The sequence below is a fragment of the Anser anser genome (assembly GCF_964211835.1).
Source record: "Anser anser genome assembly, contig: SUPER_W_unloc_1, whole genome shotgun sequence".
Lineage (NCBI taxonomy): Eukaryota > Metazoa > Chordata > Aves > Anseriformes > Anatidae > Anser > Anser anser.
Window position 1 is genome coordinate 287,514 of NW_028154231.1, and position 118,101 is coordinate 405,614.

At 44.4% G+C, this 118,101-nt stretch overlaps 1 protein-coding gene and 1 long non-coding RNA gene across 11 annotated transcripts; both read right to left on the bottom strand.

Annotated features, from left to right (window-relative positions):
• Nucleotides 1–1,275: 1,275 nt before the first annotated feature.
• LOC310888815 (protein ARK2N-like) lies at nucleotides 1,276–66,292 on the bottom strand. Of its 10 annotated transcripts, none has more exons than XM_083852414.1 (6): nucleotides 65,672–65,993; nucleotides 29,895–30,665; nucleotides 12,643–12,825; nucleotides 9,193–9,319; nucleotides 6,921–6,980; nucleotides 1,276–4,322 (listed from the first exon to the last, which is right to left on the bottom strand). In XM_083852414.1, the coding sequence occupies exons 1-5, from the start codon at nucleotides 65,724–65,726 to the stop codon at nucleotides 6,953–6,955; spliced, it is 1,164 nt and encodes a 387-aa protein (XP_083708540.1). In that variant the 5' UTR covers nucleotides 65,727–65,993; the 3' UTR covers nucleotides 1,276–4,322; nucleotides 6,921–6,952. The 10 variants fall into 10 exon arrangements, with proteins under 10 accessions (XP_083708540.1, XP_083708547.1, XP_083708543.1 ...); XM_083852421.1 differs by lacking the exon at nucleotides 6,921–6,980 and adding an exon at nucleotides 39,583–39,712 and having other exon boundaries at nucleotides 65,672–65,826; XM_083852417.1 differs by lacking the exon at nucleotides 6,921–6,980 and adding an exon at nucleotides 39,583–39,712 and having other exon boundaries at nucleotides 29,895–30,716; nucleotides 65,672–65,826.
• Nucleotides 66,293–101,308: 35,016 nt separating this feature from the next.
• Nucleotides 101,309–111,670, bottom strand: LOC310888824. The gene is made up of 2 exons (XR_014576193.1): nucleotides 110,984–111,670; nucleotides 101,309–103,278 (listed from the first exon to the last, which is right to left on the bottom strand). It is a non-coding gene; the product is annotated as an uncharacterized lncRNA (long non-coding RNA).
• Nucleotides 111,671–118,101: the final 6,431 nt, after the last annotated feature.

A 118,101-nucleotide genomic window follows, 5' to 3' on the forward strand; every position in this document is an offset into this window, starting at 1 on the left:
GGCCTGGTGTAAACACTGCTCTGCAACAATTAAAACATCAGCATGTTATCAGCGCTCTTCTCATCCTAATCCAAAACATAGCACCCTACCAGCTACTAGGAGGAAAATTAACTCTATCCTAACTGAAACCAGGACAAAACCTAAAAAGGAGAGGAAAAAAAACAAATAGTACTTCAGCAAATGGTGGTGATGCACTCAGCAAAGGACACACTTTGAGGATCCTCCAGGGAAGGCGACAACTAATTTGTTTGGTAAAACCCTTTCACTTCCCATTTTAAGGCAGACAAACAAAACACAGCCAAAAAATTAATCTGCACTGCAATGACTTCACTGTGGAAAACAATATAGAATGTGAGCTGTTTGGGCAGCTTTTGTCAATTCTCATACAGCCCCAGAAACGACAATTCCCACAAAGCAAACTGGTCTGAGCCACGAGGGAAGCACCGAGTGGCCAAAGAGAAATGTTAAACTTTACATACTGCACGTGTTGAAGTTGAAAGACTCTGGGTTTCTCTTGGTGATGGAGAAAAAGGGTTCAGGGAGGAGGTTGCCTCTCATCTTTCCATATCCGCACCAGACTCTATGATGCTCTTCTCTTGCTGATGTGCATGAAATGAAATCTCAGTCTGGCATCCACGTTTATGGCAACAACCTGGCCCCCAAATTTCTGTTTTCAAGCTTTGCAGAAGCCAAGAACTCAATGGGGCTGAAAAGCCAACTGACTTCTATTATCTGTCTTGCTATTTAAAATACATGGATAAATGGCTCTCCCCACTTGCACCACTGAGAGCCTTCCCATGTGACAAAACCCATCAGAAATAAACTACCCTATCTGGCTGGAAATATAATGGATTTTATTATTGTTATTCCTACTTCCATGGGGGCTGTGGGAGGACTGGCAGGCGATGAGGCCCCCAGTTTAACACGGTGCAATTATACCTACCATCCTTGTTGTTAGTGGAGGCAGTAGATAGTTTAGGGTTTCCCAAATGCAGCTCACCATGGCACCACCTCTTGTGGTCTGCAGGACCTGGGCACAGCTCCACTGCTTGTCTACAAGTCCATTTAAAATGGCAGATCTCAGCTTGCCAGCACCATCTGCCCACTGTGATGCTTCGTGGGGAAAACCCGAGTGCAGCAGGGGCCTGGTAGCCAAGTGCTCTGCTCAACCTGCAGGGACCAGCAGGGAGGATGGGACAAGGGGACGCCCTCGGAGAAAATACCACGAGGAGGCTGCTTGGGCAAACAAACAAAAAAAAATCCCAAACAAGATGATATTGTTTAAATAATACACTCTATTTTATTTTGTCTTAAAATAGTTTAACCTTTATGCTACAGACTTGTTTCAAAAAACAGGTTTCATCTTGCTCCAAAAAATATATATTTATATATATATAACACTCTGTTTTATTATTATTTTTTTCTCCAAAGACCATTAAATACTAAATGGAAAATGAGAACTAAATAATGAGTGTCAAGAAGAATCAAAAAATTTTAACTAGAGTCGCACATTTTAAACATTTAAATTCTAAGCAATGATTTGTCTTCACTACAGAAGATTCCAAGTTCACACTCCAGCAATTCAGGAACTGCTAAACCATGAAGGGCTTGAGCCAATGCACACTGAAGCTGACGGAAAGCCTGGCATCAGCTCCAGTGGGTTCTGGATCAGGCCCTAAGTGCACTGGTTCTTAGCCATACAATGGCTAACATTTCACTTTCCTGCGGAGAAGAGCAAAACCATCCAGGCACCTTTTGCTCTCTTGTAAAAAAACAAAAAACAAAAAACAAACAAAAATAAAAAAACGAAAACACTTCCTAGCTATCCAGTGATTGTGGTTTTTGGATCACTACCCTTTCAAATATGTTACGAATAAAAGAAAATAATGTAGTGTTTTAAATAAAATAAAAAGAAAACCTGCATCAGACTATGATACATGAGTTGTTTAAACAAACAGTGCACAATTGGAGGAAGCTTGGTTAGGACACAGTTGCTTTTATATATACATGGAAGTCACATCATATACAAACTGAAAAACAGATAGATAGTTTGCATTTTTAATGGAAGTACTACAAACGGGTCCCTACAGCTTTCTTCAAAACTGATCTTTAAAAGACTCGATGAAACAGCAAAAAACAGCCACACTAAATCACTGCTCCAAAGTTACCTTACAAGCATGTGTGCTAGCCCACCAAAATGACGGCCGAGTTACGTGATGAAAACATGAGGAGAAAAAGATCAACAGCCACCGCTGTTAGAGTGTCCTGACGGTGCAGGCTTTTTTTTCCCTACTGCAAGGACCGTGGGCTCCGCTTCTCCCTCCTGCCCCTGAGAAAGAAACCCGTCACTAGAAGCACCACATACATTGTCTGGTCATGCAATACACTTATCACAGCTCAATGTTTTAGAAAGCTTTAAACTGGAATAGCAATCCCTTACCTAATTGTTCTCTAAAGTGCAGTCATAACCCTTCTGCTTATTAAAGAAAAAAAGTGTTTGTTATTGACTGTACCACCACTGCTGTTTTTTTTTGTCTTTTCTTTTTCTTTTTACATCATTACGTGACAACACAGGTAATGGACTTTTGGTGCTGTTTTTTTGTTGTTGTTGTTTTCTGCTCACAGAAAAAAAAATATTGGAAGCCAAATAAATTTAAAAACGAGCCAACACAAAAACGAAACAGAACTTCCCGTGTCCTGACTACCCCTTGTTCAGCATCAAATGGCAAAAGTCTGCTGAGAGAGCTGTAGAAAATTTCCATTTGAAACATTTGAATACAAAGGAATATTTTAATTGCACAACAGACATTTAAAGTGAATATCATCTTGTTTAAGTCTAATCTTTGGCTTTTGCCTTGCAAAAGGCTCAATATGACAGATTAGGGCCAGGAACTTCCATATACGCTACAGAAACTAGAGCCCACTGAAGCAAGCGGTTCCACTGATTTCAGTCGAGCAAATATTCCGGTAGAAAGTGTTTCCTGGATCATACCCTAAAAGCAATTCCAAAACTAGGGTAAGAGACATGACCTAAAGCCAGGAAAATGGTGCAGATCTAGTTAAAGAAAAGATCACAACCTCAGGCCCTGATCCTGCAACAACCTTTAGGACAGAGTTTGAAGCACTTGAATGGCCCCGTGAGTTTCAGCGAACTGTCAGAGCTTAACAATACACACCTGCTGAAGTGCTTTGCTAGTCTGGGGCTTTACACGTTTGTCTTTTTTTTTAATTTATTTTTTGAGATGGTCAACGAAGCAGATAATCAATAGAAGAAATGAGGACTAGGAGCAAATACATTTCGTTTTTCTTCTTCCCCTACTCCAGGCAAGATTCAGAAATAGGTAAAAAGCTCAGATACATTTAAAAAGGAGAGGGATGTTGGGCCTTTTTATTACTTTTCATTTTCTTGTGCTTTTGTAATAATTAGCTGCTAGAAAGTTTCTACTATGACTATTTTAAACTGTGATAAGCTGTGGGAAATGATCAGTGAAACACAGTAGTCAAGTAGACAGAAGACTCAGCACTGAAAAGAGTGTAAACTATAAATTATATTGAAAATAAAAGTCCTTTAATTAAAAGCTGTTCAGTGCATATGCTACGGGCCTTTTGTATTACAGACAGTTCCTCCTGCTGGTAATGTAACCACATCAGCTTGGGTATAAATACTCTCGGCCCAGTTTTTGGAAGTGTTGAATACCCCCCAGTTCCACTGAAATCAGTGAGGACACAGCATTTCTCAAAATCACTGATGCTCACACAGCAAAACACTAACTTCTACTAACAAACCCGATATACTGATAAATTAAAAATGTTCTGAAGTTGGAGGCAGGAAAGAGTGGGAGGACAACTTTGTACACATTTCCTCAAATTAACACACACAAGTTAGCAACTATAGACGTGTTTTAAATTTGGAGCTATTGGGTCTTTATTCTGGGAAGAATCCTCCTTTGAGAAGGCAAAGAAACCATTTTAAATGATCTTAAAATTATACTACGTTCTTATGGAAATGAAAAACTTCATGAGTTTGAATTTCATAATGCCAGGAATAGGGCTTCTGAAGCTGAAGCTATAACAATGAACTTCTGTGCCACAAAGGGAGGAGGGATGGGGACAGAAACACAGTGACACTGCATTACAGTAGATATTTGCGTCTGGTATCCTCATCCAACGTGAGGTCTACTACTTCTGGGGGCGAAGACCAATTCTGCTGGGGAGTCACAGCTGTCCATGATTGCGTTTGCTGAGTGTTAATGTACTGAGAGCCTGCGCCGTGCTTCCAGGAAGACACACTCTGGATCACGCCTCCCCTAGGATGCACACACCTGTAGCAAGGCAAAAAGCAGAAAGCATTAAAGCTGCTATTGAATTCAGGCATGAGATTCTTAGCTTCAGTGTTTTACCGCTTAGGCATTTAATTAACACGTCCCTCCCCAAAATTTCCTTGGGGCTTTTCCATTTGTAGATCCACGACATCTTAAATACCCACTGATCTGCAACTTCACCATGCTGAGACTAGACTTAAATTCATACTCAGGGGCAGAGCTGGGGAAGGGGCTGTTGGGGTTTAAATTCTTTTTAAGAACTCAATTCTACCAGTGGGTGTAAAGTGATGTTCCCCACTAAATATGTGCATGGATCCCCAGGATCTTGAAGAGTTTTCTGCCCCATCACGTGTACTATACCATGCATTATTCAGAAGCATTCCGTTTCCTGCTAGCAATTTTACCCACTGGAATTTTAAAAAGAGAAAAATTGAAAGCAAGGCTTGATGAGACAAAGAGAAAAGATAACTTTCTATATGAAATCAAAACTGTGTTACCATAAGGACATAATGATACCTTCATTACAATAATAAAGCCATTACACTTGATTTTTCTTCGGTCATCTTAACTAAAAATTACAAACATGCTGGGAAATGCTCCCTGCTAACAGTACAGCCCCACTTCAGCAAAACATTTAGGCTTTCAGTGATTGCAGTCAATAAAACTAAATCATGTATTTAAAGATAAGCACACACTCAAGTGCCTTGCTGAAGTGAGGTACATGTCTATTTATTTGCACGGTATTTTTATCTATTATATTGATAACAGATAAGTGACAAATTAAGTACAAGCTAGGAACAACTAGAAAGAAAAAACATAACAGAAGACTCGGCTTGCTCTATGAAGTGATGACAAGAATTACTGGAGTCTTTAAGATGGTCACTCCATTCATAGCTGGAAATCTTAAATGAGCACTAGTAAAACTTTATACCTTGTGCTCCAAGAATTGTTTTGCTCTTGTAAGCACTGGTGGCAGCTGCAGCTGCTCCTGACTGCATACATAAGCAGGAGATTTGGGGCTGCTAGGGTAACCTTTTCCCTTCTCTTTTTGAAGGCACGTGAACTGTATTTCAGGCACCCACGTTTCCTGCACTGGTCAAATATTCCTGACATTTACATTTTATTGGCTTTAATTCAAGGTAGCACAATTTAGTTTCTCCAGAACGCCTTAGATTATGCTCATCTTTTTTGTCTCTGGTTAGAGAAAGAGTTTCATGAAATAGGATGAAAAATCTCATTCTCTGAGCTCTAACTTGTCAGAATACAAATGTCAGATATGCTATCACTAGTTGGTCGAGGGAAGTGATTGTCCCGCTCTACTCTGCACTGGTGCGGCCTCACCTTGAGTACTGTGTGCAGTTCTGGGCACCACAGTACAAAAAGGATGTAAAACTGTTGGAGAGCCTCCGGAGGAGGGCGACCAAGATGGTGAAGGGTCTAGAAGGGAAGACATATGAGGAGCGGCTGAGGTCACTTGGCCTGTTCAGCCTGGAAAAGAGGAGGCTGAGGGGAGACCTCATCGCAGTCTACAGCTTTCTTGCGAGGTGGAGTGGAGGGGCAGGTGCTGATCTATTCTCCTTAATCACCAGTGATAGGACCCGCAGGAACGGTGTCAAGCTGAGGCAGGAGAGGTTTAGGCTAGACATCAGGAAGAGGTTCTTCACTGAGAGGGTGGTCGCACACTGGAACAGGCTCCCCAGGAAAGTAGTCACTGCACCAAGTCTGTCGGAATTTAAGAAGCATTTGGACTGTGCACTTAGTTACATGGTCTAAAATTTTGGGTAGACCTGTGCGGTGCCAGGAGTTGGACTCGATGATCCTTATGGGTCCCTTCCAACTCAGGATATTCTATTCTATTCTATTCTATTCTATTCTATTCTATTCTATTCTATTCTATTCTATTCTATTCTATTCTATTCTATTCTATTCTATTCTATTCTACTCTAATTTTGAATACAATGTTCAGAATTACTTTTTTATTACATCTTTGAGCTTAAAAATACATACTTAAACTAGGTATCTACAAAGAATTAGTAATAAGGGATTGGAAGTCTAACAAATGGAGGGGATTTGTTTAAGCTTTCTTTTAAGAAGAAATATTTTAAAGTTTAAGTGACAAGAAAAGTTTGTAGCCAAAGCAAACTAAATACAGTGCTCAGTCTCAGGGACAATGGTTCGTCATTCCAATACAGAGCAAAGTTAATACTAACTTTTCTCCCTGAAGATGACAAAAAGCAATCTATGACTTATCTCATGGAAATGATACCTTGCAAAAAATGTGTTTATCCTCAAACAAGTCACACAAGCAGTCAATAACAGAATGTTCGATCAAATATTAACTTAGGGAACATGCTTTCCAACCTATAGCTAAGGGGATAATATCAAGTAAAGTGACAAAACAAAACAAAAAGAAAACCTAGGAAAAAATGGAGGAAGACTTTTATGCACATGCATAATTTAAAAAATTCCATTGGACAAAAAATAAACAAACTGAGAAACATGGAGCACGGAGCACAATAAAAACAGTGTGAGCAAAAGGACTGAGTCCAAACACCATACTAACTAAGCATGCAAAAAATACTGATCAAAATCCTAAACCTTTTCCAAACGACAACCCCGTCAGAAGCCCATCAATACTTCGTAACTGCAAGCCTAGACCTGCAAGAGAAATAAAACTCTAAACAGGATTCAAACAACCAAAATGTGCACGTATTTTACAGAACCAGTAAGACCTACTCTTTGAGAGATGACAGAGTGGTTACATGAACAAGGGAAAGCACAAGAAGAGCGTGCTATTCAACTGTCTTTGTTGAAATTATTTTGGTCCATATCTACTAAAACTAATTTTAAACAGCAACTCTGCATTTACTTAACATTCCCATTCTCATACATGGTAAACATTACTGAGGCAAGCAGCGTGGAAAGTGTTTGACTCGGGGACCTCAAGCAGAAGGGTTGTGTGTATATAGCGCTAGACAGATTTACACAAAATAGTAGTGGAGAACAAGTCCACGTCACTTGGCATCAGGACAAAGATTCTCTAAGCCCTGGGTCTGATGGATAAATAGGCAGGCTAGCCATGAGAAGTTCTAGAAGCTAAGACTAAATTTCTCTTCCTTCAGCACCTTAAAATTTCCTTTTTTTTCCCCACATCCAACAGCAATGGACTGCATCCAAACTACCTGTAGTTTCATACCCAGGAAACTGGGTCCTACACACCTTCCTTCTTCCTTTCCTCAAGAAAGATGTGGTGAAGGAATGACAGAGAAAAGCTCTGTTCCTTCTGCACGCCCCTTTTCCTCCTCCTAGCATTCACCAGGCAGCATACTAGTTTTAAACAGAGCTTGTGTGTACACTGTAATAACTTTCTTTTATTTCACCAAACTGAGTCTCCTCACTGTATGAAAATGCTGGTCTTGTTCAACTGCTTCGTAATACCTCAAACCAAGGAAAGACCATATTCTAAAGATTACGAGAGACATCAAAATATACTTAACAAGAATAACAGCCAAAGCACAACTCAACTGCTATCTATCCGAACTTGATAGAAACCTCTGGCTTTCCTGCCCTGATCTAGTTTGGGGGTTTGAACTATCTTATATATTCAAATAAAACTAAGATTAATAAGGATCTGTTTTTTAGGCTAAAAGGGCTATCTTATCACATTGGCCATTGAAAAGATTCCAGTAATTTCACTTTTACAACAACTGATTAATTAAATAAATCGAAAATTATTTAAATGTCCAAAATATTTTTGGACTTCAGCAAAGCTTTTGACACAGTTTTCCATAGGATCCTACTGGACAAAATGTCCAGCATACAGCTAAACAAAACCATCATATGATGGGTGAGCAATTGGCTGATGGGCAGGGCTCAAAGGGTTGTGGTAAATGGGGCCACATCTGGCTGGCGGATGGTCACTAGTGGGGTCCCTCAAGGCTCCATTTTAGGGCCAGTCCTCTTCAATGTTTTTATAAATGATTTGGATGTAGGACTAGAAGGTGTTTTGAGCAAATTTGCCGATGACACCAAACTTGGAGGAGTTGTGGACTCGGATGAGGGTGGAAAGGCCTTGCAGAGAGATCTGGACAGATTGGAGAGCTGGGCGATCACCAACCGCATGAAGTTTAACAAGAGCAAGTGCCAGGTCCTGCACCTGGGACGGGGCAACCCTGGTTACACGTACAGACTGGGCGACGAGACGTTGGAGAGCAGCCCCGCAGAGAGGGATCTGGGAGTTGTGGTTGACAGCAAGTTGAATATGAGCCAGCAGTGTGCCCTGGCAGCCAGGAGGGCCAACCGTATCCTGGGATGTCTAAAATTTTGGGTAGACCTGTGCGGTGCCAGGAGTTGGACCTGATGATCCTTATGGGTCCCTTCCAACTTGGGATATTCTATGAGTCTATGATTCTAAATGTTTAAAGTGAATTATTCTGAAAAGAAACAAGAACCCAAATAATTATTTTGGTTTATGTATTTGCATATTCATACTATGCACTTAAAAACTGAATTCCTAACAATGTTTCCCGACGTGGGAAACACTGAGAAACACTGAGAAACTTGGTATCTCAACATTTAGTATTTTAATATATCATATGTTTAGCCTGCTGATGTTTGATAGGAAATCACAAGCTTAATCTAAATACATATGACATTGATAACCATTCTCTAGAAAACCATTCTGATAACACCATAACAAGCAGAATAGAAAAAACAAGTGCAACGTTTGCTACCTTTTGGGCATCATTCATGGATGATAACCAGTGAAGTGGAAGTTACCATTTTTTAAATTAATTTTTGCAGCATAGATATTCTGATAAAATTAAAAGAAATATTAAAACTGAAAAAAGTAAGAAAAAGGAATTCATACCTGGCATGTTCCTGAACTCCAACAATCTCTACTTCACTATCAAGAGAGGCAATATTAATTTCTTCATTGATCTGGGCGTTACCAGAAGAGGTTTTGTCACTTGCAAGGAAGCCTGGATCCAAATGACCTATGGGAGGGAAAAATGCAAACACAATGTTTAACAGCTTACATGACTCAGAAATCAGCTGGAAAAGGAATTTCTAGATCTAACCCCCCCAAAAAATGAAATACCAAGATCGGGAAAGGTTATTAGATCAACTTAGCTAACTTTCAGTTCTTTATCAGATACAGGATGATCACTGGATTTATCCTATCTCAGTAGCTCTAGTGATGGTGTTATCACACAAATGTGAGAAAAGACATACCATTGTGTCAGGAACACTTCTCTGATTTAGGGGTAATTAGACTTTCCAACTGTTATTTTACAATAATTCTGAATTAGCCTGCACCTAAACCTCTTCAAAATAAAGCAAGATGACAATCTATTGTCAATAAATCAAACCCAGTGACACTATGGGAAACAAAGCCTACAGGATGGATGGAAACACCACACACCCTGAGGAAACAGAAATGTTGGTGTCAACATTTTGTTCTAAACTAGGAGAAGACAGAAGAAAACAAAACTATCATTTTCTGGTCATACTGCTTCACATCTGCTCTAATATTATTACAAATACTTGAGAAAAAAAATCTTTTCTTTGTAGCCTCTATATAAAGCACTGTTTTATTTTATTTTAGTTTTTATTACAGCTCCTCAATAGCTATCCAGTTCATCAGTTTGTCAAACAACAAGTCCTTTCTAAACATAAGAAGTGTGGCAGGTTTTTGGTTTTCTGCCAAGTACTGCTGAGTACTTCACCACAATTAGTGAAATTGCATTGTGAAACATTATACTTGCACAGAAAACACAAAATAGACAAAACATTTTTTGTTTTATAGAAAATAAACTAATTCAACACTTAAAAGTATAAAAATATATACTTTTATTGTCTCTCTTTAGCAGCAACCTGGGAGAAACAGGGCAGCCTTGAAGACGAGACTACCTACTTCTTGGAAACAATTCCCGCAACTGCATTACACATGGGAAGAATCATTTGTAGAGCAGGAAAATTTGAGATTATCTGAATATATTATCTATATCTAGTTTGACTGGACACTTCCTCAAAGATAGGAGGAGGAGGTTGCAATAATCATCTACAGAACTCTAAAATTTAGTGTGCAAACTACAGAACTGATTAAACCCCAAGGTGGACCAAGAGGACACAAAAAGAAGAAATTAATCTTAGAACATGTGCCGGGAAGACTTTCTAATTGAAAATACTCAGAAACACTTGAAATACTTGGAAAAGATGGAAGCAAAATAGAAGGACAGAGTATGTTCACTGCTTCTGGAAAGCAAAGGCCCTTGGTGCAGCATCGGAGCAGGGCTGGAAAGGGAAGGAAATCCATGTGCTGCAATGGGCCTGAAGGAGGAGTTTCCACCTCACAACACAAAAAAGATTTTAAGCTGAACTTAAAATAATAGCCCAGGCAGACTTTTCCTAACATTACAGTTCAGCTGAACATTTCTTGGCAAACATCACTGACCGCCATAAAGTCCCAACTCCAAATATTTGCCTATACACAAAGATGTGATAGTGTGTCCCAGTAAGATTTTTCACTTAGATAAACTTTATGGTGTTATTTTCTCACGGGAACACATATTTTAATGCATGCTAAACTAGATACTGGCTTGAGATTAATTTGGAAAACAGAATTTTCAAATCTTACATCTGCTTTCCAAATGTGCAGTCTTAGGCATGGTAAGAAAAGGCCAGCACTGACAAATGTAGAGCCAGAAATGTACTAGAGGTACAAGGCTCTGAGGCAAAGTATACGCAGCGAAAAAAAAAAAAAAGAAAAAAAAAAGATTCATCCTTTCAGATGCTTTCCCAGCATGAGGAATAAATTAGTCTGGACATGTTCCCATTGGTTCAAGGATAAAGAAGTTTTTTGAAATTATCTAGGTACCTTGCAACCTCATCCTTGCAAAAGCAAGTGTCCTTGGATATAGGTAGAAGGAGGGATGACAAATTTCTACCTGCATCGCTCAACTGTACTCATAAGAGGCAAGCAGAAGGAAGCTTGGTAAGAAACGTTCACTTTTTATTTCTTTACATTCCTTTCTTTCTACTAAAGTACCAAATCATTAGTGCTATGTAATAAAGTTAATTTCAGGTGTTCTACTTTTTTTTTTTAATCACTTAATAAAGGAGTAGGCTTGTGAGCCTACTATCCTGCAAACAACAGCAGTGAGCTTGGAAAACACAGGCTAGCTTCAAAAAGGCTGGAACATCATCCGGCCACAGAGCATAACGAAGATAACATAACAGAGATTCTCACATTCACGTAACGGAAACGTCTGCTATATAGTAATGGAACAGCTCTTTCAAAATCTGCTACGTACTTGTATTTCTTTAAGCCTGATAGACACAGAAAAGTAGCTCTGAGCTACCAGGAGACTTCCAGTATAGGTGCCTTTTGGCAGGCTTACATTTAAAAAACAGAGTAAAACAAAAAACTTCTCTGCTCCACCACCACAGGCAAGACTCCATGTCTTATGCAGTTAAAATCGTAACCATATATCAAAAATGAGTGGCAAGGATGCTAATATATTGGCACTTGAGGATACAGGGTGAAGTCGATAGGAAATATTCCCCATTAGCTCCCTGCTTATATAGCTCTCCCCCAAGATACAGGAACATCTCGTGTTAATGCTCAACTCTTTTGCTAGTGAAGTGTTGCAAGAAACAAGTGAAGCTGAGCAGTTTTTATGAAGCCTCCCACAGTATTCCTGCTCTTGCTTTCTTGTAGGAAATTTCTTTTTAGTCTCTTGATGTGAAGCCCACTTACCAGCACTTTTTCACCCTTCATCTTTATTTGATGTTGGTATGTCCAGTTTTCTAGGGTATGTTAAAAAATACAGGTGGCATATGGAAATAATTAATGCTTGTATTTTAAGGAAATAAAAAGAGAGAAAAAAAAGACATACAGAGACATAGACAATTACAATAATTAAAATAAGATTATGATTGGTTTACTAGCTAGTGGCATGGGTCATCAGAATCAACCATTCAGTAATAAGTTTAGCTCACTCTCATTAGAGAGGAGGAAAAAAGAAAAGAAAAAAAATACCTATTTTCCAAGAAGTAATTAGAGGGAAAGGAGGAAAAATAATTAAGAAAATTAGTTTCCAAAAAAATACATTGCAGGAATCTTTGCCAATTTTTACCAGTTGTATGTTGGAATAAATGTCAGACATTTTCAATTAGCTCCTATACTGCTTTATTGCATAGTCCATACAAGGTGCTTTTAAAGCCATATAAATTACAAAGATATTGAAAGGACGGAAGGCAGAGACAGTGGCCAAGATGATGGAATGAACATCAGAGGAAGGGAACTTCAACAGACCTGTATCAGCACTCAGCTCATCTAGCAGCCCTCTGGTTCTCCAGGTAGATCCCGAGTCTTGATTTCCTAAAGAATTATTGTGTTCTTGAACTACTGCAGCCGCCAACAGATTGTCCACATTTACCACTTCTGGGTCCGAATTTGTGTCTGATATATCATAATGAGCTACAACTGGAGGTCTATCTGCAGAAGGAGAGAAAGGCAGCAGTTGTCAGAAATCAGCAAAAGACACCTTAAAAAGTATAAATAAGTTGTTTAAGGATTAAGCTCCTAGCGAAGCTCTTAAAAAAACTATAAATTGTATCAATTATTGCACTTCAGTTAATTAACATAGTCTGAGATTACAGAGACATTTTAAACTTGCATACACAGAAAACACAAATGTGAGAAAAACACAGTTATGAATGTATCCGTTATTTGTGCATTATCTTTCACATTAACACATAACAGCTCCATATCTGACAATGTTACATTTACAGTCCTAAAAGGATAAAACCTTCAGTTTAAAAGAAGAAATAATATGTTACAGGACATTAAGTTTTGGCAAGACATTTAACTAGAGAATTTTACAAAACTCAAGTGACAGCTTACATTACTTTAGGGTTGATTGAATAAAGCTAACTTTCTGATATATCTGAATCATTAAACTGTAACTGTTACAACAATTTAACATTAGGCAAGCTTCCTTATGTAATAGTTATCTGTCAGGGATGGAGGGATTTTTCAGAAGTGCATTTTTTTTGTTTGTTTTTTGTTTTTTTTTTTAAGATCAAGAACAAGGAAGGAAACTATAGTGTGCAGTGATAAATATGCTTCTTTTTGGTTTTTATGATTACCATATGCACCTTTTGCCACCAAAGTGAAGGGGGAAATAAGCAGAGAGAATTGCTTACATGATTCTGAAATCTCTACTGAGGAAAAACAAAATGATATTTTTGGTCCATTTTATTAGGATAGAATATTTCCTTTTTGAAAAACCCCTATAATTTGGAAGCATACTAGAAACAGAAGAGGCTCACAGAGACCTCAAATTCAAGACAAGGATTAATTTGGAAGCAAAGAGAGAATAGCTAAATATCGTTACACTGAAAGGATGCACATTTTAATTCAAATACCTTGTCTCAGCTAGCAACTACAGCTTATCGATTCAGAGTGGGTGAAAGTGCTTAGAGTTCTCATTCCTCAAGTGCTAGAATGAAAACTTGGTTTGGGCTAAGACTTTAGCCACAGAAAACAGTACAAAATGGAAAAATGGCCAAAGCTCAGCTGCTTTCCTCATGCAACTGCACAGCTCCAAAGGAATGCTGGCAGCTGAATGTCTGAGGGACTTTTTCATGACATGATGTATCAGTCATATGGGACACTAATAACGTGTTCAGAAAGACAGGACCTTCAGAGTTACTGAATGACTGAAGAAATTTTTAAAATTCACAAAGAATAAAAAGAAAAAAGTTTCAGGAAAGATTGGTCTCATTGAGAAGTAACTGATGTCTGTTGTTGAAGACAAAGAATGCAATGAACTAAAAGTTTCTAGGTCTCTGAAAAGCTGTTTCTACTCAGGTTTGCTTGTGTGACTCGGTCCCTGAAACATAATTCAACACAATATCCTAAGAAATGCCTGTTCTGGGATTAGCAACACACTTCATTAAAGAGTGACCATATTGCTTAAGTTGTACTAAAGATCAGTTTTGCAACAAGGTATGAAAAAATTCACAAAATATTTGAGATCAGACCTGCCTCCAAAACAACAATTTCATAAAACAACGTTATATTACAAACTTAAAACAGACCCAACAAAAATAAATGAGTAGTTAAATGCTAATGTATTAAAGACCAAACTGTTCACAACATGAAACACTGATGATTATGACTAGAAAAGAAATCCTGATAATTAACTGAAAGGCAATCTTTTGCTTTTGAAAAGGCAATTGCAAAATAATGGCACTCCAAGTTCAAAATTAAGCTGGCTGATGTTCGGTTAATTATTTGTGCAAGCTGATGATTTATTTACATGCAGAAGTTACAAGTGGACTGAATCACGAGAGGAACGTTTTCTTTCAGTCTTATCATCAGAGTTCAGCATGAACATATATAATGTGATCTATAAAAATAAACAGTTGAGTGCAGAAGATACGAGGGTCAAGTACAATATTGACTATTTGACCATTTTTACAATAGGTTATCTAAAATTTCAGGAGCTGTGTACTATTCCTTCAGGTCTTTGTTTCTTTAGCTTCTTGCTAAGGTCTCCAAAAGAAGCAGCGATATTTGATTTAGATAGACGTGTTTACACAAGTAAAATTGTATTTGGACAGAAGGCACCAATAGTCTCAAGTCAAAATTGTACCACTCCTACATGTATAATCATGCAAAAATGTATAATAAATGTATATACATGCAGAGTGATTCTCATCACCTACCCATAGAAATAACTTGTGTGAAAGTCTTCATCAGTAGGAAATACAAGCATAAACTTGTTATCTGTAGCTCCACTCTTGTATCTTCCACACTTCCAAACAGCACACCTTATAACTTAGCTTAAATTTAGTATACATCAGACAAAAATATTTTCAATATAATTTACATACTGTAATTATATTTGTCAGCGTAACAGCCACCAATTTAAAGATCTGGAAAAACAAAGCTGACTGTTTATAAAGCAAGCACAGCAGAGGTCTCTGTGCTTTTCTCAGCCTTGCCTTTCAAAACCAGATTTGGAAAGGAAATCCAAATGCACCTATCACCAGCAAGCGGCCAACACGGCCAAGGTAACAAGCCCTAGGATTCTCAGCATGAATAAAAGAAGAAACAAGCAAGAAATGCTCACATGTGTTTAAAAAAAAAACAACAACAAAAAAAAACCAAACATAGATGACAACTAGATGAAAGTTGCAGTAGATGTATATCAAAAAATCCTCTAAAATAGCTCCAGCCCCCAAAACCCGTTTCCCGTTCAATAGCAGGCGAATGGGGCAGGAGGGATTAAGCTTGGGCACAGTGCGATGTGACCAACTGAGGGCGTGATGCAAAGTGACTGCGGGGTACCGAGAAATAAAGACAACTGGCTTCAGCTAGGAAATAAGGAGTTAAAAAGACTTTCACGATGAAAAGGATCAACTAAAACCACAGTCACAACTCTTATCGGCTTGTCTTTGTGATAGAGCTGCTCCTTGCAGTAACTGACTGTAAAAGGATTTCGAAGGAGAAAAAGAGACCAAAACAAAACCATGGCAGGATCACAATTTAACGTAGCACAATTAGGAGGTTCCCTACTCAGTAATTTAAACAATGTCTTTAGGAAAAATCACATCTTCTGAGAACCCAAGGTAGCTGGAAGTCTTACATTTCACTGGTGATAATTTATTTACTGGCTTTAATTTATTACTAAAGCACTAAATGCTTCAAAAAGACAAGGCTGAAAGTTAATAAGTACCAGCAGCAAAATACAGCTGTTGACACTTAATGTTAACAGGGGGAGGGAAAGACTGCAAGGATTTTTTTATTATTTTTTTAAAGAATCTGGAGGCAGAGGTCATCACAGGGACAACGCTTCCAAGCATCCAATTTCCCCTCGATTTACAGAGCCCATCAAAGCTAACTCCACTCAGGACAACCAAATTAAAAGCCACATGCACAAAAATCCAGGTCCACACAAAACAAGCTTAATTTGCAATGCAGCAAATTCAGTCGTTTCCTATTTGCTAGCCACTGCCATGCTTTTCACAGAGCCACATCTCCTTTTATCCCCCAACTCATGATAACAGCAGCACAAGCAAAAAGGGGGAACCAAGTGTAAAAATCCAGCTGTGCGTTAAAAGCAGCAACCCTAGGAGAAGCACCATTCCTTACCTTTGTGCTGAAGCAGCTGCTTAGCAATGCACAATGTACCCGGTAGTCACTTTGGTTGTGAAACAAAGGGAAAGCTAGCACAACCTGAATGGGGAATTTACTCCTTCAAGTCATTCTCCCTCTTCAGCTTTCATAAATTTAGGCACGGAGACCCAGCTCGCTGCCCAAATGTCCTCCCTCTGCAGCCAGAGAGGGGGACTTTGGGGGACGGGCAGGCTGAGAAGGCTAGGGGCTCACATCGCAGCCCCTGGCATCGCCTCCCTCCCTCCTGGCCTCCCCAGCACGCGGGATTCAGTCCGGCACCGGCAGGGCACCCATCTCCGGCACCAAAACTGCACGGAAAGATCAGCTCCAGCCCTAGGGACGGGACTTACACCGAGTACTTTATGCGCTTAAATTCCCTCCAAGTAAAGGAAAAAGACTGAAGGCTCCAGAGGACTGCCCTGGCTGAAGTCAGTCCAAAATTCAAAGCCTAATTCTGGTGGTTAGAGTTGCCCTCTGGAGCTAGCAGTGTCTTTCCAACGAGGAGACGAGGAGCCTCATTTAGGTGTGAACAGCACCGCAAGCTCTCAAATGCACAGAAGTGTACAATAACAACAGCAATTGTAATTGCAGCGCTTTATTCTTAACAAAGCTTTCCATTAGTGATCTCAGCCAGGTGGTTATTAACCTCCTTTTGTCTGTGGGGGAAACTGAGGCATGCAGAGATTTGCAGCTTGCTCAAGGCTAACAAGCAGGGGAGCTGAGCTGAAATGAAAACAACACTCTCCTCAAATTACCGAGCTATTTTTAACTGGGAAATTATGGAGGAGTTTAAAAATAGCATTTGGGAATGTTTTCTTGAAACGTGCAAAAGCTGAAAAGGCAACACACTGAGGTACCCAGGTACTCGTGAGCCTAAAGAGCCATGGACTCAGCTCTTGGTCTTCTTTAGGAATAAAGGCATTGCTCTGTTTTATGCCCATCCCAGTACTCTGAATTAAATTATTGTTTTGATATAGTAAAAACGACTACTGAGATATTTTAAAAGAATAAAAAGACCCAAGAACACCCTTCATTTATACCTCGCACAAATTTAAGAGATAACTGACTTCAAGATTAAGCAAAACATAGCATGGACTTTAATAACCACATAAATAATCGCTCAGATAATCACTACGCTAATCAACGCAAACAAATTTTGGGTGCCAAAAACTAAGATCTAGAGGATTGCATCCTAAGTGACTTGCTGAAATAGTTTTACAGTAGATAAATCAGTAACTTCCACCTAAACAGGATGGCTTCATGTATGACTACAGGCTGAAGCAACCACTTTTTTTTGTTGTAGATAAACAATACAAACCTGCTATTATTTAAGACATGATCCAGAGCTACAGCTAAAGCAGGCTCGGTTCAGATGGCATAAATGATCTGAACTCTAAAACATTCCCAAAGGAGGGTGGGGGGCAGGAGACCTTTGCTTTTTTATGTTGTTTAGCAACGTGAAACACTTCATTACTATTTATGTTTATTTATTTATTCCAGGTTACAGTAGTTACATTTCAAAATTTACAGGGTTAGGCAAAGAATACATGGTAAATACAATAAAAAACAATAGTAGTGTAACAACATTCTGCCTAAAATCATAAAGTGAACAAAAAAAAATTGATGAATCCATTTTCCTCACAGTTTCATTCATTTCACACAGTACAGCTTTTTTTTAAAATATATATATAATAATAATAATAAAATAATAGAAACCAACATAATCAAATGAGCATCTGTTCTCAGACTGGATCATTTATAATATATCACACCAGAAGAGATCTCAAAAATTCAAGTCTTGCTGATCATCATTCATTCTTTCAGGCTTTTTGATGGTCTGATGGAAAATATCTTGGATTTGTTTTACCAAATTATACAGAGAGACACAATAGTTATTTTCAATGTGCGTTAAGCAAAGGCACATGAAGCATGGTTGTGCACTGAGAACAGGAGGAAATGCACGATGTCTGTTGCACAACAGGACTCACTGTCGCTGGTGCTACTTAATGACTGCTTAATTGTGGAAGCAGACATATTAGCCAGATCTCTTCCCCAGTTTTACTTGGGAAAGGTGTATCAGGAGGGAATTGAAAGCATCACACAGAGCTATGACCACAAAGTCTCCTGTGGAGGCACAACTTACATTAGCGAAAGGCAGGCAAACAAGGGCAGGCTCACCCCACCAGAAGCATCACGTTTTTGGGAGCACGAGCTGCATCCTCCCACGGTGAGCTGCTACAGGCTTGATGAGACGATGCGAAACTCCTGATGGTCCGGACTAACCCCTGCTCCATTGGTCTGAGATTTAACAGAGTGCTCAAAATCGGGTTTAATTTGATCTTGTTCTCCATGTGCCTTCGCTTTGCTGATCCAGCACCATGAGATTAATAAAATTTGTGAGAAAAAACGGTTTCTAGCAGCATGTTTTGCAAAGTACTGTCCATCTTCATTAATCAGCCTGAATATTTAGCTTCTACAGTACTAATTGCACAGCGCGTTTGTTCGAATGCTTCCAAACACAGCTGCAGTGGTCACAGTGCAGACCTCGATCGTTTTAAAAAACAAACATCAACTCAGGGAGCCCCATTTACACACCTTTATCAGGCAAAGAGTCCCCTTAATGTAGTCTCTGACCAAAACCTGCAGAAAGTTCATTTTAATGAAGTGAAATGCCAGCTCCACTGAAATTAGTAGAGGTTTTCTACTGGTTTTAATAGGGCTAGGATTTAATTTCTAATGCCCTTGAGATAGCACTTAAAGACATTTACAGTATGTGATACAGAAATAAAAAATATATATTAACAAGAAAATGCAGTGATAATATAAATATGTTTCGATTGGCAAAATAACTGCCCAACCTAATCCCAGCCCATTTAAGTTAAGATTGGTCCTCCAGTCTTAACTTTAGCAGCTCTGACAAAATAACCAAACAATCCTGCACAAACACTAAAAGACACCGTGAACTTAAAAATAAATAAATAATAATAATAAACAGATGCATATTTCTACCTGAATTATTTTGTCCTAATGCTGTTAGAAATAACGAAAATCAGTATACCTGAAAGGTCTAGGATTTTATTTTTATTTTTTGCCTTTTTTTCCCATTTAGTTACTTTTCCAATAGACTGTTTTAAGGCTCACTGCCTTGACTTGAATTTGTTTTATGCTGTGTGCTACTTGATTTTTTTTCCCTAAATAAGCCCTGAAAATTCATTTACTTTGTTAGAAGCATGTGAAGTAAAGCCCCTGACTCAGCTAAAATGATATGTGCCAAACTTGGGGATTGCCTGTAGCTCTCAAAGCCCTCTCAAGGGCAGAAGGGGCACGAGTGCTCGGCCCCCCAGACCTCCAGGGGCTTCTGCGTTGGGTCCCACCCTAGGAGCAGATCCTGTAATGTTTCATTCATCGAATCGACAGTTTGACATTTCGTGACATTTCAGTTAAGCCTTTCTATAAAGACTCATTTGCACCTTTATAAAAACATTAATGAAGTAGCTGTGTTTCGCCTCCTACTAAATCCTGACTCTGTGGTCAATTGAATGGGTGTTCAATTACTCCCATGCAGAAAGTTTTGCCACATTGAAAACATAATTCAATATTAAAAATGGCAATGTAGAAACCTGAATAGGCCAGTTGGGTTTACATTGGCACCATTTACACTGGAGTTATCCCAGTCTACGCCAGCTGATCTGACCTGACACATCTACTCTTTCAAAAACATAAGACCACAAGTAATTATTTACTTAAGAAATCAGAACGTGTCTTTAATCCTTTCTGAAGTATAAATCTTAGGAAAATTATACAAACTCCAAATCATCATCTGTGATTCTCCATACCTGTGCAAAAAGTCCTACTGATTTCTCCTCTACGTGTTAAAATCAATTATTTTGAAGCAATTTTTTGAGATGTGAGCAAAAACATACATTCAAAAATCTATCTCCAGGTTCAAAAGCAAGAGTTTCCTCTTGATACAGTTAAATAAGGCTGGACTACTTTAATGCAGTACTAAATGGATGAGATTAAAATTTATGTTAAAATTTCAGCTGAAGAAATTCTAACTCCCTGAAAGTTTCTAGTCAAAGCCCTTTGAAAATGAACTTATAATGGAAACCAGGGTAAACTCAACTGTAGTCAGACACTACAGCAAAAATACTTCCATTTTTCCAGGAAATAAAAATCTCTGAAGTTACCTATCAGGAGTCCAGAAGTCTGTCTGCTCAAGGAGACACCTGTGAAGTCCAGACTCCTTGCAGCACGGTGCCAGGAGGCTGCCTGCCTGCAGCACGCTGCATCCCTCAAACCCACGCTACAAAGCACTCAGATGCTCCTGCTGAACCTGCAACTGCCATCCTCAGGGGGGTCACAGCACCCTGAACAGAAAATGTGGGGGTCCCCTGTCATCTGGAAGGAGATGCATACTCCCACACGGGGGACACGCTGAGGGAGCAGATATTCACCTGTGTCTGCCGACACATACTTCCACCTCACAGGAGCAGAGTTACAACAGCTGAAGCTCTGGCTCCAGCTTTGGGGCGAGTGAAAGGAGCGAGCGAACAAAATATTTACCATTTCCAAAATCATTTTCCTGTGCGAGAGCAATGGCTGTATTCTTAATACTAGGCAGCTTTCATGGAGAAAATGAGTTCAAATTACATCTCAGATAAACTATCCCCTCAGCCTTCTGGATGCCTTTCAATAAATTGACCCTAATATTATTACAACTTTAATTGTCTGCTTGTTCTTTCACATTTATAGTTGTTTGCATTAAAAAAATAAAATAATAATGGATAAAAGTGTTGGAGAGTTTTTATTTTTACCTACAGTAACCAAATGCAAATTATCTATTAATTCACTAAATTATTTCAATTCTGCTTTGTTATTGTTTTGTTTTTAAAGAAAAAAAAGATTACCTAACCAAAGCATTGAAGGTTGGCAGAAATTTCACTGGCTAGATCCCCAAAGTTATTATCCATTTATGAGATCAGTACATAAAAGTCAGTTTAAGTCTGAGAGAAAAATAAGCTCAACTGATCCCCTTACACAATTTGTTTTGAAATACCTAATTGCTCCATATAAACTGTTTTATAAAAAAAGGCTAAGAGCATGCTTACAGACATACTGAGTTAAGTGATGCCTACACATTAAAAGAAACCAGTCACTGCAAAAAGCTGCTTCTGCATGCATGGGAATGCTTTGTAAAGTTGTCATGCTTTAAAATATGCTGCTCTTATCATCAAGGTATATAATATCAAATCTATGAACAACAGAAGGATTTTTTTTCATATCAGCAAATTATCTTCCCTGAATGACCTTACATTTTAAGCAGATAAGTTTATTAAATTGTAATTAAACATAACTCATTTAAAGTTTACCTACAGTTAAGTTAAAAATACAGACAAATTCAGATGAGGGAGTCATCTTGTAACTTCATATCAAAATCTTTGCATCAAAATTAAGCATGAAGGTGATATGATCTGTATAGATTTTATTCCAGTTCTTAAAAATTTTCTCCTGCATAGTCTTTCAAACCATTACTCTGAAAATAACACAGCTCTCTAACCTCTTTTTCTTTAATGAAGGCATCACAAATTTAAAAAAAAAAAAAAGTCTGGGCCAAGAATAATGTTAAAACACCAGTGATAGTATTATACCGAGAATAAAAACATTTCTTGAATTCCTGTTACAGGTTTGATCTAAAAGCCACAAATTGATGGAAAATCTCCCACTGACTTCAGGAAGGAAGAAGTTAGACCTACAGAAGATACAGTGGTTACTTCCAAAAGAAAGAGAATGAATTTGACTAAAATAATTAGAAAAAAACAGAAGTGACTGATGTTTAAAAGACAAAATAGCAGAGCCAAAAGATACCTATAGTGTTCTCTTTACTTAAACTATGCTTATGCAAAGAATTTCAATTTCCATTATTAAAATTTTGATTTTATTTGCATTAGAAACTTTTAACAAGTTCTAGCTGATGAGAAGTATACATTTTTGGTAGCTATGGAGAAGTTACTTCACACGAAGAAAGGCCTTACTGGAGAGGTGAACAAAAATCCCTGTGCGTAGTAGCAATAGTAAGAATTAAATAGAGGTTTCTAATATACATTTTAAATTAATTCTACTTCAAACATCACAGTTTCAAGCCTGCCTATTCAGGATAACTATCAGTATAAAAAAATCCACACAATAGCAAGTTCTTGCATTATTTAAATGAAACTAATGCTCTGGCATTCCCAGTCACGAGTAAATAATGATTTCAGCGGCATTCCAATGTGGTTCAGAAGAAGCTCTCGCTGTCTGACCAAGAGCAGCAAACCATACCTCCTGACCACCACAGTGCTTGCTAATCTGCCTGTCAAACCTTTGTTTGAATGAATTCCTGTGCGAAGAATCAATCCATCCAGCGACGGCTACTTATCTTAGGACTGACACCACTATTTTTATCCCAGCACGAAGGATTCAGTTTGATCATATATATATAAGGAAGCAGCAGTGCTCTGTATGCACAGGTCATGCATGCGCACACATGTCCTCTGGATGTGATTCATCTCGCCTAACTTTAGCTAAAGTTATCTCACCTAAACTATTTAGAAGGGGAGTTTGGACAACTGATGGAAGAGAAAGACGCCACCAGGAGATATCCTCTATAGGTTCTTCTCTTTCCAGAGATCTGCAGAACAGCAAACTAGACACCTAAAATTAGAGGAGATGATTTCCACCCAAACTGAACACATATATATGTATACATGTGCTTATTTGTGCACACAGTGTAAGACAGCTGCTTCCATAAATATGCCATATGCAAGACAGCAGTGACATTAATAAGAACTCTGGACAGAAAATGAACTACTAAATGGGAGACAAAAAAAATCAGTTGTGCACATTGGTTATATATAGCTAAATCTTTAGGACAAGCTCATTTATTACTTCTACCTAAAAAGGAAGAAGAAAAACTAATGTGTGCCATGTTCAAGCTGCAGAACTTGGGAATGAACAGAGTTAAGGAAAAGTTATGGGTCTGTATCTTGTCTGGATCTCTAGGGTACATCTTTAAATATAAAACTTATTTCCTTATATAAATGTTTTAACATGCAAAAAGAGCATTTGGATGAGTAGTCTAAATGCTCCTGTTGTAGCAAACATAGCTCTTAAATACCTTTTGGGGTATTTAAACAAGGATTCTAAGTTATATTTTCCCAAGTCAGGTGATGAAAGCCTACAGTGTTTCCCACTCCCCCCTCCCTTTAAAGGTGTTTTATGTGTGCACATGCACATGGGTATATATATATTTTTTTAACTACATATATATTCTCTATAAATTAAAAAAGATACCATGGTAATCAAACCCAGAAGAGAAAAACAAAACAAATATATATGAAGAGAAAAGCAAACCTTGTTTTTAGCATAATCCAAAGTAACATCAAAATTGCAAAGATAGGAAATATATATATATTTAAGTTTACGATTGATTCAGATCAGGCTCTGCAATATTCCCATTCTCTGGAAAGATAGCTGGAAAATTGTTATTAAAAGTCGCTGGAAACTCTAACATAGCATCAACATTTTGATAGCCCATGTAAGAATTAAACGACTGCTGTGGAAGTACTTGGCTATCAGGCATCTGTATGAATGCCCCTGACTGTGTGGTAGGGGGGACTCTTTGGCCAATTAGTTGCATTTTAGGTTCCCTGGGCTCCAGTTGTTGCTTGCTTTCTTCATCTGTGTCAAGACGGGTTAGCTTTTCTATCCACATGCGAAATTTCTCCTCTGTCTGCCTCTGCATCTCGGCAAAGCAGTTCATGGCCTCTTCCAGGACATTGCCTATGCAGTTCCTATCCCATACGGTGCCCCTGTCAAGCAATCCTGGAATTTCCCTGGTCGCTCCTCCAGATCCCCCAGCACGACTGAAGCCAGCTTTAAAGACATTGAGGCCATTTGATAAGACATCATTAAGTAAGAACATAATATTGTTTATTAAGGCACGTTAACTCAGGAAAATAAAAATTTTCTAATTGTGTCCCTTGGATATGACATTGGGGAGGAATTAGCAAATATTGAATCAACCAACTGTATTAATGTTAAAATAAACAATATTTTACACTCACTGAAGTTATCATAAATTTTGGCTTCAAAATTATTTTTATTCTAGAATTCTCAGACAGTCACAAAGTCTGTCACAAAGGTCTCATTTGTTTTATAAATCAAATTAGCCCAATTCCCTTGCAATTTCAGTTTTGAATTCAACTGAAGGAATCTGAAACATCATGCAACAAGCGGCTTACTTCTGTTAAGCTGTGGTCCAAGATGCCACTGTTTAAATGATAAAACTGAATAATTATATGCATTTTACTTAGCTACTCGAACCCTTTTATAATGGACATACACAAAATCGTACACAAATTACAGAGAAAACGGCTGAAGCAGTGACTACAGCCTCTAAAGCAGCCAAGCCCAGATCTTACCACTCTTGGTTTAACTTTGGAAAAAACACTGCACACCAACGAAGAGAATACACGACACAAACACATAGACACGAGCACAAAAAGATACACGGACACTGTGCTAATACATGGGGTGAAAGAAGCTTTTGTTAGGTCTGATAGCAAAACCCAGCTCCATCAGAGGAATAACCCACAGATCAGGTCAGCGTGACAATGCTTATGCCAGCAGCACACCTCGCAGACTGCAAGCATGCCCTTAACCTCCAGAGCCAGCGGCTGGCCATGTGGCATTTCTCATGTTACTCCTTCTAGCCAGTGCTAAAAACAGGCTGGGCATAGCTGGAAGGAGATTTTTCTCCGTCCATCCATCAAAATGATGATTAACGTGACTTTGGGATTTTCAGGAAGAACTTCAGCAGCAAGAAGATAAGGCCATGTATCTTACTCTGCTTGTTAACAAGAGAAGGCAGTGCTATCTGTATTTTTAAGTTTAAAGTTCGCTTGGGAATCCTCTAGGAAGCATCAAAACCCCAAGAAGGTCAGGCTTTGCACCTATTTGAGAAGTAATAACCAACGTGTGCATGCTGTCCTAACACAGGAACGTCACCTAAGGTAACTCCACGAGACAAGCATCACAAACTACACAAAGCAGCTATATAAACTGACAATTTAGTATGTAAACACGAAACTTGTGGGATTCTAGCTTAAGAACAACAGAAAATATCTTAAGAATGAGAGAAATCATTGCACAACCTAAGCATAATTACTAATAAAAGCGTAAGGCACTAACTCTTTAATTGGATTCCACTGAGCACACAAAATTACAGTATCAATTAAACAATACATTCTTTTTAGGAGCTATTTAAATGAGGTATACATAAGACCTTCAGTAACAGCTAAACAAAGCCTGGGATTACTCTCTTACTTTCAAGCAGTAGCAATGCTACCAGTTGAGGGACAAAGACTTTCTATTAAAAACCCTACTTTTGAAGTCTCTCTCAGACAGTCTGGAAATTCATCATTCAGGTCCACTGCCCAAAAATAAATCACTTTATAGTAACTACCTTCCGTCTCTTTGATGGTATTTAACTAAAAATAATTAAGTAAAATGGTACCTTTTTCCTAAAAAGTGGTTCCTTTTGAACATTCAATGTCTTTTTCCCCCTGAAAAAAGTATTACTTCTGTTCACATACTCCTAGTGTTGAACACCCAACATGGTTCTATTTACTCTTCTTTAGTCAGGGATCTTATCCCAAGACAAAAGGACTAAACAGCAGTGTGACTTCCACAAATTTAAGAGTTTTAAAGTTTTAACTGCAATTTAAATAAAAACCACTACTGACAGTGATATGTGAGATACAATATAGCCAGGCTTTTAAAGTTAAGAAGGAATTAGCACAGTCAAAGCTGACAAAACTGTTTTGTAAACTAAAGAGACTATATACTGAAATATACATTACCCTGCAATGTCATTTTAAAAAAGGCATCATTCATAGTATATCTACAATTTACAGTAGCAGCAAATCAATCTGCTTCAAAGGCTTCCCTTGCAGTTCTACTACTTATAACGTCTTACTCAATTGTCATTTACTGGTGGCATTTGGTGTTTAAAAAAATAAGTCTAAAAATGCATTTCTATTATATTAAAAAGCTAGCATTTATCAAATTGGTCCCCTTGCTAACTGCAAGCTTGCAGCTCTACAGTTTTAGAAGTTACACCAAGACAGTATCACCTGCAGAACAGCACCTATGAAATCCCCGTTGTCTCCTTATGGTATCTGTTAAGTACTACCCAAATAATGACCACATCCAAAGTCATTTAATTTAGGAAACCAGACACCATAACAGTTAAGAAGGCATGCTGCATCTTCACTGCAATCAGCATTGGTGGATGACACCTAAGCATTATGCTACCCTGCCCTTCCAAAGGGGGAGCTGACTGCAAATCACTCTGATTTTTCCCTACTCTAAAATTTGTCATTCTGTGTTCCTCCAACAAAATTCACCCCTTGCAAGATGCTTCAGCCAAGGTCTGTGCAATATCCTCAGGAGGAAATAAACTGGCTCAGAGTCCCTCACACGCATTGTGCTCCTCTCTTCAGATTTCTGTGTATTAAAAATCCTTTTTTTCTTTTTTAAACAAATGAGCTGCAACATCTTTTTCAAGATCAGTACTTCAAACTTAACAGACTTTTGAAAGCCTAAAACATGAGTCATCCCTATTTTCAATTCAGACCTCTTCTTGAGTTGTAGAAAGCACAATGGCAGTGAAAGGACTTTTTTATATTATATTTGTATTTTTAAAAACCCTTTCCTTCTTCCAAAGAAAAGTGTTTACAAAGAAATAAATATTGATTTCCAGACTTGCTCTCATGCCAATATCATTTAGAGTTAACTTGCATGATCAAATCTGAAAGCATTTAAAGGGAAATCTTTCAATAGCAGCAAGTCTAGCAGAACCTATTTCAGGACTCAAAGATCATCCTCTTATGCCCAAAGTGAATGCTATCTATTATTTGTTACAGCATGGTAAAACCCTACTGCCAACAGAGAGGCTCAATCATTAAGATATAAGAAATTATTCCTCACCTGCAGTAACCTGCAAAAATCATGGCATTAAATGAAATAAAGAGCCCCAACTGCTTGAGTCAGTGAGAAAATTCTCAGTAGCATCCACGAGGTTTAGGCTGACCCTGTATTTTCATGTTTCCAGCAATGCTTCGCTACCCTGTATTATCTTCTATTTGTTCCTTCACTAAATTTTGAGGATGCTTAGAGCATATCGCTAAGCACACAAAAAACAGCTTTCTGTTCAGGAAAACAACCTAAGCTAAGCACTTTGCCCGTCCCAACAAGAGGGCCCACGAACCTGTCACTGCAGGGGAGCGCTGGGAGCCCCCGGACCCGCAGCTCCCCAGTGCCTGTGAAGCCCGCAACAAGCACAGGGAGCGTTTTTGGCCGCCCTTGTCCCATCTCTGCAGGGGATGGCTTTCCCTTGGACTAGCAGACTGTTTCCCACAAACCAACATTGTTTCTGTTTAAAGGAAAACCGCAATCTGGCAGGTACATGTTGTGCCTAATTCCAGAAGGACTGCTCAAATGTTTTGATGCCTTAAATGTAATTCAGTGCCAGGTGGGTGATAGGAGCTACCAAATAAAAAATAAAGGTCACTGTTCTCCAGGATGGGTTTTGCACTCCCACATCTTGCAACCCAGGTAAAATCAGGCATTGGTTTAATAATCCTTAAATCTACAGGTTCTTCCATCCACTACAATGGGACCTTTTCAATGCATACCTCTCATGGCGAGACCTGGAGCTCAAATACTGAGGAGCCAATTGACACAGAAAAGTACCCTGAAGTGCCTCCAGATCTCAGCACTGCAAGTCAGAAATCTAGGCAGATCTGAAAATACCAGGTGGTACCTTTCTGGGTCACAAGGTACTTTATAACTTCATTAAAAAATGAAAACAATATACCCTGGGGGATTTTGTACTGGGGGTGAGTGGGTTGTTTTGGGAGTAGAGGGGCTGAGCTGTCCAAAACTCAATGAAAGAAAGTTTTCTTCCACAGGCTTTATATTAGGTCTTAATTGCCCAGCAAAGTGTAAATATAGTAAATAAAAATGCACAGAACTATGAAAGCTAGAGGTCTGGTAAAAATAATTTTAGAGTCTCTATTAAAATTTTACTGCACAATAATTATAGGAGGATTATGCCTTTCCCAGACTTTCCAATAAACATTAACTTCCTTTGTGCAACCTGCTTCCTAGCAATATGTGGGAAAAGTGCCAGTTCTCCTGGTGGCAGAACTGCTCACCATAATCAAGCCAGTTAGAACAGTGATCGTTATTTGTAAAATCTGATGCAAATATTTTAAATAACTCTATTCTAGCAAACATTAAATCAGAAACTTAAGATTAATTATTGCAGTTTTCCTTTCAATCTTCTTGCCTTACATAAGCTTATCTCCAAAAAACTTCTAGCACAGAAGGCAAAAAGACATGTAACCCAGTAAAAATTGGCAGGCCAAAAAGTTTATTTTTATGTGATTTTATTTTTGATTGCCATATGATGGTGGTTCTATGGTATAATATTCTGCAAGAGTAGTTCACACAAAATCCTGTCCATGGCACTTGGGCTAATAAAACAACAAAGACTCAGCAGACAAGAAACTTGAAGAATTCATCTTTCTTTCTCTAATAAAATCATAAGGAAGCCCCTATAATTTGCTGCCTTCCATCTTTTAACATGGATGTGTGAGAAAATTAAAAATATAGAAATTATAGATCCTTATGACATAGGAAAACAGTAACAGCTCTGTCTAAAACGCTGAAAATTTAGATTTGGAAACAGCTTGGGCACCTGTGTAAACAAATTCGTAATTCTGTCCCAAAATAGGTGACCAGCAGCAATCTGCAAGAATTTACAATAAGGCTAAGTAGGTTTGCATGCACTGAAACGGAGAGCTGAAAGCACAGTGTAAGTGCAATAGTGAACAGGGCCTTACTATAACACAGGCAAGAGGTATGCCGTGTTACTTCAAACACAGCTGCAGAGCTGTGGTCTTAATATATTAAAGCAAAGCTGGCCACTTATCTTAAGAATGTATTTATTAGATTATCACAATCTAATGGGATTTAACAGCACTGACAGGAATTCATATAGGCTTACAAAGGAAGAGATCTGAAAATTCCAGAATTCAAAAATAGTCTTTCCTCCGATTTACCATTTCTACGCTTTGTTGGCGTGCAAAAGTGCACTGAAACCTCAGAACAGATTTTACAATTTGCCCATATCTTGTTAATATACTGCAGTCTTCAAATTTACAGAGCTGCAGTTCTCCTGGTTTTTCTCAAGTGTCACTCATCTAATTTAGCATGACAGCTGAGAAACGATGTCAGATGTGTTACAGTTCAGTTTAAAAAACATCCTCTACCTGGTATCTCTGCAGTGATTGTCTTGCTGCTCCCTGAAACCTCTTCATCTTCATCTGATGAACTCGTGCTCGAGTCACACGTCAGGTCACTATCACTGGTACTGCTGTCCTGTAGCAGGTTGTACTTCTTGCGAGCAGCTGCCTCCCGCTTCTGTCTTAACAGCCGGATTCTTTCTTTGTGCTTTTGGCTTCGATGACCTTTTACCTTGGTAACTCGACCATTCTGCTTATCGCTAGACTGTCGGTTTTTCTTGGCAGCCATTGTTGAAGTTTCACTTTCGGACCTGGATCGCCTGGATTTCCTCCCAACTGCAGCCCCAGACACCCCCGAAGGGTCTCCCTCAACAGCAGCTTCAGCTTGACAGGGCTCATTCTCTTCTGTGGAAGACAATGTGTCTGAGTCAGCCAAATGCCCACTGGAAGAAGGGGAAAGCATGCAGTGGTTAGAAGAGTCACTCTCATAAACTCGACCATCCGTTGGCTTATCACTCTCCATGGATGCCAGCTGAGACTCCAAGGAGTCTCGCCTCAGTTCCATCAGTAAGCAAGGCATTGAAGAGAGCACTGCAGAGTCTGACGCAGCAGGCACACTGTCCTTCTGAGGATGTGGCTCCAGTTCTATAGGTCCGTCTTCATCAGGAGTGGTCTCCTGCTTCTCAGAAGCCTTTAGAGGAACTTCCAAATTGAGAAGTTCTTCTGCTTTTCCCACTGCCTCCATCTTCATTTCAGAACACCAAGGTTCTCCTGGTCTCAAAGCATGGAGCACGCGGTCTGGAAGATCAGATATGGTCAACTAGATATGGTTTTCAGCAACACAGCAGCCTGCACAAGAACAGAACAGTAAGAATCATTTACCCAAATAACTCAATCAATTTGTTGCTTTCAATCACAGAGAGCATTGCTCAGTACCATATTGTTTTTTTTATTTACTTTTTCCACGTGAACTCATCCTGTTACACCAATCTACTCTTCCTTTTACATGCTTATGAAAAACAGCACTGGAATCACAGGAAACATTTCTCATCTCACTAGATCAAAACAAATCAGAAAACAAAAAATATTTATGAACTTTTCCTTTATAAAGATTTAAACTAGTGCATTATAAGCGACATATGCTAAACTTCTTTACCTAGACCTTTAAACATTTTAATGAAGAACTTTAGCACTTATAAACAAAGCCAGAGTGAAAACTCCCAGACTTGTAGCCATCTGCCTGGACAGCCCAGAACATCGTTCAGTTTCCATATTTATGAGAAATCTCTTTGCAGTTGATCAGGACTCCAAACTTTATAATCTAATGTTTTTATGATAATTTACAAACTTACAGTACCAACATGAGCCATGCGTAAAGACGTATCAGGAGCATCTAAAACACCATTCAGTGCTCCTTGAAAGGCTCCCGTACAAGTCCTGGTTGTATGAGAACCTACAGGCTGACGTAGTTTCTCTTAAATCTGCCAGGAAAACAGCATCAAATAGTATGGGCTGCAAGCAACAAACAGCATCCACCCACACCGCTATTTTACTTCAAATTATAATTTAATAAATTGCATTGCTTCAGCACAAGTACAAAAAAAAAAAAAAAACAAGCTATTTTTCTGATTAATAACTTGTACATTATCAACTAAGCAGCACTTAGAGCACCTTCAGGGATTTTATAAAAAAATTTTAGCAGTACAACATTTATCATTTTATCTTAATTTTTCACACTGCCTTCAACCCAAGTTTTCATTTGGAACTCAATGCAAGAAAAAAGTGAAGGAAGTTCTTAGTCACCACATTCACTCATAGATTAATTGTGTGGAACAAATGGTTCATGGGTTTAGAAGTACAGAAAACAACAAATTTATGGCAGTTCAAAAAAAAGCATAGACACGTAAGGAAAAGCAATATTAAGCTTTACTATTTTAAAACAGCACTTTTGCAGACAAGGGCAAATAGGACTTGAGCAGCCTAAGAGAGCATGGGTGGTACAGAGAGATTTTTCTATGCCCTGACAATCCTTCGTGTTTCCCCATCTTGCCCAAGCTGCCTGTAAGTGAATGCTGCTACCTGTAGTACAGAGTAAGGCTTCCCTGGTTCAGGAAGATGCTGTGAGAAGCTCAGGGTTGTGCTGTCTGCCCTAACCCACTTTGAAACTTCACTTTCAAAAGAATATTAAAATAGAGGTCGTGTCTCCTTCAGGCAAATGAATGAAATGCTGGATGATGCAAGGGATTTATGAAAATAAATATGGGAAACACCAGTTAAGGAAAGAAAACTTAGTTAAGACAACACAAGAAAGGCATGGGTGACATTTCTAGGTATAAATACGAAATAATAAATACTAAATACGAAAAAGGAAACAAAAAACAAGTAGAAACACCGTTTCACATAAAAAAAAAGAATAGAATAAGTTTAAAATAAAGGAAAAAATCTATATATAGAAAAATGTTTCCAATATTTGCACTGAGAAAAATTCTCTTGAAATCAGCTTAAAAGAAGAACTTCTGGAGATGGTAATTTAATGTATGTAATAAATATCACATAAGAGACCATTTATTTACCAGGCCACAGCGCAGTATCAACAAACCCACATGATGAATACACCTTTGAGATAACCGCATCCCAATGCTGTAATAAAATCATTATTTCTACATATTTCATCTGCAAATCTACATTACCAAATAATTTTCCTAGGAGACATGAAAGTGAAGCAGAGATTTGATGAATATATAACTCTTGGCAAGCCATTCACAGTGGGCTTTGCACTGTATCTGCTAGTGCAACTCCCAGCTTTTGCTGTGGTAATACACTTTGAACAGAAAAATACCCTTCCAAGGAACTCTGAAATGTGATTTCTGCTCATGCAAGAACAAACTTGGTTGCTCAAATACATACAGAAAGAATACTAACCTGGCCAAAAGAACTGCATTTTAAAATTCAAGCTAGTAACTACAGAACAGCTTCTGCACCCTTCACCCTTTTAGTTAGGGGAGCCCAACGCAGAGCTAAAGGGTGGCCCAAATGAACTAGGGATTTTTTTCTTGCAAGTGTCCTACCCAGGAACATCATCTACTCACAGCCCCCAAAGGGAATATAAGGACATCAGTACTTGACGTCCCATTTCGCTGGTCTATCAGACAAAAAAAATTATGTTTCATCTACATGCTGTGACCTTGCTGAGAGTCTAAATCCAAAAGGAAGCCTTTTATTATTATGCACGATCTTGCTTTGACTACTCAAACCATGCCGGACCTCTCTTCAATCAGGCTGCAGTAACTTTATAAAAATACCAAACTATAGCAACCCAAATTCTGATAGTCACAGAACCACGGACAGTTTCTGTACAAAGGGTCTGGTCCGATGGTCTCTGCTCCCAGCTCCTGCCCACTCAGACCAGGAACCATAAGATCGGGCTGGCCACAGCCTGGTCCTGTCAGACTTCTGGCATGTCTGCAGACAGATCCCACAACCCCTCGGCACCCCCATTCCTGTGTTTGCGACCAGGTGCCAGTTGGACTCCACACTACGAGCATAACCTGAAGCAGCTGAGCAGACTGCCACCACCCACCTCACCACCTGCCTACCCAGTCCATCTCCCACCAAGCTGACTACCAGAAGGGTACACATGCCTTTTTCAGAGGTGCCAATGGTCCAGGGATACCATACCTGCTGCTCAGATGTGATTACCCTTCATAAATGCACGACGGCTGTTTCCAACCACATCTGCACCCCTCACGTGCCTGCGAATGGCCTCCAGGAGGATTGCACCGTAATGCTGCTGGGCAGCAGGGTGAGGCCAACCAGCCCGGAGCTCCCCGGATCTTCCTCCTTGCCCTTCCTGACCAAGGGAGTAGCATTTGCCTTGCTCTGGTCCTCGGCAACCTCCCCCAAAAACCATGAGTTTTCACAGATTTCACAGCAGCCTCCTCAGCACCTCCAGATGCCACGGACTCAAGTCTGCCCTACTGGCTTATGTGACATTCCTAGCTTCATCTGCAATAACTCTAATGTTACTATATGTATAAAAAACTGCACATTTATCTCGGGGGAAGAAGGTTTGTCGTGATTCAAACAGACTTCACTGTAGGGAAGAATGCAGACTTGGGGGGTAAAATATCTATGCCAAGGAAGGTCACATCTCAAAGAAGAAAAAAAATGATTTAGCTTTATTCAAGAGATGTATAGGTCATAAAGAGAAACAGACTGTACTGAAAAACTCCCGTCCTTTCTTGTCACTCTATTTTCTTGCAATGCTATTAGAAAAGGTGATCTCAAGGTAACATAAGAGAAAGAACAGTTTCCTTCTTAAATGAGAACAACATAGCACTGAAAAATAAGCTGTGGTGCTTACAGACACAGATGGATACTTAATTAGACATTGCTCAGAAATGTCATTCTCCTTTTCAGATGCACAGATATTGATTCAAAAAAGCAATCCTATAAAAACTTCTAGGCTAGCTTTTTTCAACAAATTATTTTATTTTTTCAACCACACATAGAAAGTACCAGTATGTGGAAACTTTTCAATATCTACCTGTACATGAGAAATACTTTCAAGTCACAGACTCATTTGTAAAGGCACAGAATTTGCTCTCTTTGAAAACTGCACTTTTGTGAAGAAGGCCAGGAGGATTCCAAAGGTCAGATCAGCAGAGACAGCCCAGCCAGTCTAACAACCCACTGCCGCTAATTGAGATGGTTTTTACCCCCTGCTCATGAGTGGGCAGTCCTCCTCCCTCCTTTGCACCAAAGCTGGCTCAGCCTTTCTTGGGTAGATTCACTTCAGCAGGAAAAACAAACAAACAAACACAAAAATATAAGAAATTATCTGCCAGAGCTGGCAGTAAGACTAGGTAGAGAGGGCATGGAACAAAGCATCCCTTCAGATAAAAACAAATCTGACAAAAAACTACCTGCTGTTTGGTCTCGAGTACTGAACACAGTACACCTCGAGTACTGTGTTCAGTTTTGGGCCCCTCACTACAGGAAGGACATGGAGGTGCTCGAGAGAGTCCAGAGAAGGGCAACGAAGCTGGTGAGGGGTCTGGAGAACAAGTCTTACGAGGAGCGGCTGAGGGAGCTGGGCTTGTTCAGCCTGGAGAAGAGGAGGCTCAGGGGAGACCTCATCGCTCTCTATAGGTACCTTAAAGGAGGCTGTAGCGAGGTGGGGGTTGGTCTATTCTCCCATGTGCCTGGTGACAGGACGAGGGGGAATGGGCTAAAGTTGTGCCAGGGGAGGTTTAGGTTGGATGTTAGGAAGAACTTCTTTACCGAAAGGGTTGTTAGGCATTGGAATGGGCTGCCCAGGGAAGTGGTTGAGTCACCATCCCTGGAGGTCTTTAAGAGACGTTTAGATGTAGAGCTTAGTGATATGGTTTAGTGGAGTACTTGTTAGTGTATGTCAGTATGTCAGAGGTTGGACTAGGTGATCTTGGAGGTCTCTTCCAACCTAGATGATTCTGTGATTCTGTCTCATCACACCTTGAACTCACAGGTTCCAAATACCCACTGGAGGGACTACTGAGTGTTTCCTTCACAGCACGGTTTGCTCTGAGATTTCTGAAGATAAAAAATGATTAAAAAGCAAAAAATGAGATTTAAACAGAGGTATTAGTAGTTCCTGAAGAACAACTATCGTGGAATTTATACTATTAATATATTCTACTGCACAAATAATTGTATCAAAGACAGTGTGCATGCTCCTTATCAATCAATACCTGGCCACATATACATCCTTCATAACATTTTTGTTTTGCTTTTAGCAAAGCAAATGTCCTTTAGAATTGTAAATACTGCCAAGTCAGTAGGAAATGAGTTTCACCCAAACAAATAAGGCCTGACCTACTTAATAAACATCATGATAGCCTCATCTTCATTGTACATGATCTTTTTAGGTGTTACTGAACTGATTCATGATGAGACAGGGAACAAGATAAAGGATGTTGATTCCTGTAGGTCTTAGCTAGCACAATTGTATGTTAACAACCCAAAGATAAGGGAATAAAAGACCATATGCATAGATAATGGAACCAGCAAGAACTGGCTTGACTGCTGAAGTCTGTCAAAGACAGGAAAGGCCAGAAGATAAGCAGCAAGGAAGACTTCTGGCCTTCAACAAAAGACCACCAGAGTACGCCCCGCAGGACCACCCAAGGACTCCACTATGCATGTGAATAGGGGCGGGAACCTACATTAATGATTCTTCGGAGACCTGATGAATATACAAGAGACTTAAGGGAAATAAAATGAATATGTATTTGTCCCACTAAATTAATGTCCCAGTAAATAAGTACGTATTTGTCCCACTAATACGTTATTGTCCCACATAAGCACGCTGCCAGTAACCGTTGGTGCGCAAGTTAGGTGAAGCTATCCCCCTTGCGCCCGGCATGTGTGCACAGCACTGAATAAACATACCTGATTTATAACCCTTCCCAAGTTATAGAGTCTGATTTCCACAAGTCAATTTGGCAAGCAAGGCAGGAGACACTCTGCTTGGCTGTGGGACTGACTGTGGAGCGGATGCCCCTAGGCGCTCCCCGAGTATTTTCCTCGGAGGAGCCTCTACTCCCAGCCACTCATCTCGGGAGCAAAGACCTCCTGAAGCCACAGACAAACAGTATGTTTAACAAAGGGGGCCAGGAACTCGTAGGGGACACCCACGCTTGTCCAGGGCTGCTGGTAAACCGCACAGAGACATCTGGCGTTCAGCATAGTCCCTGTATGGAAGGAAGGTACCCTACAGGCTGACTGACAGAGCAGTCAAGGGGATTTGCTGACTGACAGAGCGGCCACTAGCAATCTTGGGAGTAGATCGAGCAAATCTGAGGTTACTGCTGCATCCCAGTATTGGGAGCCAGGACAGATCTGCAGACCTGCTAATGACTGTATAAGAAGCAGGAGAAGGGTAAGCAGGCCCCTCACAATTGTGACAAGGTTACCTGGGTAATATTTTCAGCTGCTGGAGGGATATTAATTGGAGTGTTAATAATTGTATGTCTTATTTGTGGATGTCTGGGTGTCTCATGTTGAGAGCATTTGTGTATGTGTTTGAGACAAAGTATTGTTGTGAAGTGAGTTACTCCACAAGGAACATGGCCAGAGATAAAACAATAACCAGACTTGTTTGTATCAAGTGATATATTCTTGTGGTATGAATGAGAAGTGCAAGGGGCCTCTTTGTGCAATTGCATGATTGTGCTGTGTGAGTGAGACACAGCATCGCTGCAAAGCAACTGCGGAGTTCCGATCCGCGGTTCCGTATTCTCTGCGAGGGGAACGTCCAGAGACAAACAAAGCGCATGACAGATCAAAAGGAAGTGCTGTTTTATCCAAGTGTTGACTGGTGGTGCCCAATACACGGGCCCAGCGATGTATCTTGTAATCCTATTTTTGTTCTTAAATGTTTTGAGTGTGACAAGGAGGAAGGTGAGAGCATTATCTAAGTAACAGTCTAGAAGTTTTGGTATATTCGCGGTGGTGTTTGGTCAGTTTCCCAAGTGGGGGGGGGATGGGACACTGCCTGATCATCATCAAATTGGCAGAACGGAGAGAGTAACTCCTTTGGTGGTTCAGGCTCAAGTCCTGGGAATATTTGAATGAGGGGGGGGAACTAGGTAAGAAGGGGAGGAGAGCAAATTTATTTAGGAGGAGCATATTTAATACCCGGCGGACAGAAAGTGGCCTTAGATGGGGAACAACCTATCCCCAATACCTTTTTAAACCCCGATATTGGTGGAAATGTAGGCGTGATTCCTTGTTTTGTGTGTGGGCTTACTAACAAAGGACATGAGAAAAACTGGCACTCAGCTTGGGTCTCGTTGAAATGTAAAGCTTGTGAAAAAAGGTGGTATTGCTTGTCTAGAAGACAGAAGGCTGAGTGTCCCAAGTGTTTTCCCAAAGTCACGTGGATTTATGATTGGGACAGGGCCCATCAAGAATCTGAAATGGTAAAGTTTGTATGTGGAAAGAAGAGTTTAATCCCAGAGAACTGGGACGTTTCGGAAGAAGACGGAAATAGGAAATAGGAAATCAAGGAAATGGGTAATACCCAGAACAAAGATGTTTTAAAGAAAAGCCCCCTTAGGTGCATATTGGCACATTGGAAGGGTATTGTCGGAACTGGGGGCACAGAAAGCAAGAGGACTCTCATTAAGTATTGCAATCAGTGGTGGCCACTATATAAGCTTGAGGATGGAGCTAAATGGCCACTTTATGGATCAATCGACTATATTAATGTTGTTTTTGAGGAGAGAAGGAAAATATGATGAAATGTTGTATACTGATATGTTCTTTCAGCATCCTGGAGGGAAAAAGGTATGGAATTAAGCTGGCCCCTGACTGAGCCTTTGGTTAAAGTACAGGCTGGATAAAGATAAAAAGAAGTGTTAAAAGGGTTGTTGAAGGTGTTAAAGGTGTGGCATGTAGTATTTAACAGAGCTGTTTGAAGTTGAATGAGCAGGGAAAGAGGATGTAGGAATGTTAGTAGTTCCAGGGTTGAGGCAGAGACCTCAAAATCACGGGTGTGAGCCCTCTGGGGCAGAGGGATCATGATGAGCCCAAGATAGTTGTCATGGATTTTAGGTTGGATATGGGAGCTTCCCTCTCTGTGTTAATCCAAAAATTGATTCTGGGAAAGTGCTGAGTCTGTAAATGTAATAGGAGCAACTGGCCAACAGGAGAAGTGTGGGGTTTTTTGTTTGTTTTTGATTTTTTTTGCAATGCTTGAAAATTAAATTGGGAAAAATGATTGGAATACATCAATTTTTATACTTGCCCAATTTGCCAAGGCCCTTATTAGGAAGGGACTTGCTGGAAAAAATGGATGCAAAAATTTCTTTTGAACAAGAGAAAATGGAAATAGAAGTAACATATTAAACTCTGAAATCTATTCCTGGCGAGAAAGCTCCAAGCAGAACTCCCTGAATGGATGTAATTATGAACCAAGTGTCTGGGAGTTTGGGCTACAGGAATACCTGGGAGAGCAAAGAATGTAGTACCTGGAAAAAAAAATGATTTAAAGGAAAATGCTCCCAAGGTATGCCAAAAGCAATACCCACTAAAGGTGGAAGACAGAAGGGGAATGGAAGGAATAATCAATAACTTTCTTAAATATGGACTCTTAGTAGAATGTGAGTCAGAATATAGGCCCAGTTAGAAAGGCAGATGGAACCTATCACATAGTTCAGGATTTAAGGGCCATCAATAGGATCACAAAAGATTTATACCCTGTAGTGGCCAACCCCTATAACCTTTTGACAAAATTAGAAAACAGTCAGGATTGGTTCACGGTACTAGATTTAAAAGATGCCTTTTTCTGCCTGCCCATGGCAACTGAAAGCCAGAAACTCTTTGTCTTTGAATGGGAAAATCCTAATAGAGGACAAAAACCTCAGCTTACTTGGACTGTGTTACCACAGGGGTTCAAGGACAGCCCCACCATATTCGGGAAACAACTAGCCTGTGATCTTGAAGCTTGGAAAACCCCTTCAGGAAAAGGGGACGCTGCTGCAATACGTAGATGACCTGTTAATAGCTACCAAAGAAGAAAAGGAATGTGTATAATGGGCTATTAGTTTACCAAATATTTTTGGCACTAATACTGTGAACCCAGCCTCTTTCCTTAATAACAGAGTTTCCAGATCACCCATTCATGACTGCATCAAGACCATGGACAAGGTATACTCCAGCTTACCACACTTACCTAGAAGATGCGGAGGACTGGTACATAGATGGCAGCAGCTTCCTAAGTCAGGAATGTCTCCTCACAGGATATGCGGTAACAAACATCAGCCCAGAAGGCTGAAATCATCGCCTTGGTAAGAGCTTTTCAGCTGGCAAAAGGGAAAAGAATTAACATTTGGACAGATTCGAAATATGCCTTTGGTGTGGTGCGTGCACATGGGGCAATTTGGAAGGAGAGAGGCCTCTTATCAGCCTCAATTAAACATGCAGAAGAGATAGTGAAGTTACTCCAAGCGGTATACCTGCCTACTAAAGTTGCCATTATGCACTGTAAAGGACATCAAACAGGGGATACTGATATTGAAAGAGGAAATAGATTGGCTGACGCAGAAGCCAAAGGGGCGGCAGAATGGGCATCTGAGAGTCACTAGTACCAGGAACAGAAAAACCAGGCATTAACAAAAGCCTTAGAAAATGAAGTAGAATATTCTAAAATCGATATTCAATTAATTGAAGATGTAAACGGAAAGTGTTACCTACAGGTTTAGCACAAATAAATGATGGAAGAATTGTGATACCATATTATGTTGGATGGTAATTGGAGAACATAATAAAGCACGCTGGGGAGCTGAAATATTATATCAGTTTTTAAGTAGAAAAGTGATAGGACCTAATTTGTACACCATTGTCAGATAGGTATTGAAACAGCGCGTCATATGTCTTAAAAATAACCCACAGACAGGAGTCAAACCCCAAATGTGAACAATAGTGAAGGGAAATGTTCCTGGGAAACAGTGGCAAATTGATTTTTTCAAACTCCCAAGAAAAGGGGGGGGTTTAGATGCCTATTGGTACTAACAGACACCTTTTCCAGATAGCCAGGAGCATTCCCATGTAGAACTAACAAAGCCAGAGAAGTGTCCAAAGTATTGTTGAATGAAATTACACCGAGATTTGGTGTACCCTCAGTAATGTCATCTGACAGAGGACCACACTTCACTGCAGAACTGACCCAAGAAGTCAGCAAAGTGCTGGGGATTGATTGGCAACAACACACTCCGTATAGGCCACAGGCAAATGGCCAAGTGGAAAAAATGAATCATTTGATAAAAGAACAGATTACTAAAATCTGTCAAGAAACCAATATGTATTGGTAAAACTAAGCCCCTTTGAGATATTGTACGGCAGGCCTTACCAAATGCCATACAAAGATAAGTTCTGACAGAAGCAGGAAACCAGTATTGACTTGCAGAAATCAGACACTATAATCTGGGAATAGTTATAAAGCAGGTATGTTTATTCAGCGCTGTGCACACACACCGGACACAAGGGGGATAGCTCCACCTAACTTGCGCATCAACAGTTACTGGCAGCGTGCTTATGTTAGTGGGACAAACACATATTCATTTCCCGTAAGTCTCTTGTATATTCATCAGGTTTCCGAAGAATCATTAACACAGGTTCTCTCTCTATTTGTATGCATACAAATACGCATACAAATACGACCTTGGGTGGTCAGTCATCTGGCATACTCTGGTGGTCTTTTCTTGAAGGCCAGAAGCCTTCCTTGCTGCTTATCTTCTGGCCTTTCCTGTCTTTGACAGACTTCAGCAGTCAAGCCAGTTCTTGCTGGTTCCATTATCTATGCATATGGTCTTTTACTCCCTTATCTTTGGGTCGTTAACATACAATTGTGCTAGCTAAGACCTAGGAATCGACATCCTTTATCTTGTTCCCTGTCTCAATATTTTCAACAACATATTATAGTTTTGGGCAAGCAAGTAGAACAAATCAATAAGAACGTTTTAGGCACTAAACCTTTAATTAGCCTCCCAAGGGGGAGTATGCACATTAATAAATAGTAGTTGCTGTATGTATGTAAATAAGGCAGGACGAATTGAGACGGATCTCAAAAATAATTGGGAAAAGACCAAGATCTTACATAAGGTAGTTCAAGGTGACCCCTCGTGGGGTTTTCGAGAATTATGGAACAAAATGACCTCTTGGCTACCCAACTTTTCTTGGCTTAAGCACTTGTTTAAAGGAATACTGATCTTGCTTTTATTTGTATTCTTAACCTGTGTATTGGTACAGTGTGCATTTTGGTGCTGTAGGAAAGGACTAGATGATTATGAAACCTATAAGTGTAAACAAATCAACCATCAAGTAGAATCATAGAATATCCCGAGTTGGAAGGGACCCATAAGGATCATCGAGTCCAACTCCTGGCACCGCACAGGTCTACCCAAAATTTTAGACCATGTAACTAAGTGCACAGTCCAAATGCTTCTTAAACTCCAACAGGCTTGGTGCAGTGACTACTTTCCTGGGGAGCCTGTTCCAGTGTGCAACCACCCTCTCAGTGAAGAACCTCTTCCTGATGTCTAGCCTGAACCTCTCCTGCCTCAGCTTGACACCGTTCCCGCGGGTCCTATCACTGGTGATTAAGGAGAATAGATCAGCACCTGCCCCTCCACTCCACCTCGCAAGAAAGCTGTAGACTGCGATGAGGTCTCCCCTCAGCCTCCTCTTTTCCAGGCTGAACAGGCCAAGTGACCTCGGCCGCTCCTCATATGTCTTCCCCTCTAGGCCCTTCACCATCTTCGTCACCCTCCTCTGGACACTCTCCAGCAGTTTTACGTCCTTTTTGTACTGTGGTGCCCAGAACTGCACACAGTACTCAAGGTGAGGCCGCACCAGTGCAGAGTAGAGCGGGACAATCACTTCCCTCGACCGACTAGCGATGCCGTGCTTGATGCACCCCAGGATACGGTTGGCCCTCCTGGCTGCCAGGACACACTGCTGGCTCATATTCAGCTTGCTGTCAACCACAACCCCCAGATCCCTCTCTGCGGGGCTGCTCTCCAGCGTCTCGTCGCCCAGTCTGTACGTATAGCCAGGGTTGCCCATCCCAGGTGCAGGACCCGGCACTTGCTCTTGTTAAACTTCATGTGGTTGGTGATCACCCAGCTCTCCAATCTGTCCAGATCTCTCTGCAAGGCCTTTCCACCCTCAGCCGAGTCCACAACTCCTCCAAGTTTGGTGTTGTAGGCAAATTTGCTCAAAACACCTTCTAGTCCTACATCCAAATCATTTATAAAGACATTGAAGAGGACTGGCCCTAAAATGGAGCCTTGAGGGACCCCACTAGTGACCATCCGCCAGCCAGATGTGGCCCCATTTACCACAACCCTTTGAGCCCTGCCCGTCAGCCAATTGCTCACCCATCATATGACGTTTTTGTTTAGCTGTATGCTGGACATTTTGTCCAGTAGGATCCTATGGGAAACTGTGTCAAAAGCTTTGCTGAAGTCCAAAAAGATCACATCAGCTGGTTTCCCTTGATCGACCAGATGGATGATCTTATCATAAAAGGAAATCAAATTTGTTAGGCAGGACCTACCCCTCGTGAACACATGTTGGCTGGGACCAATGACTGCATTGTCCCCAGGTGCGCTTCAATAACTTCAAGGATTATGTTCTCCATGATTTTACCAGACACTGACGTGAGACTGACAGGCCTGTAATTGCTAGGGTCTTCTTTCTTGCCCTTCTTGAAAATCGGCACAACATTTGCCAGCTTCCAGTTTACTGGGGCCTCTCCAGATTCCCAAGACCATTGAAAAATAATTGAGAGAGGTCCCACGATGACGTCAGCCAGCTCTCTAAGCACCCTGGGATGAATCCCATCCGGACCCATGGACTTGTACGGATCCAGGTGGAGCAGCAAATCCCGCACACGTTCAGGGTCGGTTGGGAGTTTGTCATTCCCACCATCATAGTCCTCCAGCTCAGGGCACCCTTGGGTCCCGAAGCCCATCATCAATGTTGAAGACGGAGGCAAAGAAGGCATTAAACGTCTCTGCTTTGCCTATGTCCTTGTCTGTGATGGTGTGCCTGTCACCAGGAGCTGCTGCTTATTTCAATTCAGAAATTGATTTCACTGATCTGCAGGAAGAGACAGTCTATTGCTTCATGTCCTCTCTTGAAGCAATAGGATCATGAGATTGGCATCTGATGATTATGATGATTACATGTATCTCTGATTTCTAAGAATCTGCAAGCTCAGGAAGACAGAAGTGTAAGTAAAGTGCCACAGCCTCATCATCTTGTGATCTTTCTCACCTCATTTCTTTCACCTTGATGGGGAAGAATTAAAGGATGTTCAGAGAGCTGATGCCCATGGGATCTCTCTCTTCTTCCAGATGCCAGAGAGAGTTGGTGTTTATCTTCAGGATTTTTAATTAGAAAGTTAGGAAAGGATTAGTTGCCTCAGTTTCATGACTGTTCAGTTCTTTCTGGGCTAAAAATCAAGATGGCAAGAACAGGTGGATGAACTGTTTATTCTGTATATACACATGGGTTAAACGGGCTAAAGGGAAATTGCCTCAAAGAGGTAATTTTTCCCATCGTGGAAGGGAAAAGAAGTCATAGTCAGAAACAGAACACATCTGGGCAGACATTAGAGAGCAGTTTAACAAGGAAGCCGTTGTAAGGCACTGGAGGTCGTGACCTGACAATTATGGAATCTTAATCACTTGAGGCTTTTAAGAGCAGATCAGAAATGCTTTGCTTAAGCATTTATTATGCTAAGGAGAATTGATCATGCTTTGAGATAGTAAAATGGATTAGATGACACCTTGAGGATGCTACCAGCCCTGCTTGTCAATGAAAGCCTCAGGACTTACTCAGCTAACACACAAAGGCTTTTTATTGCACGTGTGTTACCATAACTCAAGGCTTGAGTAGGCTTCCTGGGGGCAGTGGCACTCCCTGAGCACCACTTTATCACACAATACCGCACCGGTTGGGAAATTTGGTGGGGGAAGAGGGGTCTCTACTCCTGCACCCTGAGGGCAGCTGCGTGGTTCCTGGCTGTGCTGTTTCACAGCATGGCAGCACGTGTTGCGGCCCACTCATTGGCAAAAAGCCCGACTACAGAGGGCAGCAGGGCCAGACTCTGACTCAAGAGCTGTCCAAAGATAGCCGTGTGTTGCTTCCCAGCATTGGAAACATAAGGAGAAAAAATAGCCAGCAGCTGCATGCGAGCTGTGTGCCACAGCTGAGCCATCTGCAGCACATGCAACATAAATCAGGGGCCAGTTGTCAGGTCCTACAGTTCAGCTTTTGATGAGAACAGGGAAAGTCAAATAAATGAGATTTATGCAGCAAATGGACTGTCAGTAAGATGTCTCAGCTCTTCAGTTACACATTTGCATGGGCAGGGTGCCTTGCAGGGCAGAGATATCCCTCCTAGCTGCTGGTATTTTACGGCAGCCTGGCTTCTCCAAACTGAGGATTGGATGCCAGTACAGGAACAACTTGCAGGGGTGCTGCCGAGACAGGAGCGCGCTTGGCTGAGAAAATGTTCGATTTTGGGCTTTGCCCTCTGCCCTGGCAGCTGTTGAGTGTTTCCATGGAGGTCAGGGCAGGTGGTGGGCGAGCTGTGCCGCAGCCTGGAGGGAGACTGCCAGCTGGACCTCTCTGCTGCTGCATATTAGGAAATAATCACCCAACTGGGAATAACACAAGTGCTTGGGGAGGCTTTTGCTACTTCAGCCCAATTGCAGATTACATCATCTGCTCTGAGCCTGATTTTTGGGGATGCTCTGTAATAACACCTGCACGCGCTTGCAGTTGTGTGGGGCTCCTGCAGCTCAGCCTGATCTGGGGATCGCTCTGTTGTACTGCTGACCCATGTAGGACATGTACTTTGTCACAGCTCATTCAATTCAATGTCGTGGGTGCAGGTGTGCCCTGCTTAAGGAAGCCCTTGAGCAGGTGGCTGGGCTGCAGCGAGAAATCGGCAGCCTGAGGGGCTCCTGGGAGTCTCTGAGGGTAACAGATAGGAGGTGTCAACCTGCCCCTGCTGATACCCTGCAGCCCCCTCCTATGTCCCTGCCAGCAGTAGAAGCTGACCCAGCAGATCACATGCAGGACAGAGGGCTTGACCGCCCACAAGAGAAAAGGGGCTGGACCCTCGTCACAGCTCGCAGCAGAAGGAGACGTTTGCCCCCGACACCCACGATGCCACCAACCCCCATGGTGTCCTTGGGAAATAGATTTGAGGCTCTTAGGCAGGAAAAGGAAGAGGTTGAGGGTCTGGACAGTAGTCCGAACCTGGGAAGCAACCCGGAGAAGCGTGTCAACACTGGGGGAAGTACTCAGCGTAGGGATCTACGTGGGTAGGGAGCGTGGGGTGCTACATCACAACCAGTGCCACAAAAAAAAGAACGGAGAGTCTTAGTGATAGGAGACTCCTTGCTCAGGGGCACTGAGGCTCCCATTTGTCGACCAGACAATCTATCCAGAGAGGTGTGCTGTCTTCCTGGGGCACGTGTCAGAGACGTTAGGAAGGCTCTGCCACAGCTCATTAAACCGGAGGACTACTATCCTCTTGTCATTCAGATTGGATCCAGGGAAGCTGCAACTAGAAAAATGAGGTATATTAAAAAGGACTTTGCATCCCTGGGAAGGATGTTGAAGGGATCGGGGGTGCAGATAGTGTTCTCCTCTGTCCTCCCGCTGGGTGGCCGGGACCCAGAAAGAAGGAGGAAAACGGGACAGGTAAATGACTGGTTGAGGGGGTGGTGTCCGGACCAGGGATTTAGGTATTTCGATCTTGGTCAGTCCTTTGAAAAGCCGGGTGTGTGGGCTGATGACCGCCTCCAACTCAGCAAGTGGGGCACAAGTGTGTTGGGGAGCAAGCTCTCTGGACTGGTTACCAGGGCTTTAAACTAGGTTTGATGGGGGAAGGGAGGGGAGCTACAAGTGACAGAGAAGGGCTGGGGGAAGTTGTCACTGCTGTCACTGTTGAAGGCAGAAGGGAAGCACCGCTGAGTTACAGTATCACAGATTTCTAGGTTGGAAGAGACCTCAAGATCATCGAGTCCAACCTCCGACCTAACACTAAGTACTCCACTAAACCATATCGCTAAGCTCTACATCTAAACGTCTTTTAAAGACCTCCAGGGATGGTGACTCCACCACCTCCCTGGGCAGCCAATGCTTAATAACCCTTTCTGTAAAGAAGTACTTCCTAACATCCAACATAAAACTCCCCTGTCGCAACTTTCGCCCATTCCCCCTCGTCCTGTCACCAGGCACGTGGGAGAACAGACCAACCCCCACCTCTCTACAGCCTCCTTTAAGGTAACTGTAGAGAGCGATGAGGTCGCCCCTGAGCCTCCTCTTCTCCAGGCTGAACAAGCCCAGCTCCCTCAGCCGCTCCTCGTAAGACTTGTTCTCCAGACCCCTCACCAGCTTGGTCGCCCTTCTCTGGACTCGCTCGAGCACGTCCAAGTCCTTCCTGTAGCGAGGGGCCCAAAACTGAACACAGTATTCGAGGTGCGGCCTCACCAGAGCCGAGTACAGGGGCACAATCACTTCCCTAGACCTGCTGGCCACACTGCTTCTTATACAAGCCAGGATGCTGTTGGCCTTCTTGGCCACCTGAGCACACTGCTGGCTCATATTCAGCCGACTATCAACCAATACTCCCAGGTCCCTCTCGGCCAGGCAGCTTTCCAGCCACTCATCTCCCAGCCTGTAGCTCTGCTTGGGGTTGTTGCGCCCCAGGTGCAGGACCCGGCACTTGGCCTTGTTGAACTTCATGCAGTTGACCTCAGCCCATCGGTCCAGCCTATCCAGATCCTCCTGCAGAGCCTTCCTGCCCTCGAGCAGATCGACACACGCACTTAGCTTGGTGTCATCTGCAAACTTACTGAGGGTGCACTGGACGCCCTCATCCAGATCATCGATAAAGATATTAAAGAGGACCGGCCCCAGTACCGAGCCCTGGGGGACACCACTAGTGACCGGCCTCCAACTGGATTTGACTCCATTCACCACAACTCTCTGGGCCCGGCTATCCAGCCAGTTTCTAACCCAGCGAAGCGTACGCCAGTCCAAGCCCCGAGCAGCCAGTTTCTTGAGGAGAATGTTGTGGGGAACTGTGTCAAAAGCCTTACTGAAGTCAAGGTAAACCACATCCACAGCCTTTCCCTCATCCACCAAGCGCGCCACTTGGTCATAGAAGAAGATCAGGTTCGTCAAGCAGGACCTGCCTTTCATAAACCCATGCTGACTAGGCCTGATCGCCTGCTTGCCCTGCAAGCGCCGCGTGATGACCCTCAAGATAATCTGCTCCATGAGCTTTCCTGGCACTGAGGTCAAACTGACAGGCCTATAGTTCCCCGGGTCTGCCCTGCGGCCCTTCTTGTAGATGGGCATCACATTGGCTAGCCGCCAGTCAACTGGGACCTCCCCCGATAGCCAGGACTGCCGATAAATGATGGTAAGCGGCTCGGCCAGCTCCTCCGCCAGTTCTTTCAGTACCCTCGGGTGCATCCCATCCGGCCCCATCGACTTGCGCACATCCAAGCTCCGTAGCAGGTCGCCAACCATTTCCTCATGGATAGCGAAGGCCACATCCTGCTCCCCATCCCCTTCCACCAGCTCAAGGCACTGGGTATCCAGAGAACAACCGGTATTGCCGCTAAAGACTGAGGCAAAGGCGGCATTAAGCACCTCAGCCTTTTCCTCATCCTTAGTAACTAGGTTTCCCCTCGCATCCAGTAAAGGATGGAGTTGTCCCATAGGATTGTCTGAGGGCTCCTCAGAGATGGTAATGATCCCGATACCCCGTCCGGAATCTTCTTGCATCCCTCCAGAGGTAACTGCGCCCGCTGCTTCCCTCAAGTGCCTGTACACCAATGCGCGGAGCATGGGAAATAAACAGGATGAGCTCAAGATCTGTGTTCGGTCGCAGGGCCACGATCTCATCGTGATCACAGAGATGTGGTGGGACAGCTCGCATGACTGGAATGCTGTCATGGAGGGCTATGTCCTTTTTAGGAAAGACAGGCTGGGGAAGTGAGGGGGTGGGGTTGCCCTTTATGTGAAGGAGCAATTAGAGTGTACCCAGCTCCACCTGGGGGAGGGTGAAGGACAAGTGGAGAGCTTGTGGGTGAGAATTAAGGGGTGGGCTGGTATGGGAGACACTGTTGTGGGGATGTACTACAGGTCACCAGATCAGGAGGACATGGTCGATGAGGCCTTCTACAAGCATCTGGTAGTAGCCTCACGATCACGGGCGCTGGTTCTCATGGGGGACTTCAATTATCCAGACATCTGTTGGGTAAGCAACTCGGCCAGGCACGAGCAGTCCAAACGGTTCCTACAATGCGTTGAAGACAATTTTCTGACACAGGTGGTGGAGGAGCCGACGAGGCGGGGGGTGCTTCTGGACCTTGTCCTTACCAACAGGGATGGGCTTGTTAGGGATGTGAAGGTTGGGGGCAGCTTGGGATGCAGCGACCGTGAGATGGTGGAGTTCAAGATGGAACTTGGTGGAAGAAGTAAGGCAAAAAGCAGGATTGCTACCCTGGACTTTCGGAGAGCCAACTTTGACCTCTTCCGGGACCTGCTTGGGGGTATCTCCTGGGCTAGGTTGCTAGAAGGCGAGGGTGCTTGTGAGAGCTGGTCTACATTTAAACAGCACTTCTTCCAAGCTCAGGATCGGTGCATCCCTAAGAGTAGGAAATCGGGGAAGGGGGGCAGGAAACCTGCGTGGATGAGCAAGGAGCTCATCTATAAGATCAAAAAGAAGAGGAAGGTCTATGAAATGTGGAAAAAGGGCCTGTCCTCTTGGGAGGAGTATAGAAGTGTTGTCAGGGCCTGCAAGGACACGACGAGGGAGGCTAAAGCCATTGAAAAATAATTGAGAGAGGTCCCACGATGACGTCAGCCAGCTCTCTAAGCACCCTGGGATGAATCCCATCCGGACCCATGGACTTGTACGGATCCAGGTGGAGCAGCAAATCCCGCACACGTTCAGGGTCGGTTGGGAGTTTGTCATTCCCACCATCATAGTCCTCCAGCTCAGGGCACCCTTGGGTCCTGAAGCCCATCATCAATGTTGAAGACGGAGGCAAAGAAGGCATTAAACGTCTCTGCTTTGCCTATGTCCTTGTCTGTGAGGAGACCTTCCCCATCAAGTAGCAGACACGTTTTCTTTGGTTCTCCTTTTTCTGTTCACATATCTAAAAAAACCTTTTTTATTGTCTCCCACAGACTTGGCCAGCTTCAACTCTAGTTGGGCTTTGGCCACACCAATTTTCTCCCTACAAACATGAACAGCATCCCTGTATTCCTTCCTCGTCGCCTGACCCTCCTTCCAGCAGCCGTACACTTTCTTTTTCCACCTAAGCTCCAGTAGAAGATCCCTGGTCAGCCAGGCTGGCCTTCTGCCCCGCCTGCTTGACGTCTGATATTTTGGAATCGCCTGATTCTGTGCTTTTAGGAGGCAGTGCTTTAAGACTGACCAGCACTGATGGACGCCAATGCCTTCAAAAGCAGTTTCCCAGGGGACCTTGCTGACTAGTTCCCTGAGCAGCCTGAAGTCTGCTTTCCCCATATGCAGGGCTGAAGTTTCGGTGGCAGTTTTCCTTCTGTCACCATAAATTCTAAACTCAACCACTTCATGGTCACTATGACCGAGACGGCCGCCAATTGCCACGTCCCCCACAAGACCCTCTCTGTTCTCCAGCAACGGATCTAGGAGGGCACCTTTCCCAGTTGGCTCCCTTAGCACCTGCACCAAGAAGTTATCATCTAGGTGCTTTATGAACCTCCTGGACTTGCTCGTGTCAGCCATGTGGTGATCCCAGTTGACGTCTGGCAAGTTGAAGTCCCCCATTAGGACAAGGGGAGTTGATCTCGAGGCATCTCTTAGTTCCACAAAGAATAATTCATCGGCGTTGTCATCCTGGCCAGGTGGTCTGTAATAGACTCCCACAACGACATCCCCTTTATTTGTTTGTCCCTTAATCCTTACCCAGAAGCTCTCAACTTTGGCGATGGCAACTTGAAGTTCCACACAGTCCAGCCCATGCTTCAAGTACATTGCCACCCCCCCACCTCGCCTACCCTGCCTGTCCCTCCTGAAGAGCCTGTAACCATCTATTGCAACACACCAGCCACAGGACTCATCCCACCAGGTTTCGCTTATGCCGACGATGTCGTAGCTGTGGGACTGGGCCAAGACTTCTAGCTCATCCATTTTATTCCTCATACTGCGTGTGTTTGTGTAGAAGCACTTCAAATGCACCTCCCTGCACGCAGCACCTTGTGGAGCAGACCGAAGGACCTCACTAGCACACAGTCCCTCTGATTCTAGCACACCACCCCTTAGCTCATCACTGGCGTGTGTGGTTTTATCCCTGTCCCCCTAGTTAAACTCTAGTTTAAAGCCCTATCAGCCCCGCTAACTCCTGAGCAAAAATCCTTTTCACCCTCTGAGAGAGGCGCATCCCATCTGGTGCCAGCAGGCCCGGTGTCGCGTAGACCTTCCCATGATCAACAAACCCAAACTTCTGCCGGTTGCACCAGTCCCAAAGCCACGTGTTAATGTGACGAGTCCGTCAACATCGATCCCCCCTATCGGAAGGACAGAGGCAAACACAACCTGTGCCCCTGAACCTTTAACTAGTCGCCCTAAAGTCCCTTTTGATCGCTCTCGGACTTCTACTTGCTACCTCGTCATTACCAGCCTGAAAGACCAGTAGCGGGTAGTAGTCGGTGGGCCGTACCAGGCAAGTGACTATCCTAGCAATGTCTCTCACCCAAGCTAGGCAACAGACTTCCCTGTGGGTTGGGTCCGGTCGGCCTATTGAGCCCTCTGTCCCTTTCAGAAGGGAGTCCCCTATGATGATAACCCTTGTTTCTTTCTTGACAGAAGGTGTAGCGATGCAGGGGGTAGGTTGCTTTGCCTTAGGCACCCTCTCCAACTGGGACGGGCTTTTGTCTACATTGTTGTTTTGACTGTCATGTTCTAGAGCTCCATACCTGTTATATAAGGGTAGATGGGAAGGTGAGGTGGGCAGGGACAGGGCTCACCTACCACCCCAAGCAGGAACCTGCCTCCAAGTAGAAAATGGTAAGAATTTTATGAAAACTTTGAATCAAGGAGGAGTGTTATAAACAAAAGAATTTGCTTAGGATAAAGAAGAGGGGGGACCTGAGACAGGGAACAAGTTAAATGATGGTGATTCCTAGGTCTTAGCTAGCACAATTGTATGTTAACGACCCAAAGATAAGGGAATAAAAGACCATATGCATAGATAATGGAACCAGCAAGAACTGGCTTGACTGCTGAAGTCTGTCAAAGACAGGAAAGGCCAGAAGATAAGCAGCAAGGAAGACTTCTGGCCTTCAACAAAAGACCACCAGAGTACGCCCCGCAGGACCACCCAAGGACTCCACTATGCATGTGAATAGGGGCGGGAACCTACATTAATGATTCTTCGGAGACCTGATGAATATACAAGAGACTTAAGGGAAATAAAATGAATATGTATTTGTCCCACTAAATTAATGTCCCAGTAAATAAGTACGTATTTGTCCCACTAATACGTTATTGTCCCACATAAGCACGCTGCCAGTAACCGTTGGTGCGCAAGTTAGGTGGAGCTATCCCCCTTGTGCCCGTGCAGTAGCAAATAAACATACCTGCTTTATAACCATTCCGAGGTTATAGAGTCTGATTTCCACAAGTCAATTACAAAGAATGAAACCAGTGCTCTCCCAGCAGCTGTGGGTATGACAGATTCTTACTCCAGAAGCGCCTCATAGCAGCTTGCTCTTAAAACAATCACAGAATATCCCGAGTTGGATGGGACCCACAAGGATCATCAAGTCCAACTCCTGGGTTCCCAAAGGGCCACCCAAAAAAATTAGCCCCTATGTCTGAGAGCAGTGTCCTAACACTTTTTGAACTCTGGCAGGCTCGGTGCCATAACCACCTCCCTGGGGAGCCTGTCCCAGTACCGAACCACCCTCTCAGCTAAGAACCTTTAGTTCACTACTGACACATTTCACAGAACAGCCCAGGCAGTAAGGAACCTCAGAAGATCACCTGGTCCAACCTCTCCTGGAAAAGGGAGCCTAGATGAGAATACCTAGCACAAAGCCCAGTCACATCTTGAAAACCTCCACTGATGCAGACACCACAGTGTCCTCTTACTCAAAGTCCAGCAGACCATTTCTTTTTCCCTGCTTATGACTGTTCTTACACCGGTTCCAGCAACTGTTTACATTAAAAATATATATCTAGCAAAACATTGTTTTTTAATGCAATTTTAGCATTTAAAGAAAAAAAGGTTGAGCAACTCACCTCCTCACACCACTAGCCATTCATTCACAAGCTATAATTTGAAAAAAAAAAAAAAAAGAAATTGCACCTACAGTTTTGCAGAAAATGATATCAAGTATGTTTTGTGACTACCTGAAAGAAAAGTTAAAGTGCAGAGCTGCAGATTAGTTACTTGTTTAGAAAAGAGAGATAACTACAGCGGTCTGCCCAGAGGAAATATACCTTACAGCTCCAGTATCATAGATGTCCATGTTTTCATCTAAATGGTTTTAAATTTATATGGAACTAAAGAATACAGTGGCTCAAACTTACATAAACAATCCACTGCTGATGGAAATAATTATCTCCCATTTACCCAAAGCAACTGAGCATGGGTAGAATAAAACGTAAATGAGTTATAGACAAATGTATACAACTTAGCCTAATAAAATTGTAAGTCAATTTTTATTTTTTTTATATATATTAAAAATGTAAACACTGGCAAGAGCAGCAAGAGCTCTGAATCAAGCACTTGATAGACTATGTGTCTAAGGATAGGAGAGATGGGAAGGAGAAAAGCAGCACACAACCTGGATACTGAGGAGCTGACCACAATCACAGAATCACAGAATTGTAGGGGTTGGAAAGGACCTCGAAAGATCATCGGGTCCAACCCCCCTGCCAAAGCAGGTTCCCTAGAGCAGGCTGCACAGGTAGGCGTCCAGACGGGCCTTGAGTATCTCCAGAGAAGAAGACTCCACAACCTCCCTGGGCAGCCTGTTCCAGTGCTCCGTCACCCTCGCTGTGAAGAAGCTCTTTCTCGTATTGGTGCAGAACTTCCTGTGATCCATTTTGTGGCCATTACCCCTTGTCCTGTCCCCACAAACCACTGAAAAGAGGTTGGCCCAATCCCTCTGTCTCCCACACTTAAGATATTTGTAATCATTGATAAGATCCCCTCTCAGTCTTCTCTTCTCAAGGCTGAACAGACCCAGGTCTCTCAGTCCTTCCTCATAGGGAAGATGCTCCAGGCCCCGTATCATCTCTGTGGCCCTCCACTGGACTCTTTCCAGGAGATCCCTGTCTTTTTCGTACCGGGGAGCCCAGAACTCGACACAGTACTCCAGGTGAGGCCTGACCAGGGCAGAGTAGAGGGGGAGGATCACCTCCCTTGACCTGCTGGCCACGCTCCTTTTAACGCACGCCAGGATCCCATTGCCCTTCTTGGTCACCAGGGCACACTGCCAGCTCATGGCCAACCTGTCGTCCACCAGGACCCCCAGGTCCTTCTCCGCAGAGCTCCTCTCCAGCAGGTCATCCCCCAGCCTGTACTGATACGTGCGGTTGTTCCTTCCCAGGTGCAGGACTCTACACTTGCTCTTATTAAACCTCATTTGGTTTCTTCCTGCTGTCCTGGTTCCAGTTAGGACAGAGTTAATTTTCCTCCTAGTAGCTGGTAGGGTGCTATGTTTTGGATTAGGATGAGAAGAGCGCTGATAACATGCTGATGTTTTAATTGTTGCAGAGCAGTGTTTACACCAGGCCAAGGACTTTTCGGCTTCTCGCTCTGTCCTGCCAGCGAGCAGGCTGGGGGTGCAGCAGGAGCTGGGAGGGGACAGACCCAGGACAGCTGACCCAAACTGGCCAAAGGGGTATTCCATACCATCTGGCGTCATGCTAAACAATATATAGGGGTGGCTGGCCGGGGTGGGGGGGCCGGCTGCTCGGGGATAGGCTGGGCATCGGTCAACGGGTGGTGAGCAATTGCACTGTGCATCACTTGTTTCGTACACATTATTATTATTAATACTATTATCATCATCATCATTATTATTATTTTCCTGTCTTAATAAACTGTCTTTATCTCAACTCACCGGCTTCACTTTCCCGTTTCTCTCCCCCATCCCAGAGAGGGAGGGGGGAGGGTGAGCGAACGGCTGTATGGTGTTTAGCTGCCAGCCGGGTTAAACCACAACACTGCCCATCTCTCCAGCCGGTCCAGGTCTCGCTGAATGGCAGCACAGCCTTCTGGCGTGTCAGCCACTCCTCCCAGCTTTGTGTCATCAGCATACTTGCTGAGGGCAGACACTATTCCCTCATCAAGGTCATCGATGAAGATGTTGAACAAGACTGGACCCAGCACCAACCCCTGGGGAACACCGCTAGTCACAGGTCTCCAGCCGGACTCCACCGATCACCACCCTCTGAGCTCAGCCACTCAGCCAGTTCTCAACCCACCTAATATAATAATACCCAAGTCTACTTCATACTAACAGAATAATAACTTGGACAAACACCAAAGTTGTGCCCACTTGTGGCAGAGAATCACACGACTGAAAATGTGGAGTTCCAGTGACTGGCCACTTCCAAATGTTTGCCTAAAACCTTTGCAGATGTATCCGCGTATTTGCCATGCCTTCTTTTCTACTCTAACCTGCTTCCTCACCATTAACATCCATCAGGCTTCTTAACGCAGCAAACTCATCAGTGCCATTCTCATACTAACACTGTGTGGATAAGCCCAACAACAAAATGCTTAAGTAATTAAAAACTAATCAATCCACAGAATTAAACCACTATAAAAAACCTAACTTGCATTATGACAAACAAGGATGCTTTCTGGACTTCCCAACTGCTGTCTTTTGCACTCCTTCACCTCCTCCCCAAGGATACCACACATTTTTAGAGGGAAATAAAAGGCATATGCTAAGTATCACACATACCTCTGCACTTAAAACAACACAAGTGCAACCAGGAGTCAATTTAACTCAAGACAGTTGACTCAGCGCTGTGTGGATGCGCGTACACAATGCTCTAGATCAGATTTTTCATAGCACTGAGCCACCCCCACATGGATACTGTGTAATTTATATAGTGTTCCTTTGAAAATGCTGTCCTGAAGCTGACTCATGAGCATACAATTCTACCTAGGGCACATTTCTGGGAGTGGAGTTGGCTCTTTATCAGATGATTCATAAATCAGGCCTGGTAGCAACCCTAAAGAATAGGGCCCTTTCTGCAAGGGACATGGTAAGAGAACTGAGGTGTGAAACAAAAGAAGAAGGGATTAAAGTAATGCTCTGTTTCAACTGGTTTTGCATAAACAAACCGAAGTTAAAAATAGACTTGTAAGGAATGGTCGAGCAATTCGTGCCACTAAGGGATTTGAAGGGTTAACATTGAGGCCTGGGTTTAGGTGAGAAGAGAACAAAGGGATTTCTTCAGAGAAAAACTGCTGACTCTGCACGGACATGCAGTAGCTTCTGACATCCAGCCAAGAGACCACTAGATAAGGAGGAAGAATATGAGCCTCCCCGTCCGAGAGGCCCCTGAGAGACTAACAGAGACTGATAAGCAGGTGCCCCTGGGAGGACTTCGGGTTCGGGAAACCAATTATAATAACCTTGCCTCTTCTAGAAGTAGTAATGAATATGTATTAGCCTAGGAGCATAAAAACCAGCCGCCTTACGTAACAGGTGTGCGTCCTGGTGGAGCAGAGACTCCCGGCACACCCAGCGCTGTTTGCTTGCCTCTATTCGTTTAATAAATTGTAAACTTTGATTGTAATCCTATTTGGGACTCAGTCATTTATAACAGACTGCTCCTACTGCAGGCTCAACAGGCTGGAAAATACAAATTAGTCAATGTGGAATAAAAGCTACAAGCATATGTATTAAAACAAAGGTTTGTCAAACATCCTTTGCAACCTTTAAAAGCAACATTTTTCATTGTTAATAAGAAACAAGGTTTTACATTTAAATACAGGTCTTCGCATTATAATGTCTAATACACATATTCTGCCTCTTCCAAATAAAATAAACTATACAAATAAAATAACTACCAACTATGGGTTAGTTTACAAGTTGACACAGACTTCCAGAAACATTCACCAGCTGCACTGAAATCCCACAAAAATCAGCCCTTGTAAAAATAAGTCCATTAGCATACAGATAAAGGCACATTTACCCTTCTAAAATACAATTTCTTTCTCAGAGCATAACTATTGTTTTTTTCAACTGCACAATGACCTAAAGTCTACAGCATTCTCTACTCCATAAATTACAGAGGGCATATTTTTATTAGTATCTGTTCCTAAAAATTTAAGAGTTTCACTCAGATTTTCCTTATTCTTTCAATAAAACTAGTGGTAGAAATCAATGCAAGGAGAGGCATACTTCATTTCTTTTTTTCTCTGCCACATATCAGTGCTGTGGTTTAACCAGGTCGGCAGCTAAACACCACACAGCCGTTCGCTCACCCTCCCCCCTCCCTCTCTGGGATGGGGGAGAGAAACGGGAAAGTGAAGCCGGTGAGTTGAGATAAAGACAGTTTATTAAGACAGGAAAATAATAATAACAATAATGATGATGATGATAATAGTATTAATAATAATAATGTGTATGAAACAAGTGATGCACAATGCAACTGCTCACCACCCGCTGACCGATGCCCAGCCTATCCCCGAGCAGCCGGCCCCCCACCCCAGCCAGCCACCCCTATATATTGTTTAGCATGACGTCAGATGGTATGGAATACCCCTTTGGCCAGTTTGGGTCAGCTGTCCTGGGTCTGTCCCCTCCCAGCTCCTGCTGCACCCCTAGCCTGCTCGCTGGCAGGACAGAGCGAGAAGCCGAAAAGTCCTTGGCCTGGTGTAAACACTGCTCTGCAACAATTAAAACATCAGCATGTTATCAGCGCTCTTCTCATCCTAATCCAAAACATAGCACCCTACCAGCTACTAGGAGGAAAATTAACTCTGTCCTAACTGGAACCAGGACAATTAGCTTGCACAAGATCACCCTACTGAGGATAGCCATAGAGATGTACTATCTTTTTCTAAGATCTTGAGTTTAACAAACTTTCCCATTTTACCTATCCGTTTCTATTAGTCAAGAGAAATGGAAGAAATGTATTGTGCTTCCTCCGTTGGTTCATGCCATTTTAAATAAGCAAACCTCTTCTCCAGAAACATTGGTCCGTTGTTCTACTGTGGTCAATAAAGCAACTCTCACAGAAACGCCACATCTTAAACTGCTTGGAAACAACAGTAACACTTCAATCCTGATCTTCAGAGTCCAGATTTGCTTTCTATTAAGAACATTTATCTGTAAAAGCCTGAAAGTAATCACACATTGCATTACCCGCTAATAGCTCAAAAGGCAAGAGCAATATAACTTTGAAGTACGAGTCATCTCACTGCTGTCTCCAACAAAATCAAAGCAGATCCAGCACAGACAGACACAAACACACTGTACCCTGCTGCTGTTGTTACTTGGAAAATGTGAAGCAGCAGTGAGTGCTGTGGGACACTCATACTGCAGCTCCACGAGCCCTTCAGCCTCTCCAGCCACTGTAAGGAGGCAGAACTGCCTACCTGTTGCTCCGTCTGCGATTTGACTTCCCAGAAGGAAGCTCCCCACCTTATCACAGGGCCAGTGGACTGAACGAGATCAGAGAATTGCAGTCCAGGAGAGCAAGGTGAGCAGCCTAACGCAAAGGACAGCAGTGACAGACCTGCAGCGAGGGAAAACACTGAACAATTCACCTGATCTCGCAAAATATCACCCCGTAATTAAACAACTCTTGACATGGGGAGCACAGACACACTCAGAGAGCACTTTTTTGTCAAGTTCTGTGCAACTGCTCCCTTCCAGTTATGGGGCTGCCTGCCTGCTCCTGCGCTCCTCTCACAGCTGAAGCAGCAGAGGAAGGGAATCACCAGCAGCTCACAATCTCTTAAAGCTACCTAAAAGCCAAAGTCATTCAATGGACTAGCAATGGTATGAATTTATGACAGCCATCTGTCTTAAACAAAGATGAGTTAACAGACATATTAAGCAAATTTACAGTCTACAAGTATTTTACGATCAGCCCATTTTACACATCTTTGTCACATGTTAGTATGGAGGGAGTAAACGCAAACCACATTTCATGTATTTTAAAGCTTCAAATACTTTAATTCAATACCAATACCGTGTTGTTTTTTTTTTTTTTTTTCCTCCTCAAGCCAGTATCTTCCTGCCACACGTGGCAGTGACATAACCATTTTATGGTCTGGACAGCTGAAGAACTAGGTGACAAACCCAGACTCTACACAAAGGCTGGAAAGGATCTATAAGCCTCATCCACAAGTTATTAACATTAATTTTTTGATTTAACTATTAAGCTAGAAGTGCAAAATCTAAATGCTGTGATATGAAATTGCAGTAGGCATACTACTAAAAAATAAATGGCATTAATACACTAAAGACAAAGTCATGCTGCATTCAATCAAATTATGAAAATTTTAGCAATAGTAGATATCAACTGCTCTTGGGCTGTTATTGACAACAAAGTCCCAAATTTTTTTTTAAACCAGTAATCAGAGATACCAATTCATGGTAATTTTTTGGTGTCTAACAGATTGCTAATGTAGTTTTTACACATCCAATGTGCTCCACTAAAGGAAGCGCTCATGGCACTGCTCTGTTGTGACCTAAGGACTCAGTAAGCAACAGACATAGCTCCAGCAGAAACAACCTGCTGCCTTCTCACTAAGAAAGTTCACCTGTGCTGCTGGACTGTAACCAAGACCACAGCTAACAAGACAGCCAAACTTTTAGTCTGTATTTTTACGAATCCTAATGCACTGCTCCTTATTTGAGGTTTCCTAAGAAACTACTGCAACAACAACAAAAAAAAATTCTCACAGGACACAGCAGCCATAGATGTCTGGACGCAGGCAGAATGCAAGAGACTGGGGTATGATCTGTTACGGAAGGAAAACAGAGCACGTAAGGAAAAAGGACAGTGCAGGAGAGGGTTAATTAGCTTTTGACAGCCAGCAGGTGAATAAATTAGTATTAGGTACACAGGTTGGTTCTACAACTGAACAAAAGCTACTCTGGGTATTTTTAAAACACAACTGACTGGGTCAGAAACCAACTGCATGTGCATTATGAATAATGCTTTTAATGCTGTTTTTTACTATCAGATACTTCCTAAAGTATTTACTTCCAGTTGACATAGGTGAAGAAATCGGACCTTTGCTATGAGAGGACTACAGACCAGGAAACAGACATTTATTTCCCACAATGTACAGAAGACTTTGCATATATTTGACTACAGGGATTAAATATCAGCATACCTAAGAGAACACCGAGTTACCAACTATAAAGAGAGCAAAAGAAAACTAGATGGTAGTTTTCATCAGTACCATGCAGGTATTAACAGAAAAAAGCCCCACTTACCCTTAAATAAAAACACTATTTACCCCCAAATGATTTTTGCATTACTGTTCTTTACTTAAGAAAAGAAGCTCATATGGAAGAGCTTTCTTAAGAATAATGCTAATAGTTAGCAATAGAAGACGTATAAATAACATATATACAACCTTCTTAACAAAAGAAAAAGGTAGAAGAAAAAATAGCATTAAGTTTGGAATATTAATTAAATCCCATGGTGTTCATCCAACACAGCCTTATCGTTACTGTAGCTTTATGAATTCCATAGGAACAGTGAAATTCACTACAGCTGTTAAGTAGAACAAGCACTTTCATCTTATAATCCAAAAAAAGAGAAATCAATTGTCTTATCGAACCCACTTTTAAACTATGTGAGGTCTATAGCTTCATAAGCCCTCAAAAGTTATCTAACTACAGTATGATACTCACTAGATTTCCCTAGCTTAGTTTTGCTGTATTCAACAATTTCTGGAGTTTCTGTTATTATAGTGGGCTGATGAAGACTGTAGATCAAGCATGGCCTGGGATCCAAAGCCTGTGAATTGCCTTTAAGATGACTTACTAATATCAGTAGCTGGAGCCATGGAAAATAAAACTTCATCTGGTAGGTTTTAAAAAAAAAAAAATCACACAAATATTTATTTTAACTCCTCATAGATTCTACACAATGCTGATCCAAAGGTATTACAAGCTTTGAAGGAACCACAGCTACTGACAACTCAAATGGTATTTATAAGTAATTCAGCTCATGGGCACTGTTACCTACAAGCATGTTTTTTCCCACAGTGACAACTTCATTTCCAAAAGACATCCTGTGAAACACAAGGAGGCCTCAGGCTACCGAAATTTCATCCAACTTACTTCCTCAGCAGAGTCTAAAAAAAAAAAAAAAACCCTTATCTTACATTGTATTTCTAACAAGAGTACATAGGATTAATACACAGCTTCCTGACCCAGCCTTTATCACTCTTCTTCCCTAAAATTTTGCTTGTACCATGTTACTTAGATCTCTCTATAGCAAGAGCTGGCATTCATATCAGACTTGAGAAGAGAAGACAGAGGGGATCTTATCAATGATTACAAATATCTTAAGTGTGGGAGACAGAGGGATTGGGCCAACCTCTTTTCAGCGGTCTGTGGGGACAGGGCAAGGGGTAATGGCCACAAAATGGATCACAGGAAGTTCTGCACCAATACGAGAAAGAGCTTCTTCACAGCGAGGGTGACGGAGCACTGGAACAGGCTGCCCAGGGAGGTTGTGGAGTCTTCTTCTCTGGAGATACTCAAGGCCCGTCTGGATGCCTACCTGTGCAGCCTGCTCTAGGGAACCTGCTTTGGCAGGGGGGTTGGACCCGATGATCTTTCGAGGTCCTTTCCAACCCCTACAATTCTGTGATTCCCACAGAGCAAGAACTGGGAGAGTAAACTGAGGAGTCCGGAGATTTCCAGCTGATTAGAAACCAGGGTAAAGGAGAACCGTGCTATCTTAATCTTATCTGGCTATCATGTTAAGTTGCTTCTTTTTACTTCAGCAAGTTTGACAGGACTGTTGGAGCATACAGTGAAAACTGCTATCATGGAAACATAATATTCCCAATGAAAAACAAATTACTGAAATTGTAGAAACTACTCACAGACAACTGGCATTGCAAAGTCTGGCACTTAGCTATTCCCAGCTCTGCTACTGCGAGTCTCTTGGTCTCTATCCATTTTGAATGAATGGAAGTGAAGTCTGCTTTCTCCGAAATAGTCTTGGAAGACTAACGACCAAGCACTGTGAGACAAGACATTACAGAAGAAGCGTGGCAAGAACATTATCCAACCACAGTCAGTCTCTGCCTGCTCACTTTCAGGAAATTCTAAAGCATAAAAGCAGAAGAGCATCCTGCAGGACGCTGCAGAAGTCTCACTATGAAGTCAAAGCTACGATCCAAGCATACTGAAACAAAAATGCTAGCTTGAGTCTTCACTACCTGCATTTAATTTCTGTCCACCTGTTCTTATGGTTTAAAAGCTCCCAGCTTGAGATCTAACAGCTTTTAGCTGTCTTCTGGGAGATGAGTATCACAAGGTGCGATATGGCCAAAGCCTGTACACTATTTTGCTAATTAAATCCATTTGTGAACATTCAAGAGGCAGGCTATGTGTTAAAATTGATTACAAATACTTTCTTAAATAAAAAGGCATATTACGTTGGATCACTCTGAATCTAAAGATGACTCGCCACAGCCACGTTGCTTGACCTCCCTGTGCATTCAGTAATGCATCTGCAACAGTGTAACAGCAACACCTCAGCTACTGAGCTGCATCTCATTTCCAGTCCTGAATGAGTAATCGGCACGTGCCTCAACTGCAGAAACAAAGTCACATCCGGGCAGAAATTACTATACCATACCAGCTCTACTCCTGCTCATCAGCCATGTGAAGAGGGAACACAAACAAGTGTGAACAAGCAACCACAAATTTCAATTCTAACTCTTCACAGTAACTGGGTGAGTGACACTGTATCAGTCACTCCAGGAAAGTTCAGAGATGGACTCTTGGGATAAGGCAACTGCAGAGGCTTACATTTATTCTATATCCAAATTTGTACTTAAAAAAAAAAAAGTTGACAGATACTGTTCTGTTTCTTTTTTCCCCTCAGAACTGCCCATTTGTAGCAGTTACATCCTAGCTCCCAATTTGCAGACTCAAAGCAGTAATTTTCGCTGCAGCAGATCCCGGTGCCGTAACAGCTCAGCTGCCCCACAGCTACAGCACTGAAGTCAAAGGCACGAGCACCAGTTCTCCACCAAGCTCCGATTTGTGTGCTGGAAAACTGAGCCAGAAGTGGTTTCCCTGCTGTCCTGAACACAGCCTAAGCTGCAGTCTCAGAGTTGTAATTGTGCAGCAGCACTTCTTTATCCCAGAGCTCTTTCCCATCCCCAAGCCCATCCCGCTCTCCCGCTGCAGTTTCATTTTTGGTTCCCCACTGCTACCCACAACGCACAAGTCAGCAAATGCTTTTTAAGTTCCGGTACTTCTTCCCAGGAGTGCCTCTTCTGAAGAGCATTATGTGCTTGCTGCTACAGTACCGAAATCTTTCACTTTGATCTAGTAAACGTGTTATTGAGTCTGTTGCCCAGTTTCTGTCAACGTTTATGGGTTTCTAAGCCACGTGGTCAGCTGCAGACAAAAACCCAGAAGCAGAGATTGACCCCATGCTGTCAGAAAGTACCATCAACCCACCACCTTTGAGATGTTACAGAGAAGAGACACAGGTTGCTTGGAACAATTTACTCATGTGAAAAGTTTCCAAGCTTTCAATGTTTTTAGCGTTAATATTTTGGCCAGAGGGTAATCAGACAGCTCACACAAACTGAAGCCACCTCAGCGCAGCGTGTGGAGGCTCCCACCTCAGTAACAGATGTGTAAGTGAGATGCTGATATCCAGGTGGGTCACAAATGGCACGAGCATCCTTGATGGAACAGGGGGATGATGGGATCATACGTAAGAAATAGCGAAGAAAGTGAACAAAATCGGTTCTGGCCTTGGAGGCGAGGTGAAAAAGCCTGCACTTTAAATGTAAACACCCAGCGAGGAGACAGGCAGTGAGGAAAAACGAGGCAATTATTTCTTGTTGTTCTGATCAAGTTACACCAACTTATCTCCCTAACGCTTAGCATTCAAAGCCCCTCATGATTCTCTATATTTACTCTTTGTTCATCCAATCTTATTTTACCTCATTAATCCCCACCTCCTCCCCACTGTCAGCTGCCCACGCGATCTGCCTGTTTGCCAGACACACGCAGACATCCTTCCTACCCCTCCGTTACTGGTTACAGCACAGCTCGGCTTGCCTGTGTTGTGACCACCACGTATTTACCGTTCATAACTGCCTTGCAGTCAGCTTCGGGTTTCTTCCCTTTTTGCTTCCCCCCCCCGTGGTACCCAGCTCGATGCATCCACTCATTTCCCAACTCGTTTTTTGTGCGCTTCGGGTTTTACCAAGCGGGCAGCCCTCATGCAAGCACAGAGGGCTGCACCACAACGCACATCGTGTGCGAGACCATATGAGGAAAGAATCCTTTCCTCTTCCTGATTTCTCAGGAATTTCTCATCACTCCTTTTTGTGAAGCTTATGTACTAGCCAACTAGCAATTAGCTCGAAGAGCAAACTGAAACAGTCAACACATTATAATTAAAAATTCAAGTGAAATGAGTCAAAAATGAGTCAAAAGTGTTATTCTCATACTTGAGCACAAATACCAGCTGCCTATACTCACGCACTGCCTTCCCTCACTCCCCGTCCCTCCTCCTAGCCACCCAGACAAAATACCAGCCTTGTTGGTATGCCAGAACCACAGAAAGCAACCTTTTATTAGCTTTCAGTGTTTACGTGTAATCTGAACTCCATGTGAGGCATTTGAGTTTAGCAAACACACCTCACGAGTAACTTACTGTTCTCCTTTGAGGTCGTTACAAACTTATTCCCTCCACAAAAGCAGCTTTCCCTCCTCCAGGGCAGCAGGGGAAGCTGCACTGCTGGCACTGCCTGACTTCAGCTCTTCTATCAGAAACGGCAATTACGGGCATGAAGAGAGGCAGGAGGACCACACAATGAACACCTCAAAGGAGCACCATACCCAGTTTCCACTTATTTGGAGTGCATAGTATATCACCAAGGTCAGACCTTAAGTTTATTAAAGTATATTAAGTTGCCTAAATCGATTAAGACAAACATTTTAAGTGTAAATGTTTGTCTGCTGTTCTAAGGAAACAGATAATAAATTTGCACTTAAAGTTTTTAGCTTGAAAACTTTAAGTATCCTATCCTGTGAGACTGCTATTTGGCCTCATGCTTGACAAGTACCAGAAAAGACTTAAAACCAAATAAAATCTACTTGGAGGGGAGGTGTTTAAGAGGAAACTTACATTTTTAAGGAGACGATTACGGGTTCAAAGCTTTACTGTTCATTCATTTTTAAAAGCCAGAATTACAAGCCAATTAAAAATATATATATATATATATAAAACAGGACTTACACTTATGCCACAGCCTCTCCACATCCAAGTTGTTACAGCCTTTGAGGTGCAGCGAGGAACTTTGTGCTGGTTTAAAGCACGCAGGGAGTTGCAAGCAAGACCTCGTTTAACTCAGTTATCGCAGTTAGGGCTTCACAAAGATACCTACAGACATCGACACGCGCAGCCGGATCCCACCATGAACAAACCAAGACATAATCACAACGAGGAGCTGCCAAGCAAGGCTGAAAGCTCCCTGCCAGCTGCACAGCCACCCAAAAAGAGGAGGGGAGACTTTCCGGAGCAGCCTCGTAGGCGTTTGCCTGATAGCCTCAATGCAAAGTTGTGATACTGAAACTGGTGAAAGTGCTTGGCTGCTGCAAGCTGCTCGGTCTGTCCCTCTTTTTATTTAAAGAGGAACAAATGACAGAGTTAAATTTTATATTCTCCTTGCTCAAAGCCACAGCTGCACCCACTACACCTCATGAGCCAATTCGGGCTGGGTGAGTGATGACACCACAACTTTTCCCCAAAAAAACACCCCCTCCCACACCACCAAGGAAAAGGAGGCCACGTACAGCAACGGCGGGGCGCGCAGCCCCAAACCTCCGCTTCCAAAAGTTGTGCTTCTTTCCCCAAAATCACCCCCGGGGGACAGCGCCCGTAACCCCTCGGGGGCGACACCAGGACGGGTCACGAGGTAACGTCGGCGACAGCGGCCGAGCCCGGCCGCTCTGCCCGCACTCACCTGGGCGCTGAGGGCCCCTCCTGGCCTCCCCCCCGGGGGACAGCGGCTGGGGCATGGACGACCGGGAAGAGCCGAGGTCGCCACTACGCCCCCGACGCCGGAGAAAATGTCCCCGGAGGCCGCCAGACTCCACCGCCTGCCGTCACTTCCGCAGCCGGAGCAGGCGAGCGCCGCGCAGAGCGGCCGCCGCTCCGCAGCGCCTCGCCGCGGCGGAGGCCGGCCATGGGGAGCGGCCCCAGGCCTCGGACGTGTGGGGACCGGTGTCAGGGTCGGCCCTCGCCGGGGCTCACAGCAGCGGCCCCCTCAGGGATCCTCTGAGCCCCGCCGCCGGCCCCACGCTGCCTCAGTGCAGGTGGTGAATGTGGGGAGTGAAAGGAAAGCAACGTGTTTGGGAATAAAGGGTTCTGCTGAGAGAGGGAGTTAGGACAATCTTAGCAAATACAGATAGAGCGCTGACAGTATCAAACTAGTGGATGCTGCTTAATCTCTTTGCTAACTATAGCATACTGTGCAAATTAACTAAAGCAAGAAGCCTTGGGCCCCTTACCAAGGATAGTCTCTTGATAAGAGTGTGAGCCTGATTCATGGAAGAACTCTACAACTCAAAGCAAATGAGTTATAAAGTAGGTATGTGGTTTATTTTGGTGCCGGGCACATGCGGGATAGCTCCCAAAGGCATGCGCACCCCAACAGGGCAACTTGCCTTGGTTCTATGCAGTAAAGAGTTACATATGGTGGTCCATACACTGTACCGTACATATACCGTACACTGTACCGTACATGTACCGTCCATACCGTACACTGGTGGTGGTCGTTGGGGGGTCGTGGGGATGAAGGCTGTTATAAATGACTGAGTCCCAAATAGGATTACAATCAAAGTTTACAATTTATTAAACGAATAGAGGCAAGCAAACAGCGCTGGGTGCGACGGGAGTCTCTGCTCCACTAGGACACACACCCATTACGTAAGACAGCTAATTTTTATACTCCTAGGCTAATACATATTCATTACTACTTCTAGAAGAGGCAGGGTTATTATAATTGGTTTCCCGAACCCGAAGTCCTCCCAGGGGCACCTGCTTATCAGTCTCTGTTAGTCTCTCGGGGGCCGCTCGGACGGGGAGGCTCATATTCTTCCTCCTTATCTGGTGGTCTCTTGGCCGGCTATCAGAAGTTACTGCACGTCCATGCAGAGTCAGCAGTTTTTCTCTGAAGAAATCCCTTTGTTCTCTTCTCACCTAAACCCAGGCCTCAATGTTAACCCTTCAAATCCCTTAGTGGCACGAATTGCTGGACCATTCCTTACAATTCCTCCCCTTCTTTTCAATATCATCAATTCGGGCCTCTTCTTCAACCTTTGTCAGTAACAATTGGATTTCATCAGTCAGTTCTCGGGGTGTCCACTTCTTAAGCATCATTATCGACACATCACCTTTTCTCTCCACCGAAGTCATCACAAATTGGGTGCTATTTATTATTCGCAGTACCAACAACGTAAAGCAAGGTATCATACAAGGTATAAACAATAATGTCATTACACCACATAAAAATAAAAACAGCATCCTTTTAACCCATGGTCCATTGGGCACCCATGAAAAGAAATCCCAATCCATACCCTTCCAGGTTTGTACTGGGACGTGAGCTAGCTTTCTAATTTCTTTTGTTATCTGTTTAACCACTTTTCCATTATCATCAATTTGTAAACAACAGTTATAATCGTTCAGTTTTCCACACTCCCCCTTCTTCTGCTAGTAAATAGTCTAAGACCAGTCTATGTTGAAAGAGAGCATTCCTCATCTAAGTGGATTGATCAGCCAGAAGATCCAAGGCTGTCGCTGTTTGATTTCACAGTATCACAGTATCACAGATTTCTAGGTTGGAAGAGACCTCAAGATCATCGAGTCCAACCTCCGACCTAACACTAAGTACTCCACTAAACCATATCGCTAAGCTCTACATCTAAACGTCTTTTAAAGACCTCCAGGGATGGTGACTCCACCACCTCCCTGGGCAGCCCGTTCCAATGCTTAATAACCCTTTCTGTAAAGAAGTACTTCCTAACATCCAACATAAAACTCCCCTGTCGCAACTTTCGCCCATTCCCCCTCGTCCTGTCACCAGGCACGTGGGAGAACAGACCAACCCCCACCTCTCTACAGCCTCCTTTAAGGTAACTGTAGAGAGCGATGAGGTCGCCCCTGAGCCTCCTCTTCTCCAGGCTGAACAAGCCCAGCTCCCTCAGCCGCTCCTCGTAAGACTTGTTCTCCAGACCCCTCACCAGCTTGGTCGCCCTTCTCTGGACTCGCTCGAGCACGTCCAAGTCCTTCCTGTAGCGAGGGGCCCAAAACTGAACACAGTATTCGAGGTGCGGCCTCACCAGAGCCGAGTACAGGGGCACAATCACTTCCCTAGACCTGCTGGCCACACTGCTTCTTATACAAGCCAGGATGCTGTTGGCCTTCTTGGCCACCTGAGCACACTGCTGGCTCATATTCAGCCGACTATCAACCAGTACTCCCAGGTCCCTCTCGGCCAGGCAGCTTTCCAGCCGCTCATCTTCCAGCCTGTAGCTCTGCTTGGGGTTGTTGCAGCCCAGGTGCAGGACCCGGCACTTGGCCTTGTTGAACTTCATGCAGTTGACCTCAGCCCATCGGTCCAGCCTATCCAGATCCTCCTGCAGAGCCTTCCTGCCCTCGAGCAGATCGACACACGCACTTAGCTTGGTGTCATCTGCAAACTTACTGAGGGTGCACTGGACGCCCTCATCCAGATCATCGATAAAGATATTAAAGAGGACCGGCCCCAGTACCGAGCCCTGGGGGACACCACTAGTGACCGGCCTCCAACTGGATTTGACTCCATTCACCACAACTCTCTGGGCCCGGCTATCCAGCCAGTTTCTAACCCAGCGAAGCGTACGCCAGTCCAAGCCCCGAGCAGCCAGTTTCTTGAGGAGAATGTTGTGGGGAACAGTGTCAAAAGCCTTACTGAGGTCAAGGTAAACCACATCCACAGCCTTTCCCTCATCCACCAAGCGCGCCACTTGGTCATAGAAGAAGATCAGGTTCGTCAGGCAGGACCTGCCTTTCATAAACCCATGCTGACTGGGCCTGATCGCCTGCTTGCCCTGCAAGCGCCGCGTGATGACCCTCAAGATAATCTGCTCCATGAGCTTTCCTGGCACTGAGGTCAAACTGACAGGCCTATAGTTCCCTGGGTCTGCCCTGCGGCCCTTCTTGTAGATGGGCGTCACATTGGCTAGCCGCCAGTCAACTGGGACCTCCCCCGATAGCCAGGACTGCCGATAAATGATGGAAAGCGGCTCGGCCAGCTCCTCCGCCAGTTCTTTCAGTACCCTCGGGTGGATCCCATCCGGCCCCATCGACTTGCGTACATCCAAGCTCCGTAGCAGGTCGCCAACCATTTCCTCATGGATAGCGAAGGCCACATCCTGCTCCCCATCCCCTTCCACCAGCTCAGGGCACTGGGTATCCAGAGAACAACCGGTATTGCCGCTAAAGACTGAGGCAAAGGCGGCATTAAGCACCTCAGCCTTTTCCTCATCCTTAGTAACTAGGTTTCCCCTCGCATCCAGTAAAGGATGGAGATTCTCCTTAGTCCTCCGTTTCGCGTTGATATATTTGTAAAAGGATTTTTGTTGTCTTTAACGGCAGTAGCCAGATTGAGCTCCAGATGAGCTTTGGCCTTTCTAATTTTCTCCCTGCACAGCCTCGCTACATCCTTGTAGTCCTCCTCAGTGGCCCGCCCTTTTTTCCAAAGATTATAAACCCTCTTTTTTCTGCTAAGCACAAGCCGCAACTCTCTGTTGAGCCAGGCCGGTCTTCTTCCACGCCGGCTCGTCTTTGGGCACGTGGGGACGGACCGCTCTTGTGCCATCACGATTTCCTTCTTGAGGAGCGCCCAGCCTTCCTGGACTCCTCTGCCCTTCAGAACCTCCTCCCAAGGGACTCGGCCAACCAGCGTCCTGAGCAGCTCAAAGTCAGCCCTCCGGAAGTCCAAGACAGCAGTTTTACTGGTCCCCTTCCTGGCCTCACCAAGAATAGAGAACTCTACCATTTCGTGGTCACTCTGCCCAAGACAGTTTCCGGCCACCACATCTCCCACCAGTCCTTCTCTGTTTGTGAAGAGAAGGTCTAGCGGGGCACCTCCCCTGGTAGGCTCTCTAACCAGCTGCGTCAGGAAGCTATCTCCCACGCTCTCCAGAAACCTCCTAGACTGCTTTCTCTGTGCCGTGTTGTGTTTCCAGGATATGTCCGGGAAGTTGAAGTCCCCCACGAGGACAAGCGCCGACGATTTTGCAACTTCTGTCAGTTGCCTATAAAACTCCTCATCCGTCTCCTCATCCTGGTTCGGCGGTCTATAACAGACCCCGACCAGGATGCTAGCCTTGTTGGCCTTCCCGCGGATCCTAACCCACAGGGATTCAACCTTATCATTCCCAGCCTGGAGTTCCACAACATCAAAAGACTCTCAAATGTAGAGAGCCACGCCACCACCCCCTCTGTGCTGCCTGTCCCTCCTGAAGAGCCGATGAGCCGATAGCCAGGCAAAGAGCCGATAGCCAGGCAGTTTGTTTGTTACAACTTCGAGGATAGCTTGCAACCTAATTATTGGGTTCAAATTATAAATAGGTTCTCGAGCTCCTGATACCAACTCATTCGGGTTCCAGGTAGCTGGCCCATAATGCTGTATGATTCTTTCAGGAGGCCATTCATCCTTTCCCCTCTTTTGGGCACTACCCCCAGCTAAGGAAGTATCAATAGATCGTTTCACTCTGTTCAGGTCATCATATAATCTTATTCCTAAATGATTTCCTTGTGTTTGTGACAATAAAAAGAACAAGGGTCTTATGTACCCCACAGCATATTCCCGACCAGTTTCCGGGTAGCCTCTTGTAAGCATGTTTGCCACACACCCAATAATGTCCCTTTAGGGCCCACGTCCCTTTTGGAAAAGGACCATCCCATCCCTCTTTACCCTTTGGGGCGTGATAATACAGAGTGTCCTTGTTACCGAGTGGTCCTGTTACAATGTCTGCCCCGTTTGTACTCGTATATGTGCACTTCCAAGCTCCCGCATCGGGTTTCCACTTACAGTCACAATTCAGTTCTCCTTGGTGGCCTGTCATATTATAAGCTGACCAGAAATGTTTAAAGAACACTCGCCTCCCATTCTCATCCTGCCATTTCCAATGATAGACCCGCACCACATGCTATTCCTTAGAGGTGTTATCACGCTGACAGCTCAAGATTTGACCATCGAATTGTCCCCCCGCTTGCGCTCTTGCCACAGTTTCACATCCGGATCCAAAAAATTCTCTATATGAGCATTTCAGCCAAGTCCCGTTTCTCAGCTGAACATGTGTGGCATTCCATTTCCCACTACGTGCTGTACAGCTTATAGGACTACATCCAGGATCGGTACAATCATATCCGGGGGACAGAGTCCAATTGCAAATGCTTTTTCCCACCGCCACTGTTCCTGTTCTGTTCAAGCAGTATACACCCCGAGCTGACGAGTGCAACTGCCATGGGCCTCCTTCCTCTTTCCAAAATTGCGTCCCATTATGAACTTCGCTCAAGTTACTGACCCACCACTTGGGTTCGACCGGGCCTGCTACCCAGGGCCAACTTTAAGTTCCCCCCCGGTCCTCCACAAATCCAGCAGTTACTAAGGTTAAAGGCCTTGGCCACTTCCTCCCCCAAAGTGAAAAAGTTATCCCTCCATTCCTGCCCATGGCCCAATTGCCCCTGTAAAAACAATACCAGGAAGTATACCATTTCTTATCCTTTTTCGCCGTCCAATCTTGAGAGTGTGGTAAGCGCCTTCAGTCATGGGGTTGGGCCCGCTTTCAGAGCTTGTGTTACCATTCAGCCCTTCGGGGTGATCCAGCTCCTGGAAAAACTAATCACAATTTTATTATGGGTTTAAAAGGTCCTCATGTTATTTTTCTCAGGACAACCTGATCTTAGCGCGGGAGAAGTCCGGTCGAGGCCCTCTCACTCGGCGGTCAATACCCATAGGGGTTGCCTCCCTCGGTAGACCATACACACCGCAGTGGAGGGTCCTACCCCGGTCTTGCCTTCTCCCTTTCCTCCCTTCAGCCTTGTCCCCTTTATCCAGTGCCCTTCATTCATGCAGAACCTCATTGCTGGGATATCAGTTCCTCTTTAGTCTCAGTTTCAGTTCCCCAGGAGTGGACTCAACCCTCCAGGCTTCGGTAGTTATTGGTCCTTTTATTCTGGATGCGTGGGTCCAACCCCTTTCTGCTGTTCTCACAGCTGTTTAAGTAGTAAATAAAACAAGGTACGGTCCCTCCCATCGGGGGTTCAATGATTCTTCTCTCCAGGTTTTTATTAAGACCTTGTCTCCTGGTTGTATTTTATGAATAGCAAATCCTAAAGGTGGTGTTTGAGTCATCATCCCAATTTCTCTTAGCTCCTGTAATCTCCTTCCAATGGCAATTATGTATTTCTGGATACTACGATCCTCAACTACATTGTTCCCTAGGGGCATCCCTTGAGAATAAGGCATACCATATAACATTTCATATGATGATAATCCAGTCTCACTGTGTGGTTTAGTTCTTATGTTTAAAAGTGCCAATGGTAAGCATTTCGTCCAGGGCAGCTGTGTCTCGATCATTAACTTAGCCAATTGTTGTTTTATTGTTCGATTCATCCTTTCTACTTTCCCTGAGCTTTGTGGGTGCCACGGAGCGTGGTATTCCCACTGAATACCTCTCAAGGGGTACATCCTTCAAATCTTTGTGGCTGGCGTATGTTCGATTATTTCCACACAACTGTGTTCCAACGGTCCTTCTTCTGGAACAGTTCCTAGAAATACTGCTGGATATAACAGGTTAGTGGTTTTCAAGGTTATGTCATCTTGTTCAGTTAGTATTGCCTGATATTTCATCAACCGGCTGGGTGATAACCAGTGGCCCCCCCTTTTGTTCTAAAACGGTTGTTACCATATGTGGTCCAAAAACTTCAATATGTTTTCCCATTCGAAGGCAAATAATTTTCTACTATCTTTATCAAGAGGTATGCAAAAGAAGGCATCCTTTAAATCTATCATGGTAAACCATTTATACTTCTCTCTCATAGATGTTAACAATGTGTAAGGATTAGCTACTACCGGGTGAATATCCTTTGTTATTTCATTTATTGCTCTAAGATCTTGTACCAATCTATACTCGCCATTCGGCTTCTTTACTGGAAAAATTGGAGTACTGTATTCTGATTTACATTCTTCCAGAATCTGATATTTGAGAAATTTGTCAATAATTTTCACCATTCCCCTGCCTAGCTTCTATCTTAAGTGGATATTGTTTGATGCAAACAGGTTTGGCTTCTTCCTTTAATTCCACCTTTACCGGTTGTGCCAGTTTCGACTTCCCTGGTACATCTGTTTCCCATACTGCTGGTATAACTGCATTTTCTACTTCTCTTGGAATATTAACAAAGGGTTTATCTTTGATCATTAGGATTTGTCCTACTTTGGACTCAGGTGCCTTCATTATTAATTCTCCATCCTCAAAGGTTATTGTTGCATCTAAGTTGGCTAATAGATCCCGTCCCAAGAGTGGAATCGGGCATTCTGGTACATACAAAAATTCATGGGTTAGTTCCTTACCCCCAAAACGCAAATCAAGGGGTTGTAAGAATGGCCGTTCCTCCTCCTTCCCTGTGGCTCCAATTATTGTAGTTGTCTTAGTTCCTAATCGTCCTTTTAAACTATTTAACACTGAATATGTTGCTCCTATTACATTTACTGACTAATTAACACAGAGAAAGAAGCTCCCATAACCAACAAAAAATTCAAGCCTCTGTCTTCGTTTCCTAGCTTTATTTCAACTAGTGGACCTGCTAGGGTAGATGCCCCAGGTCCCCGTCATTCCTGACTGTTGTAAGTTTGTCCTGCAGCCTCAGACAATTTCTTTCTGATATCAGGGGCCGATTGCCCTGGAAAGAGGCTAGCCAATTGCCTCTGTTTTTTTTTTTGTTTTTTTTTTAAAGCCAGGTCCATTTTTTTTTTCTCATTGCATTTCAAAGTTGGTCCAAAAATTCAAAAATTCCATAAATTCCATAGGGGTTTCTTTTGGACCTTGTTGGAACAGATTCTCAATTCCCAATAGCCAATTTAACCAGATTTTGGTATTTACATAATTTCCGGGGTGATTAGGGTCTCAGTGAGGGGGTCGGTCAGGGGAATGCAATCATTGACAGTTCCCTGAGCGGTCCCATTGGCAATCTGAGCTCACACATGAACTCAGGTTGTTTTAAGAGATAGCTGCTTTTCTGTTTCCACGACAACTCTCTCGGACCCATCACGGTCCCTCTGCCCCAGAGGGCTCACACCCGTGATTTTGAGATCTCAGCCTCGGGTTGAGGCAGAACTATTAGCATTCCTACATCCTCTTTCCCTGCTCATTCAACTTCAAACAGCTAAAGTGGCCATTTAGTTTATATAGTGGCCACCATTGATTGCAATACTTAGTGAAAGTCCTCTTGCTTTCTGTGCCCCCATTTCTAACAATATCCTTCCAATGTGCCAATATGCACCCAAGGAGGCTTTTTTTTAGGACGTCGTTGTTTTGGATTTTACCCATTTCCTTGATTTCCCATTCCCTTTTATTTATTTATATTAGTTACTGTCCCTTGTTTCAATTTCCACGCAAACCTTTTTATTGCAGGTTTTTACTATCTTTTCCTAATCTTCTTCCCAAACGTCCCGATTCTCTGGGATTAAACTCTTCCTTCCACATACAAACTCCACTATTTCAGATTATTAATGAGCCCCCTTCCAATCATAAATCCACAGGGCTTCGGAAAAACACCAGAATCACTCAGCCTTCTGTCTTCTAGACAAACAATACCACCTTTTCCACAAAATTTACATTTCAACAAGACCGAATTTCAAGCCGAATGCCAATTTTTCTCATGCACTTTGTTAGTAAGCCCACACAAAACAAGGAATCACTCCTACGTATCCATCAATATGGGGGGTTTAAAAAGGTATTGAGGCCTAAATAAATTCTCTCTCCCCCTTCTTACCAAATTCCCAGGGCTCAGGCCCAAACCACCAAAGAAGTGACTCTCCGTTCTACCACTTTCATAATCAGTCAGCCCCCCTCCCCCGATACTTGGGAAACTGACCAAACACCACCGCGAATATACCCAAACTTCTAAACTGTTACTTAGATAATGCTCCCACCTTCCTCCTTGACACACTCAAAACATTTAAGAACAAAACAGGATTACAAGATGCACCACCGGGGGTGGATTGTTAGGATATAGAGGTGGTAGGTTATCCAATGACTCCCATTCATCATCTTTTTCTTTTTCCTTTTTTTTTTTAATTTTATTTTTTTGTTCTCTTCTTCTTCAAACTTCTCGTCTGCTTTTAGTGTAAATTTTGAGGCTGGAAAAGGACGTGAAGTCCTGATCCATAATCCTGCATAATCACTTTCCTCCTGGCTAAAAGGTTCCTTTGAATTAACATGTAGATTTAAGGCCTGGCAAACCCAGTCTTCAAAGGATCCGAAAACGGGCCAAAAGACATGTGGTCTTAAAGGCTCCTTTGGCCATTCTGTCATACAATACTGGACCATTTTTAATTTACTTTTTTCCTTTTCTGGGGCCCCTATCGTTCCAATTTCTAATCATTATCCCTAATGGACTTTCTGGTGGTATGTCTGGTAATTTGCTCCCTTTTCTCTGGTCCCGGGTCTTCAATTTTGTCTGACCCATCTAGGAATTTTACTGTGGCAATTCCTACAGCCCTTGGTTGCCTTAGTGAGAGTGTCTTGCAGGGGGTTTAGGACCTATCACCCACCCACGAATCCTATAGGAATCGCTTCGGTCCTTCACCGGCCAAGTCCCTCGCGGGAGATTGGAACCGCGGTTAGAAGACCTCCACAATCGCTTCAGAACTACGTTCCGTCTCAGTCACACTCTCACACACACACAGGCAACGGAATCCCACCCAACCGAACGGTATACGCCTTAAATACTTACGACTCCGTCGTCTTCCTTCGGATCTTCGCGCGCAGAATTACGGGCAAAATATAGTGCTGCAGCCGGGAAAGGGAGCTCATAAAAAAATCTAAATCTTTGCTTGCCCTTATTCAGGTTCAAGATGGCATTAGCCCCGACCCGACTCGAACAGGAGCCACCAAATGGTGGGGGCGCCCCTCCTAGATCAAGTCAGAATTCAGGAACCAAGACCATCCTGGATGAGCCCCCAATTGTTATAAATGACTGAGTCCCAAATAGGATTACAATCAAAGTTTACAATTTATTAAACGAATAGAGGCAAGCAAACAGCGCTGGGTGTGCCGGGAGTCTCTGCTCCACTAGGACGCACACCCATTACGTAAGACAGCTAATTTTTATACTCCTAGGCTAATACATATTCATTACTACTTCTAGAAGAGGCAGGGTTATTATAATTGGTTTCCCGAATCCAAAGTCCTCCCAGGTGCGCCTGCTTATCAGTCTCTGTTAGTCTCTCGGGGGCCGCTCGGACGGGGAGGCTCATATTCTTCCTCCTTATCTAGTGGTCTCTTGGCCGGCTGTCAGAAGTTACTGCATGTCCGTGCAGAGTCAGCAGTTTTTCTCTGAAGAAATCCCTTTGTTCTCTTCTCACCTAAACCCAGGCCTCAATGTTAACCCTTCAAATCCCTTAGTGGCACGAATTGCTCGACCATTCCTTACAAAGGCCGATAGCTCCTCTTCATCACCACTAGTTGACCCCCTGCCTTTGTACAGACTCAGCTGCTCCTTGGCTCTTGTCCAAACCACAACGTCGGTCTCAGCTGGTTTTTGAGACAGGTTCTCAGTTTTATAGGCTGGAGCAGCTGCAGGAGCTGGAGCGGCTGCAGGAGCTGGAACTGGAACGGCTGCAGGAGCTGGAGCTGGAGCTAGGTTGCTAGTAGCATCAATTGCAGCTCGATAGGCACAAGCCAGACCCCAGCATGCTACAGTGATTTGTGTCACTTTGGAACTGCCAGAGTCATGACACCTTTTTTTCAAGCATTCTGCCAGCTTTTTAGGATTTTGCAGTTGTTCAGGGGTGAATGTCCAAAACACTGGAGGTGACCACTGCTCTAGAAACCTGCCCATATCCTCCCACACTCCCTGCCACTCGCAACTATCCCGCCTCAAGACAGATCTCCGGATGAGATTCCTAAGTAGTTGTTTAACCCTCAGCAAAACCTGAAGCGCATTCAGGAGACATAACAACAAGAGCAGGCTGGTCTGAGTATCCCAAGGATATTCAACATCTCGGAGAACCACCGTAACTAGCTCGGGGGATAAGAGGGTGGTGGTGAAGGAGAAAGGGAGAGTGAACAGGTAGGGAAACATGTCTTCCCCTGTCCTCTTCACAGATTGGCTCCCTAACGAAAACAGGCAATAGGTGTAATTGCTAATAGTTTCCGAGATATGGGTTCCAAAGTATAGAGTCGACGTCAGTGCTGAGTACAAATACCAGGTTAAAGTCGTGACCAGATATTTCATCATTTCATAAGCCATTGTTACACCGCACAGTACCATAACAATCTTAAACCAGGGCCCGGAAAGGACAAACAGTGCGACAGGGAGCACATACAGAAAGTAACGCACTACAAAACTCAATTTGGAATACAGGTACAGCAGACTGGAGATTAAGGCAATCAACATCGTGACTAGCAACTATTAAGCAGGTCCAATACTTATACCAATTTTAGTTTAACACACTCAGGTCAAATTTGTCGATATCTCAACCCTTCGAGCCCCACGTTGGGCGCCAAAAGGGCTGTTGTGGTTTAATCCAGCTGGCAGCTAAACACCACACAGCCGTTCACTCACCCTCCCCCCTCCCTCTCTGGGATGGGGGAGAGAAACGGGAAAGTGAAGCCTGTGAGTTGAGATAAAGACAGTTTATTAAGACAGGAATATAATAATAACAATAATAATAATAATAGTGATAATGATAATAGTATTAATAATAATAATGTGTAAGAAAACAAGTGATGCACAATGCAATTGTTCACCACCCGCTGACCGATGCCCAGCCTATCCCCGAGCAGCCGGCCCCCCCACCCCGGCCAGCCACCCCTATATATTGTTTAGCATGACGTCAGATGGTATGGAATACCCCTTTGGCCAGTTTGGGTCAGCTGTCCTGGGTCTGTCCCCTCCCAGCTCCTGCTGCACCCCCAGCCTGCTCGCTGGCAGGACAGAGCGAGAAGCCGAAAAGGCCTTGGCCTGGTGTAAACACTGCTCTGCAACAATTAAAACATCAGCATGTTATCAGCGCTCTTCTCACCCTAATCCAAAACATAGCACCCTACCAGCTACTATGAGGAAAAATTAACTCTGTCCTAACTGGAACCAGGACACCCATTTTTGTCAGGAAACATCTTCTGTGAGGGGCCCCGAGACTCCTTGTTTCGGTTAATTTGCACAGTAGTAAGCAAAGACACTCAGCAACATCTACTTTTAATGCGATTAAGCAAGCCCCCATTCTTCCATTCCTGGCTTCAATAATAACGATTGTTTTATTTAGAAATCATTAATGTGATTAAGCAAGCCCCCATTCTTCTATCCCTGGCTTCAGTCCCCCCTTTTCTAGAAGATTAGTAAATTCTTTTACTCGCAGCAAAAATTCCCCACTTGGTACTGATCACTCAATGCCATACCGTGGACGCGCGACAAAGAAGTCAGCGTGGCTATCCGGTATAACATTCTCCAGTTCCAGATTAGTATAAGTACAGACAATACAAGACTTATACCAACTAAGATCAATATGACTGTGATCTGGTGACACAATGTATTGAGAATGCCATTTGCCATTGGTGACCACTCGAAAAGTGTATCCCACCAGTGATGACCAGCATCTTGTTTAGATTGTATTGTTAGGCTTGATCAACTGGTGGGATACCACTGGTGCCAAATATAAAAATCATACCCGACAATTCTAACAAAGTTACAAATACAAAAGTTAGAATGATTTCTGCTAGGGATAGTTATATTCTCCTTATCTACTTCTACAAAAGCACAAGCAGTTCTTAAACACACACAGCCTTGCAAACATCTTGCTCAGCGTCAAGACATACGTCCTGAGCGTCAATTGTCTTGCTTTCACAGATAAATCCTTGTTGTTCTCGGGTAACACATGATTCCAGATTTACAATCTGCCATTTCCCACTCCCCATCCGTGCCCATGTTCTATGCTCCGAAGGATAGAGCACTGTCTCCTCATGGTTTAATCCCAGTGCAATGATGGGGTGGATAACATAAACTGTGGCATTACGTATAGTAAGCACAAAGGCAGTAGCCATGTTAACAATGGGATCATAGGTAAAATTTACCAGAGTCCACCAAGATTGGAACTTCCTCTCAAAATCATTGGCATTGTCCCAAACAGCCTTTCGGACTTCAACCGGGGAAACGCCTTCACTTCCTTCCCTAATGATCTTAATTGCGGTGAAGGTAGTAAGGAGCACCTGGTATGGTCCTTCCCACTGTGGTTTCAAAGTTTTCTCTGCAAGAGACTTGACATATACATAATCTCCAGGCTGTATGTCATGCACCGGTCCATCCAGCTCTCTACTCTGAGTTCCAGCCACATGTTTTTCTATTTCTCTAAGTTGCTTACTCAAAGCTACCATACCGGTAGTCAGCGTCTCTTCCCCAACCTGGGTAGACATTCCCTTCTGGACCCCGTATGGTTTCCCATAAAGCGTTTCAAAAGGACTTAATTTTTCTTTAGTTCGGGGCTTAGTCCGAATCCGCAGCAATGCTAGCGAGAGAGCTTGGGGCCAGGGCAAGTTAGCTTCTTGCCCTAACCTTACAATTTGTTGTTTGATCAAATGGTTCATTTTCTCCACTTGGCCACTCGATTGAGGGTGGTATGGAGTGTGGAGTTCCCAATCTATGCCCAAATGCCGACTAATTTGCTGCACTATTTTTGAAATAAAGTGTGGGCCCCGGTCTGAGGACATGGTGGCTGGAACTCCGAAGCATGGTATTATTTCTTGTAACAATACCTTAGTTACCTCTCGGGCTTTGGCAGTTCTAGTGGGTACTGCCTCTGGCCAACCTGAAAAGGTATCCATTAATACCAACACCCCCCTTTTCTTGGAAGTTCAGAAAAGTCAATCTGCCATTGTTGTCCAGGCCCAAGGCCTTTCCCGATTTGGCCCAATTTCGGTTTGGGGGTATTTTTGGGGTTGGTCTGGAGGCAGAGGTCACATTGTCGGGTTACTTGTGTGACAGTGGCATACAAATTCCTAGCTGTAATTTTCCCAATCAGATAGTTATATAGGGAATTTATTCCCCAATGAGTTTTCCGGTGTTCTTCCCTTACTATTGACCATAGCAAATTAGAGGGGATGACTAATTTCCCTTTCCCTTCTTCAGTAATAGCCCATCCCTCTTGGTTATACTCTCCCTTTTGACTTTCGATTAATTTTCTGTCCTTTTTGTTATATACTGGCTTACCTTTAAGAGGAATCTGCCCATCTGGGATTAGGGCTCCCTCAGTTGCTTTCTCACCTTTTGCTGCTTCTTTTGCCTCTCTGTCCGCCAGATCGTTTCCTTCCTCCAATTCTGAGCTCACTTTCTGGTGTGCCTTAATATGCATGACTGCTACCTTTTCAGGTAGCTGGACTGCTTCCAATAAGCGCATTATCTCTTTTGCATGTCTGATGTTTTTCCCTTGCGAGTTCAACAGTCCTCTTTCTTTCCAGATGGCTCCATGTGCATGTACAACCCCAAATGCATATCTTGAGATGTATATTTTCTTTCCTTTTGCTATTTCTAAGGCACGGGTCAGAGCAATTATCTCAGCCTTTTGTGCAGAGGTGTCTGTTGGCAAAGGTCCAGATTCTATTACCTCTTTGCAAGTGGTAACTGCATACCCAGCATGTCATTTTCCGGTGATGACGTAGCTGCTCCCATCAGTGAACCAGATTTCCACATACGGCTGGAGCAGGTAGCTTCGATGGTCTCCAGGCAGTCATGGTATACTGGCTTCCCTTGGTTTCCGCTGAGGAAAGAAGCTGGGTTGACAATGTTAGTTACCACTATTTCTACGTCATCTTGCTCTACTGTGATAGCTTGATATTTCAGGAATCTTTGTGGGGAAAGCCAGTGACCACCTTTCACTTCCAGCACTGCGGACACTGTGTGAGACACTAGCACAGTTATTTTCTGGCCCAAGGTGAACTTGCGTGCTTCCTGGATATTTAGCACCACTGCTGCAACGGCTCTGAGGCATCCCGTTCATCCCTTGGCGGTGGCATCCAGCTGCTTAGAAAAATAAGCAACTGCCCTTCGATATGGGCCCGGGTCCTGTACAATTCCCAGGTCCTGTGCAATCCCAGGGCAATCCCCTGTTTCTCATGGGAGAAGAGGAAGAATGGCTTATTTACATCTGGAAGTCCCAGAGCTGGAGCTGACATGAGAGCCTTCTTTAGTTGGTCAAAGTCTCGCGTGGCCTCCTTTGTCCATTGGAGGTCCCTGTTCCCATTTGCAATGAGCGCATACAGTGGTTTTACAAGCAATCCGTACTTATAGATCCACAGTCTGCACCACCCCGTCATTCCCCAAAAGGTTCGCAGTTCTTTTATTGTCTCGGGTTTCAGGGTTTGACATATCACTTCTTTACGATCTTGCCCCAAGGTCAGTTGTCCAGCACTAACCTCATAACCCAGGTAGATCACCTTCTGCTTTACCACCTGAGCCTTCTTCTTCGATACCCTGTACCCCTGGAGTCCCAGAAAGTTTAGGAGGCTTACCGTCCAGGCCACACATGCTTCTTCTGTCTGGGTGGCTATTAGGAGGCCATCTACGTACTGCAACAGCCTTCCTTCTCCTGGTGGGGCTTCCCAGGTCTCCAAGTCCTTTGCAAGTTGTTCTCTGAACAAGGTGGGCGAGTTCTTAAAGCCCTGAGGCAACCTTGTCCATGTGAGCTGTGTTTTGCGCCCACTCTTAGGGCTTTCCCACTCAAATGCAAAGATTTTCTGGCTGGCTTCATGGAAAGGGAGGCAAAAGAAGGCATCCTTCAGATCTAAAACGATAAGCCAGGTTAGCTCTGGTGTTAAGCATGTTAGTAAAGTATATGGGTTTGCCACCACGGGGTAAAGATTAACAGCTTGTAGATCCTGTACAACCCGATATGATCCATCAGGTTTTCGAACAGGTGAAAAGGGAGTGTTGAAGTCAGACTGGCACTCTTTTAGCAACCCTAATTGTAAGGAATTTTCAATTATCGGGCCAGTTCCTTCTTCACTAATTTCCTTTTTAGTTTCAGTAGCTGTCATCATCAAACTCAACACTTCCACATACCTTTGATCATTTACCTCCAGAATAATCTCCCCATTTTTAAATGAAATGGTTGCTTGTAATTTTTCCAATAAATCTCTCCCTAGGAGTGACTCCAGAGAGTTGGGCATATATAGGAACTTGTGAATGCCCCACTGTTTCCCATGTTTATATTTCAATGGTTTGCAGAAATATGCTATTTCAGATTGGCCAGTTGCCCCCTTCACTGCAATGTAATCATTCCCCACTTGTACTAATGATTTATTTAAAACTGAATATGTTGCCCCAGTATCCACCATAAGTTCCACCACTTTTCCCTCCTTCCCCAGCTTCATTTTTATAATCAGCGGATCTGCTGGGGTAGACTCCCCCAGTCTTCCTCGGTTGTCTTTTGCACGCGCAAACATCACCTCCCTTCCCCGGTTCCCTTTTCCATTTCTTTTCTGTTCTGGGCATTCATTTTTCAATGCCCAAATTTCTTACATAGGGCACATTGATCCTTGCCTAGCCGGGGCTGTTCCTGTCTGGGCCTCCTTTTTCCTTCTTCCCTAATAACTGCTATCAGCCTCTTCTGCATGTTTAACTGAGGAAGATAAAAGTCCTCTCTCCTTCCAAATTGCCCCGTGTGCATGCACCACACCAAAGGCATATTTCAAATCTGTCCAAATGTTTGCCAGCTCAAAAGCTCTTATCAAGGCGATGATTTCCACCTCTGGGGCTGATGTTTGTTACCGCATATCCTGTGAGGCAAAATCCCTGGCGGACAAAGCTGCTGCCATCTATATACCAATCCTCCGCATCTTCTAGGGATGTATCGTTTAAGTCTGCTTAGCTGGAGTATACACCGTGTCCATGGTCTTGATGCAAACATGACTAAGGAAAGAGGCTGGGTTCACAGAATTAGTGCTGAAAAACTTTAGTAAGTCCATTATACCCATTCCTTTTCTTCTTCAGAATCTATCTTTTGCGTATTGCAACAGTGTCCCCTTTTCCCAAAGGGGTCTTTCAAGCTTCAAGATCACAGGCTAACTGTTTCCCGAATATGGTGGGGCTATTCTTGAACCCCTGTGGTAACACAGTCCAAGTAAGCTGAGGTTTTTGTCCTCTATTAGGATTTTTCCCATTCAAAGGCAAAAAAATTTCTGGCTTTCAGTTGCCACGGGCAGGCAGAAAAAGACATCCTTTCAATTTATTTCCATTTTTCCTTGTTCAAAAGAAATTTTTGCATCCATTTTTTCCAGCAAGTCCCTTCCTAACAAGGACCTTGGCAAATTGGGTAAGTATAAAAATTGATGAATTCCAATCATTTTTTCCTATTTTAATTTCAAGCATTGGAAAAAAAAAAAAAAAAAAAGCCTTTTCTTCTTTCCATGACAACTCTCTCGGACCCATCATGGTCCCTCTGCCCCAGAGGGCTCACATCCGTGATTTTGAGATCTCAGCCTCGGGTTGAGGCGGAACTATTAGCATTCCTACATCCTCTTTCCCTGCTCATTCAACTTCAAACAGCTCTGTTAAATACTACATGCCACACCTTTAACACCTTCAACAACCCTTTTAACACTTCTTTTTATCTTTATCCAGCCTGTACTTTAACCAAAGGCTCAGTTAGGGGCCAGCTTAATTCCATACCTTTTTCCCTCCAGGATGCTGAAACAACATATCAGTATACAACATTTCATCATATTTTCCTTCTCTCCTCAAAACCAACATTAATTGCAAGACACTGTTATAGTCGATTGATCCATAAAGTGGCCATTTAGCTTCTATAGTGGCCACCATTGATTGCAGTACTTCTTTGGATATTACCCATTTACTTGATTTCCCATTCCCTTTTATTTATTTATTTATTTATTTATGTATTACTATTCCTTATTAGTTCCTGCCCCTTGTTTCAATTTCCACGCAAACCTTTTTATGGAAGGTTTTTACTATCTTTTCCTAATCTTCTTCCCAAACGTCCCGATTCTCTGGGATTAAACTCTTCCTTCCACATACAAATTCACTATTTCAGATTATTAATGAGCCCCCTTCCAATCATAAATCCACAGGACTTCGGAAAAACACCTGAAGCGCTCAGCCCTCCTTCTTCCAGACAAACAATACCACCTTTTTCACAAAATTTACATTTCAACAGGACTGAATTTCAAGCCAAATGCCATTTTTTCTCATGCACTTTGTTAGTAAGCCCACACAAAACAAGGAATCACTCCTACGTATCCATCAATATGGGAGTTTAAAAAGGTATTGAGACCTAAGTAAATTCACTCCCCCGCAGTGCCTTCTGGTGGTGGTCGTCGGGGTTCGTGGGGATGAAGGCTGATAACTCTTCTTCATCACCGCTGGTTGACCCCCTGCCTTTGTAGACTCAGCTGCTCCTTGGCTCTTGTCCAAACCACAGGGTCGGTCTCAGCTGGTTTTTGAGACAGGTTCCCCATTTTTGTCAGGAAACATCCTCTGTGAGGGGCCCCGAGACTCCTTGTTTCGGTTAATTTGCACAGTAGTAAGCAAAGACACTCAGCAACATCTACTTTTAATGTGATTAAGCAAGCCCCCATTCTTCTATCCCTGGCTTCAAGACTATCTTAAGAAACTGGCAGAAACTGGACAAGAGCCAAGGAGCAACTGAGTCTGCACAAAGACAAGAGGTCAGCTAGCGGTGACGAGGAAGAGTCACCAACCTTCATCCCCATGACCCCTGGCGACCACCACCAGGAGACACTGCTCAAGTGCAGATGGGAGGAGCTTATGGAAATGACTTCTTGAACTAATTTTAATATGAAGCGAGGACAGGTTATGAATATGTATAGGCACATTGTGAAACTTCATGCATATGTAACTCTTTACTGCATATAACCATGGCAAGTTGCTGCGTGGGGCGCGCATGACTTTGGTGGAAGTACCCCCCGTGCTGCCCAGCACTGAATAAACATACCTACTTTACAATCTTAGTGATTGTGGAGTCCATTTTCTGCAAGTCACTGTCCTAAAGATGTGGTTTTGGGGGTGCTTCAGAGCGACCGTCGTTTGTAGGGGCACCAGACTCATCCAAAATTGGTGCATCCGAAATTGGCGCATAAAAATCAGCCTGTCCAAAATCAGCACATCAAAATCTGACCATCCAAAACCGGCCCATCCAAAATTGGCCCGTCCAAAACTGGAGGTCTCGATAGCAGAGGGCACAAGGAGGGCACTGTGCTAGGACAAGGGGTAATGGGTATACATTGAACCATGGGAGGTTTTGTTGTCCCATGAGGAAGGACTTTACTCTGAGGGTGACAGAGCACTGGGACAAGTTGGCCAGAGAGGTTGTGGAGTCTCCTTCTCTGGAGATATTCCAAACCCACCTGAATGCCATCCTGTGTAACATGCTCTGGGTGACCCTGCTGGGCAAGGGGTTGGACTGGGTGATCTCCAGAGATCCCTTCCGACCTCAGCCATTCTGTGAATGAGCCCTGGGCACCCCTGCTGGCAGCTCAAATTCAGAATCACCTCTGTGAGAAAAATCTCAATAATTTTCTTCAGACAGGACCTTCTGTGAAGCTATTTTATTTGCGATTGCAATGGCAGGCGTCATGCAAGCAGGAGCGCACAGTAAAAGTTTATCATAACCTTATATTCCCTATTACCCGACACCTGATTTCTCCCCTGTTTCCTCATTGGCTGAGTACTACAGGTTCACAACCTACTCGACGCACTTCTATACCATATATGTACAATTTGATTTGACCAACCGTTAATTTCTCTTTTTCCCTTTTTTTTTCCTTCTTCTCTCGTGACTAGAGGGCCCATGATTTTTGTTTTTACTGTTTTCGTACTGCTCATCCTGTTTTTCTTAGCTATCCTCCTTATTTTGGGACAGTGGGACCTTCCCCTTATCTGCTTAACATACTCCCCACTGCTATGCTGCACAATCACTTTTGAGTATGCAAGGTTAATGGAATTTTCCACTGCAAAAACACCTTCTATTGCAAAAACACAACTTTGTTTCTCACACCTCTGATCTCCCAAGCAGCTTTAGTCAGGCCCTCCCACCAACTAAAACCAGCTCTGAGAACCTGGCTGGCTACCTCTGGTTCAACAGCCCAGCATCTCTATTTAAAGGAAAGGACATGCTTCAGAGGCGCGACTCCTGAGAGACAGCCAGTGGGTGGCACACAGTTACGCACACATTAGGACACAGCAGTGAGGAACAGGCAGTGCAGTTTTGGACGGCGTACAGAAAAGCATAACGGCACAGGCGAGGGCAGTGAGCATCTGCCACACGTTTGCAAGAAGAGTGATAAATGGAAAGGCGCTCAAAGAACCACAACTGAAGGAATCAGCAGCCCGGAGGCATTACGAAAGAAAGAAGATATTCTGAATATAATAGGCACAATATAATTAGTAAACTAAGCAGGGACACATTAGTGATCTGTAAATATTTGAATGAAGTAAATGGCATTAAGGGAGAAGACTGGTGATACATTAATGATTTTAATAGGGTGAAATTAAGAAAGGACATGTTTAAGCTGAGAATCAGGGTGGAAAGCTTTTGAATAGAGAACCGTAGGCTGGAAAATTGTCTCCCTAAGGGAAGTGGTGAAAGCTTTATTGCCTGAGACTTTAAATGCCAGATTAGGAGAAATACCAGAGGGATCATTTTGAATTTTCAGGGAGATGGGCTGAAAGATTAGGAGAGGAAGAAGAAAAGCGAGAGGTGGTGCTGGCTCCAGGAATTTAGGGAGTACAGCCTAGCAACTCCTGTACACTCCTTTGGCTCCCTTTTATCACTCTTAGACTGCATCTGCCAAGACTGATATTATTTCAGCATTAGTTACCTCCACAAGGAAGCGATAAGAACTCCGCCGCCGCAAAGAATGGTTGAGACATGGGAGTCTCAGTGGAGCACCTGTCGAAAGGCTCACCAGAGAAGCGGCGGAGGTTTGTTTAGCTATGGAAGGAGGCACAGCCTGAGCTTCAAGGGGACCTCAACATCCCCTTTGCAGCACTTGTGCTTCCACAAAGACAATGGGAGGAAATTAGCTCAGCATTTGCCTGTGGTGTGACAATGTCTAGCAGACGCAGGAATGACCCTGTGCTGTGCTCCCCTGTCAAAGTAAAAGCTGGCTGCCAAGCTGCTTGGCTAGTAAGTGTTTCCAGGTTGGTTTCCCTCGCTGGGTCTTGCAGGGAGAGCAGAGCTCCTCCGTACTTGCTCTCTTCTTTTGCCGTCATGTCCCATGTTGTGCCCCCCCCCCCCCCCCCCCCCCCGGGGCAAAAGTTTCCCTCCAACTCCAGACCAGGAGAATGGTTTTTTCAAGAACCCATCCCCATGGGTCCAAGGGCAGCATCCATAGGCACATTGCTAAACATCCTCTGCAGAAGGAATATATAAAAACTTCACCTTCCGAGTAACATTTAAAAAACGCCCATTTTCCAAGCTCAGCTGCAGGCTGCCAAGCATCTGAAATCACAAATGTGATGCTGAAACCCAGACAAGCCATCCTCTCTGCATTCCTGCTCCCTCACGATGTCGCACCATCTCCTCCACTTGCTGACCTGCAATCAGAGAGAAAGTGCCCAGGACACCAGCGGAAGGGTGGCAATGCCCCACACAGCCCTAAAGGGCTCACCCATTCTCTACCTACAGCCCTCCTCTTCCAGGGAAGGAAGACAAACCTTCCTCACTGCTGGGTTTTGCCAGCCAATGTTGGCTAATTAAGCAGCTGTGTTGCTTAATTAGCATTAAAGGCACATCTAGCATGGGGCTAGAGGAAACATTTATTACATTAGATCGTGGTTTTGGAGGGTGTTTTTTTTTGTTTTGTTTTGTTTTTTTAACAAGAGATTGCATGGTTTAGGAAGGATGGTGTAATGCTGAATTACTTAAAAGCAGATGAAGGTAGTGCTGTGTCCTACCAAGTAGGTGGTACCCAGCTAAGAACGAAGGAAACACAAGTTTGACTTCAAGTACACACTTACTGGTAAAGCCTCTGCTTACTCACTTGTGAATTTTTTTTTTTAAGTGAAATATTTCTGAAATGGAGAAGCAGAAATCCTTCCAGCCTGGTACAGAATTGTTTTAATGAAGTTAGTGCATAAGAAAACATAAAATGTTTCTAAAGCTGCATGAAGATACTAACAGCAACAGCATACCCAGAGACAAAGCTGAAGGATTTCCTGCAGCATGCATGGCTGCGCGGACCAGAATTACTATTGTTCCAGTGCTGGCCCCTGTAATTTAAAAACTCAAAGACTAGCTTAGAGATACAAAATCTTTCCCAGACCTATTCAGTACTAGATGTGATAAAAAAAGCCTTAAGTACATTTAAAGGCATGTTGGCACATACCATTTGTTTAGAACTTTCCAAAATGGAATTCTGTATCAAAAGAATAATTGGAGTGTTTTATTGGAGACAGTACAATATGCAGCCAACTTGCTTTTCAAATACATCTTGAAGCTATTTTAAGATTTTAAAAATGTATTTAATTCCAAAGTTCTCTATCTACTAAAGGGTTGAGATGAATGAAGAAAATTTTGAACATTTTGAGCTGGGGAAGCTTGAAAAGCAATCTCAGTGAACCATTTGCAATAAATAGAATATTCATATAATATGGACTAGCCAAATGATAGCCAAGAGAGTCCATCCACATTTTTTGATCCAATGTATTTTGAGTAAATATATATGTATTTTAGAACATTGGCCTTAATTTTGTCTCATTTTTTTGCATTTCTCTAGCATTTTTATTATTCTGATTTAAGTACCTAAGCATTTTCTTTTTAAATAAATCCATATCATTGAGCAGATTTGAAGATTTTTTATTATTATTTTCTAAAGCATTTTTATTTTGCATGTTATCACAGAATCACAGAATTGTAGGGGTTGGAAGGGACCTCAAGAGATCATCGGGTCCAACCCCCCTGCCAAAGCAGGTTCCCTAGAGCAGGCTGCACAGGTAGGCGTCCAGACGGGCCTTGAGTATCTCCAGAGAAGAAGACTCCACAACCTCCCTGGGCAGCCTGTTCCAGTGCTCCGTCACCCTCACCGTGAAGAAGTTCTTTCACATGCTGGTGCGGAACTTCCTGTGCTCTATCTTGTGGCCATTGCCCCTTGTCCTGTCCCCACAAACCACTGAAAAGAGGTTGGCCAAATCCCTCTGTCTCCCACACCTCAGGTATTTATAAACATTGATAAGATCCCCTCTCAGTCTTCTTTTCTCCAGGCTGAACAGACCCAGGTCTTTCAGTCCTTCCTCATAGGGAAGATGCTCCAGGCCCCGTATCATCTCTGTGGCCCTCCGCTGGACTCTTTCCAGGAGATCCCTGTCTTTTTCGTACCGGGGAGCCCAGAACTCGACACAGTACTCCAGGTGAGGCCTGACCAGGGCAGAGTAGAGGGGGAGGATCACCTCCCTTGACCTGCTGGCCACGCTCCTTTTAACGCACGCCAGGATCCCACTGCTCTTCTTGGTCACCAGGGCACACTGCCAGCTCATGGCCAACCTGTCGTCCACCAGGACCCCCAGGTCCTTCTCCGCAGAGCTCCTCTCCAGCAGGTCATCCCCCAGCCTGTACTGATATGTGCGACTGTTCCTTCCCAGGTGCAGGACTCTACACTTGCTCTTATTAAACCTCATTTGGTTTCTTCCTGCCCATCTCTCCAGCCTGTCCAGGTCTCGCTGAATGGCAGCACAACCTCCTGGTGTGTCAGCCACTCCTTCCAGCTTCATGTCATCGGCGTACTTGCTGAGGGCAGACACTATTCCCTCATCAAGGTCATCAATGAAGATGTTGAACAAGACCAGACCCAGCACCGAGCCCTGGGGAACGCCGCTAGTCACAGGTCTCCAGTCGGACTCTGCGCCACCGATCGCCACCCTCTGAGCTCGGCCAGTCAGGCAGTTCTCAACCCACCTAACTGTCTACTCCTCTATCCCACACTTTCTCAGCTTTGCTATCAGGATGTCATGGGAGACAGTATCAAAAGCCATGCTAAAGTCAAGGTAGATGACATCCACTGCTCTCCCCCCGTCTACCCAGCTGGTGATGTCATCATAGAAGGCAACGAGGCTGGTCGAGCACGACTTCCCCTTGGTAAGTCCATGCTGACTACTTCTCATAACATTCTTCTCTTCCAATTGCTTGGAGATGACATCCAGAACGAGCTGTTCCAAAACCTTTCCAGGGACAGAGGTGAGACTGACTGGCCTGTAGTTTCCCGGATCCTCCTTCCTGACCTTCTTGAAGACCGGAGTGACACTGGCTATCCTCCAATCTTCAGGCACCTCTCCTGTTCTCCAGGACCTTTCAAAGATGATAGAGAGCGGTTCGGCGATCACCTCTGCCAAATCCCTTAGCACAGAGAGGTTGGACCAGGTGATCTTCTGAGGTTCCTTACTGCCTGGGCTGTTCTGTGAAATGTGTCAGTAGTGAACTAAAGGTTCTTAGCTGAGAGGGTGGTTCGGTACTGGGACAGGCTCCCCAGGGAGGTGGTTATGGCACCGAGCCTGCCAGAGTTCAAGAAGTGTTAGGTTCTGTGGGTTGAGATAAAGACAGTTTATTAAGACAGGAAAATAATAATAACAATAATTATAATAGTACTAATAACAATGTGTACGAAACAAGTGATGCACAATGCAATTGCTCACCACCCGTTGACCGATGCCCAGCCTATCCCCGAGCAGCCGCCCCCCCCAAACCCAGCCAGCCACCCCTATATATTGTTTAGCATGATGTCAGATGGTATGGAATACCCCTTTGGCCAGTTTGGGTCAGCTGTCCTGGGTCTGTCCCCTCCCAGCTCCTGCTGCACCCCTAGCCTGCTCGCTGGCAGGACAGAGCGAGAAGCTGAAAAGTCCTTGGCTTGGTGTAAGCACTGCTCTGCAACAATTAAAACATGAGCATGTTATCAGCGCTCTTCTCATCCTAATCCAAAACATAGCACCCTACCAGCTACTAGGAGGAAAATTAACTCTGTCCTAACTGGAACCAGGACAGCAGGAAGAAACCAAATGAGGTTTAATAAGAGCAAGTGTAGAGTCCTGCACCTGGGAAGGAACAGTCGCACATATCAGTACAGGCTGGGGGATGACCTGCTGGAGAGGAGCTCTGCGGAGAAGGACCTGGGGGTCCTGGTGGACGACAGGTTGGCCATGAGCCAGCAGTGTGCCCTGGTGACCAAGAGGGCCAATGGGATCCTGGCGTGCATTAAAAGGAGCGTGGCCAGCAGGTCAAGGGAGGTGATCCTCCCCCTCTACTCTGCCCTGGGCAGGCCTCACCTGGAGTACTGTGTCGAGTTCTGGGCTCCCCGGTACGAAAAAGACAGGGATCTCCTGGAAGGAGTCCAGCGGAGGGCCACAGAGATGATACGGGGCCTGGAGCATCTTCCCTATGAGGAAGGACTGAGAGACCTGGGTCTGTTCAGCCTTGAGAAGAGAAGACTGAGAGGGGATCTTATCAATGATTACAAATATCTTAAGTGTGGGAGACAGAGGGATTGGGCCAACCTCTTTTCAGTGGTTTGTGGGGACAGGACAAGGGGTAATGGCCACAAAATGGATCACAGGAAATTCTGCACCAATACGAGAAAGAGCTTCTTCACAGCGAGGGTGACGGAGCACTGGAACAGGCTGCCCAGGGAGGTTGTGGAGTCTTCTTCTCTGGAGATACTCAAGGCCCGTCTGGACGCCTACCTGTGCAGCCTGCTCTAGGGAACCTGCTTTGGCAGGGGGGTTGGACCCGATGATCTTTCGAGGTCCTTTCCAACCCCTACAATTCTGTGATTCTGTGATTGTGGTCAGCTCCTCAGTATCCAGGTTGTGTGCTGCTTTTCTCCTTCCCATCTCTCCTATCCTTAGACACATAGTCTATCAAGTGCTTGATTCAGAGCTCTTGCTGCTCTTGCCAGTGTTTACATTTTTAATATATAAAAAAAAATAAAAATTGACTTACAATTTTATTAGGCTAAGTTGTATACATTTGTCTATAACTCATTTACGTTTTATTCTACCCATGCTCAGTTGCTTTGGGTAAATGGGAGATAATTATTTCCATCAGCAGTGGATTGTTTATGTAAGTTTGAGCCACTGTATTCTTTAGTTCCATATAAATTTAAAACCATTTAGATGAAAACATGGACATCTATGATACTGGAGCTGTAAGGTATATTTCCTCTGGGCAGACCGCTGTAGTTATCTCTCTTTTCTAAACAAGTAACTAATCTGCAGCTCTGCACTTTAACTTTTCTTTCAGGTAGTCACAAAACATACTTGATATCATTTTCTGCAAAACTGTAGGTGCAATTTCTTTTTTTTTTTTTTTCAAATTATAGCTTGTGAATGAATGGCTAGTGGTGTGAGGAGGTGAGTTGCTCAACCTTTTTTTCTTTAAATGCTAAAATTGCATTAAAAAACAATGTTTTGCTAGATATATATTTTTAATGTAAACAGTTGCTGGAACCGGTGTAAGAACAGTCATAAGCAGGGAAAAAGAAATGGTCTGCTGGACTTTGAGTAAGAGGACACTGTGGTGTCTGCATCAGTGGAGGTTTTCAAGATGTGACTGGGCTTTGTGCTAGGTATTCTCATCTAGGCTCCCTTTTCCAGGAGAGGTTGGACCAGGTGATCTTCTGAGGTTCCTTACTGCCTGGGCTGTTCTGTGAAATGTGTCAGTAGTGAACTAAAGGTTCTTAGCTGAGAGGGTGGTTCGGTACTGGGACAGGCTCCCCAGGGAGGTGGTTATGGCACCGAGCCTGCCAGAGTTCAAAAAGTGTTAGGACACTGCTCTCAGACATAGGGGCTAATTTTTTTGGGTGGCCCTTTGGGAACCCAGGAGTTGGACTTGATGATCCTTGTGGGTCCCATCCAACTCGGGATATTCTGTGATTGTTTTAAGAGCAAGCTGCTATGAGGCGCTTCTGGAGTAAGAATCTGTCATACCCACAGCTGCTGGGAGAGCACTGGTTTCATTCTTTGTAATTGACTTGTGGAAATCAGACTCTATAACCTCGGAATGGTTATAAAGCAGGTATGTTTATTTGCTACTGCACGGGCACAAGGGGGATAGCTCCACCTAACTTGCGCACCAACGGTTACTGGCAGCGTGCTTATGTGGGACAATAACGTATTAGTGGGACAAATACGTACTTATTTACTGGGACATTAATTTAGTGGGACAAATACATATTCATTTTATTTCCCTTAAGTCTCTTGTATATTCATCAGGTCTCCGAAGAATCATTAATGTAGGTTCCCGCCCCTATTCACATGCATAGTGGAGTCCTTGGGTGGTCCTGCGGGGCGTACTCTGGTGGTCTTTTGTTGAAGGCCAGAAGTCTTCCTTGCTGCTTATCTTCTGGCCTTTCCTGTCTTTGACAGACTTCAGCAGTCAAGCCAGTTCTTGCTGGTTCCATTATCTATGCATATGGTCTTTTATTCCCTTATCTTTGGGTCGTTAACATACAATTGTGCTAGCTAAGACCTAGGAATCACCATCATTTAACTTGTTCCCTGTCTCAGGTCCCCCCTCTTCTTTATCCTAAGCAAATTCTTTTGTTTATAACACTCCTCCTTGATTCAAAGTTTTCATAAAATTCTTACCATTTTCTACTTGGAGGCAGGTTCCTGCTTGGGGTGGTAGGTGAGCCCTGTCCCTGCCCACCTCACCTTCCCATCTACCCTTATATAACAGGTATGGAGCTCTAGAACATGACAGTCAAAACAACAATGTAGACAAAAGCCCGTCCCAGTTGGAGAGGGTGCCTAAGGCAAAGCAACCTACCCCCTGCATCGCTACACCTTCTGTCAAGAAAGAAACAAGGGTTATCATCATAGGGGACTCCCTTCTGAAAGGGACAGAGGGCTCAATAGGCCGACCGGACCCAACCCACAGGGAAGTCTGTTGCCTAGCTTGGGTGAGAGACATTGCTAGGATAGTCACTTGCCTGGTACGGCCCACCGACTACTACCCGCTACTGGTCTTTCAGGCTGGTAATGACGAGGTAGCAAGTAGAAGTCCGAGAGCGATCAAAAGGGACTTTAGGGCGACTAGTTAAAGGTTCAGGGGCACAGGTTGTGTTTGCCTCTGTCCTTCCGATAGGGGGGATCGATGTTGACGGACTCGTCACATTAACACGTGGCTTTGGGACTGGTGCAACCGGCAGAAGTTTGGGTTTGTTGATCATGGGAAGGTCTACGCGACACCGGGCCTGCTGGCACCAGATGGGATGCGCCTCTCTCAGAGGGTGAAAAGGATTTTTGCTCAGGAGTTAGCGGGGCTGATAGGGCTTTAAACTAGAGTTTAACTAGGGGGACAGGGATAAAACCACACACGCCAGTGATGAGCTAAGGGGTGGTGTGCTAGAATCAGAGGGACTGTGTGCTAGTGAGGTCCTTCGGTCTGCTCCACAAGGTGCTGCGTGCAGGGAGGTGCATTTGAAGTGCTTCTACACAAACACACGCAGTATGAGGAATAAAATGGATGAGCTAGAAGTCTTGGCCCAGTCCCACAGCTACGACATCGTCGGCATAAGCGAAACCTGGTGGGATGAGTCCTGTGGCTGGTGTGTTGCAATAGATGGTTACAGGCTCTTCAGGAGGGACAGGCAGGGTAGGCGAGGTGGGGGGGTGGCAATGTACTTGAAGCATGGGCTGGACTGTGTGGAACTTCAAGTTGCCATCGCCAAAGTTGAGAGCTTCTGGGTAAGGATTAAGGGACAAACAAATAAAGGGGATGTCGTTGTGGGAGTCTATTACAGACCACCTGGCCAGGATGACAACGCCGATGAATTATTCTTTGTGGAACTAAGAGATGCCTCGAGATCAACTCCCCTTGTCCTAATGGGGGACTTCAACTTGCCAGACGTCAACTGGGATCACCACATGGCTGACACGAGCAAGTCCAGGAGGTTCATAAAGCACCTAGATGATAACTTCTTGGTGCAGGTGCTAAGGGAGCCAACTGGGAAAGGTGCCCTCCTAGATCCGTTGCTGGAGAACAGAGAGGGTCTTGTGGGGGACGTGGCAATTGGCGGCCGTCTCGGTCATAGTGACCATGAAGTGGTTGAGTTTAGAATTTATGGTGACAGAAGGAAAACTGCCACCGAAACTTCAGCCCTGCATATGGGGAAAGCAGACTTCAGGCTGCTCAGGGAACTAGTCAGCAAGGTCCCCTGGGAAACTGCTTTTGAAGGCATTGGCGTCCATCAGTGCTGGTCAGTCTTAAAGCACTGCCTCCTAAAAGCACAGAATCAGGCGATTCCAAAATATCAGACGTCAAGCAGGCGGGGCAGAAGGCCAGCCTGGCTGACCAGGGATCTTCTACTGGAGCTTAGGTGGAAAAAGAAAGTGTACGGCTGCTGGAAGGAGGGTCAGGCGACGAGGAAGGAATACAGGGATGCTGTTCATGTTTGTAGGGAGAAAATTGGTGTGGCCAAAGCCCAACTAGAGTTGAAGCTGGCCAAGTCTGTGGGAGACAATAAAAAAGGTTTTTTTAGATATGTGAACAGAAAAAGGAGAACCAAAGAAAACGTGTCTGCTACTTGATGGGGAAGGTCTCCTCACAGACAAGGACATAGGCAAAGCAGAGACGTTTAATGCCTTCTTTGCCTCCGTCTTCAACATTGATGATGGGCTTCAGGACCCAAGGGTGCCCTGAGCTGGAGGACTATGATGGTGGGAATGACAAACTCCCAACCGACCCTGAACGTGTGCGGGATTTGCTGCTCCACCTGGATCCGTACAAGTCCATGGGTCCGGATGGGATTCATCCCAGGGTGCTTAGAGAGCTGGCTGACGTCATCGTGGGACCTCTCTCAATTATTTTTCAATGGCTTTAGCCTCCCTCGTCGTGTCCTTGCAGGCCCTGACAACACTTCTATACTCCTCCCAAGAGGACAGGCCCTTTTTCCACATTTCATAGACCTTCCTCTTCTTTTTGATCTTATAGATGAGCTCCTTGCTCATCCACGCAGGTTTCCTGCCCCCCTTCCCCGATTTCCTACTCTTAGGGATGCACCGATCCTGAGCTTGGAAGAAGTGCTGTTTAAATGTAGACCAGCTCTCACAAGCACCCTCGCCTTCTAGCAACCTAGCCCAGGAGATACCCCCAAGCAGGTCCCGGAAGAGGTCAAAGTTGGCTCTCCGAAAGTCCAGGGTAGCAATCCTGCTTTTTGCCTTACTTCTTCCACCAAGTTCCATCTTGAACTCCACCATCTCACGGTCGCTGCATCCCAAGCTGCCCCCAACCTTCACATCCCTAACAAGCCCATCCCTGTTGGTAAGGACAAGGTCCAGAAGCACCCCCCGCCTCGTCGGCTCCTCCACCACCTGTGTCAGAAAATTGTCTTCAACGCATTGTAGGAACCGTTTGGACTGCTCGTGCCTGGCCGAGTTGCTTACCCAACAGATGTCTGGATAATTGAAGTCCCCCATGAGAACCAGCGCCCGTGATCGTGAGGCTACTACCAGATGCTTGTAGAAGGCCTCATCGACCATGTCCTCCTGATCTGGTGACCTGTAGTACATCCCCACAACAGTGTCTCCCATACCAGCCCACCCCTTAATTCTCACCCACAAGCTCTCCACTTGTCCTTCACCCTCCCCCAGGTGGAGCTGGGTACACTCTAATTGCTCCTTCACATAAAGGGCAACCCCACCCCCTCACTTCCCCAGCCTGTCTTTCCTAAAAAGGACATAGCCCTCCATGACAGCATTCCAGTCATGCGAGCTGTCCCACCACATCTCTGTGATCACGATGAGATCGTGGCCCTGCGACCGAACACAGATCTTGAGCTCATCCTGTTTATTTCCCATGCTCCGCGCATTGGTGTACAGGCACTTGAGGGAAGCAGCGGGCGCAGTTACCTCTGGAGGGATGCAAGAAGATTCCGGACGGGGTATCGGGATCATTACCATCTCTGAGGAGCCCTCAGACAATCCTATGGGACAACTCCATCCTTTACTGGATGCGAGGGGAAACCTAGTTACTAAGGATGAGGAAAAGGCTGAGGTGCTTAATGCCGCCTTTGCCTCAGTCTTTAGCGGCAATACCGGTTGTTCTCTGGATACCCAGTGCCTTGAGCTGGTGGAAGGGGATGGGGAGCAGGATGTGGCCTTCGCTATCCATGAGGAAATGGTTGGCGACCTGCTACGGAGCTTGGATGTGCGCAAGTCGATGGGGCCGGATGGGATGCACCCGAGGGTACTGAAAGAACTGGCGGAGGAGCTGGCCGAGCCGCTTACCATCATTTATCGGCAGTCCTGGCTATCGGGGGAGGTCCCAGTTGACTGGCGGCTAGCCAATGTGATGCCCATCTACAAGAAGGGCCGCAGGGCAGACCCGGGGAACTATAGGCCTGTCAGTTTGACCTCAGTGCCAGGAAAGCTCATGGAGCAGATTATCTTGAGGGTCATCACGCGGCGCTTGCAGGGCAAGCAGGCGATCAGGCCTAGTCAGCATGGGTTTATGAAAGGCAGGTCCTGCTTGACGAACCTGATCTTCTTCTATGACCAAGTGGCGCGCTTGGTGGATGAGGGAAAGGCTGTGGATGTGGTTTACCTTGACTTCAGTAAGGCTTTTGACACAGTTCCCCACAACATTCTCCTCAAGAAACTGGCTGCTCGGGGCTTGGACTGGCGTACGCTTCGCTGGGTTAGAAACTGGCTGGATAGCCGGGCCCAGAGAGTTGTGGTGAATGGAGTCAAATCCAGTTGGAGGCCGGTCACTAGTGGTGTCCCCCAGGGCTCGGTACTGGGGCCGGTCCTCTTTAATATCTTTATCGATGATCTGGATGAGGGCGTCCAGTGCACCCTCAGTAAGTTTGCAGATGACACCAAGCTAAGTGCGTGTGTCGATCTGCTCGAGGGCAGGAAGGCTCTGCAGGAGGATCTGGATAGGCTGGACCGATGGGCTGAGGTCAACTGCATGAAGTTCAACAAGGCCAAGTGCCGGGTCCTGCACCTGGGGCGCAACAACCCCAAGCAGAGCTACAGGCTGGGAGATGAGTGGCTGGAAAGCTGCCTGGCCGAGAGGGACCTGGGAGTATTGGTTGATAGTCGGCTGAATATGAGCCAGCAGTGTGCTCAGGTGGCCAAGAAGGCCAACAGCATCCTGGCTTGTATAAGAAGCAGTGTGGCCAGCAGGTCTAGGGAAGTGATTGTGCCCCTGTACTCGGCTCTGGTGAGGCCGCACCTCGAATACTGTGTTCAGTTTTGGGCCCCTCGCTACAGGAAGGACTTGGACGTGCTCGAGCGAGTCCAGAGAAGGGCGACCAAGCTGGTGAGGGGTCTGGAGAACAAGTCTTACGAGGAGCGGCTGAGGGAGCTGGGCTTGTTCAGCCTGGAGAAGAGGAGGCTCAGGGGCGACCTCATCGCTCTCTACAGTTACCTTAAAGGAGGCTGTAGAGAGGTGGGGGTTGGTCTGTTCTCCCACGTGCCTGGTGACAGGACGAGGGGGAATGGGCGAAAGTTGCGACAGGGGAGTTTTATGTTGGATGTTAGGAAGTACTTCTTTACAGAAAGGGTTATTAAGCATTGGCTGCCCAGGGAGGTGGTGGAGTCACCATCCCTGGAGGTCTTTAAAAGACGTTTAGATGTAGAGCTTAGCGATATGGTTTAGTGGAGTACTTAGTGTTAGGTCGGAGGTTGGACTCGATGATCTTGAGGTCTCTTCCAACCTAGAAATCTGTGATACTGTAACTCAGCGGTGCTTCCCTTCTGCCTTCAACAGTGACAGCAGTGACAACTTCCCCCAGCCCTTCTCTGTCACTTGTAGCTCCCCTCCCTTCCCCCATCAAACCTAGTTTAAAGCCCTGGTAACCAGTCCAGAGAGCTTGCTCCCCAACACACTTGTGCCCCACTTGCTGAGTTGGAGGCGGTCATCAGCCCACACACCCGGCTTTTCAAAGGACTGACCAAGATCGAAATACCTAAATCCCTGGTCCGGACACCACCCCCTCAACCAGTCATTTACCTGTCCCGTTTTCCTCCTTCTTTCTGGGTCCCGGCCACCCAGCGGGAGGACAGAGGAGAACACTATCTGCACCCCCGATCCCTTCAACATCCTTCCCAGGGATGCAAAGTCCTTTTTAATATACCTCATTTTTCTAGTTGCAGCTTCCCTGGATCCAATCTGAATGACAAGAGGATAGTAGTCCTCCGGTTTAATGAGCTGTGGCAGAGCCTTCCTAACGTCTCTGACACGTGCCCCAGGAAGACAGCACACCTCTCTGGATAGATTGTCTGGTCGACAAATGGGAGCCTCAGTGCCCCTGAGCAAGGAGTCTCCTATCACTAAGACTCTCCGTTCTTTTTTTTGTGGCACTGGTTGTGATGTAGCACCCCACGCTCCCTACCCACGTAGATCCCTACGCTGAGTACTTCCCCCAGTGTTGACACGCTTCTCCGGGTTGCTTCCCAGGTTCGGACTACTGTCCAGACCCTCAACCTCTTCCTTTTCCTGCCTAAGAGCCTCAAATCTATTTCCCAAGGACACCATGGGGGTTGGTGGCATCGTGGGTGTCGGGGGCAAACGTCTCCTTCTGCTGCGAGCTGTGACGAGGGTCCAGCCCCTTTTCTCTTGTGGGCGGTCAAGCCCTCTGTCCTGCATGTGATCTGCTGGGTCAGCTTCTACTGCTGGCAGGGACATAGGAGGGGGCTGCAGGGTATCAGCAGGGGCAGGTTGACACCTCCTATCTGTTACCCTCAGAGACTCCCAGGAGCCCCTCAGGCTGCCGATTTCTCGCTGCAGCCCAGCCACCTGCTCAAGGGCTTCCTTAAGCAGGGCACACCTGCACCCACGACATTGAATTGAATGAGCTGTGACAAAGTACATGTCCTACATGGGTCAGCAGTACAACAGAGCGATCCCCAGATCAGGCTGAGCTGCAGGAGCCCCACACAACTGCAAGCGCGTGCAGGTGTTATTACAGAGCATCCCCAAAAATCAGGCTCAGAGCAGATGATGTAATCTGCAATTGGGCTGAAGTAGCAAAAGCCTCCCCAAGCACTTGTGTTATTCCCAGTTGGGTGATTATTTCCTAATATGCAGCAGCAGAGAGGTCCAGCTGGCAGTCTCCCTCCAGGCTGCGGCACAGCTCGCCCACCACCTGCCCTGACCTCCATGGAAACACTCAACAGCTGCCAGGGCAGAGGGCAAAGCCCAAAATCGAACATTTTCTCAGCCAAGCGCGCTCCTGTCTCGGCAGCACCCCTGCAAGTTGTTCCTGTACTGGCATCCAATCCTCAGTTTGGAGAAGCCAGGCTGCCGTAAAATACCAGCAGCTAGGAGGGATATCTCTGCCCTGCAAGGCACCCTGCCCATGCAAATGTGTAACTGAAGAGCTGAGACATCTTACTGACAGTCCATTTGCTGCATAAATCTCATTTATTTGACTTTCCCTGTTCTCATCAAAAGCTGAACTGTAGGACCTGACAACTGGCCCCTGATTTATGTTGCATGTGCTGCAGATGGCTCAGCTGTGGCACACAGCTCGCATGCAGCTGCTGGCTATTTTTTCTCCTTATGTTTCCAATGCTGGGAAGCAACACACGGCTATCTTTGGACAGCTCTTGAGTCAGAGTCTGGCCCTGCTGCCCTCTGTAGTCGGGCTTTTTGCCAATGAGTGGGCCGCAACACGTGCTGCCATGCTGTGAAACAGCACAGCCAGGAACCACGCAGCTGCCCTCAGGGTGCAGGAGTAGAGACCCCTCTTCCCCCACCAAATTTCCCAACCGGTGCGGTATTGTGTGATAAAGTGGTGCTCAGGGAGTGCCACTGCCCCCAGGAAGCCTACTCAAGCCTTGAGTTATGGTAACACACGTGCAATAAAAAGCCTTTGTGTGTTAGCTGAGTAAGTCCTGAGGCTTTCATTGACAAGCAGGGCTGGTAGCATCCTCAAGGTGTCATCTAATCCATTTTACTATCTCAAAGCATGATCAATTCTCCTTAGCATAATAAATGCTTAAGCAAAGCATTTCTGATCTGCTCTTAAAAGCCTCAAGTGATTAAGATTCCATAATTGTCAGGTCACGACCTCCAGTGCCTTACAACGGCTTCCTTGTTAAACTGCTCTCTAATGTCTGCCCAGATGTGTTCTGTTTCTGACTATGACTTCTTTTCCCTTCCACGATGGGAAAAATTACCTCTTTGAGGCAATTTCCCTTTAGCCCGTTTAACCCATGTGTATATACAGAATAAACAGTTCATCCACCTGTTCTTGCCATCTTGATTTTTAGCCCAGAAAGAACTGAACAGTCATGAAACTGAGGCAACTAATCCTTTCCTAACTTTCTAATTAAAAATCCTGAAGATAAACACCAACTCTCTCTGGCATCTGGAAGAAGAGAGAGATCCCATGGGCATCAGCTCTCTGAACATCCTTTAATTCTTCCCCATCAAGGTGAAAGAAATGAGGTGAGAAAGATCACAAGATGATGAGGCTGTGGCACTTTACTTACACTTCTGTCTTCCTGAGCTTGCAGATTCTTAGAAATCAGAGATACATGTAATCATCATAATCATCAGATGCCAATCTCATGATCCTATTGCTTCAAGAGAGGACATGAAGCAATAGACTGTCTCTTCCTGCAGATCAGTGAAATCAATTTCTGAATTGAAATAAGCAGCAGCTCCTGGTGACAGGCACACCATCACAGACAAGGACATAGGCAAAGCAGAGACGTTTAATGCCTTCTTTGCCTCCGTCTTCAACATTGATGATGGGCTTCGGGACCCAAGGGTGCCCTGAGCTGGAGGACTATGATGGTGGGAATGACAAACTCCCAACCGACCCTGAACGTGTGCGGGATTTGCTGCTCCACCTGGATCCGTACAAGTCCATGGGTCCGGATGGGATTCATCCCAGGGTGCTTAGAGAGCTGGCTGACGTCATCGTGGGACCTCTCTCAATTATTTTTCAATGGTCTTGGGAATCTGGAGAGGCCCCAGTAAACTGGAAGCTGGCAAATGTTGTGCCGATTTTCAAGAAGGGCAAGAAAGAAGACCCTAGCAATTACAGGCCTGTCAGTCTCACGTCAGTGTCTGGTAAAATCATGGAGAACATAATCCTTGAAGTTATTGAAGCGCACCTGGGGACAATGCAGTCATTGGTCCCAGCCAACATGTGTTCACGAGGGGTAGGTCCTGCCTAACAAATTTGATTTCCTTTTATGATAAGATCATCCATCTGGTCGATCAAGGGAAACCAGCTGATGTGATCTTTTTGGACTTCAGCAAAGCTTTTGACACAGTTTCCCATAGGATCCTACTGGACAAAATGTCCAGCATACAGCTAAACAAAAACGTCATATGATGGGTGAGCAATTGGCTGACGGGCAGGGCTCAAAGGGTTGTGGTAAATGGGGCCACATCTGGCTGGCGGATGGTCACTAGTGGGGTCCCTCAAGGCTCCATTTTAGGGCCAGTCCTCTTCAATGTCTTTATAAATGATTTGGATGTAGGACTAGAAGGTGTTTTGAGCAAATTTGCCTACAACACCAAACTTGGAGGAGTTGTGGACTCGGCTGAGGGTGGAAAGGCCTTGCAGAGAGATCTGGACAGATTGGAGAGCTGGGTGATCACCAACCACATGAAGTTTAACAAGAGCAAGTGCCGGGTCCTGCACCTGGGATGGGCAACCCTGGCTATACGTACAGACTGGGCGACGAGACGCTGGAGAGCAGCCCCGCAGAGAGGGATCTGGGAGTTGTGGTTGACAGCAAATTGAATATGAGCCAGCAGTGTGTCCTGGCAGCCAGGAGGGCCAACCGTATCCTGGGGTGCATCAAGCACGGCATCGCTAGTCGGTCGAGGGAAGTGATTGTCCCGCTCTACTCTGCACTGGTGCGGCCTCACCTTGAGTACTGTGTGCAGTTCTGGGCACCACAGTACAAAAAGGACGTAAAACTGCTGGAGAGTGTCCAGAGGAGGGTGACGAAGATGGTGAAGGGCCTAGAGGGGAAGACATATGAGGAGCGGCCGAGGTCACTTGGCCTGTTCAGCCTGGAAAAGAGGAGGCTGAGGGGAGACCTCATCGCAGTCTACAGCTTTCTTGCGAGGTGGAGTGGAGGGGCAGGTGCTGATCTATTCTCCTTAATCACCAGTGATAGGACCCGCGGGAACGGTGTCAAGCTGAGGCAGGAGAGGTTCAGGCTAGACATCAGGAAGAGGTTCTTCACTGAGAGGGTGGTCGCACACTGGAACAGGCTCCCCAGGAAAGTAGTCACTGCACCAGTAGACAGCCATCGGTCACGCACACACAAAAAGTTCCGTGGGATGTCTCGGATCCTGCAGGGCTTTAAAACACAATGGGAACTATAATTCTAGGCCCTGGATCACATTTTTCATATCATTTGTTTTGATCAACATATCAAATCCCTGCCGAAGACATTAAATAAAGTTGATTACATTCCTCCTTAAAGAAACTACCCAAACTAACAAGCATTCTAGACACATCTACAACTCATTTTCAAAAACATTAGACATGCTATGTGTGGGAGGGAAAAAAAAAAAAAAAGATGACTCTCCAATTCTGAAATAACAAGAAACAAAGAGCAAAGCCAATGGTCTAGTAGATGCAAAGAGTCTGTCATTACCATATTTGTACCACCAAAGCAAGGACTCCAGGGGAATAAAAAACACAATCCAGAGGCCAGACACAGAGAAAGAGTAAAGCCAGACTCCCTGTTCAGGTCAATTCTGCATGGTAAGGGCCTACCAGATCCTGGTAGGGACAGTTCCTGGTGAAGGTGCCATCTGAAGGTTGGTTTCAGATTTGTATCATATATGGAAAAAATAATCGATGGAGAAAACAAGAGCCTTGCAAGTTATTTTATGAAAAAAGTGATATTTACAAACACATGGCTACCTGAACCCTTACAAAAGGAGTACACTTACTGAAAGGTCACAAGTGTGCCATCGAACAGCAAGAAGATTAAGGCATAAAGCTGCAGAAATACAGTAAGTCCATGTGGGAGAAGAATTCGCAGGGAGCTTTGTGCTGTTTTGTGGGAAAGGAATTCGCAGCTGTTTCACACGTCCCTGAGTTAGAGATAATGAGGAAAACAGAGGTAGAACCAAAAACTTGAGCAAGGGAGAGATAAAGTAAATTGGCTACAGTGTTAAAGATGAGTTTTGGGCAGTAGCCAATTGCTGGCTGGCTCAAGGCGCGTGTCTGAGGGTCTCTAACCAATTGTATGACAGATTTGGGCATGTGGACAGCGTGTGGGGTGTTATAAGCGAGTAGGTAATGAGGAAGGGAGGTTGGGAAAACATCCTTGTTAAAACAAAGGATTCTGTGAAGCAACCCACCGCAAGACATCCTGTTTGCCGCTTCCCGACCCCCCCCCCTCCCTTGAACACGAGTACAACGCGTGAAAAGCAACGACCCCCAACAACAGACCACGCAGCTTCAGAAGGCTCAACAAGTCCTGACAAGCCAGAACTTGGATGCTATAAAACAGTGACGCTGGAAAGGGAAGTTGCGTGCCGTGGTGGAGCGGAGACTCCCCAGCCGCCCAGCGCTGTTTTGCTTGTGCCTGCTTACTTAATTAATAAATTATCTTAGATGGACCAGAAAATTGCGTGGTCTCGCTTATAACAAATTTGGTGCCATGACTCGGATGAAGGCGGATTGACTGGGAATCCCTCTAGGGGAGGCGCCTCGCCGATTTCGGCGGCCCCGGGAACGGGAAATCCCGCTCGAGCCCTTCACCGACGAACCCAAAATTAGGCACAAGCAAATAAAACCGGTAACCCCAAGCAATCTTTGTGCACGAAGACCGAACGAAGACCCACGGGGTGGGTAAGTATAGGCCGGTGATCCGTTCGGTTGGGGTTAGTGATCCCGGAGTGCGTCTGTGTGAGACGTCCAATTGCGGACGAAGTGAGTGCGGACCCCTCAGTAGTGCGGTTCCCACATCCTGCGAAGGACTGGGCCACGACCAGGGGGAAGCGGCTGTGTGTGTGTGTGAAGGCACTCCGGAAGATGGGACAGAAGAAGAGTAAGCCTTCTGGTCCCATGGGTGGGGTAATGCCTAGTGCTAGGTTGCCCCCTATTCCCCCAGATAGTCCACTGGGGTTAATGATTAAGAATTGGAGTGATTCCCCTTTTAGGCGGGGAAAGGATAAAGTAAAAATGATTCATTATTGTGTTGAAGTTTGGGGAGGTAGGCAAATTATTGGCCCATATTTGGGTCGTTTGAAGACTGGGTTTGCCAAACCTTAAACATTTATGTAAATGCAAAGGAACCTTTTTGTTTAGAGGAGAGCGAATATGCGAGCCTTTGGATTGGCTCAGAGAATCGAGTTAACCTGTACCCTCTGTACCCTTTAAAAGAAAAAGGAGGAGCAAAATTACAAATTGTGGAGCAAGAGATAAAGTACCTGGGTCACCAGTTAAGTAAGGGGACTAAGAAGTTAGACCCAGACAGAATCAGTGGAATATTGGCTTTAGCGTCCCTGCGAACTAAAAGGCAGGTACGGCAACTGTTAGGGTTGACCGGATACTGTAGACAATGGATAGAAGATTACAGTGGAAAGGTTAAATTTTTATATAACAAGCTGAATAAGGATGGATTACTCAAATGGACAAAAGAAGATGAGGAACGACTGAACAAGTTAAAGGAGGAACTAGTACGCCCCCCAGTGTTAAGCTTACCAGATTTAAGGAGGCTGTTTTGTGTTTTTTTTTTGTGAACAGCGCAGAAGGCACAGCATATGGAGTGCTGGCCCAAGAATGGGCAGGGAGTAAAAAACCTGTGGCCTATCTGTCTAAATTATTGGATCCGGTTAGCCGGGGGTTGGCCAAACTGTTTGCAGGTAGTGGTAGTTGCTGCCTTGTTAGTGGAAGAAGCACAGAAGATCACTTTTGGGGGGGAAATCAAAGTAATATCTCTACACAATATATGCGGGGTACTGCAACAGAAGGCAGAGAAATGGATCACTGACGCCAGATTATTAAAATATGAAGGAATTTTGATTTCCTCTCCAAAATTAACATTAGAAACAACCTCCCTACAGAACCCTGCTCAATTTCTTTATGGGGAACCAAATGAGTCCTTAGGACATGATTGCCTCCGAAATATAGAAGAGCAAACGAAATTGAGACCTGATCTAGAGGAGGTGGAATTACCCATCGGTGAACAGATATATGTGGATGGTTCCTCGAGAGTAGTCGAGGGAAAGCAAAAATCAGGATACGCGTTAGTAAACGGGAAAACATTTGAGATAGTGGAATCTGGACCTTTGAGCCCTAGCTGGTCCGCCCAAGCTTGCGAGCTATATGCCATATTGCTAGCCCTAAAATTGTTGAAAAATAAAAGCGGTACAATATATACAGATTCAAAATATGCTTATGGGGTAGTACATACATTTGGTAAAATATGGGAAGAAAAGGGGCTCATCAGTTCACAAGGAAAGGGTTTAATACATCAGGAATTGATTACCCAGGTTTTACAAGCTATCAGAGAGCCCAAAGAAATTGCCGTAGTACATATAAAAGGGCATCAAAAAGGCCTCACCCCTCAGGTTAGGGGTAATAATCTAGCAGATCAGGAGGCAAAAAGGGCAGCATTAATGAGTATAAGAATTATAAGAACGAGGGAAGATTGCCCAGACTGTGGGAAATACTTAATACTTATACTTAATACTTAATATATAATAATTAATATAATAATTAATAATATAATAATATATAAATAATATATAATAATGCTTAATATAATACTTAATACTTAATACCGTGGGAAAGACTTAAAGGAATTTCCATGTTATGATTGCTGGAGTGAATGGGGAGTTGATGGGATTGAATGCAATTGTTCTGAGGAAGAAAGCCCGCCTTATAAAAACTGCTACAAGTGCAGGCCGGCTAACTCCCTGTGGTCGAATGGACCCATTCCCCTCCCCTTACTCTGTTTCACTATTACAGAAGAAGACAAGATGACACAAATGGGGGTTCGAAAAAACGATAAAGGGAAATGGGTACTGCCTGATGGATGGGAAGTGTTACCAAAATCAGTAGCTATGAGGGTACTACGGAGATTTCATGAACAGATGCACTGGGGAACCCAGGCATTGGTGGATCAATTTGCCACAAATTATATGTGTATAGGGATTTATAATATAGCAAAGAGGATCGTAAATGATTGTATAACTTGTCGGAGGGTAAATGCTCAACATAATGAGAAAAAGGGTCCCGGGAGGACGAGAATTGGCACATCGACCTTTTGCAAAGATTCAATTAGATTTTACTGAACTTCCAAAAACGGGGCGATATAGATACTTGTTAGTTATTGTAGACCACCTCACAAACTTTGTTGAAGCATTCCCTACAGCAAGGGCCACAGCTCAAACCGTGGTAAAGATATTATTAGAAAGCATCATACCCAGATACGGGGTAATAGAAGCAATTGACTCTGATCGAGGCCCACACTTTGTGTCAAAGGTATCCCGAGACACGATGAAGGCTCTGGGAATTAAATGGGAATATCACACTCCCTGGCATCCTCAGAGTTCGGGAAAGGTAGAACGAATGAATGGTGAAATTAAAAGGCAACTAACAAAGCTTATGATAGAGACAAAAACCTCCTGGGTGAAATGTTTACCGCTTGCACTATTGAATATCCGGACATAGCCCCGAGCCGATGTCGGAATCTCACCTTTTGAAAGGCTGTATGGTATGCCTTATGATTTAGAGATGCCATCTGATCACCCCCAGGTACAGGATATCCAATTAAAACCTTATTTAATACAGCTTATGAACCGACGGAGGGAGTTGCAAGCGAAAGGCTTGGTGGCTAGATATAGCAATCCATAGGATACAACCTGGAGATAGGGTTCTAATTAAGACATGGAAAGAAACGTCTTTAACACCACGGTGGGGAGGCCCCTATGTTGTTTTACTTATCACAGAGACGGCTATCCGGACGGCTGAGAAGGGGTGAACGCATGCCAGTCGTGTGAAAGGACCGATCCAGAAAAGCGAATGGGAAGCGGTCGCAGGCCCTGATGACTTAAAGCTCATGTTGAAACGAACTCGATAAGTATGGTCTAACTGTCTATGTATCGTAAAAAAAGGGGGAGAGGGGACCCTGTTTGATCAGAAAAAGGTCACAGTTACCCGAGAAACTCCCCTGAAGAACACTGCTGCTGCCGAGAAGAACCTGCACCTTGTAGTTCGCTGCAACCGAACTGACAAGCGAGGCAGAGAGTGAAACGGTGGGGAATTACGTGGCCAGGTAAAGAACTCCGGAAAATGGGCCCTAGCCATTTTTTTTTTTTTTGCGATACATAGTAACGGGTACAATTGTTTACACTGTTCCTGGGTCTGCGCACCCTCACAAACCTTTTAAATGGAGCCTGATTAGATGGGAAGATCACCATGTTGTTCAGCAGATAACTACTGCTGGGGGACTGATAGGGGAGGCATCATCTATATAAAGAAGGAAGAGACTAAGAGTCCCCAACGGGTGGGACCAAATCAGAAACTGTCGGGGAGTGTTTTGAGGATTCAGCCTACACAAGCTTTTAGAATGCTAACTCCTTGTTGTGGTTTAACCCGGCTGGCAGCTAAACACCACACAGCCGTTCGCTCACCCTCCCCCCTCCCTCTCTGGGATGGGGGAGAGAAACGGGAAAGTGAAGCCGGTGAGTTGAGATAAAGACAGTTTATTAAGACAGGAATATAATAATAACAATAATAATAATAATAGTGATAATGATAATGATAATAGTATTAATAATAATAATGTGTAAGAAACAAGTGATGCACAATGCAATTGCTCACCACCCGCTGACCGATGCCCAGCCTATCCCCGAGCAGCCGGCCCCCCCACCCCGGCCAGCCACCCCTATATATTGTTTAGCATGACATCAGATGGTATGGAATACCCCTTTGGCCAGTTTGGGTCAGCTGTCCTGGGTCTGTCCCCTCCCAGCTCCTGCTGCACCCCCAGCCTGCTCGCTGGCAGGACAGAGCGAGAAGCCGAAAAGTCCTTGGCCTGGTGTAAGCACTGCTCTGCAACAATTAAAACATCAGCATGTTATCAGCGCTCTTCTCATCCTAATCCAAAACATAGCACCCTACCAGCTACTAGGAGGAAAATTAACTCTGTCCTAACTGGAACCAGGACACTCCTAATAGCCCTAAACCACTGGAGGTTGCTAATAAATCAGTAAACCCGGAGTATGGGATTAGAAATGAAGGGGTGACCGGGAATAACACATGGAGAATCATGAATGCTAGTTATCAGTTGTTGAATCAAACAAATCCAGACGTGCCTAGACCTTGCTGGTTATGTCTTGATATAAGGCCCTCATATTACGACGCCATTGGGGATCTGGGAGAGACCACCCGTTCAAACGAAACCGATCCCCCACAATGCAATTGGGGAAGGGATGTAGGAATAACGTTAACGGAAGTAACTGGGAATGGCAGGTGCGTAGGCACGGTCCCTGGTGAGAAGTTCCATCTATGCAATATTACAGAAAATGTTACACAATTAGACAAAGAAAAATGGTTAATACCAGCAGATAACACCAGATGGGTATGTTCGTCTCTGGGGGTAACTCCATGCTTATCTTTGAAATTGTTCAACTGGTCTCATGATTTTTGTGTACAGGTAGCAATTATCCCAAGGATTCTTTACCATTCTGAGGAGTATATGTACATCCAACAAGCTATGGCAAAAAACCACTTAAGGAAGAGAGAGCCTATTATGGCTGTTACTTTAGCCACTCTGATGATTCTGGGGGCTGCAGGAGCCGGAACTGGAATTACCTTTCTGGTAAAACAAAGCCAAGAATTTACCTCTCTACGCATTGCTGTAGATGAGGATTTGGCCCGTATTGAGCAATCTATATCAGCTTTCGAGAAATCTGTGCGATCCTTATCTGAAGTAGTACTATAAAATCGTAGGGGATTAGATCTGATTTTTCTACAACAAGGAGGATTGTGTGCAGCCCTACGAGAGGAGTGTTGTGTATATGCTGATCATACTGGAGTGGTAAGGGATACAATGACTAAATTGAGAGAAGGGCTAGAAAAACGAAAAAGGGAGAATGAAGCCCACCAAAACTGGTACGAATCCTGGTTTAATTACTCGCCTTGGCTCACTACCTTGCTATCAACCATAGCAGGACCTTTACTGTTATTTATATTAGCATTGACTTTTGGACCATGTATATTCAATCGAGTAATCGCGATTGTAAAAAACCGATTAGAGGCAGCTCACCTTATGCTTGTGCGTGCGAAATATGAATCTCTTGAACAGGAGGAGGATGACGCAGAAACTTTAATATTGAGCAAACAAGTGCTTCAAAAATTCATCAATGAACAAAATATGTTAGAAAAAGAAAAAGGAGGGATTGTGATAAATTAGCGGGTGTTTGTTCATTGTCTTTAAAAGGAATTCAGAGAATCTGCTGAGAAGATAAGGTTTTGCAATTTACGACCTTGTTAAGGGGGAAGACTAAGCAAGTAGATAGTGGGGAGGGGGTGTTGGATAAACATCCTTGGTAAAACAAAGACTCTGTGAAATAGTGTTTGCCGCTTCACTACCCTCCCCCTTGAACACCGAGCACAATGCATGATCATTGAAAGAAAAACGACGACCCCCAACAAGGAACTGCGCAGCTTCAGAAGGTCCAACAAGTCCTGACAAGCCGAAACTTGGAGACACTGAAAAGGGAAAGTTGCATGCTGTGGTGGAGCAGAGACTCCCCAGCCGCCCAGCGCTGTTTTGCTTGTACCCGCTTACTTAATTAATAAATTATCTCTGATCAGAAAATTGCGTGGTCTCGCTTATAACATCACCCACCCATGAATTCTATAGCAATCGCTTCGGTCCTTCACCGGCCAAGTCCCTTGCGGGAGATTGGAACCGCGGTTAGAAGACCTCCACAATCACTTCGGAACTACGTTCCGTCTCAGTCACACTCTCACACACACACACAGGCAACGGAATCCCACCCAACTGAAGGGTATACGCCTTAAATACTTACGACTCCGTCGTCTTCGTTCGGATCTTCTCGCGCAGAATTACAGGCAAAATATAGTGCTGCAGCCGGCAAAGGGAGCTCATAAAAAATCTAAATCTTTGCTTACCCTTATTCAGGTTCAAGATGGCATTAGCCCCGACCCGACTCGAACAGGAGCCCCCAGTGGTGGGGGCGCCCCTCCTAGACCAAGTCAGAATTCAGGAACCAAGACCATCCCGTACGAGCCCCCAATTGTTATAAATGACTGAGTCCCAGATAGGATTACAATCAAAGTTTACAATTTATTAAACGAATAGAGGCAAGCAAACAGTGCTGGGTGTGCCGGGAGTCTCTGCTCCACTAGGACGCACACCCATTACGTAAGGCGGCTGGTTTTTATACTCCTAGGCTAATACATATTCATTACTACTTCTAGAAGAGGCAGGGTTATTATAATTGGTTTCCCGAATCCAAAGTCCTCCCAGGTGCACCTGCTTATCAGTCTCTGTTAGTCTCTCGGGGGCCGCTCGGACGGGGAGGCTCATATTCTTCCTCCTTATCTGGTGGTCTCTTGGCCGGATGTCAGACGTTACTGCACGTCCGTGCAGAGTCAGCAGTTTTTCTCTGAAGAAATCCCTTTGTTCTCTTCTCACCTAAACCCAGGCCTCAATGTTAACCCTTCAAATCCCTTAGTGGCACGAATTGCTGGACCATTCCTTACATTAACGATCAGACACTTTATGATCCTGAAACATGCTACCAAATTGAGGTCAAGGTGTGGGACTCTGCTATTAAAAATGACAAGGTTGCGGTGGGATCACTCGGCACCTGGCGAGCAATCTCTGAGGCCTTAAAGAGCCGTGTGCGACCACAATCAGAAACGTTTGCCAGATAGTGAGGGAGCTGCGGGCTCGTCCACCGATCCTTCTGCTACACCATCAGCCCCCCTGCCGCTACTGCCATCGCAGGCCTTTGCTGTTCCTCCCCCTGGTGACCTGGACGTTCTTTTTCATCCACGCCCTATAGGCCCTGAAAAGGAGCCGGATCGGTTTCCCTTCGATCCGGGAGGAATAGGATACATAAGGCCCGAAGGCCGAGTTGCTTAACAACTTAAAGCGAGACATATTGTTCCCACTGTAAGGGAAGCCTCCTTGGGTGCATATTGGCACATTGGAAGGATATTGTTAGAAATGGGGGCACAGAAAGCAAGAGGACTTTCACTAAGTGTTGCAATCAATGGTGGCCACTATATAAACTAAATGGCCACTTTAGCTGTTTGAAGTTGAATGAGCAGGGAAAGAGGATGTAGGAATGCTAATAGTTCTGCCTCAACCCGAGGCTGAGATCTCTAAATCACGGGTGTGAGCCCTCTGGGGCAGAGGGACCGTGATGGGTCCGAGAGAGTTGTCGTGGAAACAGAAAAGCAGCTATCTCTTAAAACAACCTGAGTTCATGTGTGAGCTCAGATTGCCAATGGGACCGCTCAGGGAACTGTCACCGATTGCATTCCCCTGACCGACCCCCTCACTGAGACCCTAATCACCCCGGAAATTATGTAAATACCAAAATCTGGTTAAATTGGCTATTGGGAATTGAGAATCTGTTCCAACAAGGTCCAAAAGAAACCCCTATGGAATTTATGGAATTTTTGAATTTTTGGACCAACTTTGAAATGCAATGAGAAAAAAAAAATGGACCTGGCTTTAAAAAAAAAAAAACAAAAAACAGAGGCAATTGGCTAGCCTCTTTCCAGGGCAATCGGCCCCTGATATCAGAAAGAAATTGTCTGAGGCTGCAGGACAAACTTACAACAGTCAGGAATGACGGGGACCTGGGGCATCTACCCTAGCAGGTCCACTAGTTGAAATAAAGCTAGGAAACGAAGACAGAGGCTTGAATTTTTTGTTGGTTATGGGAGCTTCTTTCTCTGTGTTAATTAGTCAGTAAATGTAATAGGAGCAACATATTCAGTGTTAAATAGTTTAAAAGGACGATTAGGAACTAAGACAACTACAATAATTGGAGCCACAGGGAAGGAGGAGGAACGGCCATTCTTACAACCCCTTGATTTGCGTTTTGGGGGTAAGGAACTAACCCATGAATTTTTGTATGTACCAGAATGCCCGATTCCACTCTTGGGACGGGATCTATTAGCCAACTTAGATGCAACAATAACCTTTGAGGATGGAGAATTAATAATGAAGGCACCTGAGTCCAAAGTAGGACAAATCCTAATGATCAAAGATAAACCCTTTGTTAATATTCCAAGAGAAGTAGAAAATGCAGTTATACCAGCAGTATGGGAAACAGATGTACCAGGGAAGTCGAAACTGGCACAACCGGTAAAGGTGGAATTAAAGGAAGAAGCCAAACCTGTTTGCATCAAACAATATCCACTTAAGATAGAAGCTAGGCAGGGGAATGGTGAAAATTATTGACAAATTTCTCAAATATCAGATTCTGGAAGAATGTAAATCAGAATACAGTACTCCAATTTTTCCAGTAAAGAAGCCGAATGGCGAGTATAGATTGGTACAAGATCTTAGAGCAATAAATGAAATAACAAAGGATATTCACCCGGTAGTAGCTAATCCTTACACATTGTTAACATCTATGAGAGAGAAGTATAAATGGTTTACCATGATAGATTTAAAGGATGCCTTCTTTTGCATACCTCTTGATAAAGATAGTAGAAAATTATTTGCCTTCGAATGGGAAAACATATTGAAGTTTTTGGACCACATATGGTAACAACCGTTTTAGAACAAAAGGGGGGGCCACTGGTTATCACCCAGCCGGTTGATGAAATATCAGGCAATACTAACTGAACAAGATGACATAACCTTGAAAACCACTAACCTGTTATATCCAGCAGTATTTCTAGGAACTGTTCCAGAAGAAGGACCGTTGGAACACAGTTGTGTGGAAATAATCGAACATACGCCAGCCACAAAGATTTGAAGGATGTACCCCTTGAGAGGTATTCAGTGGGAATACCACGCTCCGTGGCACCCACAAAGCTCAGGGAAAGTAGAAAGGATGAATCGAACAATAAAACAACAATTGGCTAAGTTAATGATCGAGACACAGCTGCCCTGGACGAAATGCTTACCATTGGCACTTTTAAACATAAGAACTAAACCACACAGTGAGACTGGATTATCATCATATGAAATGTTATATGGTATGCCTTATTCTCAAGGGATGCCCCTAGGGAACAATGTAGTTGAGGATCGTAGTATCCAGAAATACATAATTGCCATTGGAAGGAGATTACAGGAGCTAAGAGAAATTGGGATGATGACTCAAACACCACCTTTAGGATTTGCTATTCATAAAATACAACCAGGAGACAAGGTCTTAATAAAAACCTGGAGAGAAGAATCATTGAACCCCCGATGGGAGGGACCGTACCTTGTTTTATTTACTACTTAAACAGCTGTGAGAACAGCAGAAAGGGGTTGGACCCACGCATCCAGAATAAAAGGACCAATAACTACCGAAGCCTGGAGGGTTGAGTCCACTCCTGGGGAACTGAAACTGAGACTAAAGAGGAACTGATATCCCAGCAATGAGGTTCTGCATGAATGAAGGGCACTGGATAAAGGGGACAAGGCTGAAGGGAGGAAAGGGAGAAGGCAAGACCGGGGTAGGACCCTCCACTGCGGTGTGTATGGTCTACCGAGGGAGGCAACCCCTATGGGTATTGACCGCCGAGTGAGAGGGCCTCGACCGGACTTCTCCCGCGCTAAGATCAGGTTGTCCTGAGAAAAATAACATGAGGACCTTTTAAACCCATAATAAAATTGTGATTAGTTTTTCCAGGAGCTGGATCACCCCGAAGGGCTGAATGGTAACACAAGCTCTGAAAGCGGGCCCAACCCCATGACTGGAGGCGTTTCCCACACTCTCAAGATTGGACGGCGAAAAAGGATAAGAAATGGTATACTTCCTGGTATTGTTTTTACAGGGGCAATTGGGCCATGGGCAGGAATGGAGGGATAACTTTTTCACTTTGGGGGAGGAAGTGGCCAAGGCCTTTAACCTTAGTAACTGCTGGATTTGTGGAGGACCGGGGGGGAACTTAAAGTTGGCCCTGGGTAGCAGGCCCGGTCGAACCCAAGTGGTGGGTCAGTAACTTGAGCGAAGTTCATAATGGGACGCAATTTTGGAAAGAGGAAGGAGGCCCATGGCAGTTGCACTCGTCAGCTCGGGGTGTATACTGCTTGAACAGAACAGGAACAGTGGCGGTGGGAAAAAGCATTTGCAATTGGACTCTGTCCCCCGGATATGATTGTACCGATCCTGGATGTAGTCCTATAAGCTGTACAGCACGTAGTGGGAAATGGAATGCCACACATGTTCAGCTGAGAAACGGGACTTGGCTGAAATGCTCATATAGAGAATTTTTTGGATCCGGATGTGAAACTGTGGCAAGAGCGCAAGCGGGGGGACAATTCGATGGTCAAATCTTGAGCTGTCAGCGTGATAACACCTCTAAGGAATAGCATGTGGTGCGGGTCTATCATTGGAAATGGCAGGATGAGAATGGGAGGCGAGTGTTCTTTAAACATTTCTGGTCAGCTTATAATATGACAGGCCACCAAGGAGAACTGAATTGTGACTGTAAGTGGAAACCCGATGCGGGAGCTTGGAAGTGCGCATATACGAGTACAAACGGGGCAGACATTGTAACAGGACCACTCGGTAACAAGGACACTCTGTATTATCACGCCCCAAAGGGTAAAGAGGGATGGGATGGTCCTTTTCCAAAAGGGACGTGGGCCCTAAAGGGACATTATTGGGTGTGTGGCAAACATGCTTACAAGAGGCTACCCGGAAACTGGTCGGGAATATGCTGTGGGGTACATAAGACCCTTGTTCTTTTTATTGTCACAAACACAAGGAAATCATTTAGGAATAAGATTATATGATGACCTGAACAGAGTGAAACGATCTATTGATACTTCCTTAGCTGGGGGTAGTGCCCAAAAGAGGGGAAAGGATGAATGGCCTCCTGAAAGAATCATACAGCATTATGGGCCAGCTACCTGGAACCCGAATGAGTTGGTATCAGGAGCCCGAGAACCTATTTATAATTTGAACCCAATAATTAGGTTGCAAGCTATCCTCGAAGTTGTAACCAATCAAACAGCGACGGCCTTGGATCTTCTGGCTGATCAATCCACTCAGATGAGGAATGCTATCTTTCAACATAGAATGGTCTTAGACTATTTACTAGCAGAAGAAGGGGGAGTGTGTGGAAAACCGAACGATTCTAATTGTTGTTTACAAATTGATGATAATGGAAAAGTGGTTAAACAGATAACAAAGGAAATTGGGAAGTTAGCCCAGGTCCCAGTACAAACCTGGAAGGGTATGGATTGGGATTTCTTTTCGTGGTTGCCTGGTGGACTATGGGTTAAAAGGATGCTATTTTTATTTTTATGTGGTGTAATGACATTATTGTTTATACCTTGTATGATACCTTGCTTTACGTTGTTGGTACTGCGAATAATAAATAGCACCCAATTTGTGATGACTTCGTGAGAGAAAAGGTGATGTGTCGATAATGATGCTTAAGAAATGGACACCCCGAGAACTGACTGATGAAATCCAACTGCTACTAACAAAAGTTGAAGAAGAGACACGAATTGATGATATTAAAAAGAAGGGGAGGGATTGTAAGGAATGGTCCAGCAATTCGTGCCACTAAGGGATTTGAAGGGTTAACATTGAGGCCTGGGTTTAGGTGAGAAGAGAACAAAGGGATTTCTTCAGAGAAAAACTGCTGACTCTGCACGGACATGCAGTAACTTCTGACATCGGGCCAAGAGACCACCAGATAAGGAGGAAGAATATGAGCCTCCCCGTCCGAGAGGCCCCTGAGAGACTAACAGAGACTGATAAGCAGGTGCACCTGGGAGGACTTTGGATTCGGGAAACCAATTATAATAACCCTGCCTCTTCTAGAAGTAGTAATGAATATGTATTAGCCTAGGAGCATAAAAACCAGCCTCCTTACGTAACAGGTGTGCGTCCTGGTGGGGCAGAGACTCCCGGCGCACCCAGCGCTGTTTGCTTGCCTCTATTCATTTAATAAATTGTAAACTTTGATTGTAATCCTATTTGGGACTCAGTCATTTATAACACCACGACTAGCCCTAGAATTCTCTGGTGTTTGTACTCAAGAAAAGGAATGGAAAATGGAGGCTGTTATATGATCTGAGAAAAATTAATGAAGTCATGGAAGATATGGGAGCACTTCAACCAGGATTACCAACTCCAACTATGCTCCCCCAGTCATGGACATTAATAGTAATAGACTTAACGGATTGTTTGTTAAACACTTGCCAGAATTCGGAAAACTTTGCCATGTTTATGTTTCAATTGATACCTTTTCTGATTGTACATATGTATAGGCGTACTCGGGTTTCTTATGAATATGTAAAAGCAATGTTCTATATATTTAGTAAGTTTGACAGTTGTGTGTGTGTGTTGGTAGAGCATAGACTCCCCGCGCACCCAGCGCTGTTTACTTGCCTTTTATAAATATTACTAAATTCAGATTGAGTTGTATCTTCATTTATAACATTAAGGAAATATCAGCAAAATAAGTGTAAATCTAGCTTGAGTGTAAGTCTCAAACAAAGCCGGGAGCCAAAGCCCGGCTGGGGCTCCCATCATGTGGGCACCACCACCTCTCCCTGTACGATTTCCTCTTGATCACCACCCTCCAAGCCCAGCGGGGCATTTCTCCCCCCAGCAAGGACTCGAGAGCACCGAAACGCCAGCAGTATGCCATCAGGTGTGCTGGTAGCGTGGACACCACATCTTCTGTCTCCAATCCGATGGCATCACTGCTGCGGGTACGAGACGTCCTCCTGGAGCACGCTGTGGCTTCAAAATTTCTGGGAGAAAAAATAAAATTAAAAAAAAAAAAAACAACATTAAAAAATATATATGTGTGTGTTCACCAGGGCTTTTCTGCTGTTGTGGTGGAGGTCTGCAAGGAAAAGCCAGGTTCAAATGATGTTGGTACATTGGGCTTTGAGCTGGCTGATCCCACTCCCGTGTCCTAGAGGGTTTCACCCTGTTTTTCAGAGAAGGCAAAAGCTCGGTGCCATGCCATCCCTGCTGGA

Bases quoted from the DNA above. Each gene is read 5' to 3' on its own strand.
- LOC310888815 (XM_083852413.1), bottom strand. From the start codon at position 65,726: ATGCCCCAGCCGCTGTCCCCCGGGGGGGAGGCCAGGAGGGGCCCTCAG. The intron at 30,666-65,671 runs GTGAGTGCGGGC...CTGATCTTCCAG, and splicing joins GAGGGGCCCTCAGCGCCCAG to ACCGCGTGCTCCATGCTTTG. The intron at 9,320-12,642 runs GTCTGTTGAAGT...TCCCTCCCATAG, and splicing joins TGAGCTGAGTGCTGATACAG to GTCATTTGGATCCAGGCTTC.